The following is a 144,179-nucleotide window of genomic DNA, read 5'->3' as shown; positions in this document are numbered from 1 at the left end:
TGGCCTTGGAGACGACGAAGAAGAGTGTAGCATTATCGCTGCTCTACGCTTGCTGGCTCCGCCATTAAAAGCCATCTGTAAATAGACGCACGCTTCTTCCTTCCCGTAACATCTTTGGTGGACGTGCGGGGTAATCACCTGCGCAAGACGGAGCTCCGCAGCGGACGTAACCTGGCCACCATGTCATCCGAAGGAGAGAGCCCCGTCCTCGCCACCGACGGTCATCCTGGCCGAGCCTCGCGACCCTGGCATGTTTTCCGGGATCGACAACGTTGATGTCGATGACTGGTTGCAGAATTACGAACGGGTCAGCGCACACAACAGGTGGGATAACACGCTTATGCTGGCCAATATAATATTCTACCTCAAGAAAACGGCACGGGTCTGGTTCGAAACACACGAAGAAGAGATTACGAGCTGGGACCAGTGCAAGCAAAAGCTTAGAGATTTGTTCGGCAAGCCCGTCGGCCGCCAACGTGCTGCGAAGAAGGACCTTGGGACCCGTGTACAGACGTCCACTGAATCTTACGTGGCATATATCCAGGACGTCCTCGCCCTTTGTCGCAAAGTGGATAACAATATGGCAGAGGCAGACAAGGTCAGCCACGTTTTAAAAGGCATCGCGGACGACGCGCTTAACCTGATTGTTTACAAGAACGTAACGACGGTCAATGAAATCATTAACGAATGTCGCCGCTTTGAAGACGCGAAGAGTCGCCGCATAGTTCAACAGTTTACGCGTCTACCTAATACCGCAGCTTCATCGACGTACGAAGACGTTTGTCCGCCGCGTGAGCCCACCTCCTGCGAGAACGTCGTACGTATCGTTCGGCGAGAAATCGAAGCAGCGTCTCCTGCCACGCCAGTGACGCAGTGCTTTGACGATTCCCGGCCGCCTGTGTCTCTCATTCAGTCGGTAATTCGCCAAGAACTGGCCAATGTGGGTCTTCCGTCCATCTGCTCCGCCAGCCGTCCTGACTTTGCTTCGTCTGCTGCCTCTGCCCCTGTTCACCGGAGCCAATACGGTCCATATCCGGGCTATCGCAACCCGGCCGAATGGCGCACACGTGACGATAGACCCATCTGCTTTTACTGTGGACGTATGGGAAACATCTCTCGCCACTGTCGAAGTTCCTGGCCAGCCCACTCTCGACCAAGCTTTCCCGCCTACCGCCGCTCCCCACTGAATCCTCGCCCTCCATCACTCTCCACCGAGGTTGAAGACGCTCCTGACAACGCTCGAGCCACCGTGACCAGCCGCTCGCCATCACCACATAGTCGCCGCTCCCGTTCGCCCCAGCATCGTCGCTCTCCATCCCCAGCTTACCGTCGCCGCTCTCCGACGGGAAACTAACTGGGGCAGCTCCTGGAGGTAACGCTGCTCTAGAACCCCGGCCTGAAATTCCTCTGCTGACCCTGCCTACTAATCGGAACCTTCTGGACGTGGACGTGGATGGTTTGCTCGTTACAGCACTCATCAACACTGGAGCCCAAATTTCCATCATGAGTGCGGAGCTTCGAACGCGCTTGAAGAAAGTACTGACTCCTGCTCCGACTCGACTGCTCCAAGTCGCCGACGGTGGAACTCCGGTTGTGCTTGGAATGTGTACAGCTCGTGTCAGTGTCGCCGGTCGCCACACGTCCGTTTTGTTTAGTGTGCTCGAACGTTGCCCTCACAATGTGATCCTCGGACTCGACTTTCTGGCCGCCCATTCTGCTCTGATTGACTGTTCCGCCGGCGTTGTACAACTTGACCTACCCCTACCTGTTCCCGTTGACCTTCCTGCCCAAGCTCCAACTCAGCTTTGTTCCGCGGATTTTATACGCCTGCCATCTCTTGCAGCAACCTGCATCCCTGTCTTAGCCTGCCCACCTGTACCTGACGGAGACTACGTCCTTACTCCAGCGACTTCAGTCCTGCTTTCTCACAATGTCTCCTTTCCGCACACCATCGTTTCTGTTGCGGACAATCAGACATGTCTTCCCATTCTAAATTTCGGACAGTGCCCACAAGTAGTTCCTCGAGGCATGTCTCTTGCCACATTGTCACCGACGCACGAGTGCCACATTTCCGCTCTATCTGTTGCGCCGTCTTCGACCACTGCTCATTCTGCGCCTTCTACATCAGCCCCGACCAACGACTTTACAAAGATGATTGCACCGGACCTCTCAACCCAACAAGCCGCAGAGCTCCGTTGCCTCCTCAAGTCCTACTCAGACATTTTCGACCTGAACGATCACCCTTTGTGTCAAACTACGGTCGTGCAGCATCGTATAAATACCGGCGATGCAGCACCTGTTCGCCGACACCCATACCGGGTGTCGCCTTCTGAGCGACACGTTATCCAGAGCGAGGATGACAAGATGCTTGCCAAAGGGATTATTGAACACACTTCCAGCCCGTGGGCGTCCCCTGTTGTTCTCGTCAAAAAGAAGGATAACAGCTGGCGATTCTGCGTTGACTATCGTCATCTAAATACGATCACCAAGAAAGATGTATATCCACTTCCCCGCATTGACGATGCTCTGGATTGTCTCCACGGTGCCACTTATTTTTCATCTATAGACCTTCACTCTGGATATTGGCAAATTGCCGTGGATGAAATGGACCGTGAAAAGACCGCATTCGTCACACCAGACGGCCTATATCAGTTCCGGGTAATGCCTTTTGGCTTGTGCAATGCCCCGGCGACCTTTGAACGGATGATGGACATGCTCTTGCGTGGTTTGAAATGGTCCATCTGTTTGTGCTACTTGGATGACGTCATCGTATTCTCTTCAACTTTTGCGACTCATCTTGAAAGACTTTCATCCGTTCTTTCTGTTTTTCGCACCGCTGGCTTGCAGCTAAACTCATCCAAGTGCCACTTCGGTCACCGCCAAATAACCATGCTCGGACACCTCGTCGATTCGTCGGGCATTCGCCCCGACCCCGCTAAAGTTCATGCTGTGCAGAATTTCCCCGTACCAACTTGTGCCAAAGATGTTCGCAGCTTTATTGGCCTTTACTCATACTTCCGCAGGTTTGTGGAAAATTTCGCCCATGTTGCCCGTCCCCTGACTGACCTCCTGAAGAAAGACGTTCCTTCCTGTTGGGGCTCTGAACAAGCGTCTGCTTTTTCGCAGCTCATCACGCTGCTCACCACACCTCCTGTTCTCGCCCATTTTGACGCCTCCGCTCAGACAGAAATCCGCACTGACGCTAGTGGCTACGGCATCGGCGCAGTTTTAGCTCAATGCCAATGTGGGCACGACAGCGTCATCGCCTACGCCAGCCGCCTCCTCTCTCCCGCAGAGCGCAATTACTCGATTACTGAGCGCGAGTGTCTCGCCCTCATTTGGGCGGTGGGCAAGTTCAGACCCTATATATATGGTCGGCCATTTACAGTTACAACCGACCACCACGCCCTTTGTTGCCTTTCCTCCCTCAAGGATCCCACCGGACGCCTCGGTAGCTGGGCCCTACGGCTGCAGGAATACACATACACTGCGGTCTACAAGTCGGGTCGTCTACATCAGGACGCCGACTGCCTGTCTCGTCATCCCGTCGATGTACCGGACGGTTTAGTGGATGTCGCACCAATCTGCGTTCTTTCGCTCTCTACCTTGCAAGACATTGGCGTTGAACAACGACGCGATGAGTCGTTACGACCCATTATCGAACGCCTGCTCTCTGATCCGTCTGACCCATCCCTTCACATGTTCGTACTACAAAATGGCATCCTGTATCGCCGCAACATGCACCCAGACGGGCCCGAGCTCCTAACCGTCATTCTGTCTCATCTGCGACAGATTGTACTGTAGCAACTGCACGACGTTCCCACCGCTGGACACCTTGGCGTTAAGCGGACCTATGACCGAATTCGGCGACGGTTTTTCTGGCCCCGTCTCAACCGCTCCGTTCGGCGCTATGTTGCCGCGTGTGAGTCGTGCCAACGCCGGAAAAGACCAGCTGTGCCTCCTGCCGGACTGCTGCAGCCTTTGGATATACCGGCCGACCCTCTTTTTCGCGTTGGCGTTGATCTTCTCGGACCATTCCCTATATCGAATGACGGAAATAGGTGGATTGCCGTCGCTACGGACTATACAACTCGCTATGCCATTACTAGAGCCCTACCGACCAGCTGCGCTACAGACGTCGCTGATTTCTTGCTTCACGACGTTATCTTGCACCACGGTGCACCTCGTCAACTTCTCACCGATCGCGGCAGATACTTTCTTTCCAGTCATAGACGACCTACTTCGATCATGTGCTACTGAACACAAGCTTACTACCGCTTACCATCCTCAAACTAACGGTCTTACCGAACGCCTGAACCGCACATTAACTGACATGCTAGCAATGTATGTTTCCTCCGATCATCGCGACTGGGACAATGCTCTACCATTTGTCACGTTCGCCTAAAATTCCTCGCGCCACGACACAGCTGGATATTCCCCCTTCCATCTCCTCTTCGGCCGTGAGCCAACTTTGCCTTTCGAGACACTCCTCTCGACCACGCTCGACTCGCCGACAGAGTACACTTGGGATGTCATAACCACAGCGACCCAAGCACGCCAGATTGCCCGCATTCGTCTTTCTGCTTCACAGACACGCCAGAAGTGCCGTTACGACCAGCGCCATCGCGACGTGCACTACAAACCAGGTGCTCTTGTGCTGGTTTGGTATCCAACCCGGCGTGTTGGTCTTTCGGACAAATTCCTCTCGCGGTACTATGGCCCTTACCGCATCCTTCGCCAGGTGACCCCTGTCACATATGAAGTGTCTCTGCTGGATGCCACGGTGCCTTCACCTCTCTCTGACATCATCCACGTCAGCCGCCTCAAACCCTACCTTTCTGAGACCGAAGAGCCGCACCAATAAGGTGCTTTTTCCGACGGGGGTGATGTCACAGTCGGAAATGTGGGAAAAGGAGGACGATGATGGTGGCCTTGGAGACGACGAAGAAGAGTGTAGCATTATCGCTGCTCTACGCTTGCTGGCTCCACCATTAAAAGCCATCTGTATAAAGACGCACGCTTCTTCCTTCCCGTAACAATATCTTCTCTTGCCGCAATTGCATCGACTTGGGCCGCCCCAGTCATGGCTCGGCTGATTTCGATCCGGGCCATATCGCTCATTTCAAGCCCGCCGCGTGGCCGCATTACAATCTTCACGTCTTCGCGCGGGAGGTCTGGCATGGTACCCTATGCTAATGGTATCCCATGCTCACATGGTACCCCTGTGTACTCAGGTAGCTGTAACGAGCCCTTGAACTACCCTTGTCACACCTGTGACCCAAAGTGTTGCTAAGCACAATAGTAAGAACAATGATTATGGAAAAATGTTTCGTACAACATTTTCAAAAAGGGCGGTTAAAAAGAATGACCGCCCACCCACTACTGTGAAGAGGGGTGCAAGCGAAGCTTGGGATGCGAGACTCTTCGTGGTCGGAACGCCTCGGCTTTGCGCTCCCTCACGGCGAAGTCGGCACGTGGATGTTAAGCCCTTTCTCGGGCGAGTTTCTGGTGGCGTACATCAAACGCCGCCTGTTCTTCGGTCGAATGCACGACGCGCGGCCTGTTCCCGTTGCCGTTCCTTGAACGTAGCCTGCTCTTCGGTAGAACGAACCAAAGGCGCCCCCCCCCCCCATATCACTGCCGAGCCTGAACTCGGGAAACGGTGGGCGCGAGGCGAGCGAACGCCCGATTACACCCTTTCCCTCCTCCGGAGGGAGGGGAGGCCTGTGATTGGCTCGCGCCTTGTACTGCATATACTTCTTCGTGCACACGAAACCCCGCTTTAAAGGGCGCGTATGATGAACCGATAGCAGCTGAATCTGTTACTTGGTTTAAGCAACACCTTCGAAGAACGAAAAGAAGCCCAAAATATCGCACAGCTCATGAGACTCCAGCAGACCAAAACGGGAAGGGAACTGCTAATAAGGCTAGGCTTCGCGGAATCAATCAAAGAAACCCAAAGAACGGAGGGGATTCCTGATGAATATCGGAAAACATACACTGTTAGCCCCCTACCCAAAAACATGGACCCAAACCTCCACACGGCGCGAAGGGACGCAAGGGCGAAATACGTCGAAAAGTACCTGGCCACAAAAAACACAACAGTATACACAGATGCTGCAGTATACGCCAAGCAAAGAGGCACAAACATAGTAAAGACAGCTGCGATAGTAATAAGCCAGGACTACAAAGAGATCAGCAGCGCGTCAATGAAGGACTGCTCGGTAACGGAAGCTGAGGAAATAGCCGCAGCTCTAGCGGCAGTGGAGGGCTACCGATCCGAAAGGTCTTTAACAATACTCACTGACTCTCAAACTACGTGTCGGAATTACATGAACGGCAGAATAGGACGCAGAGCGCTTCACATCCTCCGCTCCTGCAGGGCTAACAACAAAGTCAGGCATACAATTTTCTGGGTACCGGGACACGCCGGAATCGAAGGGAACCTAAGGGCGGACAAGGCAGCTCGAGAGCACACAAACCGAGCGGCCACAAGCACCGACCCTGAGGAACCCATACCAGTCAACCCAAGCTACTCAGACATTTTGAATTACTATAAGGGGGTCCGAATCAAATACCCTCCACCCCACAACAGCCTAAATCGGCATGAAGCAACCTCTTGGAGGAGGCTGCAAACAGGAACGTATCCAAACCTAAACACACTAAGCAAGATGTTTCCCACCCAGTATAGAGACATTTGCCCCTGGTGGGGCGCCAAGCCCACCATATATCACATTACATGGGAATGCGTTCAGAATCAACAATTCTTTCAAATAAAAGACCCGAGTGCGGAGCAGTGGGAGAGGATGCTCGCCAGCAGCGACCCGAAAGTCCAGCATGGACTAGTAAGGCACGCTCGCCGAGTAGCCACCCTCAGTGGTGCCCTGGAATAGGGGCGTCGACCCTGCGCAGATGGGGAAGAAGACCGTGAAGACGGCCGACCGCATCTGCCACCGCTAATTTCTAACCAATTAGAGCAAATAAAGTTTTTCCTCCTCCTCCTAGCGTGGTGCTCTCGCAAGCCGACAAGCAGGCAGGCAATGAACGTTATTTGGGACCTGAGGAATGACTCCGAAACCCCTAACGAAGGAGGAGCCACTGAAGGCCGCTCCCACGTCGGGACGGGATGCGTGGACGGGATGGCTAAAGTCCCTTGATAATTTGAAAGTAGCGACACTCTTTGAACTCTGCCGCTGCCGCGCGACCTCCTCGCCTCCTCCTCGCCCCTTGCGAGTTCCCCCGCGGCAACCAGTTTTGCCTAAAGCCCCTTGATAATTTAAAATTAGCGACACTCTCCTCCTCACGGCACTTTCCTCCTCGATTCTCCTCGCCCGCCGGCTGCGCACGGCGCGCTTTTGCTCCTGGGCTCCCGCGGACGGGCCGCAGGATTCTATGGAGGTGTGTTATTTTGGGCCAGTTGCACGCCCCAGTGAGGTTGAAAATTTTGAGAAATGCTAATAACAGCACCGATAATGCTGGAGGCAATGTTTATGAGGAGGTTGGTTTTTTCTTAAAGCCGTATGAATGGGGTACACGGATGTAAATGGAGCTTTGAGGCGATTTCTATACTCCAGACAATTTTTCTGCCACATGATCAGATGCTTTACTTCGTGCGTCTGATCTAGTATTGCTTGTGACACATCCCTTTGTGTGTGGCTTATTAAGCGAGAGCCTTAGACCTGTGTTTCAAGGTCCCGTTGTGAGCTACAGAAAGTATCACGTGACGAAAGGAAGGCGGGAAGCGAACCGAAGCATGTGCAGCCGCGTATAAGAGATGATTATTGATTAGCAAGGTGATGATTGGTTAGTGATTGGATTAAGATGAATTCCGGTGTATTACGGAGGATTAAGGTAGATTAAAGTCGATGAAGGTGTATTAGGGTGAATGAAGTGGATTAAGGTACATAAAGGAGGACTAGGTTGGAATGAGGTCGATGAAGGTGGATTAGGGTGGATGAAGGTGCGTTGAGGTGCATTAAGGACGATTATAGTGGATTAGGGTGGATTACGAAGGATTAAGGTGCATTATTCTGTATTATGTGGACAGAGAAAAATAGAGATTACTATTATATTAAGGAGGATTATGGTGGGCTAGGGTGAATTAAAGTGAATGAAGGGGGATTAGGGTGGACTAAGGTAGATGAATGTGGATTCGGGTGGATTAAGGTGAATTATGGACGATTATATTAGATTAGGGTGGATTAATGTGAATGAGGAAGCATTAGGGTTTATTAAGGAGGATTAAAGTGCATTAAGAAGGGTTAGAGTAGATTAAGGTCGATGAAGGGGAATTAGGGTGCATTAAGGAGGACTTTTGTGGATTATGGTGGATGAAAGTGAATTAAGGTCGATGAATGTGGATTCGGTGGATTAATCTGCATTAGAAGGATTATGGTAGACTAATCGGTCTTAATACTCAATGAACCCTAATTCACCTTAGTCCACCCTAATCCACCTTAATGCTCTTTCATCCACCTTAATCCTGTTTAATACTCCCAATCCACCTTATTACAACCTAATCAACCTACATCGCCCCTAATGCACCTTAGCCTACCCTATACGGTCTTAATCCTCCTTTATCAACCCTATCCCATCATAATCCACCTTAATTCTCCTTCTTCCACCTTAATCCTTATTCATGCACCTTAATTAAACTTAATTCTGCTTAATAGTCCCAATCTACCTTAATGCACCCTAATCCACCTCTATCAAACCTAATCCAGCTCCATGGTCCCTAATCCACCTTTATCTACCCTAATCCATCCTAATTGGTCTTAATCCTCCTTTATCAAGCCTAATTCACCTTAATCTTCTTGCTGCAGTTATATGCGCAACAGCCCGGCATAGCGCTAGCACATAGAGCAGGAAACACAGCGTATAACGTTCGCTACGCCGAACTAAAGCGCCGAGCCAGCCGTGCTCAGGAGGGAAATGGCGCGGACGAAAAAGAAAAACACAAGCAAAACTCAAGATCCGCGCGTTTCCAAGGGCAACGGCAGGGAGACCAATCGTCGTCCAGAAACGGGGGAAAGTCAGTATAGTGTATTTTGTTTTGACTTTACCCATCGCCGAATCCACGTCTTCATAAAGGCTTTCGACTTTCTGGTCCGCATGACTGGATGTAGGGGCGCAGACCTGTACGACCTTCATTTTGTATTTCTTATTAAGTTTCACAACAAGACCTGCCACCCTCTCGTTAACGCTATAGAGTTCCTGTATGTTACCAGCTATTTGCTAATTAATCAGAAATCCAGCTCCTAGTTCTCGTCTCTCCGCTAGGCCCCGGTAGCACAGGACGTGCCCGCCTTTTAGCACTGTATATGCTTCTTTTGTCCTCCTAACTTCACTGAGCCCTATTATATCCCTTTTACTGCCCTCTTATTCCTCCAATAGCACTGCTAGACTCACCTCACTAGATAACGTTCTAACGTTAGACGTTGCCAGGTTCAGATTCTAATGCTGGCCTGTCCGGAACCAGGGAGTCTTAGCGCCCTCCGCTGCCTCGCAGGTCTGACCACCGCCGTGGTCAGTTGTTTCGCAGCTGCTGGGGACTGAGGGGCCGGGGTTTGATTGTTGTATTCATATAGGAGGTTATGGCCAAGTTACTGCACCAGGGTGGCCAATCCTGCTTTGGTGAGGGAGTGCGTTACCGGTTCTGGTTACCGGGATCAGGCCGCTCTCCAGGACTGCTTGTGCAATTTTATCAACACGCGGATTTCTTTTTTTAGGTGGAAAATTGCGCGGCACCGGGATTCGAACCACGGACCTCTTGCACGCGAGGCGGATGTTCTACCTCTACGCCACCGCTGCAACGATATGCTGTGACATAAAAAAGGGCCCTGCGTTTTCGAAACATGGTTCAGGATAACATTCATTTGGGCTAGATGGTGCATACTTGAATTAGGAGGGAACAGCGCCAACTAAGACGATCACGAGAGCACGAGAGGGAGAACGACACAGGACATCCATGGCGCTTGTCCTGTGTCGTTCTCTCTCTCTCTCGTGATCGTCTTAGTTGGCGGAACGACACAGGACAAGCGCCATGGATGTCCTGTGTCGTTCTCCCTCTCGTGCTCTCGTGATCGTCTTAGTTGGCGCTGTTTCTTCCTAGTTCAAGTGTGCATCACCTAGCCCAAATGAATGTTGTCCTAAATCAGGGTTTAGTTCGCGGGAGTGCCACCACGTGGCGTAGTGACGTTAAACTTTTCAAACTTCCTGCGGGGACGTAGTGATGACGCGATCAAAACAAAAATAAAAGAAATGAAACCTATCCCTGCGCGCTTACCTTCACCCCAAAGATCGTCCCGCCGGCGTTAGTGTTCTTGATAAAGCGTAGCCGCTCGTCGTCTGGAAATAACTTATCATCCTAAGATAGTCGCGACCTGCCATGACTGATTCTGGGCTTTTGATGCGGTTCTTTTCTTTTTCTTTTCCTTTCTCCTTTTTGATGCTACGGATTAAACAAGCTAGGGTAACCCTCAGAAGCACTCCGTGGCAGTCTCGCAGCATTTCTTCAGTCGGCACACATTCTTAACGTCCGAACATCGCCCAGCGTCTAGGAGAGATGCCGTGGTGGACGGCTTTTGGTTTTGACCTATCGACTTAGTTAAGGTGTCCCCAATTATTTCCCTAGCGACTTTGCTATCCGCACTCATGGGCTGCCGTAACAGCTGGCTGCAAATCGAGATGTGCCTAAGTATTAAGACATATACATGGATATATTGGTTTTGCACCTTAACGCAAAAGTCACGACACAAGAATTGAGCATGCTGTCTCTGTGTCGTCGTCCGTTAGCATGCTATGGACGAAGCTGCTCGCGGTATTACGTCACATTTACTGGCCACCAGGCCAGGTACACCCTCGGCTGCCGATCGACAAAACAAAGCGCCAAAGAAAAAAAATATATTCGTAAAACTTACGATATAAACAGTAATTATTATTATAAAAACAGGAATGAACGCTAAAAAGCAGGTGGCCGCAGGGCTTTACCTATCGTTAGTGCGAAGTGCCGTCGCAAAATAAAGTGAAAGAGTGAGGGCTGACGTATTTATCACTGTCGACGAGAACGTCGTCGTAGCTCGTAACATCCAGCAAGGTTAATGGACAAACATCAATTCAGAAATATCCGTGACATAATCTGACACAGCAAAGCCTCACAAGGATTGCGTGGTGATGCAACACCTGACTTCGAAGAGCACTCGCTTAACGCACCTGCACAACAGCGCCTATCGTCTTACTGAAGGTTACGATTTATTCGTCGTGACCGATAATTGAGTTATTAATCCAACGAAGAAAAACAGCGCAAAATACACAGTGGCAACTCACCTCTCTCGCTTGAGGCGAAGTGGCAGCGGGCCTGGAGAGCATGGCACAGCACGGAGAGCAGATGACAATAAAAAGAAAAAAGATTCTGCGTTGAATTTGTGTTAGGAAGCCGAAGAAGCTGCCAGGCGCGTTATGAGGCCAGAAACGTTGAAATAAATCTCCCCTTGTATTCGCGTAAATACGGTAATATAATATTGCGACTTAAGCAAGGCCTTCAGTTGCGTGAATGCATTTTTGGAAATACCTGCAGCAGATAGGAAATATTCAGTGCAGTTCTTCCACATGACCACAACCATGTGACAGCGCTCACAAAACATGAAATAGTGGTAGCACCGTTTAGTCAAACGTTTACGGACGGGCGGTGTATTCAGTGTTTATGCAAGGTGTCCGATTAACTGTCACGTCAATTATCGGGTAAACAGCCCGAAGTTTCCGTAGTGTGATGTACAAGGGTGTGCGCACATAGGTGATGACACAGCCGAGCATTGCCCCAGCGGTGGATAGGCAGGGGTTCTGTCAAGCCATGGCCACCTCGATCCCCGGTTTCTGACGCCATTATACTTTTATTTATGGGGTTATGTGAAGAAGCAGCATGTGTACTGTGAACGTGTCAGACATTAGTCATTTAAAATACAGAACCACAGACGTTATTCACTCTGTTACACCAGACGTCCTTTACCGTGTGGGGGAAGAAATTGAATATTGTTGAGATGTGTGCAGGGCAATAAACGGAGGCCACATCAAACGGCACTCAACAGGTATGAAACTAGGAGAGTTTTCTTTTTATTTGGTGAAGATTTCACATTTCTATCTTGTTTGATTTCCTGTGACCTGTCAAAAGTGCACTACAACGTTACAGACACTTCGTATATAACCTCCTTGCAAAGAAATTACAGCATGGTTGCTAATAGATTGTGTTGACTTGGATTTGTTTGGCATGATGTCGAAGACGGCACTCTGTATTCTAACGCGTTCCTATGTTTGCGTTCGCATAGATTAAACTTTGTGTTGGAGGGACGTGCACCTTAACGTGCTGCAAAGGTGCTTGCGTTGAGCGTATTTAAGGCAATAAACTCTATTCTAAACTGCCTGGTCTTTGACTTGTGCAGTAAGCCCATGTTTATAATATTCCCGCAATCGCGAGTCACGATTATGGCCACCGTAACCCCAGGAGTCAAAGTATGGTTCTAAGTTGTCGCGACAGCGCAGTTATAATCCACAGAGCTTCTAACTAAGGAATACGCGACTAGGTTTGACCAATGAATAATTGCCAGTATCGGTATTCAGAAAACATTTATTACCAAGAAAGGCAGGCGCCTATTCCACTTCGAAGGACGCATGCAGGGAGGTGACTCCAATAATTTGCCGGCCACATCACACATCTACACTTGAATTCAACGGGTTTCGCCAAGTCTCGCTTATATTCTCTCAACCCCAAACTCGAACTTGGCCTGCCGCCTGGACTCTATCTTTTCCTGTTTTTGTCCCCCGCTCCTTTCCCAGTGCTAAGACGTGCTTCCACCGATGTTTGCTCCTCCTTTTAGAGCGAAAGCTCTACTACTCGAGGTAAAACTCCCAAGGTCAATCTCGGCACGCGTTTCACCTCCAGCTGTCACGTCACGTGATCCGCTGCGGAGAGGCGTTGCAGCTACGCTCTCTCGAACCTCGCCGCTATGTACCACGTGACTAGGCGAGAGTAGCGCTGAAGTGACGATGGAGAATGCGCCGGTACAAGCTTTGCAACACTTCGCCACAGGCAACCGGCTAACTCTGAGCGCCCTGCCCGTATAGCTCGCTGGGAAGAAGCATTGAAGAGCTGCGTCTAACCATGCTTAAGAGATCTTTCACTCGTATAAATAGGTTAGAGACACGTTGAACCCCAGCCAGTTTTTTCTTAATAACTGACGGCATTCATTAATTCCTAAATTGCTGCTGAAAATAGCGTGTATTCATTTCCATAACCACCCTCTCTGTCACCTGGACTCTACCATCGCCAAACAATGTAGCTGTGTTGCAAATTGCTGGGCGTCGCATATACAACTCCCTAAAAATGGCTAGCAGGGCAGCGTGCAATTTTCCGTGGCTGACGAGACAGTAAAGAGCGCCTTCTCTGCCACTTCCACACTCAGCGCTCTGGTCTGTGAGCTTCTTTTGGCTACATGGACGGCAGACCACTCTCGGATATAAATGTCCGGGCAACTTGGCCTAAGCTTAACCAGGAACAAGGTAGAAGCTAGCAAGATCGCACAGGCAGGAGATGATTGCGTCAGTTGGCTGTCAGTGGCTTTAATCAAAGAAAATGTTTAAAATCATGACATAGTCCGCATGTGGCAGTGCACCTTCATCTTCTTTGGCTCATCTTAGCTTTGGAAAACTAAATTATTTCTGCTAGTTGTCTGTTTTCACCAACCTGTGCCTTATTATAGCGCATCAAGTTTCTGCACACGGAGGCATTTGACCCTGTACCAGTCGTCGCTCATCGCATTTGCTGTTAAGCAATAAGCTCAGGATTGGGTGTGGAACCTACAAAAGAGCACACCCTCGATGTTTGCAAACCCGCGACCCCTTGATACTGAGAGGCTGGCTATCCTTCACAGCTCAAACATCCAGTGGCTAAGCGCAACACCATAGCCACTAAGCAACTATGGCGGGTTCGCGGAAATTTTTGCAGCAGTAGGGTGGAAACGTCAGGCAAAAACCTGGACGTGGGCTCCATTCAGAATTGGTACAGACAGCTCGCATGTGAACCATAGGTGCACTTCATATCACGTGTCTGACACCACTGCAACAGGATATCTAGCATCGGTCTGTCTCTTCCGACTGTACATTCAGAAGGAAGCGAGTAGCATGGTAAACTTATTTTTCGTCCTATATTCCTGCTCTAAGCCAACAAATTATAGTTGCTGCCTGACATTCAGTGTTGGCCGACAACTTTAGCCAAAATCTTCCTACTCAATACCAAAACTCAGCAAGAAAATAACATTTTCTTGGTATGTTGCCAGCACTCGTCAATAAAGGGTTAAGTGCAAAGCTTTCTTTATACGTTTTGTTTGTAGCGTTGTGCTAGAGTGACGTGGATGACTATTTTTTTCCTTTTATGACAATTTATGTAGTCCACCTAGCTACGATAATTTCTTTTTAGAAGATTGGGACTACCACTTCAATGGGCATAGTGGCTATCAGCTTCTCGTTATGTTCGGCAACTTTTATTATATGTGAACGAAACACACACACAACATATAGACTGATGCCGCCACCAACCGCCAGCATGCGATGGAGTCCCTTGGAGCCGATCTTGTCGAGGAACCACTTGACGTAGGGTCTGGGTAGGCCGCCCAGGGCATTGAAGCACAGTGATGTATCCTCCATCAGCACCGGGCCACCCACTAGGCGTGCAGCAGCCTCACATTTGGTCCGACAGACGGCGTCGCTTTCACCCTGGGGCTAGTGTTCTTGTATATGCTCCCGCAGGGAGCCCTGTGGGAGCATATACAGGGACACTACCTGGGGCTAGGGTGCCTCGATGCCAGCGCCGCAGGTATCGAGGCACCCTACCTGGGCTCCACCAGCTCCACTGCACGGTTATCCAACTGCACGGCGTGCTAGCCAATTAGAAACTTTTTAAGAATGTACTTTTATTGCCACTGTCACTTTCACACATGTGGCTGTTTCATTAAAGGACAGTTTCCCTACAGGCCAAAAGAATATTCAGTATTGCCCTTTTACTTGACCGATGCGTCTATAAATGCTTGCATTAAAGGTAAACTGCAACAAACCTTCAGTCTCTGTGTAAAAAAACCTAGTTTCAGATATAGGACAGCCTCCATGCAAAACGTAACGCTTGAAATACATGGTTACAGAAAGCTTGGCAAAAATGTACGTTTTTGAGCATCCAAACTGGAAAAAAATTGTATATATCCCACGCACTGTGGGATTCGACATTCTGTGAAGCATATTGCAGGCAGCTGGCTATGCAGCAGTGTTTAGGGTTTCGCAAAGCGTTGCCAGGTTGACCAAGGTGTTTACATAAATCCAGTAGTTGTGTGTGACGGGAGTACAGTGAACCAGAATTAGCGCAAGAGCATGGGAGTGATGACAGCAGCAAGACAATGATGATAAGAATGATTGCATGATTGCTATGAACAATCGAATTGATGTGAACGAGTGGCATGGAGGTGCGAGATGGGTAAGAAGCGCAGCAGTTAAATGCTCACTGATCGCAGCACGTGGTATCGCCTAGAGGAGACAAATGGGTGACTTGACGGCGGAACTGAAGCTCGCTTTCATTTGTAGCCATTCAGACGAGTGGCACAGTGCAGCTGCTCGCCTTGGCCAAGCCGTGACGACGCTGCCACAGTGGAATTCGATGCAGCATTGGCGTAGTCGGAGACTATGTACACCAGGAAAGAGCATGCCTCAATGTTTGGTTAAGCGGCCTGGTAACAGAGAGAAGGACCATATGTGGTGAGAGTGCTGGGAGGAACGAGGACACAGCGCGTGGCTCTCCAGTGCTCACAAATCATTGCCCGTAGAAAAATTGCTTTTCGGTATTCGGCTGCCAAGATGCTGGGATCTTATGCATGCCACAAGCTCAAGCAAGGATAGCACGTGAGAATCACAGGCGAGTCAGGTTACGAGGCTGGCATGACAATGCAATGGCCATCATGGCATCATAAACACGAGCATATGTCTGATGGCCCAAGTTAGCATACAACTTGGTCCACTGGGTCGGCATAAGTTCTTGTCACAGTAATTTCATGCTACGCATGCGTGTGTAGTATAGTGTCGCCCCCTGTCAGATCTCTGTGTCATCGTACACGTATGTTTTGTAGTTGTTTAGCTAGATGGCGCACCCCCCTTCTGTCATGTGACAAGCTTGGACCAATCGGGAGGTGTCATCTAGTGTGTGAAGCCTTTATAAGTAATAAACAGCCGCGGGTCGGCGGAGTCTTCGTTCCGGTTTTCATCGGGAGCAGTTAGCTCCGTGTCTCCTTCACTGCGCCGGCGCTAGCCGCGCGTTCGCCCGTCGGGGCCCCCCGCTTGCCTGCCGCTGCCGACACAACATCTTTTGGCGACGAGGATGGGATTCCCGCAGCGGTTCCGACCGAAGCCCCGGGAAACCAACGAGCTTCGTAAGTGAAGCGACCCTTCCCGTGTCCGCACGGCAGGCAAACGCCGCCGACGCACTTGGCGTCGCGAGGCTTCCGAGCCTAGGCCTTCTCGCCCCTTTGTTCTTCCTTGCCCCATTCCTGCTGCGAGCTCCGGCTTGTTTTCTGCACTGTCTCCTGCACGCTACCGGGCATGGCGTCTTTCACGGCGAACCTTCCCGTTTTTCTGGAATTGCCCGGGCCACCGTTAATTCCATGGCATCGATGGAAAAAAATTTTTCAGGCCCACCTCGAAGCGGCCGGCGGTGGCGACTGGACAGACGCGCGACGAGCGTCCGCGCTCGTCAGCGCTCTCGGGCGTGAGGGACAACGGAAGTACTTTGCAGACGAGGAGCAGGAAGCAGCAAGGCAGTTAACCAGCGCAGCGTCAGCTTCAAGCGAAGCAGCAAGGCAGTCAACCGGCGCAGCGTCAACGTCAAGTGATGCGGTCCCGCCAGCGTCAGAGTTTCCGAGACTCTTGGAGCGGCTTGACCGGCTGTTCGCCGCGTCAACAAATGTCCTGGCGGAACGGCACGAATTCACCAGTCGGAAGCAGTTCGACGGAGAAGGATTCCTGGAATTCGTGACCGCATTGAAGGAGAAGGCGGTACAGTGCAACTTCGGCACAACCTATGGCGAGCGCGTCCGAGACCAAATCATACATGGGGTAGCGAACGTCAGCGTTCGCGAAAAGTTGCTGGCTCATGGCGAAACCCTGACCTTGGACAAGGCAGAAGAAATTGGACGCTCGTTAGAAGCCCTACATCGAGCGAACCGCGCGTTCGACTCGGAGAAAATACAAAGAATTGAGGCAGCTCAACTTGGCGCTCCATCGACGAGCCAAGATGGCCGACGTAGTCCGGGAGGCCATGACGATGGCCGACTTCTTCCGGGGAGCCGCCAAGATGGCCGACGTAGTGCAGGAGGCCATGAAGATGGCAGACTTCTTCCGAGGAGCCGCCAAGATGGCCGCCGTCTTCCAAGAGGCCGCCCAGATGATCGACATTTTCCGCGAGGCTCCTCCGGGACCCGCAATGAAGCACAGGATGCGAAGGACCCTAATTTCGAGCATAGTTCATGCGACCGGTGTGGCAGTACGAAGCATGTTGCAACGTACAGGAATTGCCCCGCAAGGAACCGGCGGTGCAACGCCTGCCACACGTTGGGTCATTTTGCATCAGTATGCCGAAAAACCCGTACTGTCCAACACGTCTCTTCCGCAGAGACGCTGTCTTCAACTTCCGCAGGGCAGCCGTCCGCGTCTGTCTTGACGGTGAGCACTTTGGAAGCTAAAAATGATTTACAAGTTCCGGTCGTAGTGAACAGCGTCTCCATGCGACTGCCGGTGGATACGGGAGCGTCTGTCTCAATGATGACGGCCGAAGATTTTGGAAAGCACTTTGGTCGACAGCACAGACTGTCACAAACAGTGGACTTGAAAAATTTCTCCAAGCAATGCATCGACATTCAAGGCCTGTTTCAAGCCACTGTCCAGTTTTTCCAAAGGTCATGCTCCGTCACGTTCCACGTAACGACTACAGGAACATCACTGCTGGGTTTAGACGCCATCCAACGCTTGGGCATACAGATCGACGGTACGTCGCTGACATGTCGTCTACCATCGCTTCCTTCAGTACAGAGCCCCACAGGTGTGCCTCCGGGTTTTGATCACCTTTCCAGTGACGAGTTGGGCCTCGCCAACAACTTTGTGCACCGAATTCATCGGCAGCAAGATGCGAAACCAGTATCTTCAAAGTTGCGCCGACTACCCCTGGCCCTCCGTGACCAGGTCACACATAAATTGCGACGTCTCGAGGACTGCGACGTCATCGAGCGCGTCGAGGCTACTGAGTGGGTGTCTCCACTCGTGGTGGTGCGCAAGAAGGATGGAACCATGCGGCTCTGTGTAGATCTACGGGAACAGGACAGTCTTGTGTCTCAAGTTCAAGAAAGGGTCTTGCAGAAACAGTGGCGGACTAAACAGTACGTAGACAAACGTAGAGGTGCTCAGGCAACTCGTATCAAGGTGGGAGACACCGTCAGAATAAGATTTAACAGGAAAGGAATTTTTAAGTACAGTAAACCTCGTACAGTTAAGGCCCAGGTAGGACCATCCTTTTTTGTACTTAGTGATGGGCAAACGTGGCATGTGTCTAAGTTAACCGTAGTGAAGGATCCAGCAGGTAGTACGTTGTGTACAAGTAATAGGGACTTTTTGTACTCGTATTCAAACTTGAATAGTCATTCCGATGACTTGTCTGTAGTGACAGCGTCTTCTCATAGTCATAAGCTTCAGTTAAGTTGTGCGTCTGACTGTATCACTTCCGAGTCTACACAGTCAGCAGTCGTCTCTGATTCCGTTGGGGAATTGGTAGCCTCCCAGGACTTGTTGGGACGTCGAGAGGAGCTTCCTGGGCAACCCTCTCCAGCTTTGAGCGACAACCACATTCAGTTTTCCAACCAGGGGGAGGTAAATAATAGTGGGACGACTAGGTCTTTAAAGTCGACCGATACGCGTCGCAACCCCCAAAGTTCTTCTGAGGTACGCACGCGTCCTCATCGTGACAGAAAACGGCCTCCGTGGCTCGATGATTTTGTTTATGTAGTGTAGAGCGTATTTCCGTCTTCGAAATGCCACGGCTAGGGGCCTTGTTCTGACATTTAGGAGACAGTCCACATGTTTCGTTAACACAGGTATAAAATGTGCTCCTTGTTGCGGTGCAGTGAGTGTTGTGCCGCGTTCCTTGTCAGACTGAGTGACTGCCTGTGTTTTGGTGCCCAAGACTGGTGCACGTGTATGTGAACTTGGGCAGGGACGGACTGAAATTGTTGTGGACTTAAGTGCGTGCTTTGTGTGCGACTGGTGCGCGTGTGCGAACGTGGGGGGGAATGAACTGAAATTGCCTTTGGACTTAAGTGCGCGTCTTGTGTGCGCGTTTCACTGTATGCTCGCTTTGTTTCCAGGGGGGGATGATGTAGTATAGTGTCGCCCCCTGTCAGATCTCTGTGTCATCGTACACGTATGTTTTGTAGTTGTTTAGCTAGATGGCGCACCCCCCTTCTGTCATGTGACAAGCTTGGACCAATCGGGAGGTGTCATCTAGTGTGTGAAGCCTTTATAAGTAATAAACAGCCGCGGGTCGGCGGAGTCTTCGTTCCGGTTTTCATCGGGAGCAGTTAGCTCCGTGTCTCCTTCACTGCGCCGGCGCTAGCCGCGCGTTCGCCCGTCGGGGCCCCCCGCTTGCCTGCCGCTGCCGACACAACAGCGTGCCATGAATTTATCTCATTCTTGTCGTGCAAGACATGGCATTTATGGGAATCAAGTCATGGCTTGACACATAGTCCATGGCATTTATTCAAATCTTTTTATGACTTGCATGGCATGGCATGTCATTAATGTCAAACATGGCTTGTCATGACATGCAAATCAAAAATCACCATCATGATCAGCCTATTTTTAAGTCCCCTGCAGGACGAAGGCCTCTCCCTGCGATCTCCAATTACCCCTGTCTTTCGCTAGCCATTCCAGCCTTCCACCTACAAATTTACCGATTTCACCATTTCATATAGTTTTCTGCTGGCCTCGACTGCGCTTCCTTCCCTTGGCGACCATTCTGTAACTGTAATGGTGCACCAGCTATCTACCCTACGCATCAGCATTACATAGCCTCCACAGTTGCATTTTTTTCTTTTAATGCCAACTATAATATCAGCTATCCTTGTTTGCTCTCTCTCTTTCTGTTGCTTAATGTTAACCCTAACAGTTTTCATTTCATCACTCTTTAAGCAATCCTTAACTTGTTCTCGGCCTCTTTGTTAACCTCCAAGTTTCTGCTACATATGTTAGCATCGACAAAATGCAATGACTGTACACTTTTCTTTTCAGTGACAGTGGTAAGCTCCCAGTCAGGATTTGGTAATGCCTGCCATATGCACTCCAACCCATTTTTATTCTTCAGTAAGTTTTCTCCTGACAATCATGGCATCTTGTGAATAATTCGCTGAAATAAACATAGGTCAATTACTCACAGGCCCCAGTCAATTTGTCAAATATTCAGAATATATCCAGTCAAACAAATGCATGTCATTCCAACATTGTAGTCATCTCATTTGTGACATGCATGGCATCTAATTACACGATTGTCCTTCATGTCACTTCAATTTTTAACAAGTTATATATCAGGATATCTATGACATAAATGGAATGACATGCATGTCATGATGTGATTGTTGTGAATGACATAAATGAGCTGCGGCGATGGCATTGTGGTCATTTTTATAACTGGATATGTATCAGGATCTGTGTGACGAGATCTGTGTGACGACAAAATTAGATGGAATGGCATGCTCATGCTTGTCTTGTCATTAATGTCATGTCATGCACGTATGTCATGTCATCCATATCCAGATATATACATGGAGTATGTATGCATGGAGAAAAACCATGATATCATGTCATTTATATCATTTACGTCATCACATACATGCCATAACAAACATGTCATGTCATTGGTGTCATGACATGTCATTAATGTTATGTAAGCATTTCATGCAACCCCATTCCTATTCTCATATATATCCAGTTGAAGAAATGACCATGACAGCACCACAATGTAGGAGGCTAGAGAGATACACTCAAAATACCTGATGTTTGCAAAGAATGCATCACATTAAAGAAATGGAACCGTGCCTGCTTGCTGGAAATAGCACATAACCTAGATTGCTGCAGCTTCACGGAATGACCTCTAAGATTAGGCAGTGCCTGCTGTACACTCAAGATCTCAGAGGCAATGTGTTAAGATTTGAGTCATATCCACTGATCCCCCGGAGCATGTGTCATCTGCTCAGGATCTATTGAAAGGCTGGTAATAAGAAAACTACACAATCACCAGCCCTGCGGCTTTACCAAGAGGTAAATAGACAGTTGACGCAGAAGACGATGAAGTGAGACCGGCTTCATTGTTACACTTGCACTCGTAGCAGTCTTAACTGCAATCTCCCTGTGGTACACATTTTATTTGCAAATACATTTTGTAAGTATTTATCCCAGTATGTAGCATTCGGTATACTATACCGACAATATTATATACTACTTATTTATAACCAAGTTAGGCAATTTAAGAACAATATGGTGCAATTTCACTGCAGGTGGCCTTTAAAAGGAAGCTTTAGTTCGGGAGCTCCTATATAAATACATATGCCAGAACAAAGAAACTGTGTTTCTTGGCAACCACTGCAAATATTTAATAAGGTCAGTTGCACTTATATAGAAAAAAGTAAAACCTAGCGAGTTTTATTCAGGCCATCACTTGTTCCAGAAAATTGTTGATAATTACAAAATCTGGAAAAAAGAACACGGATAAAGTTTTCAGCTCTAACACAAAATTAAAAATTCAGGTCAGAGTTCTGTAAAATTCCCCTAATAATACATGCAAAGTGGACAAAATTACTGTATTATACAGACCTACATAAAATATACCACTAATTTGCAAGCAGAACTTGTGCGAAATCTTAGTAAACATTGTAACATGTCGCATTTGTCTGTTTTATGTGCTCCAACAGATGCAGTTTACAAAAATGCGATATGTGCTTTTAGTGCAGATTTGTAAACGTGCTGCTTCAATTTTATCGAAACACCAATTCTCGTCAATTTCTCTTTAAAATGTCAGGCTATAAAGCAAGAAGTCCGCTTCCTAGAGTCATTACAATTTAACTATTTCTTTCAAATGCAATCAGTAGTAATGCAGATCTTTAAAACTATATAACAAATTACACGCTTTACGCGGATCACTTAAAATGCGCCACTTAATGATCAGAAGGGCCTACCCTAACGACTCAGTACGCTTCTACCAAATCGTTTCAGGGTCCCTTTAAAGGCACCGTTACAGTGCCTAGAATACTTCAAGTGTTATTACCCTCAAGCGGCGCGTATGGGAATCGCTGAAGCCGCTTGGCGATGCTTCCGCTGGGTGGCGTGCTCGCCCGCTTAAACGGGGAACAGGGAACTCCTGTGGAACATATTAAAAGCTGAAGGTATCGGTCATGAGGTAATTGATTTTCTACAGGAACTATATCGAGAAAATAATGTTGAAATAACATGGGAAGAAATTAAGAGTAAGACAACTGTCGAGGTTCACAAAGGATTAAGGCAAGGTTGTCCTCTATCACCGCTGCTGTTCATGCTTTATATGATAAGCATGGAAAGAAGGTTACAACGAAGCAATCTAGGGTATAATCTGTCGTACAGATTAGGCGAAAAGGTTGTTGAGCAACGACTACCGGATTTAATGTATGCGGACGATATTGTACTGTTAGCAGATAGCCAGGAAGGTTTGCAAACTCTGGTTAATTACTGTGGATACGAAGGAGACAGTTTAGGTTTCAGTTTTAGTGTAGCTAAGTCCGGTGGGATGTTTTTCAACGATACAACTGATCAGGAGCTTACAATACAAGGCCATAAAATACCCCGAGTGGCCGAATACAAATATCTCGGGGTATGGATAAAGAAAGGGAAGATGTACACGGAAAAGCACGAACAGTCTCTCTTAGTAAAAGGGCGAAGAGATGCCGGGATAATGAAACATAAGGCATTGTGGGGGTACAACAGGTATGAGGTACTGAGAGGTATTTGGAAGGGAGTAATGGTGCCGGGGCTTACTTTCGGGAATGCGGTCCTGTGTTTAAGGGCAGAGGTTCACTCGAGACTAGAAGTAAATCAGAGATATGTGGGAAGGTTAGCACTAGGCGCCCATGGGAAAACCACACACGAAGCAGTACAGGGAGATATGGGCTGGGCATCGTTCGAACCACGGGAAGCTCAGAGTAAAATCCTATACGAAAAACGTCTGAGGAAATTAGACGATAACAGGTGGGCAGCTAAGGTGTTTAAATACCTATACAGAAAGAGCGTTGACTCACAATGGCGGAAAAGAACGAGGAAGCTAACCAGTAAGTATGCCAGGCACGAGGACGAAGAGCATTAAACGACAGGTTAAAAATGCGGAAGGTAAAAATTGGATAAATTCGATGGAAAAGAAGCATAGTGTGGAACTATATCGATACTGGAAACAGCAGATCAGGAAGGAAGCGTTTTATGATAACTCAAGAGGCAGTGCCCTACTCTTTGAAGCTAGATCAGGATGTCTTAGAACGCGGAGCTATAAAAAGAAATTTAACGAAGAAGAAGACACATGTACTGTGTGTGGTAAATATGTAGAAATAATGGAACACCTCATACTAAAATGTGATGGTATCAAGCCCGATTGTCGATGCGGCCACAGTCACCCTTCCTGAGGCCCTAGGGTTCAGAGATGATAATAGTCATGTAAATAAATATGCGGTGGAAATTAGCAAAAGGCGATTGGAGGATTGGTGGCTGAAAAGCAGGGAGGTGACATAAGGTTGAAAGGGTAGGAAGACTTATTTAAAGAAAATCGAGAAATTCAATAACTCACAACACAGATAAAAATAAAAATTAAAGGCAAAATAAAAATCTGAGCATGATGGTAACTGCCATCGCCCCGTTTCAAAGGGGACGCTCCTACCTTCCATCCATCCATCCACGTCAGGTCGCCGCATGAAACGCATGCTTGTATCATCGACTGCATGCGGGGTGCGGGCTTTATGCATTTTTTTCGTGCAAATGCTGCCTGGAAGATACACGATGAGCCGACGACAAAGTCATTGCTTTTTACCCGGCTGCAAAAGCGGGTACGAATCGTGCAAGCAGAAGCAAGTTGTCGTTGTTTGGTGTGCCGAAAGAAGAGGACGTATTTCAACAATGGCAGCGCAATATTTCAAGAGCAGACAGGCCTCTTGAGCCCAACGCAGCTGTCTGCGAGCTGCACTTTGACATGCAGTTCGTGTCTCGTCACTTAATCGAGCACACCATGGACGGCAAAACTGTGCGCCTCGAGAGAACGAGGCCAGTCCTTCTGTTTGGCGCTGTTCCGACTATTTTTCTGGTATGTCAGGCACACCAAGAACTTACCAACAACATAATGGAGTTCTTTCTTCTGACTAGGCTCCATTTTTTCACCAAGCCACTGAATAAAGATAAGCTGTCAGCAAGCGAAAGAAGGAAACACCTGAAACTAAGGAGAACCACTTGAATGGCAACGGCTTATGTTGGACGTATGAGGTGTTCTCATTTGTGTCCTCGATAATGTAAAAATGTAGATAATGTAGAAAGCCAGGCTTTTAAAAGTAGAGTTGAATATGTTTGACCTAACTGAAAAAAAAAAAAAACATCCAGAGTATTCGCTGCATTTTTGTAATTTCTTCAATGTTTGAGTGTCAATTATTTGGCGAATAAAACTTTTTTGTAGCAAAGATTCGTTTTTCGATTGTAGAAGAAAAACAGTCAGATGATAATTCAAGGAAATATACGATTGTCCCTCGATCGTATTGCAACAGCTCGCACGGTCCGAAGCGAACTTGCCAACATTTCTTTCTCAATATGCGCCGAGACCTTGGCAAAGTTCATCACCTTTGATAGCGGCACCGCATCACAATTTCAACTAAAAGCCCCAAATTTCACTGCGCCAGCGAATGCAGTTGGGCCTCCTGGAATCCGTACTGTATATCATCAGCATACTAAACAGAATAGAATTTATTGATAGGGATAGGAAAGACAGAGAGGTCAACCTGAGCTAGTGTGCTCTAGTCTGCTACTCTGCACTGGGGAAGAGGGAAGGGGAGTGAAAGTACTGGGATGAATGATGATGATAAGAGAAGTGGTGAGCGCTTATGTACATGAGACAGTTGTCTTGCTAGAGCCACTCGTCGAGCTTGGTGTCCTGCAGAAACTTCAACACTTTTGTTGCACGCATTGAAATTGCAGTGTCGGGCCATGGGCCGAGGATAGCTTCCTCCGACAGTGGTTGCCTGCCAACACTGGCTAGGAAACTTTCTAACGTCCTTCGCTCCAGCATATATGCTGGGCAGTCGCACAGTACGTGTTGCAGTGTTTCAGGCATCTGGCAGTGTTCACAATCAGGGCTGTTCGATTGGCCGATGAGGTGCTCTTAGCGACGGGTGAAAGCAACGCCGAGCCGAATCCTGTGTAGCAATGATGTTTTGCTCCGTGTAAGCTTCGGGGGCAAACAGAATTTACCGTCTGGGTCAATCATATGTAGACGTCTGTGAATGTTGTCATAGTGGGCTCTGTAAGCCTTTGTAAGGTACTGCATGAGTGCCTTGGTCATGCAGTTGGTGTCAGGTCGCGAGTAGGCAATCCTTACTTCATCAGAGGAAGAGGTGGCCGATCTTGCCTTACTGTCAGCGAGTTCATTGCCAAAAACACCACAATGACTAGGCACCCATTGAAAGGTGATCACGTGGCCACTTAACTCGGCACTGTGATGAAGTTCGACGATTTCCAGCACGAGCAAGTAGTATGGTCCTTTCTTTAAAACGCATTTTAGTGCCTGTAGCGCTGATTTGGCATCGCACAATATCGTCCATTTATGAGGTGTCTGCGTTCTCATAAAACGGACAGCCTCCCGTATTCCCGCAAGTTCCGCAGCCATAGATGTCGATTTGTGGTCTAATCGAAATTGTCGAGTAATTCCAATTTGTGGGATGACAAATACTAAAAAAGCATACTAAAAAGCATGCAAAAGAAGCGCGAGATCCGAGAGCAATCTGCAGCACCAAAATTCACGGCGAAATAAAAGAAAAAAGATCGCTTTACAAAAGTCTTCATGCACATCGACACCACAGAAAGTTGGCGCAGAAAGAAGGCTCCGGAATTCAAAGGCAGGTTGGCAAACTCGGTCTATTTCCTGCGCGGCGAGCAGACGACATCGCAGCGCGCAGATGTGTAAGCCGCCGCCAGCGCCACCTGGACCTCTCTTTCCGACGCATCGCGGAAGGGCTTCAGAGTTCTCTAGAGGGCGTTGTTCACAGCCGGCGGCGCGGTACGCACACTTCATTATTCTAGACACTGTAGCACCGTGCACTTTGCAACAATGCTACGTTGTTTTGCCAGTTTATCGTGGACGGTTATTTTCAAAGCACAATTCGTAGAAGCCGTCACTTCAGGATATATCAATATGCAGGAATTGTGATCGTAGCGATTTAGATGCAAGCAGCGCTCCTATGCAGAGAGATGCGGCATATGGTAGGAAGGAAGGAAATCAACTTTATTCGAGGTCCTGCAGGCCACGAGAGCTTTGGGCTCTCATGGAGTGGGCGTTTCCTGGCGGCGTCGTGGACCTGCTGGACGGCCCAGAGTTGGGGAGCGAGTTCGTTGCTCCGGATTGCTTCTTCAAACTTGCGTTTGTCCTGTTCGTAGTTTATGTGAGCTTGCGAGCATGGCCAGAGTAAATATGGTATGGTATGGCATATGGTAAGGGCACTGGCAGTGACGTCAGGCTGTTTGCAAACAGGGAGAGGTCTATTAGTATCTAATGCTAATCGAAGAATGGAATAAAAAAAATTTTCCTAACCATGCACTCTAAAACAAAATCACACACTTTCTTTTGTATCTTGTCACACAAAAATAAAGGGCATGTGTCTTGTCCGCATTTACCTTTAACGCTGCGAGTCCGGTGCTTCCAAGTCACGAACGACGTGCGCGTTATCAGCATGACATAGGATTTCCGACAGGAAAGTAGCGGGCGCGGCGTTTTCAAGAAAAGAAAGGCAAGCAAGTCAGATGACGATTATTTTTGTGTGACAGATATACACTCTTTGTACCTTTGTCTATAAAAATTTTGCGTCTGCTCAAACAACCTGCCGATCAGAAGTCCATCGGTACCGACAGCAGCGCCTCTGCCGTTCGCAAACAAACATTAGGTTAGTGTTTAGCTGTAAAACAAACGATCCCAAGCATCTTTAACCGTCAACATTTTCGTCAGCTTACTTACATAACATTTTAACGTGTCGGTCATCATATATCAACGACATTCAAGTGACTGACTTGTCGGGTCTCTGCCAAATTTGGCACCAGTCAGTACGCGATTCAAAAACGGCGCGTGCTTTAGGGAAAGCAACAACGATTGCTGATAACGCTGCGCGCCTCGTTTTTGCTACCTTCCAGAATTTTATCTCAATTTGTAATGCTAGCTGGAATGTGCGGGTTTCTCGTTCCCGCGGTAAGTTCGAATTGTTTACACGCAAGTCGGGAATTTGCACCTCGCCCGATGCTGCCCATCGACGACTGCCTGAGCAGTGCCGGCACGTGCATCTGCCGGCGGGAAAGTCCACTTACTTCGAAACCAGGTATCTTGCCCAATATCGCCACTACTTCTCGCAGCTTGTCTTTGTTGCCGGTTACAAATATGATGCGAGAGGCGACGCTCGAAGCCCTTTGCGAAATTGTGTGTGTTGCTGGACCTGATGCGACTGGAGAAGTTGGACAGCTGGAGCTCAATGGAGTCGACTAGCCTTGTGCAGTGGCGTCGTCTGGCGGTTAACAGGCGAGCTTTGTTTGCTTTCGCTATCTCGGAGGCCGTGTTGATCTAAGAGATTGGTATCTTGAAGGCTTTGCGATATGAGCGTGACCGCGTGACCTCTTGCCCTCGACGATCGGGCACCGGCCTTGCGCCGCAGTCAGCTGTTCATAGAGTTTCACTTGTTCGTCTGCTATCGGTCGCGGTTCACGCGCTTTGTCAGTGTCTCTTTGAGGCGTGTATCGGAAGCATCGGCCAAGCTGTACGAGATACTTGAACTGTCAGACATTTCCCGTCAACTTGGGGAAGCATTTCGTCGCAACGCCATGGCTGGTGCTAAAACAACGTTCGGCCCCGCAGTGCGCATGAGGACATTTTGCGACAAGCGTGTGCTTTTCGCTATGTTGATGCTGGTCGCGGCGACTACACTGAGCCTCTTAATTGCTGTCGTGGTACGTGCGATACTTATCAAAGCTCCAGACGTGCCCTGCGCTTGGCCGGACGGCGAACAGGTATGAATTATTCTTGTGCGTACGACTTTCATATAACAGAGCCGGATCATTTGCAGCGCACAAAAACGCTATTCGTGTGCATTTTTTGCCTACGTCCACAATTCGTGGCTGTACATTGTGTGATTCCACTCGATATATTCAAGGTCCAACCTGATAACGCGGCGATAATTGTTTTGCGCTCATAGCTTGATTCAAGCATCGCGCCTTGGCCATTAGGAGGGCGGCTGAATGAGTGCTCGCGCATCCTGTAGGTTCGTGCTTTGCAACGAAACTACGATCGTGCAGGTCACATTTGTGATTCAACGTGTGTCCTAATTTTCGAGCTGATATCATCGATTCAAAATTAACTTCAACTTGATCTGCTTTCAATACGTGTTCTACAAAAGCCATATTTATCGCCGAGCCTCTGCATGAACGTGTGCATTTTTGTTTCCAAAACGTTTTTCTGCCGAAGATTAGCTGGTAATCCGGTTTCTAAGCAAGTGCTGATTAAAAAACACGCGCGGAGCAAGAATTTAAAATAAAAATAGCGTGTTCTTAATCCTCCTTCTGTATACTTGTGTATAAGCATGTATATCTACTTATTAAAGAAATAAACTGAAACTGAACTAAATTTTACATTGCTGAAGGGATGCAATGGGATTAAAATGAATAAATGACAAAACGCGCGCTGACCATTTTTGTTATTTATTCTCGCTTTTCTTAAAAGCAGTCGCACTGCAGCTATAGCTATAATCTAATTCCTCGCTTTCACCAACTGTATATGGATCACTTTTATGTTTTTATAAAGGAGCATGAACACCAAGCAGAAGCTTGAAAATGACCTTGCCTTTCTGTTAACCGAGTTTAAAAATAGTGCTGAAAAGCAGGCTGCTCCTTATGATGAAATTAAGCAACTAAACGCTAGAGTGGGGCCATTAGAAAATTCTGTAGCATCACCGGACAATGTGGAGACCAGGACAAATGCTGATGCTCTCTGCATTGTGTCAAACGAAATGACGGCCATTACATCCAAAAGTAATGACACGGAAAACAGATTTCAGCATTCTAATTTTTGTATACTTTTTTCAGCCTAGATGATGATCCCTAGGAGAATCGGGCAGCATCCGAATAGCATATAATCAAATTTTGCTCAAAGAAGCTGGGTGTTACACTAACAGGTCAAGAATCTGAACACCTGCACCGACGTGGTACATTTGTTTCCAGAAAATGAAACCCTTTCATCGCCGAGCTAACTCTCTTCAAAGATAAACAGTGCATTTTGTCTTGTGAATCGAAGCTTAAGGGGACAGCCTTCTCAGTCTCATATATTTTTCGCCGGAAACTCAGCTGGTCAGAAAGAAGCTAATTGAAAAAAACACAGAATAAATCCTTTAAGCTTTCGGTTTACAAACTACAAATCAGCTCTGTAAAATATGGCTATGGCGGCATTACTAACACGGTCGTCGAGTTAGCTACGGATAGCTACGTCAAGGCACTTGTTCTAGTTTTATCATCTAACAGTAAAGCCAGTTCGCAATGTTCCTTCTTTATTTGCAAACACACGTAGCCTGATGTCGAAGGGCGATTTCATTTCAAGTTATCTCGATGATGCTGACTCTGATGTTATAGCTTTCACTGAGACTTGGCAGTATCCCATAGAATCTGACAATGAAATTATTGCCTTAACAAGTAGTACCTACAATACATATAGCTGTGATCGCACTTGCAAAAGAGGAGGCGGTGTCTTGTTAGGCATAAAAGAAAGTCTTGCGTCATTCCTCATCAATACCAGTTTCAATATTGAAGCTGTCTAGGTTGCCTGCACGGTATTTTCTATCAAGATGCTGATCTGCTGCCGTTACCACCCACCAGATTTAAACAGCTATTTCAATGATTAGTCGCACATTAGCATAGGCAAGGCATCTGAGCTCTTCCCCGCTGACATTACCTATCTGTTTGGTGACTTCAAGTTTCTATTAATTGACTAGGACAAACTTTTGTTGTCATACAACTTGTCGACTGAATTCATTAATTGATTGAGGTTGATTACAACCTCCCCAAATTGTATCGCAGCCAACTCTTGGCTGTAATATACTAGACCTTATAACTTACAATCCTGTAACAGTAGATCAAATAAAATGATTTTAGTGATCATAACTTGCCTCAACTCACCTTAAATATACCTTCTCCTGTTTCTAATATCTTGCCAAAACTAATTCGCCATTATAGTCATCACCACTGAACTAAGAACATTTTGGGAGAATGAAATGCTACTGTCATGTTACGACCGATCACTTGAAGAAATTTGGTTGATGTTCAAGGAAAAGGTGTCCTCATTAATTGACGTTTAACGCCTTCTTCACCATATATAACACCTTCATTGCGGATTGAATACAAGGCCTACATTAAATCATATTGCACAGCACTATGCACAGCAAAGGATAAGTACTTTTCTAATGACCTTCCAGAGTTACTCAACAATCCAACATAGTTTTGGAAAACAATAAGCCCGAGTCAAGAGAGTAACCATATTCTCAGAATATGGTTATATTATTCTGTTATACCGTGATAATGCAGTCGCTCTTTCTGAGAGTGAGTGTCGAACGGTTTTCAATTCCTTTCTCATGTCCATGTTCACAGATGGGAATAGCTAAAATGCACCCTTTGTACCTGATTTCGACTAACATTACATGGCACCAATAAACATCATGGTCGAGGCCATTGCATTGCTAGTAAACAACATTAAAAGTTCTTGTTGTGACATTGATGGAATAAATTCTGAGATACGACGGTTGTTCAATAAAGACTGAGGCTGGTGCTTTGAAATATTAATTTCTGAAAATTATTCGTCGGCACTTTTATCCTTTTTTATGTGTTCCCCAGAAAGCTAGAGGCATGCATCCCACCATTTCCACCAGCCCTATATAGCACGAGTGAAGCAATCTTTTGACACCTACCGAAATATCGCCTACAATGTGTGAACCACACCTGGTTCCATGTCAAAGCCATGTCCCTTTTTACCATGAGGTACATAAAGAAGCCAGAGTGTGCCGCATCTGGACTGTAAAATGGGGTAAGGGTACTTCTGCTATGTTTGGGAAAACGGTGAAAACAAAGGACATTGCTTGACACGGAACAAGATATGGAACCAGGGGTAGTTCACACATTGAAGGTGATCTTTAAGTGGGTGTCAAAAGATGTCTTCACTTATGCTATCTAGGCTTAGTAGAAACGGTGGGGCCTGTGCACTTCACTTATTGGGGAGCATATAAAAAGGGATAAAAGTGCTCATGCATAATATTCAGAAATTGAGAATAATTAAGACAACCGTTGTATTAAAAAATGTCACTTCTGTTTCAAGCTTCATCCTGTTTCATATATTCAGGCATGCCTTAGTATCTGGTATGCTTCCCTCCGACTGGAAGATAGCAAAAGTTGTATTGATTTACAAAAATGGAAGTAGAGACTTCTGTGACAATCACAGGCTCATCTCGCTTACCTGCATTTGCTGCAAAATGCAAATTTGCTGCCTATGTCTCTTAGCAAGCCTGTGAGGTCTTTCTGAATAAATAATTTCTGTTAGTGTGTGTTCGTATTGCATATCAGTGCTTTTAAACGCTGCACTCTTTGTGTGTTAATCACTGGACGTTATTGTTTGTTTTGTTCAACATTGAAAGCGAAACAGAATGCAACACAAAATTAGCTGCTTATAAGCTATTAAACTTTATATGATATATTTCTAACAATCTGGAGTTCTTTGTAGCATGAGTACGCATTCAGGCAACACAGTCAACATGTTTTCTTTATTATATATGACAACAAACACGCCGTGGATGAGTTGATCAGCACCAGACCGTGAAGACTCCTGCCTTTTTACTGTTGCATCATATGGGGTCAACGTTTAGTAAAAGCTGTAATAGCATGATTGAAATGAGGACAGAAAAAAAATGAAATGCACCACAAGATAAGCGCTGCTATTATGACTGCAACAACAAAGAACAAGAGAGACGCTGTGCCTAAGCCATAGAGTGCTCGATGGGTGTTTAAGTCGTAAAGTTATCTACCCTTTGCCATGCATTCTGATGCCCAAAGGGTTTCTAACAGCCAGAGTACGAGAGTACAATAATTTTCACAGGCAGTACGGCCAAAGCGTCGCAGCAAAAAAAAAAAAAAGCTGTGGCAAATGTTCAAACTAGAACAAAGCTAGCCGCAAAACAAGAAGTGCTGGTCACCAATGAAGCAGAACAACAATAGTAAATGAACTGGCCAAAACCAAGGCCCGGAGAAAAATAATTTATGCAGATCCAACACATTTCTTCAAATTTGTGAAGCTTTGAAGCTCTTGCGCAGCAGGCAGTTCTAAGTGCTATAAAGCTAAATGCGATGCATAGAAAACTCTTTATTGTCCGCCTATTCAACATGTAATCTCATCAAACGTTTGTTTATGCACTGCATAGGTTACAACTTTAATCTTCTGCGGTGTTTTGGTTTTTGGACTGCGTCGTTCAGTCTGTGCTGAAATGCAAGCAGCAGTTCATGCGAAGGGATACTGTGAGACATCAATGCAGTGATGTCACGAGGGCAAGGGTGGTGTTTGTCGAGGGAAGAATGATGAGGAGATATGTACCCAGAGAGGAGTACAGTGCGTAAGACAGTCGTAAGTCAAGGTGGCAGGATGACGCTTTGTAAATCTTCTGGTGAGTAATCATAATCGGGACAATTAAAGGTCTATTGATGGCACAGTCAGTCATGTCCCATTTTTTTCATAAAAACTATTGAATGCCTGTGTCAAACCACATGCACAAGTTATTCATTGGCTACAAGCACTACGAAACAGGAAGAACTACCCTTTTGTTATTGCTCACGGAACTTGGCACTCAGAACTTTCTGTCAAGTATGGTAGTGGCATCGGCAGAGTGGTCGGCTGTGACAGTACACTGAACTCTGAAGTGGAATGCTAGCACATTATGTAAGCAGAGTGTTCAGTTTACCTGAACCTGAATGTCCGTGGTTTCTTTCCTTCCGCTACCGGACAGAAGCGCCAGAAACAAGTCTCACACACAAACGTGCTCCTCAACTGCAGCGCTTGCATGTGAATGGCAAACTGCTTTAATTTATAGCAGTGGTAGTAATGAAGCAAAGGAGGCGCATAGGAGAGATGCATGATACTGCAGCACTGCACATAGTTTTAAGGGGATACAAACAAGGTGAGAGCGGTCAGGTAACAAATCGTTTTGCCAATATTGACAGCACAATCTGATATACAGGTGGCCTGAGCAGACTTAATTTATTTAATTTACGACAGATACATACAAGAATGGGTGACAAAAGCATCTGGGCCCTTAGCAATCTGCTAGTTCGGGCCTTTGCAATAAGTGCACAAAATTAATGTATGCAGGTGCCAGTAAGAAACATTATAAAATTTGAGAACTTTTACATTTATAAAAGACAATTACATGAAACGAACGAGGAACAGAATTAATAATTATCATGTAAGTAACCAACAAATGAAAAATCAGTTGTCTTTTTAACATGTGGAAAAATGCATACAGTGCTGAGAGTAGTAAAAAATGTTAGCACATTGTAGTTAAAAAACAGCATAGCATACTATTATCATAGCACTATAATTTGGCTAGAAATTGAAAATTGTTTTTGGCAATAATGTCTTTTGGTGAGCGAGAAAAATTATGGCTTCTTTTTATCTCTACTGGAAGAGTGTTCCACATTTTTCTGCCTGTATATGCTGACAGTCCCCTGCTGTACAAGTTCCGAAGGGCCGGTATGTTGAAATTGTGGTTATCTCCCTTGCGGGTCTTTTGGCAGGGATAAAGATGGTGGTGGGAAGTGGGTTATTACTCGACGGAATTGTATGCATAGCACATGCTGTTTGATAATCACATGCAACTATAAGGGGTTCTGTAGTTAGTGGAATAATGGCACAGTATGTTCTCTGCAGTTTGAAAAAGTTAAAATATGCTGGGCATGTTTTTTCAAAGTGATGCGAAATACAAAGAATAGATATATCCCCATGATTCTACACTGTATGCAAGATGACAGTGAAAAATTGCAAAGTATATGTCATTGTCACGGTACTTACACGAAAGTGCTGACGTGCCTGATTGAGCACAAAACATGCATGACTTAGTTTCTTGCACATGTTACTAATATTGTCGCCGCCTAGTAGAAGACGGGAAAGCCGGCGTAGAGGACATATGGAAGTATCAGGGCAGTCAACGCGACGTCGTTGTCGTCTCTGTTTTTTCACTCGCACGCTACTTCAGCGTCGGTCTCATCGCCTGGCACATACCCGCGGCGACCATATAGGATGTGGCATTTGCCCCCCCCCCCCCCCCCCCCCTACTTTGAAAAAAGAGGCATCGTCTCGATGCACCAACGTCCGAAGGCTGTGCACAAACGGTGCCAAGTTGAGGTCATGAGGAAATGTATGGCTTCATACGAAGCACATGCACAACCTCGGGCAGATGCCGCCGGCGTTTGGAGCAGTTATGGCTGTCGGGGACAACTTCATAATTAACATCGCTGATGCGGCGCAGAACTGTGTACGGGCCGAAGTATCTTCGCAGGAGCTTTTCATACAGCCCCCGCCGACGAATGGGAGTCCAGATTCAGACCTGGTCACCAACGTTGTACATGACGGGTCTGTGTCGAAGATTGTAGTGTCGGGCATCGTATTCCTGTTGTTTTTGGATTTGCAAACGCGCAAGCTGCCTGGCTTCCTCTGCGCGTTGCGTAAACTCCTCGGCACCAGTCTCGGCGTCACCGCACTCGTGCGGCAGCATTGCATCCAACATTGTTGTCACTTCACGTCCGTAAACGAGGTTGAAAGGCGTCATGCCGTGTTATACGCAAATGTAACATATGGTAAAATCTCGTCCCAGTTCTTGTGGTCGACGTCGATGTACATACTCATCATGTCGGCCAGAGTCTTATTCATACGTTCTGTCAGCCCATTGGTTTGGGGATGATAAGCCGTGGTCTTTCGGTGAGTGGTACCACTTAGTCGCAACACGGTATCCAGAAGCGCAGCCGTGAAGGCAGATCCTCTGTCTGTTATGACCACTGCGGGAGCGCCATGCCTGAGGACGATGGCTTCGACAAAAAATTGCGCTGCTTCGGCTGCTGTTCCACATTGGATAGCACCTGTTTCGGCGTATCGCGTAAGATAATCCGTGACGACGATTATCCATCTATTTCCGGCAGTAGACAGTGGAAACGGACCTAAAAGGTCCATGCCAATTTGTTCGAACGGCGCTTGCGGTATCTGAACAGGATGCAGCAGTCCAGCTGGCTTGCCGGGTAGGGCTTTGCGGTGCTGGCAATCCAGGCATGTCTGTGTGTAACGTTTCACGATCGACGCAAGTCTCGGCCAATAGTACTTTAGCCTAATTCTTGCCAATCTCCGAGTGTAGCCCAAGTGACCAACGGTCGGCTCGTTGTGACAGGCATGTAGGACTTCGTCGCGAAGAGATGCGGGAATGACGAGTAGGTAGCTGCTGCCACTAGGTGAAAAGTTCTTTTTATACAGAACGTCGTGGCGTAAGCAGAATGAAGACAGCCCTCTGGCAAATAACCTCGGCACGCTGCCTGTTCTTCCCTCTAAGTAATCAAAAAGAGGAACCAGTTCTGCGTACTCGCGTTGGTGGCGTGAAACGGCAACAGTATCTAGCACGCCTAGAAAAGCCGTGTCATCATCGTCGTGCACTGCAGTCTGCACAGGAGACCGAGAAAGGCAGTCGGCGTCGGTGTGTCGTTTCCCTGATTTGTAGACAACCATGAAGTCGAACTCTTGGAGACTAAGACTCCAGTGCGCTAGCCGACCAGCTGGATCTTTTAAATTAGTCAGCCAGCAAAGTGCATGATGATCACTGACAACGGTGAAACACCGACCATACAAATATGGCCGAAACTTCAGGACGGCCCACACCAGTGCGAGACATTCTTTTTCTGTAGTGGAGTAGTTTGCCTCCGTCCTTGATAGCGTCCTGCTGGCGTAAGCAATCACTCTTTTGGCGCCGTCCTGCCGCTGTACAAGCACTGCGCCGAGGCCGACATTACTAGCGTCGGTAAGAAGAATCGTAGGAGCATCGTCATCAAAGTGTGCGAGCACGGGAGGCGTCTGCAGCCGTTGCCGTAGGTCGTGAAACGCCCATTGCTGGTCGTCACCCCATACGAAGGAGACATCTTCTCTGGTTAGATTCGTTAATGGCCATGCGATGCGCGAAATGTCCGCAATAAAGCGTCAGTAGTAGGCGCAAAGGCCCAGAAAACGTCGCACGGCCTTTTTATATGATGGCGTTGGGAAAGTAGCAACGGCAGAGATTTTATCAGGGTCAGGTCGGACACCTTCACGACTGATAACGTGCCTGAGAAATTGAAGTTCTTCATAGCCAAAATGGCACTTTTCAGGTTTCAAAGTTAGACCAGCTGAGCGTATTGCTTCAAAGACCGTCTTTAGTCTCCGTAAGTGTTCCTCGAACGTGACGGAGAAAACAATCACGTCGTCGAGGTACACCAGACAGGTTTGCCACTTGAGGCCTGAGAGTACCGTGTCCATTAGTCGCTGAAACGATGCTGGCGCAGAACACAAACCAAAGGGGAGCACCTGAAATTCATCAAGTCCGTCGGGCGTCACAAAAGCGATCTTCTCACGGTCTCTCTCATCAACTTCTATTTGCCAGTAGCCACTTTTCAAGTCCATCGACGAAAAGTAACGTGCGTTTTGTAGCCTGTCCAGGGAATCGTCGATACGCGGCAGCGGATAAACGTCTTTCTTTGTGATCTGGTTGAGTTTTCGATAGTCGATGCAGAAGCGCATGCTACCATCCTTCTTTTTCACCAACACGACAGGCGATGCCCAAGGACTCTTAGATGGCCGAATAACCCTGTCCTCAAGCATCATCTTCACTTGCGTTTGTATCGCCTCGCGCTCTTTCGGTGCCACACGATAAGGATTCTGCCAAATTGGTCTGGCGTCGGCTTCGGTAACAGTACGGTGCTTAGTGAGCGGCGTCTGGCTGACTCGTGACGTAGATGAAAAGCAGCTCTTAAACTCATCGATGAGCTCAAGAAGGCTGTTACGTTCGACGGGTGACAAGGTGGGACTGATATAAAGCACAGGGGCAGGCATGGCCACGGTGGCCGTCGCGTGCTCCACCGAGAGGCAGTCTTGTATTGAGGTAAATTCGTCGAAGTAAGCAACAGCTGTGCCTCTAACAATGTGTCGACGTTCCCTGGTAAAATTCGTCAGCAGGAGTTCAGCACGTCCGTCGTGTACGTTAATTACGGCCCTGGCGATGGAAACGCCTTGACTCAGTACCAGTGCGTCGATGTGTTCAGTGACACCAGTCCCGGTGTTCAAGTTGTCGTAGATAACAGGTACGAGGGAACAGCTTCGCGGCGGAAGCGTGACGTCGTCGTCAGCGATACGTAAGCGGGGTCGCTGTGCTCCGCAGGGTCGACGTCGTCTGAGCTCGTAGAAAATGTGACGACGAGGTCACGGACATTAATCACTGCACCGTACTCTCTCAAGAAATCCATACCCAATACAAGTTCCTTGCAGCACTCAAAGAGAATGATGAGGGTGGCGATGAAGGTGTCACCGGCGATTACTATCCTGGCTGTGCGTTTTCCGATCGGCGTCATCAACTGGCCGCCGGCAGTTCTGATGTTGGGCCCGGTCCACGGCGTCTTCACTTTTCTCAACCTGTCGGCCAGCTTTTGACTTATTATCAAAAAATGCGAACCAGTATCGACGAGAGCGGCCACTTGGTGGCCGTCAATGAAAACTACAAGATCGGCGCTGACGGCATCGGTTACAGGGGGTGCGGTTGGAGACGTCGGAGATTTAGAGTCGTCGGTCGTCGGTGATGGGGGCTCTTGGAAAGCTAGACGGTTAGCAACCTCACCCCCGGAGGTCGCTGCTTCTAGTTTCCCCGGCGCGGGCTAGGGGACCTGCCCCTAGAGGCGTCAGAAAAATCGCGACGGGTCGGTGGGGTATAACGAGCCGGAGAAGGGGAACGCGATCGAGGCGTCGTTGAACCTTCCGGCTGAAAGTTTGTAGAATTTTCGTTCTACCACTACGTGCAGCATCAAACACAGGGTAATTGCAGTTGGGAAACCTTGGATACCCGGCTGCACGGTAGTGGCACGCGCGATAAACATGTCCTGCTTCGCCGCAATGAAAGCACGGCGGTCAGCGGTGCGCCACAAATCGGTCTTTCGAAGCGGGTAGCCCACAGGGGATTCGCTGTAAGACCGAGGCGCAGCGATCGGCTGGCGGCGATATGGCATAGCTGGCGGCGGCTGTGAATGCCAAAAATATGGTGTCGGGGGTGGCGGTGCTGGTTGCGTCGTAGTGGTCGACGGTGTCAGCAGCATCGAAGTCGCGGGTTGTGGACGACAGACAGCTTCCGCGTAGGTTAGTCGTCATGGCACCGCCTGCCGGTCGGGGGACGAAAAGGCCTGTTGAACTTCCTCCCGAACGATATCAGTGACGGAAGCCACCGCTGGTGCCATAGGAGAAATCCCGAGCTGCCAGATCTCCACTTGCACAATCTCCCGGATGACTTCACGCAGAGACGTGCCGTAGCTCTCAGGTAGAACTGAAGCATTCACCGGCGAGTTCGCGCGATCATATTGGCCGTACCGTTGCTTTAGTGCCCGTTCTATAGCGGTAGCCTCCTTGGTGAATTCGACCACTGTCGTCGGTGGGTTCCTCACGAGTCCGGCAAACAGTTCCCCCTTCACTCCGTGCAAGAGATAGCGTAACTTCTTTTCTTCGGCCATCTCAGGGTCTGCTCTGCAGAAAAGGCGGGTCATATCTTCTGCATACATGGCTACGCTCTCGTTTGGTTTTTGAATACGGGATTCGAGTAGGCGCTGCGCAGTGTCTCATCTGTCGGTACTAGTGAATGTGTAAGGCATCCCATGTGGTCAAACTTCTCTCCCGGTTCACAAACCACGTCCGCGCATTGTCTTGAAGCGCGAAATAGACATTAGACAGCTTTTGCTGGGAGCCCCAGTCATTATAACTGGCGACACGCTCAAATTGGTCCAGCCAATCTTGGACATCTTCAAAAGCGTCGCCATGGAAACTTTCTGGTATCTTGGGATTCTGCAGCGTCACCTGCGATGGAGTTGCAGTAGCCATGGCGGAAGTAGGTAGACGCGTTCCAGCAGGGTCCTGCAAAGGGTTGAACTCGGGCGTCAGGCCTAGCAGGCGGCGTCTGTACCGGTGAACAGGAGTTTCGACGAACGAAGGCGATTCCGTTTTCGAGGTATGGCTCCGCGAAGGGGTGCCGAGCATGAGGCAGTCCTACCCAGCACCTCCACCAGTGTCGCAGCCTAGTAGAAGATGGGAAAGCCGGCGTAGAGGACGTATGGAAGCACTTTATCAGGGCAGTCAACGCGACGTCATTGCCGTCTCTGTTTGTTCACTCGCGCGCTACTTCAGCGTCGTTCTCATCGCCTGGCACATACCCGCGGCGACCATATAGGATGTGGCAATCTGTTCCGGAAAATGCAATGATGAATCAAGCGTAATGCTAAATTATCGGCACGCTTCCACCTGAATGATTACTTTGTTACCGATTGTTAATGTTATTCAACCTTTATTTTTCTTGCCCGAGGATGTAAATATTATGTAGTAAGTTTTGATGCAGTTTAATGCGAGTTTATTTGCAGTGAAGCATTTAGCTATATAATTTAGTTATTTATTAGCAGCTTCTTCTGTTTGATCATTATGTTTACTAGTAATAAGTGCAGCTGTGTCATCAGTTGTACTTATAATGGCATAACTATCATGCAAGCTGATCCTTGTGGTGTCCTATATGAGATTGGCAAGAAATCGGAAGTGTCTGTTCCTATATGCACTCTGCTGTCGTTTGTGAGATAGCTTTGAGAAAAGTTTAATGCTACGTCACGAAATCCAAAGCAACCTAGCTTCATTAGTAATAGTGCACGGTTAACCATTTAACCATTCGATTCTTGTTGACTGGAAATGATTGAGCAGAAGTTACCCATCACGTGCGTTCGTTCAGGAACTGGTACCTCTGCGTAACAATGTCACTTGCTGACGAGTCATTTAGAACAACCCTCTATTGCTTCAGTCTCTCTTCATTGAGACTTCAGTATGTGCCATACAGTAATCCCTAATGTGTAGACAGAAATGAAGATGAATTCTGCAGTAAAATCATCATGATTATCCATGCACTCACTGTGAAAAATTAGTGTTTAAAGGAGCGCTAATGCGACGTTTCTAACATAGTCGGTAAATGCAGGTCCAGACCCTCTAAACCCTAGCAGAAATATTGGCAATTCTCACAGCACCCAAGATAATTTACTACTAAGTAATAGTTGTTTCTACAAACCAGCTTTGATACAAATGGTGTGGATGCATGATGATGTCATCACCCACTAGCTCGTTCTGATTCTTTGATCGCTGCTACTGCCACGTGGGAGCATTGCCAGGACAAACATGCGCAGCACTCTCGTCCATTTCCTTATGAGCGAAATCGCCACATCTGGCCTCGTTTCTGCACAACAGCACTATATCTTCTTGCTTTGCGTTACAATGTTGCAGTAATGTAGGCAGACGCACCCCATCCATGAGCAGTGAGTCATTGGGCTGGCACTAGTACTGCTGGTTCAACATGTCGATGACGGGTGTCAAAGATCTGACATTATGCCATTGGTACAACTTTGGCCAGACGGGCATTACTCTTGGATGTGCCTTCTCCATTTTGTCATGTCCTCTGTACAGGTCGCTTATGTGCGAGCTTTCCGTGTGAGCACTCGCGTGCCTCACGATACCTTGGAAGCAGAGGTGCAGGATTAACGGGGCAGGGTGCAGGTGCGCAATCGTCACGTGGAACGCCACAGCTGCGATGAGATTTGGTTCCTGCAGTTCGAAGGGAACTTAGGTGCCTGTGTTGAAACGGATGGTAGCTTGCATACCCATGCATGCGTGTGTGACATTCTTGCTTCTCTCCTATCATTCTTGTCTGTGTTTTCACTGCCTCGTGGGGAAAAAAATGTGGATGAAGGACGTAGTAATTATTCTTATAAATTCCAGGAGCTGGCCATTAAAGATAATGAGCGTCATCTGTCCGAGAGGCTGGCAGCAGCCCTGCGGTTCCCCACTGTCAGCACAGGCCCACACGAGTACAACCGGGAGGCCCTAGTGGACTTTGTCCAGTTCCTTGAGAAAGGTGTGTGAGCCTACATTCGCTTATTTTGTTTGCAGGCCCAGTTGAACAAATAAGCTAGGCTTGATTTCTCTACAGCGCTGCTGAAGCAGATAAGCGACAAACAGTTATAGTTGACAGTACCTTGAAGCCTGTGCGTATGGTGAAAACAGGAGTCTGTACTTTCCAGGGATTCCTGATTTGAAGAAGACCATATTCCATATCATGATAACAGTTTCTCATATTCATGTTCAACACAATGAGTCCTTGTAATTATACTGTGCAAGCATGGGACACAGTTGGATTGCATGCAGCAGACGAAAAATAAAGTAGGCAGCACAGGTAAACATGGTGTTCAAAATGTTGTATAGGGCAAAAATTAATAGGCCTAGTTCAGAGCTGTTTCATTTATGTTGTGAAGTATTGACACGTTAGCAGTGTACGGATCAGTGAAGGCCTTTGAAATTGAAGACATTGACTCATTTTGAGGTTGGTGGATTGATCGTAATCAAAGGCCCTTTTCAATAAAATTTGTTAAGTTTGATGAATAGCCGTTCACTTCTCTTACTTTATTTATATTTTTCCTGCTTCCTAGTCCACAGTAATATCAGCTGCCTCTGCTAATACGGACAGTGTGGTCGTGCTCCTGGTGCCTTCTGTATCTTTCCATAGCCCCCCTCAACTGGACAAGGTTCAGTGTTTAATAAAATGCAGATGAGCATAATATTGCAGGTCGATGTAGTCTTCTAAAGCAATGCCATAAATTCCTTCTCCCAAGCATCTGAATTGAAATTGCATGAAATAAATACATATGCCACACAGTTACACGCAGCGTAAGCCAGTCACTTATCATTAATGCTGTTAGGAGCCGTGAAAACAGAGACTGAGAAGAAGTGTTTCGCCTTCTCAGATCGCATAACATTAAGGAAAAGCTAGAATGAATTTTCACGGAATTTATTAGTTTCGGAAAATTCAGGGCATTACAACTCCAGTTGCCAAGAGTTGGGGAAATTCATACCTACAGTGGTTATGGTAAAGCTAGCGGTATGCGAGAAGGAAACAAAGTTTTCATCTGAACCTATACACTATCTGCAAATATTAATGGTGTACTTTGCTGGCTTTCTGAGTGTGAGCCTGGCCGGGCGGCTGGAATATAATGAAACACGAGATTCATTTAAATGTGATAGTGCATCCTGCCTGATTTACAGCTTTCTGCTACTAATAGTTTAAAATTGTGGGTTGGCATAGCAACTTGGCTGAGATATAAAGCACTTTCTTTTTCCCCTTGTGCCTGAACTACCATTGTCATAGACTGTCAGCGAATTTTCATAAAAACTTTAATGAAAACCTGGAAAAATTAGGTAATTTAATAATGCCAACATAGTGGATACCCTACCTCTGCTGAAGTTTCTTAAGAGGCCAATTTCTGCACTTAATGGTAATGTTTAGCAGTGCTTACTGATAGCAACTAATCGCATGGACAAAACGAGCTGCCATCACTGTTGCTCACATGCTGTCATCTGGTTTGTCGCAGCCTTCCCGCAGGTCCATTCATCCCATTTGGTCAAACGTCATGTGGTGGCCAACTATAGCTTGCTTTATGAGGTCCAAGGTTCGGACCCCAAGCTCGTGCCTTACATGCTGTGTGCACACATGGATGTGGTTCCAGCTGATGCGACTAAGTGGCACCACCCGCCATTTGTGGGACAGGTGCTGGATGGGGAAATCTGGGGCAGGGGTGCCATCGATGCCAAGGACATTCTCATGGTGAGCAACCCACCCTGGCTACCTTATACAATCTATACTTAGGCCCAGATGAGGGAATATATTATAAATATGGGTTTATTTTAGAATTTTAATAATGTTGCTTTAAGTTTTACAAGAAGTGCTTTCTGCTTGCGAAAAGGTTTTACTTGTCGGTTCCCCGACCCTCTTACGAAAATTTGCTGATGGTGAAAGTATGCAAGAAGGGTACATTATTCAAGAATGTTTGCACAGGCAAGTTCCTGAAGCAGTTGCTGTGATGTAAAAGCACTCTTTGTTTGTCACTAATTGCTGTGCCAAGTTTGTTGATACTTTTCTGCTGCGTCTAAAGTGAAGTAATATTTAATGAACTGTGTGTGTGGTGTGTGTGTGTGTTAATGAAAAGGCATCCTTTCTGGGCAAGCCTTCAAAGAAGTGTTTGCTATCTCCCTCCCCCCTTTTGGTGTCATGTAAGCAGGATTTTAAAAAATTTTAAGTTTGCAGGCTGGCAAATGTTCACAATGTCTTATGTGCACTAGTGACTTGTTATAGGAAAGTGGAGGAGAGGTCACAAAATCCCAAGCCTCCACCTTTTATATTTAATCCACATTGAAAGTGCACCCAGAAACTTTAAGCTGGCTGGAAACATTGAAATAAAAATGCACGGTTTGTCCACAGACTGTGCAGCCCTGATTCAAAGGACCATCTGGAATTTTATTATTAAGTTGTGTGATATGGTTCTCTGTCCAAGAGACGCAATTTCATTCAATTAGGACTTTCTTAGAGGTGCTTTTCATCACTTAAAGTGCCTGTGCTTTCTTTTTCATTCTGACATGTTTACAAATGAAGGTTCTCCACGCAATAATTGATTATGCTTGTTAGTAATGCATATTTTCAGCAGATCAGTGCACGATCAAAAAGGGCCAAGCATTTTCTTAGTCCGCATTGGCATGTTTGAAGAAGGGCACTTTGTCTTTGGCTCATCAGTTCTCGTTTTTTTTGACTGTGTGCTGGTCTACTGAAAGAGCCAAAGGTTCCTTATATCTTACTTCAGTACGTAAGGTGCAAGCACATACTAATCGAGGGCAGCTCAAGATTTACTGAAGTACTATAGCGCCAAACAGACGACACAAGAAGAAGAGACACGGACGAGCGCTTACTGACAACTGATGAAATTGATGACAACTGACACCTGATGACAACTGATGACAACTGAAATTCACAATCGTTCTATCGCCTTTTACCTAGTTACCATGTGATGTGTTGACAATGCGCATGTCGCGCCGCCAAATTTGCGTATACATATTGTGTGTTCATCAGTTGTCAGTAAGCGCTCGTCCGTGTCTCTTCTTCTTGTGTCGTCTGTTTGGCGCTATAGTACTTCAGTAAATATGCACCAACTAGCCCAACAAAAAGTTCTGCTGGAACAGCTCAAGATAAATAGCTACAGTGTTGTGCGTTTGCTTTTGCCAAAACTGTGACTCTGTTATACCCAGGGCATCATGGAGGCACTTGAGTTCCGTCTGGAGCAGGGGGACCTGCCCCGTCGTGGTCTGTTCTTGGCCTTTGGCCACGACGAAGAGGTTGAAGGTCGGGACGGTGCAGCTGCCATAGGCCGTTTGCTGCGGGCCAAGGGCGTTAAGCAGGTGGAATTCATTCTGGACGAGGGTATGATGATCCTGGAGAGATTGCTCCCCGGACTTCAGAGGCCAGTCGCATTGTGAGTCCATGCTCATGACCATGATAGGCTCGCCAATGACGCGTACAAGAGCATTGTCAGGTGGATGTGCTTGCATGTGGGTTTAGCTGGCAGGGGTTAACTAGTCGCCATATTTATTTATTTATTTATTTCGTGTGCATCAAATACAGAAAAAGTACAGTGCAGCAAAATGGTTAATAGTACAGAAATAGATGGCTCTCGGTTATACAATGTTATCTGAGTGTTCTTGGAGTGCTAGTTAATAAAATGAAATATGGTGCATGTAGTGCAGTAGTACAGGGTTCCGGTAATACAAAAACAGTGATGCAATTGGTAGTACAAAAACATGAATGCAATGCTGCTGTTTATACAATGTTATCTAATGCTGCCATGAAGTGCTGATGGTCAACAATAGTAGCGGTTGAGGCGGGTAGGCAGTTCCACTCAGCAGATGTACACGGAAGGAATGAATGAGACATGACATTGGTTTGGCATAATGGAATTCCAAATTTGTTATTGTGATCTAACCTTGATGAAATGTTTTGAGGAGGGGAGATAAGTTCATCACGAAGGGAAGGATGATGAAATATCTTATGAAAAAGTGAAAGCCTAAGGCCTTTACGGCGAGAGGCTAAAGATGGCAAATCAAGGTTTAATTTCATTACAGAAGTGCTGGAAGTTCAGTTATAATTAGAAAAAACGAAACGAGCAGAGTTATTTTGTACCATTTCTAATGAGTGAATTAGTTTTTTCTGAAAGGGATCCCAAACTGCTCCGGCGTACTCAAGCTTTGAGCGGACTAGTGACTTGTATAGCATTAATTTTAGGGAAGACGGTGCCTTAGTGAAATTGCGTTTTAGGTATTCCAGCAAGTGGTTAGCCTTTTCAATTACGTACGAAGTGTGCATGGACCACAAGAGGTTTCTACTAATATGGATACCAAGATAATATAGGATGAAACAGGGTCTAAGGGGAGATTATTAGCGCAGTCAGAAAAAAGCTGGTTAGAAGTTGTTAGAAGAAGCTGGGTAGAACGCAACTGTGGGGGTAAACTATATGAGCTGAGTTCTCACAAGTATGCATGTTTACATAAGTGCTTTAAGCCTCCTGGGCATGACATTATGAGGTAGTATGTAGTTCAAGCTACATATACCGCTCTTCATGTATGAGTGGTTGTTGTGCAGAGTCTAAAGGTACGGCCTCACTTTGAGAAATAAGCGCACGCAAGGCAGAGCCCTTAAAAATGCACGCCTTGAAAGGTGCTTTCGTGGCAAGAATTCTCTGTCGCGCAAGGAAGGGTCCCGAACCCATTATTTCGCTGTGCTGCGTTTCCATAAACCCGAGCGAGCCAACCAGAGGTGCCAAAGTCGTCATGTGGGCAGTGAGGTGAACGCTCTCACTGGCGAGCCCGACCGGCATGCACCACGTCGCAGCAGCAGGGGAAAAACAACTGAAACGCACAGGAATTCTCGCGGGCTCCCGAGGCATATTGAGAGAGGGCGAGAACTCTCTCCTGCCTGCCGCTCTCCGCAACCGTGAATGTGCAGTGGTGTGGCCTTTGGAACACGGCGACCGTTTTTAAGCGCCGCCTTGCTTGCGTTTATTTCCGCTAGTGAGGACATACCTTTAGACTGGCTTTCTTACCTACATAACTGAATGTGTATTCATGCTGCTTGGAATGTATATAGGCAAACCAGCATACAGTAGAAACTTGTGAAAACATATCTCGCATCACTGGCAAATTGTTCAAATTATTGGGTTAGTATCGAAAGAAGATTTATTGAGCGAACACAGAGTACAGAATGAGATCTGTTAATAGCAATACATTAGCGCATGGCTGACAGTGTGGTTTGCGCTGTCAGCTGACAACCACTGGCATATATCAGTGAGGGCTCGAAGTGTGCGGTGGGCAAGCTCGGTGCTTTTTGTTGGCCCTTGTGCATGGTAGCTCAATCTTGAGGTGTGAAGACTAGTCAGATAGGGGATAAGAGTACAGATAACAGTGTGGGCTGTTTGCAACTGCTATGTCAACAGCGGTCGCCTGCGTTGCAGGATCTAGCCACCCAAAAGCCATGCTGTCCAACTTAACATGAACATGACAGTGCGTTAAAGACTGCCTGTGCCATTAGACCACAAAAATGTGCAATAATAATTTGCTGGTATATAATATGCAATTAATTAAATAATTCATTATAGTTGGAGAGCAGTGGATTTTCAGCTGTGTATTTAGGTTGTTGCCAAAGAAAATAACGATACAAGTCACACAATTTTGTTGTTCTTGTTGCATGTTGAATGGTGCTGTCATAAATGAACACTTTCTCGGGAGCCTCATTTGAAATGTTGTGCTGCCAGATCTTTCTTGACAATATTGGAGCATTCAAGCATGTGTATTCGATGTTGGAAACCAAAAGAAGCCGCACGAGCTAATTCTGGTAATTCTTGCTGGGAAATGAGTGCCATCAATTACATTGCTAGGCAAGTTGACGGGCATTCATCATAACCCTTAGCACAGACAGCATGATACAATGAAGAGAAGACACAGGCGTCTTGTCCTGTCTCCTCCTAGGGTTATCCTGTTTGTGATAATGTTTGTGATATTCACAGAAGGATTTTTTCATCAGTAGGTATTTCTTAGTGAACGTTACGCAATTATTGTGCTCATTATGCCCTTGTGTTATGACCCGGCTTACAGGACCTTTATCAGTTTACACTGATAAAGTATTCTTTCGAGGCTGTATCTTCTTTAATTTCACAGTGAGAAGCTGATTAAAATAGAAGAGAAAGTTAAGGTGGGGCTTCAACTTTCTTTAACCAGCGCTGCTGCATCAGTGCGACATCATGGATTTCAAGAATTTTCTCATATTTGAGCATTTGTGGCGCATAAAGATTTCATGAAACTTTACTCAATTTACCCTTTGGCTTTTTTTGAGTGCAACATAGTTCATCTTTAGGGATAAAAAATTAACTACACTAAGTAGGTGCCATCAAATTCTAAATGTTATGGCAAGCTCTTTTGGCACCTAAAACCGCAGAAATAAATTTTTCTTTATGGTGAGCTCAAGTGCATACATGAAGGCAATTCTTCGTTTTTTGCATCTTTTCTGGCTCATCAAGCCTCCTCAATTGGCATAGTAGTACATATAGTGACCTTTCTTTTTTTTTTGCTATTGTACAGGTGTTATTGTGTAAATGTAAAGTAACAGTACTGTATATATGTATACAGGTCAACTCGTTTTGCTATTTAGTCTCTTTAATCTTACTAGAAAAGAGCGAAATAGTTTGGCTCCTGCTGCTATCTTTACCATTCCAAACAGCTACTGGCACTATCAGCAGAATGCATGGGAACCCATACAGTTAGGTGCAGAAGTGTCAATGCGACTGGTCTACAGTCTGTTTCGTACATCAGGTGCAATGTTGTGGAAGCTAGAGATACCTTTTGCGGTGGCTGCGTTCATGCTTAGAAATAGTTGGGTGTTCTTGGTCAATTTTTGTGAAAACGATCTTTATAATAGGCTCAGTTATGAACAAAGAAAGAGAGAATAAATCCTGAGAAACAAGCGAACAATGTACTCATATGGCTGCTTTTGCTTTTCGTCGTTTTTTTTTTCCTATTCATTATTTGCAACCCAATAGCGGCAGCCTCACATGCATGCTTGCATGAGCAACTGCCGCAGGCGTGCAGCTAAGCATAGAAGGAACACATGGAGTGATAAATGTTGGTGACCACACTTCTTGCATAGCTTCCACAGCGTTGCACCTCATGTATGAAATGGAGTGTAGTCACTGGAGTGCACTACCAGCTTCGCTTATACGTTACACTTGCTGAACACTTGGTGAACAGATTGGGCCTTATTCTCGTCAGTGGCAGAAGCTGGTGTCCTCGGCTATGATACACACGTCGGCAAGCTACAGTGACGATTGGGGTTCTCCATACTTTCGTGATACACTGTTCTTGGTGCCGAGCTTGCAAGGCAGCTGCAGAATCTGTGCTTCGTTGCTTTGGACACCTGTCAGTGCTCAGTGTGTGGGCCAGTTGTGCGACTTGTGACGTGCAGCTAGCAGCTTGGGAAAGTACTGTTTATGTAAGAATAGATTACGGCAATATAATGTAGTGCCAAGAACAGGCTGGGATTGCTAAAAGCTGGAATTTCGCTCGTGGATCCCTGTGAAAGCATGCGAGGCTCTTCAGCTGTGGCAGGTTGTCATTATTAAGTATAACTGTGTCAGCACTCTGCTTTGTTTTACCATGGTCAACGTCAGTCTGATGTCTCCGGTCAGATTAAAGGTTTTTTGCATGGTCATACTGTACAAATTTGTTTATAAGGATTACTTATAAGGGGTGTGCGAATATTTGAAACCTTTGAATAATGAATCAAAAATAGTGTCCTATTCGATTCGGCTTTCATATCAAACATTCACTATTTGTAAATATGAATATATTTGAAATTGTTTTCCAAAATCTTACACCATCAAAAGTGTGCAATCAAACATAAAATTGCAGCAAATTTACAACAAAGTTCATCTCTGCGGACACAGCATTGACTAGGAGTGTGCTAATTTCGAATAGTAGATCTCAAATCTAATCAAAAAATAAAAGTCAAATATCGAATTGAATATATGAAAATTTAACACCAACTTTATGTTTGCAAACTTCGTGCAAAAAAACACAGTGCTGCAAATGCTCAGGAGGCTAATCACATTACTTAACAGGGATCTTGCTAGATATCAGTAAATTAGCTACCTATAAATCGAGATGTATAGTATGCTCTATTCTTTTTGATTCATAGCTATGAAAAAATTAGCTACCTATAAATTGAGATGTATAGTATGCTCTATTTTTTTTGAAGGGAACACCAAATTGGTATGCCAGCACTGATAACAGCTCAGTTCATATACAAAGATCTATAAAATGTTTTTTTTTTATAGATATACTGTCCGTTGAATAGCATTAAGTGCTTTTTCTTCTGAAGCTGAAGAAGTAGTGAAGTTGGTCTAATGACTAATAGCGTTTCCGGATTATGCAAAAAAGAGGTGAAGCATGCAGACAGGACACAAGAGTAGAGAAGTGGACAACACGAACGCCGACTATCAACTGAAGGGAGCACTGAGGCAAAAAAAAAAAGAAAGGAGACACAAAACTCATCTGCGCAAGCTCTGGAGTGGTATCACCACGTGTCAGTCGGGTACATGTGCCGGTCTACGTGAGAGATAGCTGTTAAGGCACTTAATCTCTTCCTTATGTAAAGTAATCGAAGGCTGACTCACGCACGCACTTCCACCATTATAGACATGCCATGCCTCTACCATAAGAGGCGTATCTGCATTCTTATGCCTGTACAATATTGCGCATTCATCTAACTCTGGCATGCAGTTACGATCTTGGCAATGTAAAATGCCAAGAATGTAACCAAAATTCACACCACATCGTGCATAGCATCAACACGCATCAACTGCTGATGGCGTGGACAGTAAAGAGTTCCCAAATTGGGAGGTCCATGACGAGTTCGCGTGACTTATCTCGAAACTCTGCTTATCTCAATATTTTTACTGGTTTTCACAACATCGAATTAAAAGTCTTTACCGTACCATTTGCGTACCCCTCCTTGTTTTTGAGCCCTCTGCCATGTGTGGTTCTGATGGCTGTGGTAGGAGCTTTTGGGAAGGCAGTACTATACATATTTAAGGGGGGACACTGCTATATAAGTAATCTTTTTTATTTTCCCATGCATACTAATGAAACTTGGCGGTCTTATTGATATTTTTGCACTGATTTCAAATATGCGCTTAGTTTTGGTGTAGCTTAATTAGTTCTTAAGGCAATTAACATTTTTTTCAGTTTGTTTGCGGCCTCAATTAGAAATAAATAGCACAATAAAAAATTATTTGTGAGGCATGGTTACATAGCATAAGGAGTAAGGATTGAAGTATAGAAAACACTTTTTTTGATGTGATCATTAATAGATACTTTACAGCCCATTTAATCTAAGCCCACAAAATGTGGCAACCATGTGGCACAAAATGTAGCAAAATAATTAATTTTTGAAATGAAAAATAAGAAATCTGCTTGCTATCTTTCATAGAGTACACATTAGACTTCATTCCGCAAAAAGAATTTCGGTTCTACCTGTTCTAGGTGTTGAGATATCGAGGCCTCAATATTGCATGGAGCCAAAATTTTGTTTTGAGAAAAATGCAAGAAATGAACAGCACAAGATTGAATGAAAATTAACAGATGTTTTGCACCATATTTACACACATACATTCCTAATAACCACCAGGAATGTAGCCTAATTGCCTGCTGCTGTTTAAATGTCGTCTCTTCAGTGCCCCTTGAACACTGTCGGACAAGGAATGACTCCGAGCACATTCTTTTTCTCTGCGTTTGACCTTCTCATCCATCCGTTTGTTGCTCATTGGGCTGGGATTCAGGCTGAGCTCGTTCAGGATTGCTGCCGATGTCCTCCTGTTGCCTGCGTTGAGTCGCATCACTGCCTTTGCCACAGCAGCTTCTACAGTGAATAGTAGTGATGTATGGCGTTGCTTTGGTGCAAGTGACCAGGTTATGGAATGTAAACTCTCATTATTGTTCTGAGTTTTACCTCTCTGGCACCGCTCAAGAAGCTTCCTTTCTGAGAGGCACTCATAAATTGTAAGCAATGCTTTGCACACATGAGGTGGCAAGTTATACCAGTTTTTGCGAGTAGGCTCGCCTCGGGCTGCTGCTGCATTCTGCCGGCACCAAGAATATGGGCCTGTTAGGCACAGACGTTGACTAGCGACTTTATCATTACAAGTACGGTAATGTGGTACTATGTCGCCATCACAGCCTTGTGAGTTGCCTCTACATCTCCTTTGTGCGATTTCAGTGCCCGATCATAGTAAGAGCTCAACTTTGTTGTGAGGTCACCCGTGAGCCTTCCTCTGCCACCAAGGTTCTCTGTCCCCTTGTGTTTTGTGATCAAGTTGCACCGGGCTGTGCCCATACGCTTTTGCATGTGGTTAACACAATCTTCTTTTTCAATTTTAATGTAACCGTAGACATCAGCCTCTTGCAAAGCAAGAAAAGTGCAGCTGTCGCCATCAGGTAACACTGTTGTGTAGCGAAGGCCATTTTTCTTGAGGGACCTCTCGAAAAGTAGAAGGCCAGCTTGCACCTCCATTTCTCCAGCCTTCTTATCTGTGTTCTTTTGGCATAAATGGCTAGCCCTCCAAGCTGTGTACATTGGTCTTTGGTCTCCGCTTGCAGCCAGCACAAAAATTGCTTAAAACAACATAGTCCAGCCCCGAGAAAAGTTCGGCAACTGCACGTACCCCTATATGGGATGAGCGTCCACATGTCATCCATGAACCATCAAAAGATACGGCGATGTTGTTATCATTCCCCAAGTTCAGCACACTGTATAGTTGCTGAACCGACTGTGCACTTTCGGTCATCACTTCTTTAGCCGCATGAACTGCTGCAGGGGTCAATTTATTTTTCCCATAGTTCTGCCACATCTTGTTGTCGAGATCGCGGTTCGAAATGTTCATCACTGAAAAAAATATCATTAAGTGCTGTCTGTTGGTTCACAGTGCACTGCATAGCACGCGCTGGCAAAATATTTACAACGAACGGGTTTACCGTCTGATCGCCGTTTATGTGCAGCGAGCTCCACGCGGACGCAATGTCTCCGCAGTTGGAACATGAGAGCATAAGTTTCACAGCGAGGCTGTATTCTCGCCCACCTTTCTTGTACTCAACGTTGCCACTATCACACGCTGTGCACTTTGCAAACCTCAAAAGGTGGTTTTGCAGATCCAAATTGACGATCGTGAATGCCGTCTCGTTTTCGACACGAAATCTAGATTTCTTCAAGATTTTTTTTTGTTTTTAAGACCCATGTTGCCCCTTAGTGAACTATAACGCAGTCACGATTATAAGGCTAGGGTGCAGTTGGGGGACACAGTTAAAGGGACATTGAAGGCAAATATTAAGTCAAGGTAAAGTGATAGATTAGTGCTTGAGAATCTCTAAGGCGTCAATATTATTGTGAAAAGGCCCTAATAATTGAGAAACTGAGGTAAATAGTACCATCGGTTAAAGTACCATAAGTAGTACCATCGGTTAAAAGCTTAGGTGTCATATTCCAAGAGAATATGCTGTGGAATGACCATGTCAACATTATTGCTAACAAACTTGCACGTGTTGTTGGAATACTAATAAGATTACGCTTCCTTTTACCATTAAGAGTGAAGCTCATACTTTATAATTCTCTTTTCTTATCTCATGTTAACTATTGTCACCTCGTATGGGGCAACACGACTAGCAGTAACATCAACATTCTATATTTATTGCAAAAGAAAGCCATCCGTGCAATTTCAAACTCTTCATTCGATGCGCATACTGATCCTCTTTTTTGTCAATTAGATATAGCGCCGATAAAATCGGTCTACAATACAATTTTGCTGAAACGCTTTTTTACAGAAAGAAAAGGTAGCACTCATTTTCTTGCGCACTTGTCAAGGCTAACACTAAATACAAGCAGTTTCAGTACACGTCACAGAGAAACTTGGCATATTCCGCACTCAAGAACTAACTACGGGAATCAAATGCTGCGCCATGAACTACCATCTCTACTTAACTCTTTTCATTAATCACCCTACTTATTATCATTGCAATTGGGTGGCCAAACTTGCCACTCATATTGGCATTCACGTGAATGCTTAGTGTTTTTCTTTGTGTTTTGTTCTGATGTATACGTGTTCTAAGCTGTAATTGCACAATGACCTATTTAGTTTTGTATTTCTGTGAATGTTACCCGTAAATGAAAAGGGATTCATAATGTCTGCATTTTGTTGTTTTCCTGTTCGTGTTTTTCGTAACTTGTATGACAATACTATATCTGCATTCATGTCAATTTTTTCGCCGCAGTGCGAAGTAACTTTGTATAAATAGTCCCATTTATCCACATATTGTTTATATTTTTTATTGTTCATCTTGTACTTGTGCACGCATTGCTACGTGATGCCAAAGAAACCAATAAGGGACACAGACCTAGTCAAGCCGATTTTATGGCCTTTTGTCTGTGCCCCTGCTATCTGTATGTTGTATAGATACAAATAAAGTTCAAAGTTCAAGTTCAAATGCAGGACATGATTAGAGACTCCCCCGGGACATTCAAGCACTTGTCCGATGACGAAAGCACTCCTCAGTTAAGTTCTGTCACTAGTATGCAACTATTCGTTGCAAGAAACATATTTGTATTGTACTAGAAGGCGAAATAAAATGCTACTTATCCAGTTCTAATTCATTTTTAGAAGAAAACTAATTGAAGTTACCCTTGAAAATGACGCAAGGGGTCGAAAGCTTTCGTATTTGCTCGACTCTGCATTACCCACTTTTTGACATTTCAGTAGTTTCCTTATCACATAGAGCTGTGCTGGTTTTATTGGCTCGCGAAACTCGCACAAACTGCAAGTAGCAGAGAATTCAACTTTCATGTAATGTCGCGGGATGCCCGAACGGTCTACGCCACTTGACCAAAAGGCAGCTGCAGCGGCGAATCCGCCGCTTTGTCTTGGTTCGGTGCCGCCGTCTGTTGGGAGCCGTTCAACTCATCGATGGCAGCAAAGGGCGGTAATGGCGTATGCAACGTCACCACTCGCCCAGGTGGGTGGCGGGAGACTCGAATTTTGGAAAAGGTATTCGGAACCTTCAGATGTAATTTTTTCGTAAACTAAGTCTTTTCTTGGCACAAAACAAGCGTTGCAATGTTTCTGGAATGGTATTTAAACAGTCCACGTTGACTTGGTATTTGCCTTTAGTGTCCCGGCCTTTAAAGAACTAAAGCATGCACACTAATATAAGGTGGAAGAAAGTAGCTGAATGGCTATTCAGGCTCAGTGGGACTGCCTGAAATACTGAACTACTAACACAGCCAAAACACAATATGGTGACTGTGGAATTGGAGGGAAGGGGGCTTCAACTCATGGAGTGGGGGTTATATGCAAACTTAGCCTGTAGGTGTGGCTCCACGGCATCGTAGCGCACGCCGTGAAGCCAGATTTAAAGGCAAAATTTGGGATGAGGCATGGGGTAACTTTGAGGATAAGAAGCCTGGAGAAAAACCTCGTCTTATATTAGAATAAATATGGTACATGCTCTTACTCGTCCTGTGAGGTATATATGGCTGAACAATTTTGGCTTCTTGTATGTTTTGTATTTGCCATTTGCATTGATTTCTTAATTTTCTTGATGTTTCCGTGTTGTTTTGTTGTGTGCCTGTTGCTTTTCTCCTCTTGACAACATATGGGTAGGGGGGCCTTTGTTAGGCATATGCATCTGCCTTAGCCCCTTCTTCTCAGACAATGTGTGTCTAAATAAAAACAATCTAAATAAATATTCCCCTACCACACAGCCCCATGCTTCTCTCGACACAGGGTGGCAGTGACAGAGAAAGGCTCCATCATGGCTAAGGTGTCGGCACGTGGTACCAGCGGTCACTCGGCAGCGCCACCTGTGAACAATGCGATCGTTACGCTGTCCAAGGCACTCTCTGGGTGAGGATATCGGGCTGGGCTGTTGGGTCTTACCTATATGTCGATAATAACGGGAACACCAAACCAGTGCTATTTTGGGAATGATTTCAGCTTGGATGGAGGCCTTGGAAATATAATTGTTTACCGTCATTGGTCTACCTCATGCTGCAAAGCGAGCATCCTCCTATAAAATTTATGATTACTTTAGTTTTGAGGAAGAGATACCGATGCAAGTGGGAACTGTTTGGAATTGTATTAGACAGGTTTAGTACAGCTTAAAATGCTTGCATTAGCGTGAGCGGGCAACGCTAACGCAAACGTATATGGCACCCATCTCGACGCCTGTGCGAATTAATTCAAGGCAAACACCTCCTTCAGGAAGTTCCTCTTGTTTTCATTCGTAAAGTGCACGCACATCGTGTCCACAGCATCGGCCGCACTCTGCTTTGCCGCAGAAAACGTGACTGACGTTGGCTTGACTTGTGGCCCTATTTTTTTTAACTGAACGAATGAGCGAAATGCAGCCTTTGGCACCATCTCGATGTGGCTACAGCGAACGTGAGCAAACTCTCATTAAGCGTACTGTGCCACTAATTGAGATTGTATGTCGAAAACAATGCTCACGTGTCACCAGTATGCCCCTGTTGAAGCACCGTCACTCAAATCTAAAGCAAATACGAGCACTAGTGGGGAACGAATGAGACGAATAGGGCAGGCCAGTGGCTCAATAGATCCGAAGCAGGTGGTTTGAAGTGATGCCATGTTGCCCTACGTAAGGTTCTCCTTATGTGCATTAGCATTGAATGCTAAATCCCGAAAATAGCGCGCGTACCTAAGAGCTCCAGCACGATTCAAATATAGCACATGCACATTGTGGAGCACACAACGTTAACTCTTTGTGTTTCCTGCCATACGCTATGCTAAAAGTTGTCTATTTTGTTGCATGAAAGCAGCGATTGCTACGCACAGGCACCAGTCTTTGACCGAGCACACTGGACAGATAACTTGTGTTGAACGATTTCTTTTCAATAAATGAGAGTAGTTTGCTTTCAGGCAGCCTATAATTATTATTTGGCCAGTTCCACCAAGTTCATCTCTTACAGCAAAGGGCAATGCTATAGCGTCAGACTTCATCGATTCAACTAACAGAGCACCATACCTGTATGTGGTGGCATGGTGTTCACCTGTTTCGTTGCTGTCATTGTCATGGTGCACCTGATACTTACTGAAAGCAGTTGTTTCTCACTTATACAAGCTTGTCTACAGGCTCAGTTTCGAGTGCTATTATGTACATATTTTGAACACTGTGCTGTGGAGCATTACTACGGACATAGATGTGAAAAACTTCCACACGAGGCACACATGAAGTACAGCATGTGTGTCCTAGTTCTTAATGTTCTTGTCTCTAGTATTGCTTCGTAGTACAATGTTCCACCATATCACAACAGTTTAAGTTTGCTCATGAAGAAGTTTTGTTTGTTGGTCTCCAGTCATACACTTAGAAGTCTTGTGATTCTAAAGAGACACCTGAGGGGGCACCTGCTTAGAGGAGGCTGATTCAGATAAGTTCTTGAAGCAGGCAAAATTACCAACGAGGAAATTGCTGAAAAAAGCCACTGCAATCTAAAAATGGCATCTTTTCTGTCAGTTTGCACTGTTACAAGCTTGCTGCTGCTTATGTGTTCTGTCTAACATTAAATCCTCATTAATAACATGTTCATGTATCCAACAAGATGTGTGTCCTCAGGGCAAACATTAAGAAAAATGTGTGCTCTTCCTCCCCACTCCCCTTTCTGGTGTTGAAACCATGGAATTTTTACAAGCTTTCAAGCTTCCATATCAGCGGGTATGATATTGCTATACCTTTAATGTTGGTGCCATCAAATGAAGCTCAGTTACATACCATAAAGTTGTCCATGCTGCACTGGTAAATTGCAGCTGTTTAGAAAATGTACCAGTCAGCGTAACACTCAAACTCCTGCACTTGGTACCCAATCGATGGCATTTTGATTGCCAGAGTCTCGGAAAAGGCATTTGTCTTGCAATTCAGAGATGAGGATGATTGCCAACTAGTCCTACTTGCATTGGTTTTGGTTCAATTAAGTGAAACGTCCTGTCCCATGCAGTTTCCATGGCCAGTGCCAGCCTGCCCAGCTGAGCCGCTCAGTGGTGGCCGAGATGCTCACTGCCCTGGCTCCAGAGGTGGGTTCTCACCAAGATTTAACACTTCGGCAAGCTCAAATGAGAAATCAGTCGCAGGCAATTGGTGCTAGAGCAACACTAACTATATAAGCGAAGAATGAAACACAATACTTCACTCTCTTTCAAACAATCTTCGTTTCTTTTGTTAGAATTTATGCACACATGATGCATTTAAAAACCAAAATAAACTATAAAAATATTCAAGATTTGCGCAGTATAAAATAAAGAGCTTACTAGGACATACAGTGAAACCTCATTAAACCGTAGTTGGCCGGAGCTTGGGAAAAGCACGTGCTAAACGGTAGTACTGTTTAACCAACATAGCATGAGGTCGACCATTGACCAGTCAAAAACAGAACTTAGAGAAGGTGCGATGAAAGGGGGAAAAGAAGACATGCAGTATTTATTCACTTCGCCTGACAAGTGTTATTTTTGTTTGATGATACGGCGGCCTAGCAGCGACAGCGGTCTCAAATTTGCTGAAGCTGCGAGGCAGCTTTTTAGCCAGCCCCCTCTTCTCGGCAAATACTCGCATGGCAGATTCCTCGTTGGCGTTACGTATTCTCCGTGCACGTGCGCGGTAGCGCTGCAGAAGTTGCGAGGCATCTTTTTTATTGTGGGGTGCTATTCTCGTTGTGACGATTGCATTCACGAGGCTGACGTAACATGCAGCTTCTGCCGCTGTCAGGCCTGAAGCGCCCGTCCTGTCGCTTTCCGTGTCGTCTTCATCACTGTTGCTAGCAGACATTGCGGCAACAACAGAGGCAACGATGGCGACAAGTCGAACCTCGCAGCCGACATCTCGTCGCGGTTGCAGCAGCGCTGCTGAGACTCTTCTTTGCATTTGAAATGCCATACACCGTAGTCAACAGCAGGTCCCTGTCGTGTGCCAGCGCCAACGTCTTCGTGTCACGTTCGATAGCACGAACAATGTCTAATTTTTCTTCTATGCTGAGCATCCGGCATCTTTTTTATCCGAGCTTCGGCATGACGCCATAGAATGGAGAACCATGACGCGAGTACTCGCTTGTGCGACGCCACAACGCTCTCTGGCACGCCGCTGAAATGATGTTAATGTTGATGTGGCTTCACGCGCAAACGCACAGGGCGCTTGGAGGCCATTGTTCCGATCGCTGAGGCTAGTTGTTCTGCCGGGCCGCCCGATGGAGACGACTTACCGCTGTGCCAATGCCTCCTTTACTAGATGCCTGCTGCATTGTCTAGTCAACTCTGTTCTATTCCCTCTCCCTTTTCTCGTCTTCGTGAAAAGGCAACCAGCGCCTCTCATGGACGTCCGCACGTCAAGTTTCATCCTAGATGCCAGCGCTCGTTTCTCCCCTGGTGGAACGATTTCCCTTCCAATGGGTGTAGGTTTCCACCGCTGCTTCCCTTCACGGTTGTGCCCGCGTTCAGTTCGTGCTGCACGCCAAACGTCTCTTGTTTGCGACGGTGCCTGTTCGGATGGCAGGAAATTATTATTGTGTTGTGAACTGTCACGACAGCAATGTAAACACGAAAGGGTTGATGCCACCAGTGAAATTCTGCCGATTCACAAAAAAATAATACGAAAAAAATCGGATGACAGACATGGATTACTGCGGTGCGCTGAACGAAGTAAACAACTGGCAAACGAAGCGATCTTGTTCTTTGATCACTCCTGAGTGTGTGACGGTTGTTATATGTAACCCACATGAATTTAATAATTAGTTGTTATATAATCCTTTTATTCATATGAAAACTTTCAGTTCTTCGACCGGCACTTGCCTCGTCTTCTTTCTCGTGTTTCGTTTCTGCGTGCGCTGCTCAAGAATGGTAACCACTTCTGTTGTATGCACTAGCAGTGGCCGAAGTTCACGCGTGCCGAGAAATTGAATATGTGCACGATGCATTGAACATGACCGGAGTTTATTCCTGCATCACCACTGCACCGATCAATCGAGTTACTGGATGATACACGCCCGCGTCTTGGTCGCGCCGGCATTGCTGAAGCAGAAATGATTACTAATACTTTCAACTTCCGTCTCTTGAGCACTGTTAAAAAATGGCCAAGCTATTTACATTGCTGCCTCTATTCTATATTGTAGGGGACATACCAGTTAAAGTTGTGTGCGCATGTCATACTTGTGCTATGCAGCGATATATTTTGTTTATTTCCGCACAGTGTCGATGGAAGTCCGTTGTCACCATCAGAGACAACACGGATTTGTAGCAAACATTTTGTGAGAAACTGCAAAAATGACTTTAGCTCATATGTGCCACAGCGTATGTGGCGACGATTTTTCCGGTGGCACATACGGTGTCGTTTCCAATGACCTGCTCAGAATCACTTGCATGGCTAAGCAGACGCTGCCCTTTCGCCGCATTGCAGCCATAAAAATAATCGTTAAGCGTACCAATCTTCTTAAAGGTAAATAGAAGCGTGTACAGCCTGTTTCACACTTAGGGGAAAACTCGGAACGTATTGCCTCGCGATGCGGCAAGCAATGGAGTCGTGCGGCGGCAGCAGCTCGAGCAGGCGCAGACGCTCGAGGGGCAGAGTCGTGGTCTGTGTCGTCTGCTACAGCGGCGCGCGCTGGTTGCATTGTCGGGAAGCGTGCTACTGTCAGTGGCAGTGCGCCGATTTCATCGGTACTGTGGGAACTGAGCTGATATTATTTACTAAACGTGCGACGCCAAACTCTGAGCCTTCATTGGCGATAATGGGGTTCCACAAACTTCTTTTGACAGCATGCTTCATTTTTTCTTTTGAAAGGCCAGGGTACTGAGTGTGTGCGCGTATATTTCTTCACTGGGTGTGCTACCGTAATAAGCAGTGACAAGGCGCACCATGATGTGCGCGCAACGTGCTCAGTCTTTATTTGACTCGAAAGGAAAACAAAGCACTCAACAATGATAACTATGGGGGTTGAACACGATGAAACAAACGGATACGATTAAAGGAATGTTTTAGGTTAAGACATTGAGCTGGAAGGGATTTTTCTCGACAATCAATCACTACACCAGACAGACCCTGCCTGCCGGCAGGGAATTGGACACGTCGCGCTCCGAACTTCAGTTAGTATCTCGTCATGCCCCCAGTGGCAGCGATGACAGCGCTCATCCTGGAAGGCATTGAAGTGTAGAGTGACTTGATCAGGGATGTGTTCATTCGCAGCACGTCTCAGTCACTGACGATGGTGGAGCGAAGCCTATCCTTGGGCGACTGATAGAGGGGATCGTGCGCCAGCGATACATTCAATGAGCCCCAGACATTTTAAAGGATGCTGGTGCCTGGGGATTGAGGTGGCCACTCCAAGAGTGACGACGCGCTCTTCCAGCAGCTCTTGCACAACACGAGCAGTGTGTATCGGCGGCCTATCGTGTTAAAATATATAGTCGCCTTCCAGGAACGGGTCGTCAAGAATGTATGGAATCAGTACGTCGTCTGTGACTGCCCTGCACATTTCAGCGATGAACTTACCTTCGAGGCGTATCAGTGGGCGTCACACAGGGCTTAGTAAAGAATACCGGCTCATTTCACGCAGTAACAATGAGATCGGCGCACTGCAACTGACAGCAGAACGCTTCCCAACAATGCGGCCAACACACTGTAGCACACAACGCCGTTCAAGATCCCGCCCCTCAAGCACCTGTGCCTCCGCGAGCTGCTGCTGCCGCCTGACTAAAGCGCTAGCCGCATCGCAATGCAATGCGCTCCGAGTTCTCCCCTAAGTGTGAAACAGACTGTACATCATCCTTCGAATAAAACGTCCACGCACACACACGTAGGCACACACCGTGCGCGGTACGAAACATGCCCAAACACGCGCAGTGCAAGAGGCAATCAAGGCGGTGCAAACGAGAGATGGGAGAGGCGTACCACCCGCTAGTTGAATTTTGCCCCGCATGCAGCGCTCTCAACGCCGGTGCAGCAGCGCCGCTCTCGGTGCCGTCCTTGTTTATGGCGAACGACTGCAACTTAGATCATGTGCTGCAGCCTCTGTCACCGTCTCGGAGGCCCGCTAGAATGCTCGCTAACAGACGCCTGCGCACATAACGCACTGGCGGAAGCATTCAGCCGCCGCTGCCACATCCGCCGGAAGTTGAAAAGGCAACGAGCGCTGCCTCACAGAATTTATGCTGGACTAAGGGAACCGCCGCTACAGTGGGAAAGTGAGCAATGCGGCGGGCATCTAGTAAAGGAGGCATTGGCTGTGCTTGCGCGACGAAAAGTGGAAACACTACGTGCTAACCGATACATGCACAATAAGCTGGTACGGTTTATGCAGATACAAAACACATTTTGTTCAATGGTTGCTGAGCCGGGGATTTGACTTTACTACTTTTAAAGCGAAACTACTTTTTAAGCGGGTACGGTTTAACAAGGTTTTACCAGTGAAACCTCGTTAAACTGTAGTTGGCCAGAGCTCGGAAAAAGTACGTACTAAACGGTCGTACTGTTTAACCGGTCGTACTGTTTAACCGAATTAGCATGAGATCGCCCACTTACCTGTTGAAAACGGAACTCAGAAAGTGTGCGATGAAAGGAAAAAAAAAATGCAGTATTTATTCACTTCGCATGACAAAGTGTTATTTTCGTTTCATGCCGCAGCGCCTAGCACTACAACTGCGGCCTCAAACTTACTGAAGCTGCGTGCCAGCTTTTCAGCCAGCCCCCTCTTCTCGGCAAACACTCACATGGCAGATTCCTCGTTGGCGTCACATATTCTCCGTGCAAGCGCACAGTAGTGCTGCAGAAGTCCCGGGGCGCCTTTTTCATTGCCAGGTGCCGGAGTTTGGAATAGTTTTCGTTTGGAATAGTTACGTTATCGCGCCTTGTTCTCGTCGCGACGGTTGCATTCATGAGGCTGATGTAACGAGCAGCTTCTGCCACTGTCGGGCCTGAATCGCCCGTGGTGTCGCTTTCCGTGTCGTCCTCATCACACGTCGCTAGTCGACACTTCGGCAGCAACAGAGTCAACGATGGCGAAAAGTCTAACCTCGTAGCCGACATCTCTTCATTGTCACAGCAGCGCTGCCGAGCAACTCCTTCGCATTCCAAATGCAACACACTGTAGTCAACAGCAGATCCTTGTCGCATGCCAGTGCCGACTTCTTCGTGTCACATTCGATAGCACAGACGATGTCAAATTTTTCTTCTATGCTGAGCACCCGGTGTCTTTTTTTATCCGAGCTTCGGCATGATGCGAGTCCTCTGTTGCACAATGCCACAACGCTCTCTGGCACGGCGGCGAAATGATGTTGATGTCGATGTGGCTTCACGCGCAAACGCACAGGGCGCTTGAAGGCCGTTGTGACCTCCAAGGCTTGTTGTTCTGCTGGGCCGCCCGATGGAGACGACGAACCGCAGTGTTTGCGTGACCGAAAAGTGGAAACGCTACGTTTTAACCGATGCGTACGCAGTAAGCTGGTACGGTTTATGCGGATGCAAAATACATTATGTTCAATGGCCACTGAGTCGGGGATTTGACTTTACTACATTTAAAATGAAACTACCATTTAAGCGGGTATGGTTTAACGAGGGTTTACTGTAGTAGTACAAGCTGCTCATGCTTATCCATGAGGAAACAGAGCTTGCAGTTTATGTTTTAATTATCGAACTCCTATCTGGGATACAAATATGAAGAAAGTTTGTATGGCAAGGTTACACTCTTAAAAGTTTACACCCTTTGGAGTGCCCCTTCTGCCACACAACAGTAATCGTCGTCTGCCTTGATGCGTTTCCTTTCTTGAAAACGCCGCGCCCGCTACTTTCCTGTCGGGAATACTATCATGCTGATAATGCGCATGCCGTTCGTTACTGGAAAGTACCGGGCTCGCAGCGTTAAAGAAAGGAAACGCATCAAGGCAGATGACAATTATTGTTATGTGGCAGAAGGGGTACTCCAAAGGATGTAAACTTTTCTTAGAGTGAATATGTTGAGGTTGTGCTCCATTGTATGACAGATGCAGCACTAGAGGTAGAGCAAAACATTGGCTCACTAGAGAGATAATTGAAGCAGATCTGATTGGTTTGGTAGCAGAGCAATGTGTCAGCACCACCTCCATTTCATTACTTGACAAAGAAATTGTTTTTCTGTGCAAGTGTTAAGTAGTAGTGTATTGTCTTTTGTTTGTTTGTTTCATCCCGTGCAACATGTGCCTATAAGTATGTGTGTCCTTTGGCAATAAATCGGTTGGAAATCAGCACCCTGCCTGTCTCGTTTCTGCTGTAGTCCCTTGCCTATAATGCGCTGTCACTCACCTGCAATCATAAACTGATTTGGTGTTCTTCCTCGGCACCTGCGCAACACAGCATCTCACTGTGCTGCCCAGGCATGAAGTGGTCGTTCACGAGATGATTCATCCTTGCAGGTGCCGTTCCACTTCCGACTTGCACTGGCCAACATGTGGCTTCTTGGACCTGCCATCAGCTGGTGAGCACTTGATTGGCTCCCCTCCCTTGGTACACGTCACAGGGAACTGACATTTTAGGGCAAAAGGCTGGCAAGGGGTTCGGTTCCTTGGTGCTCTGTGCTGTGCGTGAATAGCCGGTACTTCCACTTTCAAGATAAGACAAGTGCACTCATTGCCTGTGTGATTGTGTAAAATGAGATGCCATCACATTACGCATTCCTCCCACCAGCAAGATTTCTAGTACCTAGGGGTGGGTGAATACCGTGTTTACTTGCGTAATGATCACACTCGCATAATGATCATACCGCTGAGTTTTGTCCTCAAAATTAGATGTTTTGTCTTTCCCGTGTAATGATCACACCCAGAGCTTGCTGCAGCTATACGAGTATGTCGTGTGCCAAGTCTAGCTGATGATGATTGTGCTGGCCATCTGTCGAATGCTACGCAAACGACTCTTCAAGACTTACCAAGTGGACTGCATGCGCCAAATAGATTCTTAAGCAGGTGTGCCATTTAATTCCCTTCATCATTTTCTGCACTTCAAGAAAAAAAAATGTGCAACAGAACTTGCTTTTGCTTTGTTATTTGTTGGCTTTATAATGGTTGTGCTCAACAAAACAAAAAAAGAAGGCGCCGCCTTTTGGTTCCTCCCATCTGCACTCGAGGGCACGCAACAAATTGTGAGCAGCAATGACAGTAGCCACATTTATATTGATACAGTACAAGTGTACCCTATTCATATGCCGGCACTTATTACACAGTTAAGATATTCGCCCACCCTTGGCGGAAACGTGCCGTATTAGGAGTGTAGTGAGGACAAATGCCGCAGTTTTCACGGCATGCCCACCATGCCTTTCTATTTCAGTGGTAGCTGAGCGCGCCCATCTCTGTTTCTGTCTGCTCAAAGTGGACATGGCTATGTTATTGCCGCATACTTGCCTATATGAATGATAATATTCATTATCGATATGAAAGAAACTACTTCAATGCGCCTAATGTACTCATGAGAGAGAAAAAAAAAAAAAAGGGGTTCAGCTTGCTCCGTCAGCCACACCTGCAATTTCTGTTTTGATGTCCCGCACTGTTACAGCGGGATCCGCCTGTTGGTTGTCCTTTTGTCATCCCGCAGCAAATGCGTTCCGATGCATTCCCATGAGCACCGCATTTTTTTCTTTTCACAAGAAATTTAACCCACATAAGGATCGCACTCCTTAAATTTGTATCAATTAAAAAAAAATAAACTGTGATCATTATGTCAGTGAATGTGCTTTTTGAAACTTTTGAATAACAAATAGAATACTGTCCTATCTGATGCAGTTATCGAATGTAATAGTCACTGTGATAAGGTAATGTGGGCCCAGGATCCTTAAGAATTGACACGGCAGTCAGGTGCTTTGTACGGACAACACAGACTGTACTCTACAGACACAACAATTTACACGCTCGGCAAATAACAGAACAATGACAATCATAATAGTCTAGAATTTCTGGAATTTCTAACGCGCCTAAGCACACATCGACTGTCCTACTCGCTGGTGCATCGTCATCGCTGCCATGGCAGTTGTCGTTGTGTCCACTCCGTCTGGCAATCGGGAGTCCAGCACCTCCCGAGGTGGCTTGTACCAGACCGTGACGTGGCAGCAGCAGTGTAATTGTACAGCAGGCTGGCAGAACACCAGGCGGCTGGAGTACAGGTTAGTGGCTAGCCAGTCATCGTTGCCGCAGGCTGCGGGCCCATTGGATCACCTGGTCCGCAGGTTGGTGCCTTGATGGTCCCAGACGGCAAACACCGGTGGCCACCAGGCTTTCAGATCAAATACAGCACCAGACTGCTACGACAGCAGGCGGCCGGTCACCGGGTCAGCAGCAAGCGCAGAGTGGGACATCGGCCTCGCCAGGTCCGCTTGGCTGCAGGGTACCCAGTTGTAGAAGGTCACAACTTGAACCACCGGTCAGCAAGCTGCCATCCGAGTCATTCTACGTTCGATTTGCTCGAGCCACATGCTACTCTCACTCTTGTGGCCACGCATTTCCTCTTCCTCGCATCTGTGTCCCACAATCCGCATTATTATAGTCAATATTCAGTTAGGTCTTTGAATCTAATAGGGACTATTTGAAACTATGAATGTTTTTCAATACTTTTTGAATACTTTACATCGTCAGCTGTACCGAAGGTAACTTGAAATTTATGCGAAAATCCCATATTTTTCGTCCCATTCGCAATGCTCATAATGTACTAAACACTCTGCATCACTCAGTCAGACAGACTTTTCCAGCTAAACACGATCACTCGCAATACAGTGTTGCTTAAGCAAGACATTGGGCAGTGGGTATTGTTTCATATTAATTGTAGGGGCAACATCTGTGTTTTTTTTTTGCAAGCTATCTGCTTAGTTGTTCCTAATACTCCCTTTGTGCACACTGCATGCGGGCCGACTACGGCCCAATATTTCGTAAGCACCGGTTTGCCATTGCCCATCGGTCGGGTGCGGACGTTTTGTTTTTTATTTTTTATATTAAAAACACATAAGGTTTTTCTTTTCTTGCTGTGTGTTACGTTTTCAAGTTTATGAGAGGCGTTTAACTCGCGCTGCCAATTAATATACGCAATATGCGCATAATTCACAAGTGAAACATAATTAAATGCCTCTAATTATGTGTACTCATTAGAGTAAATACGCAACATGCAACAAAAGAAACACGTGAACGCAATGTTTTCTCATTTTAGGTGTTTATTTTGCAATGGTAAAATACATTGATTTTTTCGTGCAGCAGTGTTAACAATTTGCAAGTAGTTTTTGTTCTCTGAAATAGTATGATACAGCTAAAGGACAGCGCTGTTCTGCTTTGAGAGTTTCCCATACTGCCTGGGAGGCTCTCTTTCAGCCGTTCCTATGTTCTTGGCTCTGAACGGTATAGCATCCGGCATTTCTCTTTCACCGTCGAGAGTGAAACTTGGACAGTTACAGTGCTCATGAAAACTGAAACAAACGAACAAACAAATAATATAGTAATGAATAACTTTGTGAACCATGCAGATGATTTATAGGGGAGTTTTTTCACAGTCGTGTGCAAGAAATCCCGATCCTGACACAGCCGCACACAAAATAATTATTTTGTCGTTGCACATGCATGTAATGAACACATACTGTTCACTTTCAGTGAAACTTAGTGCGTTCAACTTCTGCCACGTGATTCCCTGCTTTAGAGCCGCCCAAGGAAACATGAGTACAGGAAGGATAGATTTACTGACTTGGCTCTGAATATCATTGCAAAAAAACAAAAAAACAGCCAGGCAGCGCGATAAATGAATACAGCACATCGTTGCACAAACAAAATAGCATGCTAACTGCCACGAGACAAATGTATAGGTATACATAATGTCGAGACCGCGGTGACAAAGTATTACACGTAAACTACGAAAATGCAACAGCAGAAAAATTGAGGAACTTGCATATGGGCTGTCTGCAGGGTTTCACGTACGTGTCTTTTTGTCTGATGTTCCTAGATAATCTACTCTAGTCCACATGTGGAGAAGTGCCACACACAATCCATTCTTACCTGCAATGCACCAGACGTATATCGTACAGGTATTTACAGTTTTGTTGCTTCATCTGTGGGAAGGAACGAAAGCAACTTCTAATAAATTATGACTTTTCCGCAATGACAACCAGACAAGCGTCTTACCTGATTTCTTCCCGAATGGTGATAACAGTTCCGAGCGCAGCAGTCATTCACACACTGTGCTTCAATTTAAGCAGTGTTGTTCCAGTGTTTCCTAGAGAAAAATTAAGGAAAATACAAGACGAAAAAATAATATCAGAAATATATACATGAAAGTACGTCTCACATTTCCCTGTCCCAACTCTCAAACGCTTGATCCGTTCTCATATAAAGCCTATATTTTTTTCCTCCTGTCAGAAAAAAAAGCAAAAAAAAAAGCAAGGAGTCTATCATACGTTGCGAAACCATTTATGCAATACAAAGCGAGTTTGGTTCACTTGAAAAAGACGGTCATGCATTACACATGAAATTAAAATGCCACTTACGAGTACGCATATCTTGAACGGCGAGATACGGCGCCTCCACTGCATGGAAAGGGCTTGTGCTGTTCTTGTCCATGTCACTCTTGTGTAGTTTGCATTTATATTCGCAGTCCATGATAACAGAAATGATCCAACTAGTCTACCAAGAGACGCGGAATGAGCTGGCATCCATAGCTAGCATTTGGCGGCAACTCGCGCCCCTGCTTGCGCCTCCGCACCATTTGGCGGGAACTCGCCTGCGCCCCTGCGAGCAGGCGAAGCAGGTGTGCTTGACTAAGAAAAAAATAGATAGCAAAGAAAGCCCCGCCTCGCTTTCTCGCCCCGTCCTCGCTGGTGGGAGCTAATGCTGACAGAGAGAATCGCCCGTCCCTGCTTTCCAAGAACCTCTTCATGCCTTCTGGGAGAGGGAGATGCGACAGCGCAATACGACCTCGGTTCCCCACACTTTTCTTTTTTTTTTCATTTTTTTTTTCAGGCGCTTCCTGTGAGCGCGTCGCCGTTTTCTTTTGGTGTGTGTGCTGTGCACGTGCATGCGTGCGTGTGTGTAATGAAAATCTGCGTTATATATTTTGCAGGGATTGGTAGCGCTATACGAATATGTAATAGCTTATGTAAACAATAATTTTGACCTCTTCAATGCGTCGAACAGTAATTTGGGTGCTATGTACATTAGCATGTAGGTTCTGTTTTCTTTTTCGGGAGTATTGTGTAAATATTGTATAATCTTGTTTTGTTCCCTTTTGTACTTGCTCATTATGTATACCTGTTATTATTGTGTTAAAATATCTTAGTTCTAAAGTCTCGCTGTAAAGGCTCTGCCAAGCGAAAGGTGGCTGCGGCTTTGTCAATCTGTATCTGACAGCTTTTTCTGCGACTCCACTATCTGTACCTTTACAAGGCAGAAATAAATAATTTGAATTTTAATAAATATTTATTGTCAAAGCATCACGTCTATATATGCACGAAGTTCGATAGGTGCGTGCATGCATACACAGTCAATACACTTTTGAGGGAGCTTTGCACGAAAATGTAGATATGCTTCACAGGAGACGGCGCTTGAAAAAAACACTCATGATATACCATGAATTTATTAATTCTTAACTGCTTGATTGTTGAATGTCATTAGTTCATTGAGCAAAAATTGGAAGAATTTAATCTAACTCTAGTTCTTCCCAATCAAATCCACGTCGACAGCAGAAATGCTCCATTTTATGATTTACATTGATTGGCATGCAGCCTTAATTATTGTTAGACAAATTGACAATAGCTACAAAAATTGCAGATTTCGACATCTCTTCACAATTCGGCCTCGTATAATCGCTACTTCCACCCTCCTCAGTGAAAACACCCAACTTAAATGTTTTCCTAGAACTGTACAGTCCACGAGTCACCTGCTCTTAGATCGTTTGACAATTTTTGCTGTGCTGCGACAGGGCCGTTTACAATTAACACGCCGTTCGCGAACAATTTTGTTTGACTCTTTCTGCAGTTCAGATGACTATTACGAGAACTGCCTAATGCAATATCTACTTGATTAAATTTCGTTCCCTGTTAAATAGTTATTTTCTGGATAGTATACCCCTAGAAAAAAAAGAAAGCAATAATGAACGATGTAATAGTGTTGCAAACATATCCGTTTTCGAAGTATTGAAATCTTGTGATTTTTCGTAAAGGAAATGTAATACTTTCCTCACATGTATTCTTCCTGCTACTTCCACATTGGTCTCCACTAACTCTTATTCTCATAATAGTGGTCATTGCATGCGTACCCGCATATATAGCGATAATAAATTTGATTCTGATTTCATAATTCACTCCAATTACCACTGTTCGATCAGTCCAGAACAAAACACAGAACCATATCCTTTAGCCGGAAGTTTATCTAACAGCCAGATGAACTGTCACTGACGTCTGTATGTGATGATTGCTGTTTTCCCCCGTGTGACGAACTGCCGTCATCGCTTTTGTATAGCTGCTCTGTATTCAGTCATCATTCGTCCGTCAACAGTTGTTACTAAAAAAAAAAAAAAATTATTTCTGCCTCTCGCTTGTTCAAAGCACTGCGCAGCCTGTGGGAATGCACTGGCGCGTGGAAATGCATGGTTTAAAGGCTCAATTTGAAAGTATAAATTCTTGGCTGAACCACTGGTGAAGACTGCTCACGCCACGTTACTTTATTATGCTCGCTTTTCTTGTGACCGATGACAAGACATTAAATTTGTCGGCCTCTGCAAGACAAAGCTGCATCAACACAGCTTCTTAAATATACGAGTTGGCTCAGCGGCTGTCGGACAGTGTGCATGGCCCCTTGTGGCACGTCACTAAAAAACTAATTAAACACTTAGCGTATATGCACAAAATGATGCGACCACTAATATAACGTGAGAGGCGACTTTCGGTCTTACAAAAAACTACAGATATATATATATGTATATTGTACTGTAAAATAGGGAGCAGTGGGGCTGTGGCTAGGAGAGAGACACCGACGACGAGAAAGAACAACCTTGTTTCGGTGCTCGGTCGGCTACACTACCTCTCGCTGCTCCAACGTTCCAGTCACGAACGCTTGGTGCTCAGAGTGCTTCGTGACATTTGGTGGAGGTGCTGGGTAAGGCAAAGGCTGCAATGGGGCAGTTGAATGACGAGGGGGATCTTTACGGCGTTGGCAAACCAGACAGGAGCGGACATAATGATGGATGAATCAATACATCACCCGCCAGTAGTAACGAAGGCGTAGACACGAAGGCGTATGTCTTCAGTAACCCTGCATGCGCGCACTGGGGATCGTCGTGGAACGCTGCGCAAATATCCGAATGCAGGTGTCGCGGGATGACAAGCAACCATTTGCGGCCGTCTGGGAGGTAGTTGCGACGGTACAAGAGCCCGTCGCAAATGGAGAAGTGATGTGCTTGGCGACGTAATGCGCGATTGGTAGTGGGTGTCGATGGGCTGGACAAAAAACGCAGCATAGACACAATCCATGGGTCTTTCTTCTGCTCCAGAAGAATGTCCGTGGCAGCGAGGGAAGACTCGGACAATGAGGCCTTCAGGAAGCTAGCCTGGTCTGTTAGTGGCGAACGAGACAAGGCATCCGCATCCGAATGTTTTCGGCCAGAACGATACAGCACGCGAATGTCGTACTCCTGCAGTCTAAGGGCCCATCGAGCAAGACGACCGGACGGTTCTTTTAAGGATGACAGCCAGCACAGCGAATGGTGATCAGTTATGACGTCAAACGGGTGGCCATAAAGATAGGGACGAAATTTGGTTATGGCCCAAATTATAGCCAGTCATTCCTTTTCTGTGACAGAATAGTTTGATTCAGGTTTAGTGAGTGTACGACTGGCGAAGGCAACGACGTACTCATCGAAGCCAGCCTTTCTCTGAGCGAGAACGGCCCCAAGGCCAACGCCACTGGCATCCGTGTGTATTTCAGTTGGAGCACTTGGGTCGAAATGGCACAGGATTGGTGGTGACGTCAAGAGACGATGCAGCTTTGTGAAGGCGGCGTCACAATCCGGTGACCAGGTCGAAAGGTTGTGGCCACCATGAAGAAGCTGCGTTAAAGGTGCTATTATAGTGGCAAAATTGCGGATGAAACGGTGAAAGTATGACGCTAATCCAATGAAGCTGCGCAGTTCTTTCAAAGTCGTTGGTCGGGGAAACTGGGCAACAGCTTGTAGTTTTGCCGGATCAGGGAGTACACCTTCTTTCGACACGACATGGCCGAGGATGACCAGCTGCTGGGCAGCGAAGTGACACTTCTTCAAGTTAAGCTGGAGGCCAGCATCGGCGATGCACTTTAGGACGCGTTCAAGTCGAAGTAAGTGGGAAGGAAAGTCCGGTGAAAAGATAACGATGTCGTCCAGATAACACAGGCATATCTGCCATTTGAGGCCACCCAAGATGTTGTCCATCATTCTTTCAAATGTGGCAGGCGCATTACACAGGCCAAATGGCATCACGGTGAATTCGAATAAACCGTCAGGTGTGATGAAGGCCGTTTTCGGACGGTCTGACTCAGCCACTGGCACTTGCCAGTACCCAGATCGTAAGTCTAAGGATGAGTAGAATTCGGCGCCTTGGAGGCACTCTAGCTCGTTGTCAATACGGGGTAGCGGATAAACGTCCTTGCGTGTGATCTTATTAAGTCGCCGGTAGTCCACGCAAAAGCGAATTGTGCCATCTTTCTTTTTTTACCAGCACTACAGGAGAAGCCCAGGGGCTGTGCGAAGGTTGTATGACACCGCGTTGGAGCATGTCTGCAACTTGCTCAGTGATCACACTACGCTCCGTAGCGGATACACGATACGGCCTGTGGTGTCAAGGCGCATGGTTGCCGGTGTCGATGTGATGCATAACAGTGGAAGTACGGCCTAAGCGAGATTGTTGTAGGTCGAATGACGTGCGAAAGCAATCTAGAAGATGGACGATCTTGGCGTGCTGCGCTGGAGTGAAGTTGGGATCAATACACTGGTAAAATGTTGGGTCACACGGCGGCGTGGGAGGAGAAACTTGAAGGGCCAGAGCGTCAACCGGAGGAGAAGCCGGGTCATCAGGCACATCGTAAAGGAAGCTTGGTTCGATTTCGTCGGCATAGCCAAGACACTCATTGTGGAGCAGCCTAGCAGGGCAAGGAAACAGGTTCGATACATAAAGTGCGCTCGAACCTTGTCGAATGGCAAGAAGGGCAAAAGGAAGCAAGAAAGGATGGCGGCGAGCAACAAGCTTAGACGGCGTGAAAAGAACTGTGGAGTTGGAAAACCCAACGCAGGAAATGGGCACAAGTGCGGCAGAGTATGGAGGAATCTCGGTGTCGGCGGTGACGAACACACGACTGGAAGTGTCATCAGTATCTTCAAAAATGTTGGTGCCGAATGGCAACAGCGCGAGTTCAGCACGGGCACAATCTATAACGGCATGATGAGAGGACAGAAAGTCCCATCCTAAAATTATGGCATGGGAGCAACGAGGCAGAACAACGAACTCAATATGGTATAAAGCGCCGCTTATAACAACACGCACGGTACACTTCCCTAAGGGTTCAATCGGTGCAGCGCTTGCTGTACGTAATGAAATGGCTGAATAAGTCGTCGCAACTTTTCTACGGGTAAGACGAAGCTGGTCCAAAATCACTGATATTGCTGCTCCCGTGTCTACAAGCGCATGAACGGCAATGTCTTCTGCATAAACTTCAAGGACGTTTGCAGGAAATAAATGAGGTCTTGAGGAGTTCGCTGAGATCGCAGTTCTTGCCTCCGGAACTACGGTCCTTAGTTTTCCTCTCGGATAGCTTCAGGACGACGAATAAGCGGCGACAGAGAACGCCGACGGGGAGACGGAGACCGATGGGTATTGAAGGGTCGGGAAAGAGGAGACGAGGCTTCGAAGGGCTGAGCGGCAGTAGCAGAACGGGACGGAGAGTCGAAACCATTACTGTGTGCCCTCGGAGAATCCGAAGGATACCATCCACGCCGGTGGCAAAGCCGTGCTACATGCCCAGGTAGGCCGCACGAATAACAGATAGGCCGATTGTCATGGGTGCGCCATGGATTGAGAACAGCGGGCGAAGACTGTTGGAAATATTGGCGAGGTGGGCGCACGGGCTGCTGTGGCGGCCAGTAGCTGCTTGGGGGGGCGGGAGAATATGTTGCAGCTGCTTGCGGAGGTGAGGGAAAGGCGCTGGTAAGTAGCGACAACGGCAGCGTACGTAAGTGGCACACGCGTAGGAGGCGGTTGATGAGCAAGTGGTACTGCATTAGCGACTTGTTCTTGTATCATGTGACTGAGATCTGGAGACAAGCGCGGCTCTGAGGCTGGAGCGACTGGCAGAAGAGAGAGCTGGCATGCCACTTCTTCTCGTACAAATTGCTTGATTCTGTCGAAAATTTCTGAACTGCAAGGAGTAGATGTGACACCATCACTCAGAGCTGAAAGCACGACGTCTGGAGCGAGTGCTTGGCCCGTAGAAAGGCGTTGTTTCCGCAGCTCCTCATAGCTCTGGCAAAGCGTTACGAGGTTGTTGACCGTCTGAGGATTCCTTGCCAAGAGCATTTGGAAGGCGTCATCTCCTATGCCTTTCAAGATGTTCTTGACCTTGTCATCTTCAGTCATCTGGGTCGATACGCCGGCAGATGTCAACTAAGTCTTCATGTAGCTCGTAAAAGTTTCGCCCTTTTGTTGGGCACGACAGCGAAGCTGTTGTTCCGCCCGAAGTTAGCGCACAGCAGGGCGACCGAATACTTCTTGAAGTGCCATTCGGAATGCTTTCCAGGTGGAAAAGTCAGCCTCGTGGTTGTGGATTCAAAGATGGGTGACCCCGGAAAGGTAGAATGGCACGTAACCAAGCTTGTCAGCTTCAGACCATTTGTTGTGGGCACTCACTCGGTTGTATGATGACAGCCAGTCCTCTATGTCATGATCGTCAGTGCCAGTGAATATGGGAGGATCCCGTTGGCGTGGCGCACCAGGACAGACGACTGGAGGCGGTGCCATGGGTGGCGCGGTAGGACTATTCTCCTCAGGCATGGGAGATGTGACAGGGATCGTCCGGCTTCGGAGTTCCAGGTTTGCAAAAAGTCCAGCACCTTCCACCAAACTTCCCCTTTGTCCAGCGCTTCTGCACGTGACGTCGCCTGGTTTCTCCTGCGCCACATCATCCTTCGCCATGGAGCTCCCAGGGAATTACTCAGTGACAGAGGCCACATCTTCCTCTCCGACGTCATCGAGGCTCTCCTCAAAGAATGCCGCATCATTCATCGCACCACTACTGCGTATCATCCGCAGACTAATGGCATGACCGAGCGCTTTAATCGCACTCTTGGTGACATGCTGGCCATGTACGTTGCATCCGACCAAACCAAATGGGACCATGTTCTACCTTTTCTGACCTACGCTTACAACACCACCACGCAGACTACCACGGGATTTTCGCCCTTCTTTCTCCTGTACGGACGTGAACCTTTTTCCACAATGGATACTATCCTTCCGTACCGCCCAGACTCCACGGAAACAACTACCCTATCCGAAGCTGCTGCACACGCAGAAGAGTGTCGCAAGCTTTCCTGTATATTTACGTCAGAAGACCAGCAACGCCAGAACCACCATCGAGAAAGTTCCAATGCTCCTGGTTCGCTAGTGTGGCTTTGGGTTCCAGCCTCTACCACTGGACTGTCATCGAAACTCGCGTCGAAGTACCAAGGCCCATACCGCGTGATCAACCAAACGTCTCCAGTCAACTATATTGTGGAACCCCTTGAGCTACCTTTGGATCATCGCCGTTGTGGACGCGAAATTGTGCATGCCGAGCATCTCAAGCCCTACTATGATCCGTCTGTGCTGTCCTACCCGTAGGTGGCCGGGACGCCTTCCTTTTCCGCGGGGGAGATAACTGTACTGTAAAATAGGGAGCAGTGGGGCTGTGGCTAGGAGAGAGACAAGGACGACGAGAAAGAAAAACCTTGTTTCAGTGCTCGATCGGCTACACTACCTCTCGCTGCTCCAACGTTCTAGTCATGAACGCTTACTGCTCAAAGTGCTTCGTGACAATATATATATATATATATATATATATATATATATATATACACTACACGAAGTGATGCCACAAGGAACAGGAAACGACGTATAAAAGCGGGTGCTCACAAGGCACAATTTATTCCTCGTTACTGCGAACTGCCATCGCAAAATGCAGTGAAAGGACGAGTGCATGCACAATAACTCATTGTTACTGCTGACTTTTTTGTCACCGTCGGCGATGACGGTTTCTGCCCCCCATGCGACCAAAGTTATTCGGCAGGCAGCACTTCAGACATACCCGTAATAGAATTGAATACGGCGAAGGCACTGTGTGACGATCCTCCGGGCGACTTCGAAGGCCGTTGATTGTCTTGCACAAGGTTTCGACAAATACGCCGTAACCATATTGATGCGGCACTAAGAACGTTTTAAACTGGGAGGGTAAAGGCGGCGCGAAATGAACAGTGAGAACTCCCAGCTCGCGCGCTCTTGCGCATGGTGAAACGCCAGCGTTAGATAAAGTAAAAGAAAAATAGCACACGTTATGTTCATGTCACGAATCCGAATATAATGCGAGGCGCGTTCCAAGGCTCGAAATTTCGGGGGAAAACTCGCGCTATATTCGCACAATTATATTAAGTGCGTATCTCTCGTGTATCGCCTCTTCTCTGGCTCATGTGCTCTCACGCTGCACAACCTCTCCTAAGCCGGTGACACTGGTAGCAGCTAGTAAAGAACACCTCCTTCTATAGTAATGTTATTTCATTATTTCAGTGGTCAACTTACGCCAGCATTCAGGCACTCCAGCTACGTGTGTCTCTGTGTGTGGTTGTACCCATTTGCTACATTATGTCATTGATTACAAATAATCATTTAGGCGTAAATCCCTGTTTATGCATTATGGTATATGTTTTTATCGATTAGACGTCATTTTGGACATTCGGTGGTCTCGATTGGTCACGTACCATCGTGCTCAGTATGAGCTACAATGCGCGACTGTTTTACCACGCGCATTCACGTTGCAGCTCACATTGAGCGCGATAGTGCATCATAGCCCCATATAAAAACCAGAAAACATGTATATTCTAAAGCGGAAACTGAAAGTTCGATCACGTTAGACTGTTTTTTTCTTTTCATATATGTGCCAGCTAGAAGAAGTGCAGGATATCTACCAGACGTTCATATATAAAATATCCACAGGCTTCCGATGGATGCAATTTCGTATACTGAGGCAGTACATGCATGAGTCATATATTCTAAATATGAAGCTTTATTTTAGATGGGAGCTATAGGTCACGTGAGCGCTTGCATGCAGTGCGCAGTCTGCCATTTGGGAAGTGGTGCCATTGTCCAGAAGGCCCTTCCTCATGTGCAAGAGCGATATATGAAAGTGCTATACGTGAAAACGTATAAAGTTGACAGCAGCAATTGATGAACAATAAAAAAGAAACCTATATAATTTTGCCTAATGTAAGCCGTTACATGTTTTCAGCCAGAAACTGATAACTATATTAGGCAAAGCTCTATAGGTAAAACTATACTGATTAAAAAAAAGGATATTGCAATTAAACTGTACATTTGTTGCGACACACTATAGCGTATGCATCCACGTTATTTCTTCCGCATGCAAGTGCTATTGTGCTGCTGCCTTGGGTGCGTTTCTGAATTTCTCATCTTGGGCTCAGATAGATCGCACCGTTTATTCAAAATTTACACCGCTGGCTTCTCGGCCACAAGCGCAGCATATAACGGCCGAAAAGTTTCCTGCGCTTCTCAGCCTGCATTTCCTGGTTGCGCACGTTTTGTCTTTTCTTTTTTTCTTTCCCCTCCTAGCTCTATACTGCGCTTACCTGGCCACGCTACTCGGCCTTGGGCTTGGTCCTCCCTTCTTGCCTGCATTCTTCCCCATCTCTGGACTATTTTCCTTTACTTTCTTTTCCCTTAGTCCGAGTCGCCAGACGCTATATCAGCTTGTCGTTGGAAGCAGGCATGCACGTTTACATTGCTTGTTCGCTCGTGCTCAAATTTCGCAATGAGGTCGCATTCTTTCTTCTTGCATTTTTCACAGTGTTTAATTAGTATTTCTGCTTGCCACGGTTCATGTGAAAAAGATACCTCCTACCCAGTCGAACTGAACCAGCTGCGAACGAACCAGTTTAAAAGCAATTCAAGGCATTCTGCCAATGCGGAGAAACAAAAAATGCCGCCTTTTAGCGAAACGCGAGTTGAAACCAAGCAGCAACACGAGCAAACTCGTTAAAAAAGAATTTTAAAAAAGTCCAGAGTTGCAATCTGGTGCTTCTGCAGTGTGCATAAGCTGTGGCAGCATGCAAAATGCTTATTATTGCAGTTATGTACTTTGTGTAATACATTTTATGCTGTCTAACAAAAAAAAATATGTGGAGCCAAAGTTCAGTCGGCAACTAAAGCCGGCCCGATGCATTGCCGGCTTGTTGCACCGACGAGTGTTTGGCGCGCTCGGCGTTCAGTCGTGCTCTGACGGAGGCTCAACCCATGCGGCCGGCCGCGTGCCGATGTAGCTGGAAGGAGACGTCGGGCCGACTGTTTTCGGAAGTCGGGTGGCCAGTGAAGCCGGCTGCTGACTATTTCCCAACAATCGGCCAATCATCGGCAGTCGGCTAGGGTTGCTTAGGCTGAGGCTTCATTCTGTTATACTCCATTTCGTTATATAAACAGCCCACTATAAGAACATATTTCACTTAGTTTACTCACAGTGTTTGCCTACATTTCACGCAAGAAGCTGGTTCGGGAGACTCCATCGTGGCGACTGTGCGCAGTGGCGTTCACTGTACGAATTCGGTAAAGAGATAGCGTTTGTAAACGATTCTGTGCTTTCAGTTTGCCCAAGATTATTATATCGACTGTCAGAAACTTCCCTTGTTTTGAGAGTACCTACATGAATGTCCAGGATGCTGCTGCGTGGTGTTTTCGTTGAGCGCCGTAAGCGAAACCTATGAGGAGCGCACTGCATGATCCCTCATACTACTCAAGGGGGGCGCTTCCGACAGATGGCGACTCCGTAAGTCCTCGCCCCCAATACGAGGCACGCATGGTGGGCGAAACAAGGGCTCATATCACCACAGCAACATTTAAACATCTCTGAATGGCTAACATTATGCCTATTAGGCACCTAGGTGCTAGTACTGTAACCAGAGCTGGCATGTGCATGCCTGTATAATTAAGAAGCGTGTACGTCCCGTAAAAGTGACCCCTTTCCCTTCTTGACATGCTTCATTGCAATTCATTAGGTATGCTTTACCGCATAACATGGCTGTACTGCAGCAAAACTGACAAGTCAATTTCGAACTTTTTAGCAAAGGGCAATTTCGATATTGATACCAGGGAAGTTTAGGCCCATAAATATCTATGGGCGCTGGCCGGCACCTTTGGTCAGGACCGAATTAAGTGAAAAACTGGATCAACCAAAGTTGAATTAGCTGAATTTTGCTGCACCAGGATGTTAAAATGGCTTGATAATAATGGAGAGAAGGTTCTACATTATCATAAACTATTCAAAAAATATTTTATTTTATTCTCTGTTGGCACTATTCGATTTGTATTTGATTTGGTCTCAAAAACTTCTATTTGCACACTCCTACTTGTACGGAAATAGTATTAGACACCTGCATACGGGAAGGCACTGGAGCAACAGAGCTTTTATATTAAGGTGTACTAGAGCACTGTGCCTCTAGCTTTTTGCACATGATTTCATGAGATTGTATCTATTTGCACAGGATTGGGTAGGTGGTGTAGAGTATGCACGTAGTTGTGCTGGATTACAATATCTATTTGCTGTGCAGTCCAACCCACTTATAACAATGCCAGTTTTAACAATATATCAGACATAACAATGAGCGGCCCTTGCACAGTGATGTTTTGTGTGTGTTCCATGGTAACATTAACTACTTGCTACAATGTTCCCATGCTGTGGTATTGGTTATAATCAAATCTAACTACTCGATGTTTGCTTCGACTAACAATCCTTGAAGAGAAAAAAGAAATGCGAGCCATCTCACCAGCTTCATGCACCTTTCTACCGTCTCCTTTTCACTCCTCGTAATAAGAAATTGGAAGCGGCGACATTGTAAACATTTCTTACAACTTCAGCTGTGCAGGAAATTTGCTTACAGGCTCTTGCTCACTGTTGTGCTGCAGTCTACATAAAATTTTGTTGTCTTTGAGGGTGTGGGAGCGCTTCGCGTTCGCTCGTCCTCCGTCGTTGTGATGCTGTAAAGTGTGTGACCTTGACTGCATGACACCTGCAGTTTGTGCTGTTGTGCAAGTTTGGCTCGATGCTTTTCGTTGACACGTGAATTTAACCCATTCCCCTCTGCAAATGTACAAATGGTATGTATGTATATATATATATATATATATATATATATATATATATATATACTATATACTATATACCATTTGTACATTTGCAGAGAGGAATGGGTTAAACTATATATATATATAGACATATTTTTTAAATTTCACAGGAAGATCGGGGTGCAGGTATATGTGAATTTCGACTTCACATGTGGCTAATAATCGCACATGAATGTGCGATTGTTTGGAATTTGACACAATGTGGTCGTGCAAGTTGACACTAGAAAAGCCATCAGTGTGGCTGGGCCCCAGAGAAGATGTTTGGTTGAGAAGCACAAGTTGCACTTCGTTAAAGTTTTTTTTTAATAAAAGGGAAGGGATGCACTTATCAGTCTTGCAACATTCGATAAAATGACCATTTCTTGACCGTGAGCAGTTTAAGAAACTGGGAATGAATTTTCTTGCAAGAATTCAGCCTACAGAGCTCTTGCGTAACATGTTTTGATTTAGGGGAAAATGGGAAAATGTGCAAGTGGCTTGCCGGTATATGGGTTGAACTAGCGGCTGTCATCGCAAGGAAAAAACGAGCTGCGCCGACGAAAAACTAGCCAAGTGGCAACCCCAACCAGTGCCCAGCAGGTTTTGTCAATCATAAAAGCCGCATTGCTTCTCTGGCTGCCATGCACATTTTCATATGAGAAGTAAGATAAGGATGGCGATGATGATGGCAATGAAAAATATATCTGGAAATGTGCAGGTTCATGTCACGGAGCCAGCAGATGGACCCCATGATCCGCACCACTACCACGGTCACTCGCATTGCTGGCGGCGTGAAGGTATGCTCCATGCAAGAGTTCCAACATGATGTTGGGTCATAGGCACGACTACCAAAACTGAGGACAATGAACATCCATGGAATAATGAATTGATATTGTTCTTTCGTTGTCAACACATAAACACCCTTCTGGCTTCAGGGGCTATTAGCTATCTGCAGTCTCTTCTAAATTTCCTGTGTTTGTATTTCGTGATGTGTAAACATCAAAATGAGGAAAATATGATGTTTTACATTATCATTCCTTACAGTATCGTAATAAGAGTTGCTACCATTGCCGAGCAGCAAACCTAATAGCAAGACACTTTTCAGCTATTTTCGATTATTCAAACAAGTGTGCGACTTTGCTTATATTTCACCTAGTTGGAGCATTGTCATAGAAAATAGTTAAAAGAAAAAAGTTAGAAAAGAAAAAAATAAACACCGTTATTTTGGACAAGTTCTAACAAACTAATTAGGTTATCTCCAGGATGCCACATGGACATAGCATATTCTAATTTAGGCTGTACAGTCGAGCCCACATATAATGGCCCCACTTAAGGTGAACTTTAGCTTAAAACGAACGAGAGCGTTGCGACCGTGAAAATATACTAGATTTCAATGGCATAAAATCGGACATATAACGAACATCTTTGAGCCCTGCCAGTCAGTTACAGCGAACGGATGGCATAAACCCGCCGCCGCGAGGCAAAATAACGACGACCTCCGACCCTTTTGCATGCGCGGTCTGTTTTCCCAAGCCTCCTCCGAGGCGAACTATCCGTTTCGTACCCCTCTAGCCTCTCCTCACCGTCACACGCTGCCCACGAGTGTCGGCGTGTGGCTTGCAAGATCGCCCTCCCACCCGTCCTCGCTACTCTGCTCCCTTCTCCTCGCTCTTTCTTGCAACTCCCTCGCTGTCACGGTGCGTGCGCTACAGCACCGGCTTAAGTTCAAAAGTTTTGTTTTATGGCTGTTACCGAGAAGCAGGCCTCTCCACACTAGTCTCCATGCTTCCTCGCTTCGTTCTAGTCAAGCCATAGTTGTAATTCAGGATGGTGGGCAGGAATGACGTGCCTGCAGCAGTCACGAAACGAAAACGCTGAACATGGCAATGAAGCGAGCAATGTTGAAGGAAGTGTCTCAAGGTGCTAAAAATTGCGAGTTGGTGAAGAAGTACAACGTGTCTAAGTCAGCCACCTCAACGATTCTAAAGAACAAGGAAAAGATCACCAGCTCTGCCGCCGACTCGATGAACAGAAAGCACCTGCGGAAGGTCGCCTATGCGGACGTAGAGGACGCGCTGCTTAAGTGGTTCACCGACGCACGGGCTCACAACATTCCGATAAGTTGGCTAATGATGCTGGGCAAAGCCTGAAACTTTGCATTCCTGCTAGATCGTCCTGGCTTCTGCCCAGGCAACGGCTGGCTACATCTGTTCAAAGTGGGCATGGGATTGTTTTTAAATCGATTGTCGGCGAGGTGGCTTCGGTAAGTGATCAAGACGTTGCCACTTGGCTTGTAAGAAACTGAGCCATTACTTCAAGCTACACGGAGCAGGACGTGTATAACACAGACGAACCTACGTTATTCTATTAGATGATGACGCACAAGACTCGCGCCACAAAAGGCGACTCATGTGCTGGTGGCAAGCAAAGTGCGCATTACAGTACTTCTGCGCACTAGTATATATGGCTTATATAGATGACCTTTGTAATTGGAAAATAAAAGAAGCTGCATTTCTTTGAGAGCTGTTTACCTGTATGCTACAAGCACAATACTAAGGCGTAGATGACACGCAATTTATTCACAGAGTGGCTGGCGAGTGAACGCGACATACACAGGCAAGGAAGGCTCGTGCTGCTCGTGCTCGACAACTGCTCAGCGCACAACATGCAAACTTCTCTGACAGCAGTCGCTCTACTTTTCCTGCTGCCCAATACCACTTCGAAAGTGCAGCTGCTTGATTTGGGCCTAATACGCGCATTTAAGGCATCGTATAGGCGCCATACTGTGGAGCGCTTTATCATCGCTGTTGACCGCCCAGCCGCTTGTGTGTGGAACTGCTTCTGCAAGGCCAGCTTCATCGACGCAGTGCCTGATGCCGAGCCTGATGCTTCCAAAGATGATCGGTCCGGCGGCGATTTGTGGCAGCGCGTCGTTGACTCTGAGATGGGGGGCTGACACTGGTTGGGATGGCTTTATTTTGGCGGATGATGACTCTGATATTGCGGAACCGTGCACAGAAGAGGGCATCGCTTGCAAAGTGCGGGTGGAGAGAGGCGCGGAGGAATCGGATGACGATGAAACTTCGGAGCCAGCAGCCATAAGCGTGCCTGTAGCAAGGGGCTTAATAGAGAGCCTCAGGCAACTTGTCTATGCCAAGGGCTTTGGCGAAGAGCACGCGTCTTCTTTAAATAAACTGGAGTCCACCTTCATCAGGTCTGCAGTGCAGACCTGATGAGCATAACAAACTTCTTAGCAAAGAAATAAATTAAGTGTTTTGACTTACCACTTTTTCTTTTTTTTTTCTTTTTGAGCTGTCGTCCATTTACTACAAACATTGGGGTATAACGAACAGAGGCCGCGTAATGCTCAGCTTTGTTATAAGCGGTCTTGACTGTATTGGAGTTTTACAAAGTATTTTAGATTAGATGTAGCTCTAGAAACGTTACAGCGCAGATACCCTAACATGCGGTTAACGTTGCTAATAGTGTACTTGGTGTGAACTGACCATGACAAGCTTGCAGTTGTATGGACACCCAGATATTTGTAAGAGTTGACTGTTTCTAAAGGAACATTGTTTAGGCAGCAAACATTTTGGTGGTGAACCACTGAGGACACATGTGGTACTTTACACTAGCTAATATTCAGTGCCATTAACTGTGAGTTACACCAATAAACTATTGAGTTAAGATCAAGTTGTACTGTATTTACTCGCATAAAGATTGCACTTGCTTAATGATCGCATTTCTGAATTTTGTTGTCAAAATTAGATTTTTAAAATTTCCTGTGTAATGATTGCACCCCGAACTTGCCGCAGTGTTATGTCATGTGTCAAGTCTAGCTAATAATGATCGTGCGTACCATCTGTCGAATGCTATGTGAAATACTCTTCAAGACAAACCAAGCAGTCTGCACACACCAAACATTCTTACGTAGATGCCTCATTTCATTACTTTCATCACTTTCCGCACTTCCATGACAAGGAGAGGTACAACCAAACTTGCCTTTATTATGTGTAGGCTTTATAGTGGTTGTGGTCAACAACAACTAAAAGGCGCCTTTTGATTCTTGTCATCTGCACTCGTGGGCTCGCAACAAATAGTGAGCGGCAATGATAGTAGCCACGTTTACACTGATACGTTAGAAGTGTTACGTTAGAAGCGCTTGTAATACAGCTAAGCTATTTGCCCACCCTTAGCGGAAACGTGCCGTATTAGGATAGTAGTGAAAACAGATGCCGCAGTTTTCGCAGCATGCCTGCCATGTGTTTCTATGTCACTGGCATCTAAGCGCGCCCATCTGTTTCTGTCCCCTCAAAGTGGACATGGCTAGGTTATTGTCGCAAACTTGCCGATATTAATGAGATTGTTCATTACTGATACAGAAGAAACTGTTTCAATGCAAGTATAATGTACTCACGAGAAGAAAAAAAAACAAATCACGTTCGGCGCGTTCAGCTCGCCGGCCAACATTTTTGTTTTGGTGTCCCGCACTAAATACAGCAGCAACTGCCTATTTGTTGAACTGTGAAAAAACATTGTTTTTTTTTTTCGCGGGAAATTTAACCTGCATAATGATCGTACCTCTGAATTTGCGTCAACTTTCTGTCAAAAAAGTGCGATCATTATGCGAGTAAATACGGTAGTTGGTTAACCTTGGCTTCGTTATTTATTTCTCTAAATATGTCACACTTCTCAGCGAACAAATGTATGTTAGAGGACACTGTAGGCAGAAGGTCGTTAATATAAATGAGAAATAGAAAAGGGCCCAGAACCAAACCCTGGTGTATGCCAGAGTAAATGTCACCGAATAGAGAACTGTATCCACTGGCTAGAACAAACTGAGGGCAATTTGTTAGGAAACAATCAATGCGAGTGAGGAGCTCAGGATCCAGATTTAGTTTCCTTAGTTTGAACAACAAAGGTTTGTGACAAACCTTGTCAAACGCCTCAGAGAAATCCAAGAAAAGCTCCATCAAAGCTGCTCAGTGCGACAACTTCTATGTGGCTATTTTTCTTTCTAAAGAGGGAAAAATAAACAACTGATTGACCAGAACGTGCACTTTTGTGGCATGCCTCTCAGTAACATGTATGGCAATCATTTCTGTGGATGGCTGCTTCCTTTATTGTCAGTTTCCTTGGGTAGCAAATTTTTTTTTATGGCAATTTCTTTGTTTGGTAATTTCCTCAAATGGCACCTTTTTTCTCACTTTTGAATTTGAAAATTGCATTTTTGAGGCTTCTAGATTTGTTGATCTTTTTTTAGTGGAACAGGTAGAATGGCCTGTCATATTCACTTTTTTGTATACCTGGAAGAAACGTGAGCTTCGTACACATTTGCTTAAATGCACATTTTGCGTAATAATGTAAAAGAATGTGGATTTGAGCTTTTTAGTGTCTGTTGCAAATGTTAGCAAACAACAAAGCTGCAAGGACCTTAGTTGGACAGCTTGTCATCCACTTGATCTGTTTGTTCGTGTTCATAGCAGTGTGTAACATAAATGTGAGAAGCTGTGTACTGTGATTAGGCTTACGAGTAAAGGATTCTTTGGCATCAGCTGATTCTAGCAGAATACAGAAAGAAGCAACCATTGATGCTATTGAGGTGCAGTAAATTCAAGAAGTTGGTGAAAATCAGGGCCTAAGATGACCCCTGCGTGTGGTAGCAAATTGAGTAAAAATTGTGGGAGCCCCCTTGAGCTTGCCGTGGACATGTTTGTGGGATAACTGTTTCTTTCAACAGAATGCATTCAAAATGATTCCTCAAGGGTATTGAAAGTTTGCTTCTAGAAATGATAAACACACCTGCTGAAACAGTCATACATTCCAACGATATCCACGTTTTCTGTACAATTGTTACACAGAGTGTGTAGTTGCTTCTTGCAGTCTTTAGTTTCTCTCTTTTCTTTTTTTTTACTCTTATGTCCCCCTCTCTAGAGTGTGATTACCTGCTTACTAACTCCACTTCTTCCTCTCAATTTCCACAAGTATATATCAGCCATGCACTTCCAACCTCTTATCCAGACTGTTACATTCCTGTCTCCTAATGTTGCACATATTGTTTGCTGTTTCATTGTTAATTGTGTGGTTCTTCGTTGTTCTAAAGTTCATTTGTTATTCTCCAAGTTCCAGCCCCATATGATTGTACCAGCAATAAATGCACATAGCACGTTCTCTTCCTTCCAAGGTTATCAGTAAACTGCCCGCCCAGCTAGTATGAGTTTACTGTTAGTGAAATACATCTGTTATTAACCACTGTGCTGGAAGTCAATACGAGGGGGAGGGGGGGAAGGATTCACAGATGATACGAAGGAAATAAAGGTACAACATATACTGGCAGTCACTCACATACACATGCACATGTTTGCAAAAAAAAGAAACATATTGCATGTATATCATGAACAGCACACATATAAATAAACAGTCTGCATGCAATCTCCGCAGTGAAGCAGAACAGTTGCTAGAATGCTGGGCAAGTTATTTGTGATGCAGGCGTGAGACAAGCAGGTTTTAACATTACCCCCCCCCCCCCCCTCCACTGTGCTGCCGCAGGACAACGTGGTTCCAGCGGAGGCCCATGCCTACATCAACCACCGGGTGCACCCTTCACAGTCGGTGGCTGAGGTGAGAGGATGCTGTGCTCTAGTGTTGTGAAAGCGAGCATTGCTGTCTCAGCATAATTAGGTTTCACTTCGCAGCATGCAAGGGCACTCGTGTATTGTGGTTTCAATTGATAGATTTTTTTACATATTCATCTGTGCATTAACCATGGTGGCATTACTCGCATTGCATTGCTGCATTCGTGAGGTTCACCACGTTGATGCAAATGCAGAAAGGCAAGCAGGTCTCCGTCCCATGGTAGAACTACTCTTGTATTAACAAACACTGTTATCCTACGTTTTCATCAGAAAACGTAAATAAAAAGAATGATTGGACGTTAATAATGCACATAAACACTGTTTTGTGGGCACAATAAGCCTTGCTTTAATCTAGCATAAAGGTGTCATTATGGAAGTCAACCAGAAAAAGCAGTATGGTCTGACCTGATTTTTCTGAACTCGGTTAAATCGTGTATTTTTTATATGGAACGTCTTCGACGTTAGAAAGCTTTTAATGTTAGTCATCGCATAGGAAAAAAAAATACTTCAGCGATTCTGTCGGTTGTAAACTCATTTACTGGGATTTCAGCGTTCTGTCAAAGTGGAGACTGTCATATTAACATGTGTACTTATTTATCCTATTTCCTGGGACTACATTTCACCCACTATCAACTTGAAGTTATCGCTCAGTGCAAAGCATGGCTGCATAATTTGGAACTTGCTCAAATGTTATCATTGATTCTATCTCTTGTGTATGTTCTCACCGAACCTTGTGTAATCAGATTGTATGTGTGACACGAATTGTGTAGTAGTTTCCGGAAGGCACGCAAAATGCTGTCACTACAATGTGACAGCATTTCCTGCTTGTCTGCTTGCTTGCTAGTTCTTGAAACAATAACGTTCAACTTTATAGAAGAATGGGAAAAAATCAAATAGTTCTAGCATTGTTTTGAACCAGGGAAGATTCAGTGGGAAGAATAATGCTGTAATTGAAAGTAAAGTAAGCATGCCTGTGTGTGCACGCGACAGACTTTCTCGTGTCGCTGCATTAGAGGCTTCTCTCTTTTCAACCTCGGTGAGTCATCTAAGGCCCCATCCAGAATTTATCCACATACCACGGTGATCGTAACTTCAGCCACAATATATGTTCCGAGTGAAATGATACTGTTCTTTTGTCATACTTATGAGATTAGCGCCAAGGATTAACTATTTTTTTCTACATTTGTAGTACCGACACTATATCTTGCACTAGGCTGCTGTGAATCATAAGAGCTACGTTGTAGATGAATTCGGGACATAGTCATGACATCGTTGTTGGCATTGACACCATCCATGCTTCAGCATATAATTTGCCGAACAGTTGATGCTGTTTTCATGGCCATCGCAACAAAGGATTTTACATCAGCACAGTACATTTCTTTTTCAGAAACAAAGTCGTCCCGATTTGCACACCATGCTTGTTTGCAATAGCATGGCCGATTGTTGCCTCAAAGATGCATGTGCACATGCCACCACTCTGAGTTTATGTGTGGCACGAACCTTAGATGAAGTATTAGTCGCACGACAGTGTAGTAGGCAGTGTGTCCCGCTCCCCAAGTGCACATTGCTGCAGTATTACCCTTTTGAATCCCAGCGGTGTGTGGTAGGCAATGTTTTGTTTTAAATGTTTATGTATCTGCAATTCTTGTGTTCTGCCCACATCTGTATGCATTACCTTGTATGTTGCAAGGACTTGGATGTCCCACTGCTGTTACGACTGACTACAAATGTCACTGAAACATGACAAGATGTTCTAGCCTCAGTATTCCTTCATGGCGACTGTAAAATTTAATTATATATAAATTGTGCATAAACACACTTTGTTATGTTGAGGATCAAAAAACATGGTGTTCTATGATCAATAGGTTATAAAAAGTTAAATACTTAATTATATCAAGACTTTCTTTATACTGAAGTTTGTTGTATTAAGGTTGAACTGTATTTGCTGGATTCTAACATTCACAGGAGTCAAATGGGCACTAGCGCTCTATGGGTTCAAAGCTCAAAACAAACATAGAAACCTGTTAAGGACCCAATTTCTTAGCCAGAAAAATGTCTTGTGCTGTAGAAGAAGATGAATAAATGGGGCAGGCCGGCACTGCAAAAGAAGAAGTTGGAACAATGAGTAGCTCTTTCTCTGGTTTCTTCGTGTCTCGTTAGTTTTGTACATTTTTTGGTGCTGAAAACCTCCACGCGGACTCGTTACCTTCATCGCACGTCTCCAAGGGCCTTCTACTCCACCCCTTCGCGCTGCGAGTGGCGAGGAATGACTGGATAACGCATCGTTCATGATCGGCGTGGAGACCAGACATCTCTCAAGAGCTAATCGGATGGATCGCCTCAAGACCAAGCGGTCGGCTCGATGAGCACAGAATACAAAGATTCTGCAGGAAGCACAGATGCTACGTACAGGTCCTACTGTAGACAAGCCCAAGCTTTCAGGTATTTTTGACCTGCTATCTGCTAGCAACAACGAGCTCTTGAAACTTAACAATGCACTCGAAGAGAACATTGCCGACGATGAGCTCGAAGCAGAATACGTAACTGCTGCACAATATAACGATCAAGCTATCAGCATGCTTGCCGAGATTTGGTGCAAGATAGACGCTTTGGGACATGTGGACAGTACAGCGAAGTCTGCTCCTCAGAATGCAACCCCGACAGTTCCGGACGCTATACCCACAATTGGCCCAAGGCTACCAAATCTTTATATGCCGACATTTAAAGGCGACATTGACAAATGGGCACCTTTCTGGGAGCAGTTCGAGCAGATTGTTCATCTCAACAACGCTATATCGACAATGACGAAGTTTTTCTATTTACGGTATTATTTTGCCGGGGAAGTGCCAGTGGCTATTGCCAGTTTACCAACTTCTGAAGCTTGCTACTCAGATTCCGTAGAACTTCTTAAAGAACGTTTTGGCGATCGTCAAAGGATAGTGCAGCACCATCTGACAGTGCTTTGCCATCTACCTCATGTAAAGTCCAGAAGTGACGTACGCGGCCTCAGGCAGCTGTATGATGCCACGCAACTAAATATCCACTGTCTGACTGCACTAAACGTACCCACTCTCAGTTTCTCTGCAATGCTGATAGGTAGTCTACAAAAGCCATTGCCATACGAGATCATTCTTGCATATACGCGAGGAAAGCGAAGTCGGACTTTACGTCAACATGGGCCTGATACGAACCTGTCGGAGCCAGCACTGGCAGCTGCAACATTGGAAGCGGAGTTAAAAGAGCTGCTCATGTTCACACGTGTTGAGTTAGAAAGCCGAGAGCATCAACACATCGTCACTACGATCTGTCGATGACCATGCTGAGAGATCTCGAGGGAGCAGCACCGCTTCCTTACTGCGCAGTGCATCATACAGCTGGAGCGAGTGTTTCTTCTGTCGATCTAAGAAGCACGAGACATGCGCCCACGATGCCGACCTATCTCTTGTTTCCAAAAAAGAGAAGCTAGCTAAGGATAACCGCTGTTATAGATGTACATCACGAGGTCACCAGGCACGGTCTTGTCACGGAAGATGTCACGGAAGACACGCCTCGAGTATGTGTGACCCGAACTACAGAATGGTATAAAGTTTGTAAACAGAGTTAAGGTGCCTCAGAAAGGCTGGCCAACGTTTCGATAGAAGGACCTTTCTTTGTCAAAGGCCTCCTATCGATAGGTCCTCCTATCGAAACGTTGGCCGGTCTTTCTGAGGCACCTTATCCCTGTTTACAAACTTTATACCACAGTGTGCTATTCCATCTGTCAGCCCCTTTCTTGATTTTGGACGAACTACAGAAAAAAGGCTACTACAGCAGAAACTTCGAGACCAGTGGTGGCTTCAGGTAGCACAGCAGGGATAGTCTTGTCGCAATCAGTAATTCTTTGCAACTTTGATTCCACAAACGTTTGTGCAAATACGGACAGAGAAGTGTACCTACAGACATTTCACACTTTTTTTGTTAAAAATAACAGGTCTAGATACATCAGAGGGATTATGGATGGAGGCAGTCAGAGATCATTTATCACAGAAGATCTGGCTGTAAAACTACCGTATTTACTCGCATAATAGGCGCACTATTTTTTCAGAAAATCCGGCGCGAAGTTCGGGGTGCGCCTATTACGCGGGGTAAAATTTACGAAATTTTTTCAACTCGCATTCCCGCACTTTAAATTTTAACATATGTCAGGAATATGGCTACTCTCACATAATTCACCAATAAATCCAGCATAAAAGGGAAAATAAAAGCTACCTACTTACCTTTTAATGAACAGGCGAGAGACGTTGACTGAACACACACGTAAAATTTATTAAGACTATTCAGAGTCCGAGTCCGAGAGAACATCCTCATCACCGCTGGGTGGAGACTCGTCTTCCTTGTCTGAGCTCCACAGCATGTCGTCTTCGCTTGCATCCAGTGCATTGGAGATCCCAGTCTTCTTGAAACTTTTCCTGACGACGTCATCCGAGATCTCCCGCCAAGCTTCCACGATCCATTCGCACAGCATTTCCATAGGCGGCCTCTTAATTTTGCCACCGGGGGTTAGTTGACGCTGTCCTCCAGCCATCCAATTGGTGTAAAGCCTTCGAACGTTGTCCTTAAAAGGTTTATTTAGGGAAACGTCCAAAGGTTGCAGCACGGAAGTGAGGCCTCCCGGAATCACGGCAATATCCGTACGCACCTCTGACAACTTCTCTCGGACACGTTCTACAAGGTGCCCGCAAAAACTGTCTAAAACGAGCATGGCCGGATACAACAGGCCGCCCGGCCGCCGGCCCCAGACGGTCTTGACCCAGTCCACCATCAATTCCGCGGACATCCAACCTTTCTCTTGGACCCTCACGTGTATGTCTCGAGGGAAATTTCCCTTTGGGAGCGTCTTTCTCTTAAAAATAACATAAGGCGGCAGTTTGCGTCCATCCGCAGTCACTGCCAACATGACAGTACACCTTTGTTTTTCAGCGCCAGATGTTCGAATAAGCACACTCCGTGCACCTTTTTCCTCTACTGTTGTATTTCTTGGCATGTCGAAAGAGAGAGGAGTCTGATCTGCATTACCTATTTGTGACAAAATGAAGTTTTTTTGCTGCCGGAGCCGTATGACGAAACGGTGGAAATCGAGTACCTTGTCCTCGTATGCTGAGGGCAAGCGCTGGCACAACGTTGTGCGCCTCCTCAAGGTAAGTCCGTGGCGTCGCATGAAGCGCGTTGTCCATCCGGAGCTTGCTTTGAAGTCTTTCGCTTCGATGCCCTGCGCTCGGGCAATTCTGCGTGCCTCCGTCTGCACTATGTCGAGAGACACTGCACAACCGTCCTGTCGAAGGCCCCGTATGTGTTGAACTAGTTGATCTTCCACTTGCGGATACTTCCCCGACTTTGCACCGCGGAAGGCCCGTCGCGACTTCTTTGTGGCCTGAAGTTTTTCTTGCTGACCTCGCCAGTAGCGAATGCTTGTCTCTCCGACACTGAAATGCCTGCTTGCAGCACGGTTCCCATGCTCGAGTGCATACTGCACAGCTTTCAGTTTGAATGCAGCCGTGTAGCTGCCGTACTTGCCCATAGCGGAACACGCGACCACACGAACTGCACGCCGTTTGCAAATTGGCGAGATGCGGCGATTTGTCTTTTCTTTGCCTGTGTCGGCATGGATGGATGGATGGATGGTGGCTATACCCTTTGTAACGGGCGGCGGCTGGCGCCACCTAGCCTTTTTCTCCCCTTCCTATTTTATTATTATTATTCTTTTTCCCCTTTCTTTATATCCTTTTTTCCTTAACCTAGTTTTCACTCCCCTCCTCTCCCCAATATAACTATCTAACACAGTAGAGGAAACATTATCTCCCCGATTTATGGTGTTATCTATCCCTTGACTTCCTCCACCAATCCTCTAGCCTCCCCTTCGTTACTGCCACTCTTTTCTCGTCTATTTGCCCTCGTTCCCCGGGAAAACCTAATGCCCCTTCCATATCTGCCACTGTTCCCTCTGCCAGGGTTGGGCGAAGGTCTGTGCATCTCAGCACTATATGCTCAGTGGTCTCCATTTCGGTTCCGCATGCTGTGCACCGAAGGTCCACGTCTTCAAATTTAGCCCTGTATGTTTTCGTTCTCAAAACCCCCGTCCTAGCTTCGAATAATAGTGGGCTGCCCCGCGAGTTATCAAATAAGAGCTCTCTCTTAATCTCCTGTTTTTGTGCCCTATACATTGATAGCGCTGGCTTTCCGAGCATTCTTTCTTCCCACATTTTTCTTTCCGTCTCCTTCACCTCCTTTCCCACACTAGAACCACGTTGGACCCCCTCCCTCGGCTGTAGGTATCTATTCCTCAGCTTCCTCGTTCTGAGTGTCCACTTTGTGTTCAAACTTTTCATGTACAGATATTTGTACACTTTTCCTGCCCACCTTTTTTCCTCCAGTGCTGGGAGTCTCTGTTCAAATTTTAGTTTACTTATTGCCTCTCTACCTTCGAATGACGTCCATCCCATGTCCCCCTGCACTCCCTCATTAGGGGTGTTCCCGTGTGCTCCTAAGGCCAACCTGCCTACACTTCTCTGTCTCGTTTCCATGCATGCCTGAACTTCCGATTTCATGCACAGTACTGAATTTCCGAATGTGGGGCCAGGTACCATAACCCCTTTCCATACGCCCCTAACCACCTCGTACCTATTATAGTATGTGTAGAGCATTGATGGCGATGGCACTGTCGCTTGTGTCAAGTCGCCCGGCCTCCGAGAGTCGCCCAGCTTTCCGAGCTGCCTAAGCGAAGGTAGCGAAAAGCTTATATCCGCGCGGCGGTTTGGAGAGGAGGGGGGTGTTATCGATAGTTGATGGAAGAATTATTTTTCGCTCGTTGATGCATTTTTTTTTCTTTTTTTCTTTTTACGGACGCGTTAAGTCCTCGTGCTCGCTGGCTACGCGGCGGTTCGGGGAGGGGGGTGTCGGTAGTTAATGGAAGAGCTAGTTTTCGCGATGTTCCATGTGCTGTGGGCCCTCAGCAGCTGCGACGGCAGCAACACTAATGAGACTAGTAGTCCAGCAAATGCGTTGATAAGCTTGGGTTGTGAAATGTGCTTGCGTTTCTTTTTTTCACCCGAGATGGAGGGGGCAGGAGGGCGTCGGCTTGCAATAGTGTAAATGCGGTACTGACCACAGTGCCAAGTTCGGGGTGCGCCTATTATGCGCGGAAATAAAAAAAATCAAATTTTCCGCGACCAAACTGGGGGTGCGCCTATTATGCGAGTGCGCCTATTATGCGAGTAAATACGGTAACTCTGCAGGTACTAGGAAAAACCAGAATTTCATTCAACACGTTTGGCAACGCATCCCCAAGTTCTGCTGAAATACGAAAGGTTGTTGAAGTAGCACTGCGTAGTCAGCACTGTTCCGACATCCATATTGTTCAAGCAATTATAGTTCCAGTTATCTGTCACGACATTGCTGTGCCGACAGCTGATAACTTCATTCGGAAGGTGCGATGGGAGGGCAAATTTCTTGCTGACGACAAGAATTTTCTTGAGGCGGATACTGAGAACAGCCTCAACTTGTTGATTGGAGCTGCCGTCTTTGGGAAATCATGACGGGAGAAGTTGCAAGGAGCATAGAAATTCCAGGACTGGTTACAGTCAACACGGCATTTGCATGGACACTGCAAGGACCGAGTCGCCAAAAAGCCTTTCTTGATTGCGACGCTAACGTTATGGTCTACATTCTGCGAGTGGAAACAATTACTGACGATGACACAACCTTGCAAATTCTACAGTCGTTCTGGCAGCTCGAAGCAATGGGCATCACAGATTCTGGCGATCCTCCCTCTTCTGAGCCCATTGCACAGTTCCAAGGAACACCATTGCACGGTTCATTGCACGGTTCCAAGGAACACCCTGGCGCTGCCTTGGAAAGAAGATCAGAAACAGCTACTTGGAAGCAACTGTGATACCGCGCTCGTGCACATCTACAAAAACTGTCAAAGAGGCTATCAATGAACGAAGGATTATTGGAGCAATACAGCGCACTCATCCAACAATACCTGGAGCTAGGACACGCTGAAGTGGTACCTAAGAGTGTTCCTATTGATTGGGCCACCTATTATATGCCACATAGGGAAGTTATACGAGAGGAGTCGCTGACCACCAAGCTCTGGGTCGTGTTCGACGCATCGTCACATGCTCAAGGCTTTCCATCACTTAACGACTGCCTGGATAAAGGGGTGAACCTCAACCCAGAGTTACTACAAGTACTGCTTTGCTTTCGGTGGTTTCCGGTCGCCATCAACTCGGATATCGAGAAGGCATTCTTACAAATTGAGATACAAGAGACCGACCGAGATACATTCCAGTTCCTCTGGTTTGATGCCATTCCCGTCACCCAAAACAGTAACATTGTCAAATGGCGTATGACCTGGGTACCATTTGGATCAAATTCAAGCCCTTTCTTGCTCAAGGCGACTATTCATCACCACTTGGACAACGCTTGTGAGGACAAAGCACTTGCTTCTATTTTGAAGAAGTCCTTTTATGTAGACAATTTACTGGTGGGTGCAGAGACATTCGAAGATGGTCTGAGCATCTATGAGCGATTTAAGGCAATTATGCGAGATGCAAGCATGAGTTCTGAATAATGGAAGACTCCAGACAAAAGATGGAAGAGCCAGATTATTAAAATACATTCGCTCATCGTGGGAGTCAACGCATTTTCCCTGCGTCATGTGGACAGACTTAGCGATCACACTGGGCTGGATCTGGGGTGACCGTAACAAGTTGGGTCAGCTTGTAAAGCACAAAGTGACTGAAATCGCAGCATTTGCTGACCCACTGCTATGGCGTTACTGCCCAGGAGAAGACAACCCGTCAGATTTATTGACTAGAGGCATATGTTTAAATATTTTATGCACATGTCTCAGCTGGTGGAGGGGACCTGAATGGCTATCCCAGCTAAGATCAACCTGGCCTACAGACTCGGACATGAGCACACCGATCTACGAAGAGTCAGAGTGTGACACACAACATGCACTTCTTCAAGCGCCGAGAACAGTGGACACCGTGATTGACTTAAGGAAGCTTGGCAACCTACAGAAGCTCCTGCACATCACCGCCTGGGTATTTCGATTTGTGGATCGATGTCGTATTCAAACGTCGCTCAGTGGAACTATTTCGACAGAGGAGCTAAACAAGGCTGAAATGTTCTGGATCTGTCGTGTCCAGTTCGAAGTATTCACGAAGGACATTGAACACGTTCTGCTTAGAGACACTGTCCAGAAACACTCCATACTGCGTGATCTCCACCCTTACCTTGATCACAGCGGGCAGCTTCGACTTGGTGGCCGATTTGCAAGAATTTACACTACGTATGATGAAAAGCACCCGGTTATTCTACCGCAAGGGCATCCCTGCACGGCCTTAGTGGTTACTGAGGCTCACTGTAGAGTTTTACATGGTGGTGTGGCAAGCACTGTGATGCAGATTTGACAGTGTTACTGTGTTATACATGCTCGACAAGAAGTTAAATGGATCATCAATGCTTGCTTTCTCTGCAAAAAATACAACGGCAAATCTGTAAGGGTGCAATTTGTGCCAATGACTGAAGACAGGCTTCTCACATCACGGCCGTTTGGAGTTGTGGGATTACACTTTGCAGGCCCACTATATATAAAGCAACATGAGACTGATGGTGTTACATATAAAGCATATATTCTGTTGTTCACATGTGCGACCATGAGAGCTGTACACCTTGAATTGACGAGTGGAATCTACAAGCTCCTTCTTACTAGCGTTCCGTAGGTTTTTGGCTCGTAGAGGAGTGCCTGCAACAATGTACTCCAATAATGCTCTCGCATTTAAGAGAGCATTGCGAGACCTATGGGATATTTGAAACACCATGAAAAGCTCTTCATTTGCATCTTTGCTCTTGATGCATCGCATAGAATGGAAATTTATTATGCCAGGTGTGCCTTGTTGGGGCAGCTGGTGGGAGAGACTTATGCGATCAGTCAAGTCATCTTTACGCAAAGTGCTGGGAAAGAGCAAGCTCAACAGCGAACAAACTGAGACTGTACTGCTGGAGGTAGAGGCGGTTATCAATTCAAGACCCCTAACCTATATGTGTACGGACGCTAGAGAGCCTTCTCCACTATGTCCTGCTCATTTTCTGGTCAGGAGCTCATTTCTTGCCTCTCCAGAGCGAACCAACAGGGACAACGAAGCTCGAAGTGCACAGGCTACGCAACGTGACCTCAGCAAGAAGTTGTGATACCGCCAGAAGCTCGTGGACAACCTGTGGATCCAATGGAAGAAAGAATACCTCCTCGAGCTGCGGGCACTTCACCTCTACCGATCGCATTCTAGCAGCAGTCTACAAGTAGATGATGTAGCACTTGTAGAGGAATCTAACATCTCTAGAGGTATTTGGCCACTGGGACGAGTCATGGACGTCTTCCCTGGTCAAGATGGAATAATCCGAGCCTGCCGTGTGAACGCTCAAGATGGCAAGCTTATAAGCAGGCCATTGCAGAAATTGTACAAGCTTGCATTGGACAACGCTACTGGGGGGTGGGAGTATGTAGAAAAAGACAAATAAATGGGGCAGGCCGGCAGTGCAAAGAAGAAGAAAAAGTTGGAACAACGAGTAGCTCTTTGTCTGGTTTCTTCACGTCTCGTTAGTTTTATATGCATGCCTGATTCAGGCAGCAGGAAAAGGTTGAAACGAGCAAAGCTCACCTTCACAGAATAGATTTATCTGTACCTATAGTCGTTTGTCACAACTCTCAGACAGCACTTCAATGCCATCTACAACTCACATGTCCTTTGAACGGTTGATTGTGCACTTAATATTGTCACAGTCGGTAATGTGGGAAAAGGAGGACGATGATGGTGGCCTTAGAAACGACGAAGAAGAGTGAACCATTATCGCTGCTCTACGCTTGCTGGCTCAGCCATTAAAAGCCATCTGTAAATAGACGCACGCTTCTTCCTTCCCGTAACATCTTTGGTGGAGGTGCGGGGTAATCACTTGCGCAAAACGGAGCTCCGCAGCGGACGTACCCTGGCCGCCATGTCATCCGAAGGAGAGAGTTCAACCACGGCCCCGTTGTCACCGCCCACGGTCATCCTGGCCCAGCTCGTGACCCTGGCATGGTTTCCGGGATCGACAACGTTGACGTCGATGACTGGTTGCAGAATTACGAACGGGTCAGCGCACACAACAGGTGGGATAACACGCTTATGCTGGCCAATGTAATATTCTACCTCAAGAAAACGGCACGGGTCTGGTTCGAAACACACGAAGAAGAGATTAAGAGTTGGGAGCAGTGCAAGCAGAAGCTTAGAGATTTGTTCGGCAAGCCCGTAGGCCGCCAACGTGCTGCGAAGAAAGACCTTGGGACCCGTGTACAGACGCCCACTGAATCTTACGTGGCGTATATCCAGGACGTCCTCGCCCTTTGCCACAAAGTGGATAACAATATGGCAGAGGCAGACAAGGTCAGCCACGTTTTAAAAGGCATCGCAGGCGACGCGTTTAACCTGATTGTTTACAGGAACGTAACAACGGTCAATGAAATCATTAATGAATGTTGCCGCTTTGAAGACTCGAAGAGTCGCCGTATAGTTCAACAGTTTATGCGTCTACCTAATACCGCAGCTTCATCGACGTGCAAAGACGTTTGTCCACCGCGTGAGCCCACCTCCTGCGAGAACGTTGTACGTATCGTTCGGCGAGAAATCGAAGCAGCGTCTCCTGCCACGCCAGTGACGCAGTGCTTTGACGATTCCCGGCCGCTTGTGTCTGTCATTCAGTCGGTAATTCGCCAAGAACTTGCCAATGTGGGCCTTCCGTCCATCTGCGCCGCCAGCCGTCCTGACTTTGCTTCGTCTGCGGCCTCTGCCCGTGTTCACCGGAGCCAATACGGTCGATATCCGAGCTATCGCAACCCGGCCGAATGGCGCACACATGACGATAGACCCATCTGCTTTTACTGTGGACGTGTGGGCCACATCTCTCGCCACTGTCGAAGTTCCTGGCCATCCCACTCTCGACCAAGCTTTCCTGCCTACCGCCACTCCCCACTGAATCCTCGCCCGCCATTACTCTACGCCGAGGTTGAAGACACTCCTGACAACGCTCGAGCCACCGTGACCAGCCGCTCGCCATCACCACGTAGTCACCGCTCCCGTTCGCCCCAGCTGCGTCGCTCTCCATCCCCAGCTTACCGTCGCCGCTCTCCGACGGGAAACTAACTGGGGCAGCTCCTGGAGGTGACGCTTCTCTATAACCCCGGCCTGAAATTCCTCTGCTGACCCTGCCTACTAATCGGAACCTTCTGGACATGGACGTGGATGGTTTGCCCGTTACAGCACTCATCGACACTGGAGCCCAAATTTCCATCATGAGTGCCCGTTTGCCTGTAACAATATTCTGCATTTATCAAACAACACGGAACAATGATAAACTAGATGGTGGCCCACATCTTACGAACCACTTCGCTGCCTCGTCCTGTTAAGCAAGCATTTCTCTGGAATGCCAAAAACGTGTTCTTCCCGCTAGCTTAGCATATGAAACAATTTCTTAATGCACTTTCTCAATCAAAGGCTGAAAGCACCGCATGGTCGTCATGTTATGCAAGCATGGTATGCGAGATGCAAGGACCAAAGCCTGTCGCCATTGGTCACCATCTTTTGATGGCGATGGTGCTGGCTCTGGCTCTGACACTAAACTGTTGCGAACATGTTGAATGCGGTTTCTGTTTCCTATTCATCCCATTCACTGGGCAGGTTTATTTTTAAACAAATATTATTGGGGAAAAAATTCGCTCGTTAGGATCATGTAAACACTGTAATCATTTATTGTGAGCTACGATTTTCACTTGAAAATGTTCCTCTGACAGACCAAAAATCGGGTTTTCAGCAGGGGTAGTGTGCATTCAGCATATTCACTGTCCCTTAAGATCCTCCAAAAACAGACGCTGCAAATTGAAGGGTCGCAATTAAGTGCACACTTTCCAATCAAGTTCGACATACTATCCGGCAAAGGCCAATTTTAATCAAGATAATGACTTCTATGCCAGCAGGGATGTTCAGTCGAGCTCAAATAAACCGAAAAATCTAATTAACCAGAATCGAATTAACGCAAGTCTATTATATAGGCTAACATGGTGTAAAATTTCTACCAGCACATTTACTGTTTGTCTACAGTTCCTGCAGATGTAAACAGTGAATTTACTAGCAGAATGTATAGTGGGCATTTCCTACAGGTAAAACAGATGATGACAGCTTAAATTCTGCATTTACCTTCAGAATATAAGGTTAGAAAGAGAAAATTCAAATGAAATTACATTTTCCTAGCACGAAAAGGCACTTGGTTCACATTATCTGTTAAATTCTTTTAGTTCACAGTGCTCGCTTAATTCTGCGACACACACTTGGTTGCGTGTTAACAAGGTGATGACAATTAGCTGAACATTATACAACTCACCACTCGGCAGTTACTGATTTGCCCAACATCCGTGAGAAACGGAAGCAGGTTGAGATTGGCCTGGAGCTGTCAAGTTCTAAATCTCGACATACAATTTACTGTAGCAAGTCTAGGTAAATTAGTTTAGTGCTATGCTTGTAAACATCCACTAACCAAATGTATTTAGTGAAAGAGGACAACACGCAAATCGGTTTTGTAAAGATTTGGAAAATAAAGGCATGCATTTTGTGAGCACAATGTGAAGCCCGTGAAGGCCACTGTGCTGTGAAGCACAAGCACAATGTGAAGACTACGCATGTAAAGGCATGCTTCATCACGGTGACAGAGCCCGCGGGGCGTACAGCCAATTTCGGCCAGTTAGGTGTAACTTTTCAATGATAATGTTTGTCCTAGAAGGCCATTTTCGAAGCAATATTACTGACAGCAAAATTGCTAAAATGTCTGCAATTGTTCTTTCAGCTCACTAAAATGCTGTCAATTACAAATTGACAAATTTGTTGCTGGACAGACAAGAAATTCGGTAAATCAAGCGACGGAATGGCTAACATGGCACCGTTGATCATGTGTGTGAATGCAGGTTTTAGAGCTTGACCGGCAGCTGCTGGGTGGACTGCCCAATGTCTCCCTGGAGGTTCTCTATGCCATGGAGGCACACCCCGTGTCACCGCATAGTGAGCAAGAGCTGGGCTTCCGTGCCATCGCCTGCAGCGTGCAGAAGATCTTCCCCGAGGCAATTCCTGTTCCTGGTGGGTACTGTTATTTCTTTAGACCATTGCTATCATTGACAACCTTCTATAATTGTGCATTGGACTCAGAAGTGTTGCTCCAATACACATTTCTTGAATCACAAGATCTGATGTTAATGTGAACCTAGATAATAATCACCAATCAATCAGTCAATCAATCAAACGTTTATTATAATGCCCAGGTTTATTATAATGCCCGGTCGGTCGGTCGGTCGGTCAAACGTTTATTATAATGCCCAGGTTTATTATAATGCTCAGTCGGTCGGATCCGGTCGGTCGGTCGGTCAAACGTTTATTGTAATGCCCAGGTTTATTATAATGCTCGGTCGGTCGGTCGGTCGGTCAAACGTTTATTATAATGCCCAGGTTTATTATAATGCTCAGTCGGTTGGTCGGTCGGTCAAACGTTTATTATAATGCCCAGGTTTATTATAATGCTCAGTCGGTCGGATCCGGTCGGTCGGTCGGTCGGTCAAACGTTTATTATAATGCCCAGGTTTATTTAATGCTCAGTCGGTCGGTCGGTCGGACGTTTATTATAATGCCCAGGTTTATGTAATGCTCAGTCGGTCGGATCCGGTCGGTCGGTCGTTAGCTCACATGCTGTTTTATTTCTACTTCTGCCAAGAATCCTAATCTCTGAAAAACACGGTTGGCATATGCAGGCATTGCAGTGCGCTGGCAAATGTGCCACGCCATCTTTCATTAGATTTAGTTCCTGTTCCCTGGCTCGGTCATTTATGCAGCATCCAGTCTGTCCTATGTAGGACTTGCCGCACTCGAGGGGAATTTCATACACCACGCTGTAGCGCATCTCCCGTAGGATGTGCCATGCTTTTTGGCACAGCTTTATATAGAAATGAAACAGCACGTGAGCTAATGGAAGCTTACTATATGAAAAAGAAAAGCTCAAATTGCATTAGTGATACATCTATCGTGCTCTACAAATCGGAAACAAGATTGTTTGACCGCTGGCTTAACATAGATTTATGAAGAGCCTGTGCATTGGTGTATGTGTGTATATATATTCATGGGTCACAGCCCAAACTTAACCAGCTGGAAGTGCTGCCTGTGTTGTCTTTATGTGTCTTCCTTTTGGGTGTGTTTTAACTTTTGGCAAGAAACATATCATTTACTGTGCACATTATTTTGTTTGCAATACATGGATTCCTTCCTTGCTTCTTTTCCCTACTAAAGCTGACCGCTCTGTATGTAACAACACACTGCAAAAGTTTGTTTAGGTTCGTTGTAGGCAAGCTTCAGTATATTGAATTACCTAGTACAGTAGAACCTCGTTCATACGTTCTGGAGAAAATGACGACAAAAACGTACTAACCGGGAAAACGTACAATCCGAAGTAAAAAAAAATGATAGACCTGACTATTGTCGACAACTACGTAATGCAAAGCGTCGTGCGGATCGTTGCGGCACAAGACATCGATGCATGTCATGCTTATGGTGCTCCGGCAGCCCGAGAGGCATTTTGTGGTTTTCCTAATGCGTGGTGTTCTAAGAGAGCGACGGGAAACCGAAATGAAATCGAGCTGGCAGTCAGCGCTGGATGTCGCCGAAGCGAAACCTGATGGCCACGTTGCGGTGCCTGCAGCAGGGAACGGCGGCTCGTTTAGATTATCACCCACCAAAAGCGTGCAATACGCTACCAATAGCACTACGCACCACGTGCTGTAAAACAGATAGGCGAAGATGCTAATCGTAGTAGGATTGGTGGTGATAGCTGTGAATGCGACGTGCGACGACCCCGGAGAAGATTTGCTGGTACCAAAATGAGAAACCCAGTGCGCGCCGTCGTTTTCATGCGAGACGGTCAGGTGAGTATTGTAGTGAAGTTTCTGCAGCAGGCAGCTATATACTTTTCTGAACTGCTCGCATTTGCACATTTTCTTGTTTACATGAAATCTAACAGCCGGAAAATGTATCGTACGATCGCAATTTGGTAACGCACTGTACGTTGGTGCCAAAAAATTGTCTTCCACTATCGTATGAAACAGTAAAGATGAGCGTAACTCTACTGGGCCATTTTTTATGTTCTTGATTGCGAATATTGGCGCCGGGAAAGCGTACACAAGGGAAATGCATCCACGAGGTTCTACTGTATATTTTCATGTCATAGTGATGGTGAATAATACAGCGGCAAAACTGTGAATGACGAAACTAACTTTTTATTGGGTGAACTTGTGCCCACAAAAGCAAGTTAAACTCAAAGCACATCGATAGCAGCGACCATGGTCGGCGATCGTCGAAATCTGATCTGCCAGTCAAGCACGTCAGCTTTTATACATGGGTCATCGAAGGTTCCAGTGTCTTCCAGAAAATTCTACACAATTCACGTCTCACATATAGTAGTCAGGTTACACAAGCGTGGGTGACAACAGACAATGGGTAGAAACATCAATAACATTCGTGAAACTTCAAATACCTGTGGGCTTGTCCCACGTTGAGCGATAGCATTTGTTAGATGGTGAAAAGTGGTCACCTGAAAAACAAGTATACATGTCAATATCAAAATATTTTCATTTCATGAGCCTGTTCGTTATATTTGGGTTTGACCGTAGTGTACGACGTGTTGTGTGATCAGAGTTCATGGTGCAAAAGGCTGTTGTACTAGTAGGTGGCATTTGTAGAGTGCAGTGGGGAAGTTGTGGGCGTTAGTCTGTAGAGTATCAGCATAGGCTGCTGATGGGGCAGCGAACTCATTTTGACAACTGCTGGGTTGCCGACAGCTTCCAGAAGTTTTTAACTGTTGTACGAGGCAAGTTACTAGGTCTATTGCGGGGCACCAGATTTTGGCTGAATTGGTGATAAGTTAATATTATGTAAACAGAGAGTCGACTATAGGCATCTATATGTTTGCTTCTTTAAAGCAAGATTTTAAATGTGTCTGTGTATGAGACATTCAGGGGGAATTAAGAGAACTTCATTTAAGAGAACTTCAATTAAGAGAACAGCCTGGGTGTCACTGCGGTCTCTGGTTGTTTCTCAAAGGTTAATAAATGCTGCAGTCTGTATTTACGTCTCGATTGTTTCCTCGCCCGTTAAACTTCCCAGTGTTTTGATGTTCCAGGTGTAGTACTTTGGCACACCTGATGTAGTTATCACTTTAAACAGTAGTGCTCGTTATGGTCATTATGTTCCCCACTACTCAGTAAGGTTGGCTTATGCCGATAGCAAGCAAGACACTTTGATGTGCGAGGGGTCTTTTTGTGCCACCGTATACATAATGTGGGTGACTTACATCTGCACTCTTTTGCACACAGACACATTCTGCTTGCCCATCTATAATTTCCATGATTTTGTGCCCTCAGTTGCTTCAGCTATCTTCAGCTAGATTCAAACCTGGGAAATGGGCAACTTCACATGTGCCTGGTTTTCTTCCGTGCAGCCTTGTCAATAGGAAACACGGACACACGGCACTACCTGGACCTTACCCGAAACGTGTACCGGTTCTCGCCAGCACTCCTCACACCACAAGAGGCCTCTAGTCGTTTCCATGGTGACAACGAGCGTATCTCGCGCCCAAACTACGAGCGCCTTGTCAATTTTTATCGGCTCGTTATGCGTTACGCTGATCATGCTGGTATTTCACCCCAGTCACGTGACGAGCTTTAGGCTGCCGCGCCTGCTTCAGCCTTCGTGTGAGCAGAGTGTGCAGTATTGACTCATGGAAGTTGGCCTATGTAATATCAACATGAGTGAAATGCAATGATTTTAGCAGCCGGCATTCTGAAGCGCCATGTAACATGTATAGTTGTGCTGTGAAACGGCCCTGCAAATGGTTTGAGGGCACATGTGGGGCTTTTGCGCCATTACACTAATCATGTATACTTCAGCGCATCTGCACATAGCACATATGGAAAGTTCAGGAATGTTCTGTGCTTGAATGATTGCATTTCACTCGTGGCTGATTGTACACTGCTGTAATACTGAATAACACTGTACAAGTGTCGGCTAGCAAGTTTGTCAGTATTACATGGCAAACTGTGGCAGCAAAATTGTACGTAGCTAAGCATAGAAAGGTCACTTGCAATGCCTGTCTGTATATTTTTTCACAAGCATTGTTCATTATGGTACAAATCACTAAAAATGTGATAACGAATATACATTTAGCTATATAGTATCAGTGCGCATGTCACAAGTTTTCTCATCCTGTAGCAGTCCCATATGCATTTTCATGATCACTTTGTCAGCAGCATCCACAAATGCGGCATATGGTCCTGACTGGATCATTGGTATGCATTCATCCGATTTTTTTTAAATATTGCAAAGGTGTACATTTGCATTTGAACGGTATAAGTGCAATAATACATGATACACACTGATATGAAAAGTGTCCTGAACTTTACACAGATATTTAATGGATTGATACTTCGAAAGTTATGCTGACAAATAATTTTTTTCCTGTATTTTGTTTTTTAGTATTTCACGCCCCATGCAGTGCAGTAAGGTATAGAGAGCAAGGTTGGGCATGCAATCTTTTATGTTTTTTTCTTTAAGTCAAGAAGTGAGAAAACAGAATGAGACAATATTGTGCAACAAACAGTCTGTCACCAAACAACTCGAATAAAAGGACACTAACAGCAAATGTTAAGGCATTTTAGACTGCAGAGGTATTCTTTCCATACCTTACCTTATTCCAATTTCTTTGGTGGGTAAAAGCAATTTGCTTTCAATGAAAAAAGTGTAGGCCAATCTCCGCGTTATTGAATTTCGTGCCTAAACTGGAGTGTTGGTGATGTCAGTGTATTGTTGCAGACTTCATATAACATTTTTGTGCAACTAAGGCCGTCATTTTTATGCTGTAGAGGTTGCCAAGCTGAGTGTTGGTTTAGATCGGAGCCGACTGTAACACGTCTTTCTGACAAATGATTAACCCTGAATATGCACTTGCAAACACCGTAATGTCATGCAAATCTCGCACGGTAATGTCAAAGCAGCATCGGCACCTGTCTTCCTTATTTTCTTTCTTTTGGTATTACTTAGCATACACAATGAGGCTGACTGATTTGCCATTACTGAGGCATAACCTAGCCATATATCTTGACTTAACATTTATCTGCGGTGTCTCTTTATGAGTAGTGAGGGCTGTTTGGTTCTGCATCTCAGGGACATATCATATGCATCACAGTGGATTGTCCTTATTTGTGCATGTATTGAAATGATAGTTTTAGCATTCTGCGTAGACTCTACCGTTGCGCTGCCACCACCATTACACCAGCTTTGCGCTTGCTATCTAAGCCACACCAGATGCATAAAGCTTAAGTTAGTGCGTAGAGAGCTAGCTGCAGTGCTGGTGGTGAAATGGAGGTGGTAGGCTAAAACTCTCTAATGACATATAAGGGCCTGAACTGACTGTTTGTTGCAACGCTGTTCAGTGGTCACATTGAGCTATCTGCACCAGTGTCAGCATACCAATGGCAGATGGTAAACATTGCGCTAGGTTTACGGGCAGCAGCTGTTCTCGAATGCCTTTAGCGTTCATTCAGCACAAGAAACAAGTGGAAATATTTGGAGCCCGCGGCAGATTGCCCCTTGTTTCTTCGTGGGGCGCCTGTGAAGTCATTGTCTTCCTGTGTGATCTCACATATTTTGACCATGGGATATGACCACTTGACTACCAGATTGGGTTTGCTTTTAGTTTTTACGCAGTGTAGTTTAGTTTTTTTATTTGTGAGCGAGTTGTTGAAAACAGCATGTGACATTGTATAGGTTTGCACCCTGTAAGTAAATGTCCAGCTTTCGTGCATACCTGTTTTTCTGGCATAAACAGTAGTGAAGCATATAGCATTTTGAAAGTGTAACCTAGCTGTGTTAGTGTGACCTGATTATACATTCCTTTTTTGTACACCTGTATGTGCTGTTGTCCATTGTTCATGCTTGCCCTATGACAAGTGAGTCACAATAGGAAAATGTTGGTGTTCAGAATGAAATTGCGTTTACAGTAATCATTTGCTGGGCATGCACTTTTAGGGTGAACTCAATGTTCAGAGCTTCTCAGGTGGATATTACGAGAGAGAGACTCGTAGATTGGTGCACCACCCACAGGCTATATTTTCCTGTTTCATTGCCATCCTGCATGTGAACAGATTGGACAACATTAGTGAATGGCCACCTCTATGATGTAATGTCATTCTGAAGGCTGCGTAAAAGCGAAAATGCTGTTGAAAGTCTCATTGTAGTTTAATCCAACTACAACGGATTGCACTCCAGCAAATTTACGACATCAAGAATTATATTTTGTGCTGGAACTGTACTGGGACTCCACGAAACAAACAAATCTTTTATTATTTATTGTACAAAGATATCGCAAGCTAAAGTCTTTAAAAAAAGAAAGATAAGGCTTGCGATTCAAGCCTTCACGTCCAAACACTGAAATATTCGTACCTCACTAGGGGAGTTGGAGGCTGAGAGTTCAGTCCGTGTGATAGGCACGACACGGCTTACACATTTTTTATGCATCGACAAAGATTCAATATGGCTATGCATTCGCACAATCCTGCCAAATGCAGTGCTTCTGAATACAGTACTTGTAATGTTTGAGTCCCAGCCACCACTGACTGACTCATGGGAGCAGAACGCACAAAGATGCTGGTCTACCCAGCTTTAGGTGCGCATTAGAGAACCCCAGTTGTTCAGAACCAAAGGCACTCATTACAGCATTTCTCAGTGCCCTCCCTGTGCTTTGTGATCCAACCTAAATCAATCAATAAATCAAAGTTGACAACGCCATGAAAAGTGCCATGGCATCACAGGGAAACTTGGTAGAGTAATGGGATGACCAGGCACGCAGAAAGAGGGCGCATGCAAGCTTTTCTGTATGTGCCCCCTTTCTTCGTGCCTGGTCGTCCCAGCACTTTACTTGTTTACTGGCAACGAAATAACAACTAGGCCAACTGTCCATCCTAGTGCCATGGCGACTGTGCCTTCGAGCAAAGGTGACGTGCAGGATTTGATGCCTCCAAATGCTGATAACATAAAATCGGTAGCAGCATTTTGAACACAGTGGCGTGAAGTTTCAGTTGCGAATAGCTCAGCAAAACAATTACAAATAAATAACTGCTGTACTAGGTAAGTTCTAACATAAATAACATTTTCTTGATTTCATAATACTAATGATCAGAAATGAAGGCGACCAAATTGTAAAAATTTTCATGATGAGGAATGGTGTTCCGGTTTTGTGAGGTTAAGAGGTGTGCCTAGATATATGGGACGTGTGCACGTGTACCCCTCATGTTTGATGCATTCACCATACAACATCTTTTTGCTCACAGTAGCACTATCACAATGTAGTAACCCACGGAGTGCGAAGGGATGCTGTCAAAAGCAAGTGGGAGGAAAAGGAGTTACATCCAAATAATATAAAAATGAAGCTTATTCACAAGCTCTCATGATTATTCTATCGCTATACAGCCCTTCTCTCGGGCTCTTTTGCCGTGCTCTTGGCAACAGGTTTTCAAGCAGCAGTTTTTTATTATTGCTGGGTCTGGGAAATTCATTGTAGCAGAACCGGCTACAGTCAGCTGGGTGCTACCAACTGGCTAAAGTTTTGAACGGGTCCAAGGTTACTCTTCTATATAGACTGGTCGTCCTTGGAACATTTGAAGGTTTACACTGTATTTCTACACTTTACACTGTACACTGTATATGCATTTCGGCGGGTCACACCTGCCTGGGCAGTCACGATTCCCATGATAAATTTGTGCAGCCGTCTCCCCTAGGCCTTTTGGAGCACTTGAGCCTCTCATGTCGTGCGTGCAGGGGACTCCTTCTTAGGAGGTTCGCTAATGCACATGTATAAGTGGAATGACTAACATTATATAAGGCTATGGGCTGCTCACCTAACAAGGTTGTGACTAAGGAATAATCGAGCACCTCGGTTTCGCTTTTCTTCCCAGTTCACTTGCAATGACTTGTTTTTGTCTGTCGAGGTATGCGCTTCTAAGCACAACTTTTGTTTCGATGGTCAAGCACCATGGTGATTGCACCACCACAATGAAATGCAATGTGAATGCAAGAGAAACTAGATAACTTTTGCACATTGCTGCAGTTCAATCACACAGGTGCTCAATTTTGGGTCTGGAGAGCTTTTTCTACCCAGTTGTGTACCAATCACACATTCCGTTGTGATAGTTCATACTATGCCTTGCGCAAGGTCACCTGGTCCGACATAGTCGCGGAAAGAAATGGATACTCTGTAGAGAGCACCCCCCTTTCTGGCAGCACGAGGGAAGCCCCCAACTCCCTCCTGGCGGCGAGGATGGAGAAAATGGAGCGAGAGAATACGGAACTTCGAGAAGAGCTGGGCAGGGCCAGAAAGCAGAACGAACAATCAGCGTGGAAAATCGACGAGCCACAGCAGACGCTCAACGAAATCTTGAAGGGCATGAGAGAATCCCCTCATGAGAGGGTCTCCTCCTTCACCTCCCGCGAGGCGATGCGACCGCGACAGGAGGCGAAGTAGGCCAGATGGACATGTGTTGCGGCGAAGAAGAAGCGCCGGCGACGGCGGGCTCCAAGCGCAAGGGCACAAGCGATACGCCACCTACGGAAGACGCTTTGGACCAAACACAGGCACTGAAGAGACCCAGGTCAGGAGCCAGAAAGATAGACGCGATCGAAGAGATGGTGAACAAACTGACGGACAAGACGGAGCGAATGTTTGACATACTCCTGACAAGGCTGAACGAATCCGACGCGGGACGGAACGCGCAGTACGCAGCGGTTAACACCCAACTCGCGGTCATGAATAAGTGAATCGAAGATCTGGAACACGGGACGATGCAGCTGAAGCAACAGCAGCATCACCACCACCTGCCTGGAAGGGCCGGGGTACCATCGTCACAAGCGGTAAACGCACCGGCCATCCTCGCCAGCGACAACGCCAACACCACCCGCACCGGGGCAGGAGGGACGCACGGACAGTTGTGTCCCCCCCAACACCTCTGCATAACAATCATGGCGGTGTCCCGCAAGTCCGACAACAGACGCATAGTCTGGCAGTGGAATTGCAGGGGCTTCAAAAACAAGAAACAAACGATGGTGCAATACATGGAAACGCTTGCCAATAACAAACTTCCTGTCGTGATTGCCTTGCAAGAACCTTTCGACCGGGCCCAGCTCCCGGGCTATGTGACGTACGGTCCCCCCTACGAATCCATGGGGAGGGACGTCAGGGTGTGCACCCTGGTTAAGCGCGGGACGGCCTTCATCGAACACGAACTCGGGCTCCACGAAGACTCGGGCGTAGACCATGTACTGATCGAAGTCGTGCCGAGTATTCTAAGTAGGAAAACCGGTCTTTTCCTGCTCAACGTATATAGCTCCCCCTCGCAAAGATACCGCACTCACACTTTCGACGCCCTCTTTCGCGAAGCGATGGCCAAGGCCGCCTTCAGTCCCTTGCTAATATGCGGAGACTTCATTGCGCCGCACACGCAATGGGGATACGGAGCCGACTCGCCGAAAGGGAAGAGGCTAGCCGGACTGATGGACGAGCTAGGCATGACTGTACTCGACGAACCTGCTTCGCACACCAGGATTGGACAGGGAGTGTGCCGCGACACATCCCCCGACCTCTCCGTCTGGTCAGGCGCGGGCGTGGTCACTTGGTCGAACTCCTTCGAGGACCTGGGGGCCCACGAAACACGCAAGCAGCTATTTGATGTCTAAAAGATGTCTTGAACGGCTAATTCAAAAGCCTAGTAGCTGTCTTGATCAAGACATTTTGTAGCCATGGACGTCTAGAAGTACTTCAGTAAGCCCTGCTAACGTTACGCTAAAAGTTGGCTAATGGACAGCTTGACAAGAACTGAAGACTTTTATTAGACATTCCCTCAAATTTTTGCAGCAGCTGTTACAGTAACCGACGTTTGCCCACAGTTACAATTTATTTTAAACGAGGCATGGACATCAGATAAAAAAAAGTTTATATTGTCGGATAGAGTGATGCAGAGGTAGTTTTTCCAGATGTGAACCACGGGAATAGTGTAGTACAGCCTCATTGGTCAATTTGTGCTCTAATTAGACCAATCAATTGAATGCCGCCTGTCAGAATTATTTTGCAAATAAAACAAGATCTGTATTGTATACCGATATAATTCCAATGTTCCCTCATTGACCTAAACAAGAACATCTCTGCGTGAAACACGTCATTGACAAAACTTCGCCCTGCTGGGTCTCCACCAAATTGAAATAGTTTCTAGCAAAGAAAAATTTTGTCAGTGATGCTGCAGTTGAGGCAAAAATTACATCCTGGTTTCAGCTACAGGGGGCACAATAGCCTTACACCAGTATACGAAACGGAACACTGTGCTGCAATGAGTTAAGAAATAAAGGATAGTACACACCTGGAAAAACACTATGCGAACCACTCTAACTAGCAATATAAATATATTTTTTCTGATGCCCATGCTTCATTTAAAAGTAAATTATAACTTACTTTCTGGGTGCCTCTTGTAAGGTAACGCCACATGCTTGCACAGCATCACGCAGAAATAATGGCCAGTTCTTCGGCATACCATCCATTAGTGAATTCCTTGTACGTTGCATGTTACCAGAACTGAAAGATAAATCATAATATGCTGTTATTTTTTTCACAAACCGTACAATGAGCTTTTCATGCATAAAAGGTGATTGCAAGCCAAAATGCAGCAAGACATCAACTTCACATCATGTCACATACTCATACTTTATTACCTAATAAATTAGGAAAGATGCAGAAAGTGTAATTAACAAGAGTGACAAATAGCAGCAAAGATGATCATGGATAAATATTGAAGATGATTGCCGCCGCTGCCAGAGTAGGCCAGCCTTCGTAGGAGAGCACTGGCTGCCCACAAAAGCTTGCTCTCACAGGCCATGCGTGACCGTTCTTGTAGACATAGGCAAGCAATACCTGCATAGAACAGGAAAAAAAGGGCAAGGGAGGAAATGGGAATGTTGAAATCGGAACTTCAATTAGCAATATGTGCTAAGTAAGAAGTTCGGCTCACATTAAAAATAAATTTAAGCCCTCCTTTCTGTTAAATTACGCGTATCTTAAGGTATGTATGCGATGATGTTTAAAATGACTAGTATATTTCATATAAGAAGCCAACAAACACTGACACTAAGGACAACATAGGGGAAATTACTTGTGCTTAATAAATTAAATAAAGAAACGATAAATTAATGAAAATTGAAGTGGATGAAAAAACACCTTGCCACAGGTGGGAACCGAACCCACAACCTTCGCATTTCGCGTGCTATGCTCTACCAATTGAGCTACAGTGGCGTCGTTTTCCCATCCACTTTCTTGGGTATTTATGTGTCCTAGTAGAACCTAGGGAGTGTTAGCCAGCGCCACAACTCAGAGACCTTGTTCCTGGAATATAGTCATTAAGTTGCATAGCAGAGTCAAAGTCAGCCTTTAAATTATTGTATGGCGTTTTGTGGCTAAAAAGCCACTTATTAACCTATCAAACAAGTCTGAGAAGCTTCCTGCAAAATATAATCAGTTTAAAACAATAATTCACTCTGCAGGTAAATGATGTACTAACTTAATTAAAAAGTTAAATAGCGTTTTATATTGTTGAACTAAAAGCAAGTTTGGCATTTTGCGCTGCCTAGCTGTTGCCTTTCTTTCAAACTTAAACATGACACAGTACAGAGTAAGCAGGTAGCATGCAAAGGAGGACTGGTGATAAAGTAGTGTTCCAAAGCAACACTCATAGCTGGATCAATCACTTTTGTTCATATATTTTCATGTGACCCTAATTGGCTTAGGGCAATACCTCACACAAATGACGCAACACCTCGGATGATGCGTCATACAAAATTGAAAGTACCTCATGATGTGATCAAACGATAACATTGCCCACTGACTTGGAAGTGTTAACATGCTGTTTGCGTGAGAAAGTGCAAAGTGATTCGTATAGGTGGCAAATTCATCAGTGCATCTATAGCCTCAGGTAATTCTGAGCATCTATGTTGACTTGCAACTGAGAAGCCACTGCACACAAAAAGGTGTATTCAAGTACTGGTCCATGCTGAATAATTGCCCACCTAGTGAAAAGGCAAATGTGGCAGGCTAATGAGCCAGGGCAAATAGATTGCTAAATTCTGATAACACCTCCAATGATATTATTGAAATAGGCGATAAAAAACAGCACAGGTAAAATTGCAGTTATGACAAAATTTTAAAAGCCCCTCTGCAAACTGCTGGAACCCTCAGCATCATGCCTGTTCTACACGCACATATGTTGCAGCGCAGTTTATATCTCAGACGCAGGCGCCTCCACACACCACTTTGTGATCTCCTCACAACAAGGTTAAAAAACAGTCTGGCACAAGCTACTTGATGCGATTCATTTTGCAAGCGCCAGCCAAGTACTGACGATGGTAGAGCGAAATTGAAGTTGGTCCTTGTATGGAAGCCTCGGCCCATGTTTTATCAATTCTAGCGGCAAAGCACACCTTTTACAGCACACATAAATGTTAGACTGCTTGCTGATGCTGTACAGTAAATTCCTGCAAAGAAACTAAATCACACAGAAAACATTTAGAATACCAAACTAATCAAATACTAGCTTGAATACATTTGTGCATTAGGGAAGCAAGGTGTAATGTACACTGTTGTAGCAAATTTTTACTCATGGTATGGAATACTTGTATGACACAACAGAGTTAATTTTTGAGTTCTTACATAGCAATGACTACCTACAGGTAAATTTTGTAGGGCTTAGGGAAACTAATTATTAGTAGAACTGTGTATGTACACTGGTACTGAGAAATTGATTATAGTAGTGGCAGCTTATAATGGACCAGTGCAAAAAGAAATGCCCGTTTGTGAGACACCAACTAGCTATTTTACCACGAAGCGCTCCCTGGCCTTAACCCATATAGAAAGCACTGGGAGGGCCAGAGACGGTACAGTACATTGGCTTACACTGATCATGATGAGGTCCCGTCATCCAGCTAGCACCAAGGTACAAGAAGGATGTCCAGCCGTCTATAGAGTGAAAGGAACAAAATAAGATAGCATCAAGTCAGTTAAAAGGCAGATTTGCAATTACAAATAAGGTGACCCAGTCAGTCATCCATTAATAATTGCCAAGCTGTCGTGATTTCACTCCCAGATGAAGCACCTACTAGGTTAAAGGTTTTGCTGCTTATTTAGAACAAAACACAAGTGAAATTTGTACATCAGCAGACGATTTAATTTGGAATTGTATAGATGAAGTAAACATTGCAGTTATATTTTTTGTTTTGCTATAAAGTCGGAACGCTACAAACTGCATAGTCACTGACACACATGCGCACACATGTAAGAACAAAAGGGCACAGAATAGGGCGAGTTCAGTCTGGTTCAGCATTACAGCCAGCGCGTCGTGTTCGAATGCACTCGTTTCGGTTGGTTCGTGCTACGTTAACCACAGGCTAACAAGCAGGGCATAGTTCTGACTGGTGTTGCGCAAGTCGTGGAGCGCGGTAGTGCTGAACTGCTGAACACAAGCAGAACCCTTAAAAGATGACGAAATCTCGCAGGGCAGAAGAGCCCATATATCAAGAATTGTCAGCGGGTAACACCTAAATATATTCACATTGTTGACGAAAAACGAAGTGCAATGTATTTCACTTACCGGAAAAAGTGTTATCCGAACGTGCGACGTACAAAGACGCACCGAGACACGAAGGCGGCGAACGCAGATCCCGGCATTGTGCCGTCGGCGAAAACACGCAATACAGCCGATGTCACGAAGCACTGATGCAAAACACACGGCAAACAGCATCAGTACAGCTAAATGACTCCAGTTAATATCCAGTATAAATGTACAGAACGGCTTAGAATGACGCACAACTGGATAAAGAACCCACGACCGAGACATAACGGGTGGCAGCGGCCGTTTTTTTAAACTTCCTGCATCCCCATGTTTCCAGCGCAGAATGACATGTCCGGCAAATTTGGATTGTGCCGCCGAAGTGATCGCAGCGCGGTGGCTCTGTGACACCGCTGTGCAACACCGGCGTTTCGCTCCTGCTGCTGTCAATGCCTGCTGCGCGAGCATAGAATGGTTTCCAGGCGTCGCGTGCGCGCCCCGTATGGAAAATAGCACTTCCTTGATTGTTGAAGTTCTGGTGTGAAATTATTTAATATTAAAGCCAATTAACTTATGTTGCTTCCAACGAGTTCGATTTGTCTGTGGCGTCCTTTATTCGCTAACGCCGACGGCCGACGGTAACCGCACTTTTAACACGTCGTTTGGCATTTTATGCACTTTTAGACAAAATGATCTAGAAAAGTTCTTGAGTTAGACATTCTGAATGTGTTTACCAACACAGACTAGTGACACCAGTAGTGGGTTTTGCCGCAGATAGAATATATACTAGCATATTCCAAGTGCTGAGGTTATGTTTAGAAGAAATTATATTTTCAGTCTTCTCATAGACCAAGACGTCTATAGCCGTTTGTAGCCGTTTCAAGAAGTTTTTAAGAGGTTCTGTGTTTCGTGGGGGGTGACCACAGGATCCTGTGTGTGACCGTGGGAGAGGATGAAAGCGAGGAGGACGTCTGCTGAAAGGCGAGAATCGTAGACTGGGACAGATTCAGGAAAAATAGAGAGCAAGACAAGAAGGAGGGCCCGATCGAAGACATCAGCGAATGGTGCCGAGTACTATTCGCGGATGTAGAGAAAGCCACCGATGAGATCGAATGGACGGACTGGCGACAAGAACCACCCAAAGAAGAGGCAGACAGATCCCGCGGAGCCGTGGACGACGGCGCTCTCCAACCGTCCAGAGTGGACAGCCGGCTGGCACATCTTGTTGCGGCCAAGAAATCCATGCAACGGAGAGCGAGTAGGCAAAAACTCAACAGGAAGATACGCAAGAAGATCGCCGAAATCAACCGGGAGATCGAGACGCATTGCGCCCGCCTGTGCGAGCAAGAATGGCAGGAGCTGTGCGACACGATGAACGGGAACATGAGCGCTGGACGCACTTGGAAGATTCTCAGGCACCTGCTCGAGCCGGCAGGCACCAGAACGGCGACCCGTACAGAGATGGCCAAGTTGCGACACAAGTACAAGGGCGACCCTGAGGCCTTCGCGGAAGAGATCGTGCAGACGCACCTCGCACGCCCGGAAAGGCAGAGTCACCCAGAGTACCGCGGGGCTCCCAACTAGGAGCTGGACGCGGACTTTTCCGTGCAGGAAATTAGAACGGTCCTCCAGCTACTGAAGACCAACTCGGCACCTGGACCAACAAAATCCTGAGGAACCTGAACGACGACGTCATCGAGAAGCTCTGCGAGTACTTCAACGCGTGCTGGAAGGAGGGCCGAATTCCGCAAGAGTGGAAGACCGCGGACGACGCCTTCGGCACCCACATCATCGGTTTCCGGAGGGGACTTTCAATGCAGGACGCCATGCTGCAGATCAAGGAACAGGTCGTAAACGCTCCGAGCGCGCACGTGCCCGCCCTACTCGGGCTACACCTCAAGAGCGCCTTTGACACTGTGAAGCACATGGCCATACTGGACAAGATCAGCCGACTCGATCTCGGGGCGAGGTTCCACCGATATGTCAGTAGCTTCCTGAATGGGCGCGAGGCGACAGTCAAGATCGACGGGGCCCCGCCACGAACGGTCCGAATCGGTGGTGCGGGAACGCCGCAGGGCTCCGTACTCTCCCCCATGCTTTTCAACCTCGTCATGATCGGCCTGCCGGAGCGTCTTGACGCGATAGAGGGCATCAATCATACGATATACGCAGATGACGTGACGGTGTGGACCACGGAGAACACGAGCGTCGGCGAAATGCAAGACCGACTGCAGCGGGCCGTCCGGGAGGTGGAGCGGCACCTCGAAGACACGGGACTCGTCTGCTCACCGGACAAGTCGGAGATCCTGCTCCACAGGCCGCGCAAGAAAGGACCCCTTCCGCAGGCCGTGCTAGACGGCCGTCGTTTGGGCGTCCGCGTCACGACGGCGAAGGGGACCCGAATACCGACGGTGTCCAAGTTGCGAGTGCTCGGCCTGTGGCTAGAAGAGAACGGTGCCAACCGCGAGCTGGTTGTCCGACTGCAGAAGAAAGTGGCCGCCGCCACACACCTCGTGCGGTGGGTCGCGAACAAGAGGAAAGGTATGAAGAACACAACGTTACGAGGCTGATACAGGCGTACGCGCTGAGCCACATAGCGTACGTCGCCGCGTACGCCGACTGGAACAGGAGCGAAACCGACAAGCTGAACGTGGCGATCCGCAGGGCGTTCAAGACCGCCCTGGGAGTACCCCAGTACACGCCAACCTACAGGTTCCTCGAGTTGGGCGTACACAACACGCTCGAGGAGATCGCCGAGGCGCAGAGAATCGCGCAGCTGGAGAGGCTGTCGAGCACCGTAACGGGTAGACGAATCTTAGACTTGCTCGGGATTCGATATCACAAGGCGCGTGGACTGAAGGAATCACTGCTACCGGAAGTCGGGGACGCCATACAGACGGAAAACATGCCGAAGAATATGCACCCGGTGCATGACGTGTAAAGACGTATACGCAGGGCGGTAGCAATCCTCGAGAAGCATGGAAGACAAGAAGGCGTCCTCTTCGCCGATGCAGCCAGGTACCCGCGGCCAGTCGGTGACTCTGATGGCGACGAGGGACGTCGACCACCACCGCCGCTACAAGGGAATGTGCGAGACGAACAGCAGTTACCAGCACCACCATCACTACTGCTACTACGACGAAAACTACAGCAGCAACACCGGCAACATCGACACGGCCAACCGACGGTGGCGGCGCCCGCCTTCTCCATGGCAGTCGTAGATACAAAGGGAACGATCCGTGTCACGGCATCAGCGAGGCTGCCGTCGGCCGAAGCAGCGGAAGAGATGGCCATAGCCCTCGCGGTACTCCACGGAGGTGCGGAGGATAACCTGATCATCAGCGACTCCAAATTAGCGATTCGGAACTACAGCAAAGGTTGGGTGTCCGCGGATGTGGCGCGCATCATGCTCAACGCCCGGGCCGGGGACTTCGGATCCGGCACGATTACAAACAAGTCCCTCAAGTGGTTTCTCGCGCACGTCGGGGAGCTTGGCAGTAACAACAACAGCCACGGCAATAATGACACCAACAATGCTAACGGCCGAAGACGCACCGACACTCCACCCAACCACAACGAGCGCGCCCACCTCGTCGCGAGGCAGCTTACCCGCCGCGACGCGGTCACTCAGAGGGCAGCCGCTGCCGTTGTTGTTCGGGACCCCAGCGGAGGAGTGACGGTGACGGCGGCGGCCACCCCGTCTGGCGCGGCCGCTGTCGTTACCAATACAACACAAATCGCAGTGGACGGAGCTGGGGATCATGCGGACGCCGACTGCGATGTCAAGGAGTTTCCGGCAACGTACAGAGAGGTGCTTGCTCACTATAGGAAAGAGCGAAGAAAATATCCACAACCCCACGGGCGCCTAGACAGGTCCCAGGTGGTCGACCTGAGACGGTTGCAGACGGGCACTTTCACCAACCCCTACCACCTGCACCGCCTGTGGCCCGCGCTGTACCCATCGCCCGGCTGCCTGTGGTGCGAGCACGAACAGGCCGATATGGCCCATGTGCTTTGGGAATGCCAACGCCACGTGGAACATGGACAAAGAGGAAGGGGGAATACAACAGCAGAACCCTCTGAAGCGGGGCGCCTCGCTGAGAGATGGCAAGCCGCCCTCCTCTGCGAGGCACCCGAAGACCAGGAGTGGGCCGTCCAGTGGGCCAGGCCCGTTGCCGAGTATCTCGAAAGATTTTCCTCGGGCGATGGACCCCTGGCAGCCTAGCCCCGGGCACCAACATCAATAACCGTTGGACAAATCAAGTTTATTCCTATCCTATCCATACTATGCCTAATTCTCACAAGGCTGGTCACAATTCGAAGTCAGAAGCGAGAAATTTTATGCTTCAACACTTTTGTGGTTTTTGCCCTGGTGCAAGTTTACGTCTGTGTCTTCTTAGCTGACAAATTATTTTTGTGGATATAGTCATTAGTGTAGATGAATTTAGAAATTCAAAAGGAACTAGGGGCCACTGTTCAATGGATGTACTAGAGGTGAAGCGAGAGAGTAGGGCACCATGCACCAGTGCATTGAACAGTAGGGCACCAGATGAAATAAGACATATTGCTGGTGCGAAATTATGGGTGCTCTCATGCTACCACATCACTCAACAGCTAGCTCTTTCATTGATCGCCAGGTCGATAGTGGCAGCTTTTGTGCTCACCTTTGCAAATGCCATTCTGTGCTTTAAAGGAAATAGTAAATTTTCATTATACACTGGAAATTGTTACGTGTCCTCTAGGGAGCGTTTTGATGCAAAAGTTTTCAAACCGGCTTATTAATAGCCAAGGCAGAAATATTTCAGTGCCAAGAACCCATGATTTCAGGAGGTGAGCTCCACTGCAAAGCAAGACACTCTCTCCACTTGCGCCGTCTAGCCTCCGCAAGTGAAATTCCTTCCCTGCGTTCTCCCATACCGAACCTCGATGATCGCGTGACACATACATCACAGGTCCCGCCTTCAGTTTTTTTCTTCTCGCTTTCTTTTTCGGCGCTGCGCACTTTTGTTGACTGCATTGCGTGCAAGGTGTTGTGATTGACTCGTTTCACGCAGTGCACAATTTTGCGCGCTGTGCACAAGCACACATGACTAGCGGTATAATTCAGGGCTACACAAATAATGATGCAGAACAATCTGATCGCAGAGCATGATCACACACTGGAACATGGTAGAAAATGGCATAGTTTCAGCACCTGCGCATGTGACTGCACGTCCGTTGGAACAAGCAGACGAAGCAGAAGTACATCTCGCTTGCTTTGGTGCAAAGTAAAAAAAAAAAAACGCAGATATTCCGTTTGTGCGTTTTAATATTTCTCCGAACTTCTGTTTTTCAATTCAAGCTCCAGCAATTCAAGATCACACAACAGATGTTGCCTTGAATAATGCTCGAAGTCACATGTCGCCACGAGCGACGTCACACTGCGGACACAAGTACATAGGCGCAGGGACACGAGTATGTCAATGCCTGACTTCGAACGCGGCGGCCGCGAGGAGAAGAAAAAATGTCGTTCGGATTGAAATGCGGCGCGTGGCGATGCAATCTTTGCAAACACAATTGTTGGCGCGCATTGTATGCTCCGTGCTTGTCAGCTCAAAATGGCTAGACCTGGCGAGGGGCCCTTTAAATCGCAGATTTTACTATCTTTGGAAGTTAAACAAAGGTCGGTGGACTGACTGACAATGTAGGCATAGGGTAAAACCATGCTTTGAACTTCTTTCGAAGCAAGAGAAGCACAGAGCAAAAATAGTTTTGAAGATAGACTTGGGAACATGGATGAAAAGAAATGGGTGGCTAAAGTGCAAACATATTTTTACTTGGATCACGTGGATGTAAAATGGAGGAAGAGGTCAGGAGAACTGGCAGCCAAGTACAGGGTAATTGAAAGTGTAAATGAATCACCATGAGTCATTTAAAAGGAAGTGAAATGAACGGATAAATATAATAGAATGCAAAGAATGGAAACAAAAGACCATAGAGATTTACAATGGCAAGAAAGGAAATGGAAAGAAAAATCTGTACGGTAACACAAACGGAAGTGCCTTGATATCTGAAGTTCCACCTGGTTGCTTGAGGGCAGAAACATACCGGTGCGGATATTCGCAGCATGATGAGGCATGTGTCTGCCGCCGCAACAATCCGGAGACAACTCTGCACATCTTAGCAGAAATGAGACCCATCGGTAACGTTCACCTTCCACAAGCACTGGGAATTATAGCTGCGGACGTTTAGAGTATTGGTGGCAAAAAACAAAGAAGGAAGAAATTGATAAGACCAGATATGTTACAGGCATAGGTAACCATACAAGATGACAGCTCTACAGGTAGAGTAGCCCCCTCAACAATGGCAGAACGTAACCGTGCTTGGCCAGATTTTGCCAAAAGTTAGCTTGTGTATCACACAGGTCTCGGGGCCGTGCGGATGTTGGGACAGATGGAGTCAGGAGACACAGGTGAGCACAGCAAACAGACTTTACTAAGAACAAACCCAACATAAAACACACTCAAAATGGAACTCAAAACTCAACTGACAAAGATGAAACTCCACACTTGCGTAACCTAAATATGTCCTTATCCTCCCCTACGCTCGTCCTTAGAGCGTTCCGCGCAAAAGTCGGCCAACCCTGGCCTATGGCTGCACGCTTACCAAAAGGAACGCTCTAAAAAGTTCAGTCGTGGCACGTATCCCAAGTCCGATGTGCGTAAGCCCTTGGTCACCGTCAGTGCTCCCGCCGACTCCGCATGTTTTGCTTCCTTGGTATCGTCCGGCCAGCTCCTCCGTCTCGGATGCCGGTGTCCCGAACTCTGTCGGTGACGTGTACTCCAGCCTGCCTGGCTAGGCCTAACACCGGGCTCCACCGCTTCTCCGGGTTCTGGCGGGAAGCCCCGGGGACTACCGTCCGTGCTGGTCTGCCGAAGAAGGGGGATCAAATTCCTGGAGTGCCCGGCACTGCCGTGGGAGGCTGCAGCAGGTCCAAGGAGCCTCGCTCGAACGCCGCCGAAGTCGACGGCCACACCTTGTGCCGCCAGCGTCACGGGCCAGTCCGAACCTCCATGGCTCCCGTCGCCAGTGCGAAGCTGGCGCTCCAACTTTCTTGGCCCAGAGCCACGTCGATAATCCTAGCTTGGTTCCGCTTCTCCTCCAATCACACCTCGGGTCACGCGCCTCGAGGGCTCTTGTCGTTCGGACCGGTCGGCGCACATCGTCCTCTTCTTTTTTTTTATGCCCCATGCCTCTTACATATGACATAGGCCCCCTTTTCAGGAGTTTTTTTTTCTAAAAAACTGCCTTCTGTCGGTATTCATGGTGGCGAATTTGACTCTCCCGCTGTGACTTGGGTGCATTTTCTTGCATCGTCGTGGCTCACAACACATCACCACACTGTCACGCACATTTCACCTCATACACAGTTCACAACATTTGCGAGTTCATTGTTCTCACCACTTTACACCTGTACCCTTAATTGTCCGCGGTACACTATTGACATTTCATCACTCGAACGCCCTACTCATGATATCCTATCTTCAGTTCACACTTTCCTATCTTCAGTTCACACTTTCGTATTAATTCATCCTTGTTCTGAAGTTCTTTAAAATCTGCAGCCGTTACATTTAATCCCTAATGGTTGTAACCTGCAAAGCTGTCGGGAGTTTGGTCCTACTATTGCTTGCTCGTGTCTTTGCTACAGCCGCTGCATCTGTCTCTTGCATCGCCTCTTTTTGCGCTTCTGAGAGTTCTTTGTCTTCCACGTCCTTCCCTTTCGTCCTCCAACTAGGGTCTGGGTCGTCTGCTCTCCTTACCCCAAGTACACTTCCCACAATCATAAAGAGTGTCCTCCACACATCTGGCTGTGACAAGTCCTGTGAAAAAGGGTGTCGATATTTGAATCCGTGCTTCTAGCAGATATTTAACGGACTTGTCTACAAAGATTACTGGTTTAATGTACCCGGTAATGCTTTCTGGTGGTACTAGACTCTTCCTCACTAAAATGGCATTGGCTCCAGTGTCTCAAGACCGTAGCCTTGTGCCCTTGTAGCTCGCCTTCCACTACAGGCATGTCCTGCTCTATCTGCCCATCCTCTCTTGACGTCATGATACATGCCCTCTTATCCACGGCTCCAGTCCTGCATTCGTCTGCCTTGTGACCTTTCTTTTGGCACAACTGGCAAACCACCAGTGTTTCGGGACGATTATCTCTCACTCTGCAGTTAATCGCTACATGACCTAACCGGTTGCATAGAAAACATCTCTGGGGTTCCCCTTGTCTACTGATTTGCCCCTGGTTCTTCATATCTCCATCTGCTGTCGTGTGCGCATCATTGTCGCTCTTTCCTAAATTTTTCAATACATGTGCCTCTACGAACTGATCCGTTTGTTCTGCCATTTGTTCCACAGTTTGTAGTTTTCTTTCCTTCAGGAATATCGCCAAATTGCTGCTACACCTGACAAGAAACTGTTCACCCACGACCTTGTCGCGAACCCCTTCATACGTTCTGTCCGTCTCGGACATCTCTATCCATCTCTCAAAATAATTCGTTAGCCGACACGCGAATTGCTTGCCTGTTCCTGAATCTTCAGGCACACATGACCTAAACTTCTCTCGGAACCCTTCTGCGATCAACCTGAATCTTAGTAATAAGGTTTTCTTGACCTTGTCATAGGCTAATCATTCCTCTGCTGGCATACGCCCAAAGACACTGAGAGCCTTGCCCACTAAACATAGACTCAAGGCGGTAGCCCACTCGCTCCTCTCCCAGCCTTGCCCGATTGCTATTCTTTCGAACTGATGCAAATACGCATCCAAGTCATCCCTCCGCTCATCGAAACGTGTCATCAATTTCCTAGGGCAAATCTGTCGTGGCGTGAAAGAAGGTGACTCGGATGACGCCGATCCGGGTGTACTCGTGCCTTCACGAGAGCCCGTGTCCATCTCTACTAGCCTTATCTTCAATTATAAAATTTCCTTTTCACATTCTGCTCTTTACACGTTCGTTCGTGTTGCTCGCGTGCTCGTTCGTGTTGCTTTTCGAAGACCGCTATTGTCTCTCTTCGACAGGTTTAAATCTAGCTATCGCCGCCAAACTTTCTCACTCCATCTCTAAACCAGCAAGATCAGTGACAGGACCGAAATAGAATGCTGGAAATATCCTGGGACGGATCCTATCCTGGGACGGATCCTATCCTGGGACGTATCCTAGTAAGGATTCTATCCTGGGACGCATCCTAGTAAGGGGTCTATCCTGGGACGCATCCTAGTAAGGATTATATCCTGGCAGGCTCGCCAATTTGTGTCACACTGATCTCGTGGCCATTCGGATGTTCGGAGAGATGGAGTCGGGAGACGCAGGCGAGCACAGCAAACAAACTTGACTAAGAACAAACCCAAAATAAAGCGCGCTCAAAATGGAACTCAAAACTCAATTGACAAAGATAAAACTCCACGCTTGCGTAGCCTAAATATGTCCTTATACTCCCTTACGTTCGTCCTTAGCGCGTTCCGCGCGAAAGTTGGGCAACCCTGGCCTACGGCTGCACGCTTACCTAAAGGAACGCTCTTAAAAAGTGTCGTGGCACGTATCTCCAAGTCCGGTGTGCGTAAGCCCTTGGTCACCGTCAGTGCTCGCGCCGACTCCGCAAGTTTTGCTTCCTTGGTATCGGCCGGCCAGCTCCTCCGTCTCGGATGCCGGTGTCCCGAACTGTGTCGGTGACGTGCACTCCGGCCAGCCTGGCTAGGCCTAACACCGGGCTCCGCCGCTTCGAGTGCCGGCTGGACGCCCCGGGGACTACCGTCCGTGCTGGTCTGCCGAAGAAGGGGGATTCAATTCCTGGAGTGCCCGGCACTGCCGTGGGAATCTGCAGCAGGTCCAAGAAGCCTCGCTCGAACGTCGCCGAGGTCGACGGCCACAACCTGTGCCGCCAGTGTCACGGGCCAGTCCGAACCTCCATGGCTCCCGTCGTCAGTGCGAAGCTGGCGCTCCAACTTTCTTAGCCCAGAGCCACGTCGATAATCCCAGCTTGGCGCCGCTTCTCCTCCGATCACACCCCGAGTCACGCGCCTCGAGGGCTCGTGCCGTTCGAACCGGTCGGCCCACATCGTCCTCTTCTTTTCTTTTTATGCCCCATGCCTCTTACATATGACATTGTGTCAAGGCCTCTTCCGAGATCTTCTGGATCACACCCTTGTTGGTGTACATTACCGTAGGAACCCACTAACCTGTATTTAGGGTGGTGCGATTATTCAGTAAGCGTTTAACGCTAGAACGTTATCTAGTGAGGCGAGTCTAGCAGTGCTATTGGATGAATTAGGGTGCAGTAAATGGGATATAATAGGGCTCAGTGAAGTTAGGAGGACAAAAGAAGCATATACAGTGCTGAAAAGCGGGCACGTCCTGTGCTACCGGGGCTTAACGGAGAGAGGAGAACTAGGAGTCGGATTACTGATTAATAAGGATATAGCTGGAAACATACAGGAATTCGATAACACTGACGAGAGGGGGGCAGGTCTTGTTGTGAAACTTAATAAGAAATACAAAATGAAGGTCGTACAGGTCTGCGCCCCTACATCCAGTCATGATGACCAGGAAGTCGAAAGCTTCTATGAAGACGTGGAATTGGCGATGGGTAAAGTCAAAACAAAATACAGTATACTAATGGGCGACTTCACCTGGCTAGCCTAGATCTAAAAACTAGCCTAAATCTAAATTTTCAAGATATTAAAGGAAAGAACTCATATATTTGTCGTAGTCACGGTGCTCTCGCAGTCGTCCGTCCATCCGGTCATTTCACGCCAAAGCTCCCCCTACACCCCTCTCCCCCGCCCCTGCGGGGGAGAGGCTTCGGGGGAGAGGGGGGTGTAGGGGAACTTTGTGCTTGTGCTTGCGGCGGTAAAGCTAGGGAACCGACGGAGCATGTTGTATTAGAATAGGAAGATATCTGCCCAGCGGTCGATTTAGGAATCACTGGCCTCGTTGGAGACCTTGGGTTCAGCGAGAGCAGGGGGAAAGTAAACATGTCCGCAATAGGCATTAGTAAGAGGCGATTGGAAGATTGGTGGAAGAAGGTAGGGAAACGACAAACAACGGAGGCGTACAAAAACAAAGTTCACAATAGGGGTTCAGAAACTTTGGTTGTGTGTGTTCATCGTGGCTACCTTTTTCCTTTCCTTTTTTGCATCTTTAACGTAGGTAAGACATTAGACAATAAGATAAGAAGAGCTTGGTGGCGAAACTCACCTCCCCGTTTCAAATGGGACGTTCGTAACATCCACCCATCGATTCCGTTGAAGGGAGGCGGGAGAGGGGGGAGCGAAGACGTTTTGGTGATGGGGATCTAACTGGCTTGGCATCTTTTCCTTCCTATCGTCATGGAAATAGATAGAGGATAAGTTGCCCCTGATGCGGTTAAATGTTACCCCCCGTATTATGAATGTGCCATGACTCCAGTAGCAGCCTTTTTCTCGAGTTCGTCTCTGTTCAAATGATTCGGGTTTCTTGGAACGCAATTTAGTGGACGGCGTATTCAGAATGCTCGGCGACGGCGCTGCGTATTTAGTTGAATGTTATGACGTCATTCTAGTGTTGTCTCATTCTTTCTTTTAGATTTTTTGGTTTCCCCAATGTACGTCGCCTGACAGTCGGCACAGGGGATTTTGTAGACGACGCCTCGACCTTTTTTTTTTTTTTTTTTGGTGGACGGTCTTTTGGTTCAGGGAGGAGGATATTGAAAGGAGTTATCACTTTGTGCGCGACTTTGACGCCTTCTTTTTTTTTAATATTCGGCAGAGAGCTTCGCTGGCACCTTTTGCGTATGGGATGGACATTCGTTTCTGGGATAGGGGTGAAGTCAACGGTTCAAATTTGTTTGTTTGTAGTTTGTTTCTTCTTTTTGGTGGGAGGTGGTTTTTCGAATAAAGCCATTTGTGTAGCCATTCCTTTTGAGTTCGCTGAGAACCGTTCTGCTTTGTTTCTTTTTGGTCTGATTCCAATGAGCAATGAGTTTCGGCTCTTTTGAATAAAGAATTGACAACAGATGTCTTATGGTTTACCGGATGGTTGGATTCGAAGTGATGGTAGCGGCCCTTGTGGGTTGGCTTGCGCTAGACTGAAAATTGTAGAATGCCTTCTGTTCGTGTAACTTGGACATCTAGCAATGGAAGATAACCGTTCTGTTCGCGCTCATATGTGAACTATATATCCGAGTCTATGGAATTTAAGTAATTCTGCAGGTTTTCGACTCGCCCTGTATTCACGGTGCCGAATGAATTATTCACGTAACTGAAGAAAGCTTTTTGGTTTCGGGGAAAAGGTACTCAGAGCTCTTTCTAGCCACAGCAACGGAAATTGATGCCCCCATGGAAGTTCCTTTCACCTGCCTGTAGTAGCTGCCTCAGAAGGTGAAGCCGGTATTTGACAGGCACAGTTCAAGAAGACGGCAGATTTCGTCTACACTCAAAGGGGTTCTCTCGCTGAGTGTATCGTCTCGTTCCAGGGCATCCCTAGTTGCGGATATATCCAACCTAATGGGTACTCTGGTGAACAGAGAGATCACATCAAAAGAGACTTCGATCATCTTCGATACGTACTTTTGAAGTGGGTTTGATGAACTACTTGGAGTCGTGCACGTGGGATGCTGTCCTTCCGGAGGGTGGTGATATAATCTGGTGCATGCATGTGGATAGTAATGACAGCGGCGAGCACAAATTGTCTACGATTGGCCGTAAAGTGATTCCGGGTTTATGGAGTTTTGGCAAGCCGTAAAAAGCTGGCGCGTATTCATTCACACACATTAATTTTAGGTAGAGATGTGAAGAATTTGGGCGGCTGCGCAATATTTCAACCAGCGTCTTATTCAGTACAGATTGGGTTCTCGTGGTGGAGTCCTTTAGTTTATCGTAGTCTTGACTATTAAGTAGGGCGAACACCTTTTCCTAGTAGTCCTGTATGTTCAAAACAACGGTTGAGTTGCCCTCGTTCACCGGTAGGATTACAGTGCTTGCATCTTCTTTCACTTATCACCGAGGAAGCTCACGACAGAAGATATTTCAATCCTGGCAAAAGGTCACAAATTCAATGTTACCAGAGATAACCCTCTTTCCCTAAGAAGATCGCCGCCCTTGAGATCGGCATAATCAGCACAATATAAGGTCCAATAACAACCGCAGAAGAGAACGAAAACACAGCGCCCAGTGTGCCTCTGTTCCATCAGCCCTCGGCGCGCATAAATTTTGTGCGCACCGCAGATCGTTTTCAATGTAGGGCCCACGTGACCACGCTCAGCCGTGTTCAGTGTTCGCGGGCACACTTTGCTTTGTGTTGCGTTAGAAAGAGGAGATCGAGTGCTTTAGAATAACACCTTGTGGCATCATGTGGCATGAAGTGTTGCTCGGCGAATATCTAGATGAAATAGTGCGTGTTGATGGGTCATAATTTTGGCTATTCGTGTGAGTTTAATGTATTTTATTAACTCGTTCCAGGGCTGCCGCTCATAAATTCGCCGGTTTTTCGTGATATACTTATAGTTTAAAGACAGCAACCACCCAGGGCTCTTATTAGTCGTCCTTGGCTCTTGCGCGATGCTTAGAATGGATTACTGTCAATTCTCATGCTTCGCCACCGTTCTACGTTCTGGAAGAGCATGACCTCAGAGATGGGCAGCGGGCGTGGGCTTCGTGTGCTTTCTGATTTCTGAGGCAATGGTAGGGCATCACTGCTGAAAGCGATCATGCCGGATGCCCCTTTGCAGCTCAACACATAGCTCGACGTAGGTCGTAAGGGCTGTATGCAAAGGAAAAAAAAACGAATAGAAAATATGCACACGTGTTCTTCAGGTGGGACATAATCCGAAAGAGCTCGATACCACTGACCACATTGCAATACGATGAGTACAATGTCAGCAAAGAGGTTGCTGGGATACAGTAGCTTTATTGCGGAATCTTATACACCTGGTACTTGACTCCTCTTGAAAAGGCATCCACGAATGTATGGTCGTTAATATACCAAACGCTCTCTTCATAAACCAAATCTACAATGTGGCAGCGCCACCATGAATGCCGCAGTAGAACACAACGCTGAGGTAGTCAGAGCGGTCATCAGACTATTCTATACTATACCATTGATATTGGCAATGCTGGCTACACAATAGATATCGAAGCTCTGGGCTACACATGTGATGCTTTCCGTGTGTTTGGTTCATGAACCTGCAAAGAAAACGTTGAATATGTATATTACAATATGCTCTTCACCATTTTGAGGATGTGTTGTATATTTACTTCTTCCAACACCATCAGGTTAAATGGTATGAAGTCGAAAACAATGTAAATTTTAAAATGATCATAGTTACGGAGCATATTTAATGCTGATCAGGCGTAAATTGCTAGTCTTATTTTAGTCGAAACAATTTGGAAAAGAAAAGCGGTGTGTTAACCTGCCACCTTAATTTCACTGCAGATTTTACTTTTTAGCAATGAGACTCCAGTAATAATCAACAAAGACTATGTGCTGCTTACTCCTCTGAAATTCGGAGTGCGCGTGCGTACTCAAAGGCTACATCTTGCGCAAGCTCCCTCCGGTACCTGTCCATGTTGCAAGTGGCACGGACTAAGCCTCAAAGGCGCGGAAGGCAGTGTAAAGGTAACAGACGCAGCTTACGATCGCGTACTATAGTACTATCGTGTACTTAAACTGATGTGCACAATCAAGAACACTTGGCAAACAAAATCATTTATGAGCCACTCTATTTCGCAGCAACGAATAATGCCGAGGCCCACAATTTAATTTTGATATCGGCAATTCATCTTCATCACCGGATTATCAAACATTGCTTCACCTTGTCGAAATTGTCTAGAAGAAAAAAAAAGAGTGTTGCGCTTAGGCGAATCTATATGGTATGTGGAAGAAAGAAAGCGTTCTGTTGAAGCCCTGCATGAAGTTACAGTCCCGTTTCCTTGAAGAGCACTGCTTTTGCATACCAAGACCAGCACGGCACAATGCGATATGCCGAAAGCGTTGTCGAAAATACGAACGGTCACCGACAAATATAGCTTGCGGAATGCAAAAAAAAAGAAACACATTGCTTAGACATTTAGCATGCCTGAAATAAAATACAGGCCCTTGCGACTTGCGTGCGCTCAAAATGTACAGATTATGCGCCCCCGTGTAGAAGTCCGTTGTAGCGGCCAATGTAAGAAAACCCGCTGAATCGAGGGCCATCCGCTTCGAATCGAAATCACCGTAGCGGCTGCAGATTATTCGCCTGCCTTCTAAAAAAAAAATGCAGTGTAATCTTGACTTTCTCACAATCTCATGTAAATGTGGCAACAAAGATAAAGCAAGATTTCTCACTCATTTCGACATACTTTCCATATAAGACGCTATTAACACTTACAAAAGACGCAGGCTTTTGCTCCTACACCTTTTGGCACCATTCTAATTAGCACTGACTGCACGTAACGCTCCAAGAGACGTCCTCTCAGACAGGATGGATGGGTGATCGGTCTCAATCGCTTTCTATGCAGTGACGTAAACGAGCGGGTGATTTGTTATAAGGAACAGGGAGATGAGGTCCAAGAACGAACGAAGCAGTAGGGTACAAATAAGCGCACTGCACAACAGAACGCCTCGTTTCAACACAGATGCTTATAAAATACATCCATAGATACATTGCTACATGGAGTCGTGCAGGGGCTTCAATTCGAAGCGTGTTCATGAACACGGTGGTTGGGGAATCAGGTATAGCTATACTTATCCAGCGCTGGCTTAAGTTGCGCACGTGTTGCGAAGGATGAAACTTGCGAAGCAGTTATCGAGTAAGGCGTCTATTTGGACCTGCATCAGTGCCATTAGTGCAGACAGCGTAGTGCGTTAATGAAAATTAACGCGGCGCGCTGCTCCTTATTCACGGCGCTAGCGCAGTGGCCACTCACACGTGACGGTGGTCTGGATGACTGATGTGATCGAACCCAGTGCGAGTCGAATCCCTATGCCTCCGCTGGACGCTGCACTCTCCACCAAAGTGAGAACTGTGCAGGACAAGGCCCTCATGACCTCGTCGCCAGCGTCCGAGTCCAGCAGCTCGCGCAGCAGGCACTGCGGCGGCACGGTAAGTTCGTTGTTACTGTGCATCAATATTTCGTGTGAAATTCTTGGTGGCAACACAGGCGTTTCGAACGTCGAACTTTATTTGCGTTATAGGTGTCACGCGTGCTACGCAAGACCAGACTCTCAAGATGCTCATATTTTCTTAATATAATCTCCACGGGCGAGCGCCGTGGCACGAAGCGCGTATTGCAGCCATGCGTGTCGAGGCTCAACGTTGTTGTAGAGAGAGAAGATGCAGAGCACTCCCCACAAATGCAAAAGTATAGCGAGCGTTCCATCGTTCTTTCCTTGCTTGCTCGTGTTTTTTTTTTTTTTTCACTAGCAACATTTTGTCTGAACCATAAGGAACTTGCCCATCGTTTTCAGTGTCACGCCACGCGTGCGCTGCTTAACGTTTTGCCAGAGATCGCTTTTACTGAATTGTTGCCTAAATAATGTTATGAATTTTTGAGCGAGACGAATTTGCTGCATCAAAAACTTGGAATCTGCGACAAGTTTCCATGGTGCTGCGCAGTTTCGTGTTTATCACTGCGATCGCGCTGCGCGTAGAGGAAATGGCGTCATTTTGAGTATTTCAAATTACATTCCGTCTTGTATAGTCTGCACGAGCGACGATCTAGAGGCTGCCTGGACTTCCGTAGCTCCTAGTCACAAAAATGAAAAATCATCATGAGCGTGTGCAATCGCTCACCCTCAGCAGCGCCTACATTTTCCCACGAAGTGCACGGTAGCATTAACCTTGTTCACATGTGATTTCCTTCATTTAATTACCATCCTATCTTTGTGCGATTCTATTGTTTCAAATATAACCTGGAAAAGTAAACCTTCTTCATTCTCTCCCTTTTCGGCACATGCTAAGGACTTCCTAAGCTAGCGCTCCGTTTTTTCATTGTCACAGCTAGTAACACGAACTACACGTGTGTCTTCTAAAGCCGCAAACACCGTTTGGACATCCCCCACCGATACAATCTTGGAGATTACACACCTACCTGGTATAAGCGATCACTGCTTACTTGCATTTGCAATTAACTTTTGAAGCCCCAATGCAAATAAACTCAGAAGAACCACGGATAGTTGCAAAAAAGTGTACCGTCCTAAATAACGAATCAGTCGCATTTATCGACCTTTTCCTACCGACTTTCGAAAACCCTTCGCTTCGACAAAATTGGGACGTGTTCGCCGCTAAAGTTCAGGAACTAACTGAAGAATACATTCAAGCTCGCATGATTACCTGTGCAATGACCGTCCGTCATTACATGTAGCAGCGTTGCCATCTGGTGAAATTGGCCACCAGATTTCGGAAATCTGGTGAAAATGTAGAGCTCCTGGTGGCCAGGCCAACAAACTACTACACCAGGCAAAATCTGGGGATATCTGGGGAAAACCACTCTACCGAAATTACCGTCTACCCGCGCTGCTCATCCAAACATTTAACACTAGGTAGCGCCTGCGGCCGCCACGATTCTAAGGCCTATATTTGTATTTGTTTATTCCTCATGAAATCCCTGTGTTGCTGTGCTACTGCTAGGGTACAGTGAACTATATAAAGCTTACTGTAGCTAAGGTTTGTGCTAGCGTGTGATGGGGCTAGCGCTAGGTTTCAACGCACGTATAGTTATAAGTCGTTTCAATAGACGGCACCGGCTGTTCTAGTGGAGGAATGAATTTACCGTGGGAAGCACGGGAAGAGCAACGCCGGGCCACCGGCAATGCGTCAAGTGGCCAGCCGACAGACGTGCTGACGCTCCGCTCGTTTCGCTGTCACAAAAACCTGTAGCGCAGGCCGTCTTCGACGGGAAACTTCCTGAGGATTCTGCAACATTCTGGGCTAGAATTTTCAAGTTTAAAAATGCCATGGGGAAAAAACCCTACCGGGATTTTGCATTGTATGCACTGGCATGTCTTTCTTGCCCAGTGTCGAATGCAGTGGTGGAGCGAGTCTTCAGTCAGGTCACGTGTGTTAAGACGAAGTACAGGAACAAGATGTCGCTGAAAACTTTGGATTCCATTGCACGAATTCGCACAACGTTGGCCTCCAGAAAGGGGTGTTGCGTGAAGTTCACTATCACAGACGATATGCTACGCAGGTTTCGTTCAGGCGTCTACGATGCTCCAAGGGATAATTAAAGGCTTCTCATCGTAATTGTATATAGATAATAAGATGAGTGCTTGACGAATGTTAATTCTTGGTCATTTTTGTGCATTTAAAAGCAATTTTATTTTCTGGTGAAATCTGGGGAAATTTGAGCGAGTTTCTGGTGTCGTGCCGACTTTCCAATCTGGCAACGCTGACATGTAGTCCCCGCTTCTGGGAAACTATACATACATTCTATAGATACATTCTCTCTCTCTCTCTTTCTCTCTCTCTCTCTCTCTCTCTATATATATATATATATATATATATATATATATATATATATATATATATATATATATATATATATATATATTTGTACATAAATTTGTTCTGCAGTCCTTCTGCATTGTTTATTTCATTAGTTTGTACAGTTTCTTTTTCTTCTACTTTCACCTAAGACCTCATAATGAGTATTCTATGAATACTGGTCACATGCCTAACAAATTCGATGCGTTTTAAGGCGTGTGCGACATAAAAAATATTGACTCGCAATCCCGGGTCTGCGAAAATAGATCCCCAGGGAAGCTGTTAAAAACCACCACTATAACTGCTGAGGGGTATGCAATGCTTTATTGCTTTAGGGTAATTGTAGCAACATGAGTAACGGTAATTTTGGCAGCAAGCCGCCCCCGCTCGTGTTGACGCTTCTTTTTCCCGTTGCCACTCCTCGTATTCACGCTGCTCCTAGGGAGTGATAACTACGCATTTCGTACCCGTAGTGGTTCTGCAAATACAGTCAGTTGATAGGCTGGTTGTTTTATATACTAAAGGCTACAGATGTCACTCGCCACATCGCAAGCTGGCGTCGCCACGGCAGCTTGCGCCACAGTAATGTTTACCGGAAAACGTATGCGGGGAACGCTACGGGCTTCGCATTGTTACCAGGAGCGCCTTATCAACAATTATGTGGTTCGCATGCTTATGTAATGCTTGTTCTTTATTGAAACGGATATCGTTCTATATTTTGTATGCGTAATTTTATAGAACGCATGTACCAATCGGTTAACTTTTCTGAGAGTTTGTAGCCTCAGCCTTACGGCGGTAGGAGCTACTGCTCCTGGCCTGCACTGCCACCGGGATCGGCCCGCACTTTTTGCTAACGAACGCGGACACGAAAAATGCCGACCGCCGAGAGGCTAACAATTTCGCTCTAAAGTGCACGTCAAATATGAGACGGAATTATCATAGGATGTGTCTAGCTACAGATAACTACTCAGTCGAAGGTATTTTGAGCTGGTCGAGGTGGCTCAGCGGCTAACGTGTCGAACCCGCAGCCCAAGATTGCGGGTTCGACCCTGGCCGCGGCGAGTGCATTCTGATGGCGGCCGAATGCAGAGAGCTCCTGTACCGTCCATTAAGTGCAAGTTAAAGAACCACGGGTAGACAAAACTATTCTAGAAAGCCCGAGCTACGGTGTCCTTCATAGCCGACTATGTACGTAGGTTCGAGAAGTTGAATTCCACAATTTAAAGAATTTCGGTGCAGGTTGAAATGCCCCAGAAATAGGGATCTATGTGTACATGAATGAAGCTGCATTTTCAGAGTACGGTACTGTTATTTTATGTTTAAGCTGTTGAAATGCGACGACAAATCCGTGCGAATTTCGTCAGTACTACGCCAGTACCATTCGTTATTATTGCTATATCAATGATATGAACATTTGAAGAGTATTTCTGCCATCGGCGTCGCCATGAGGTTCCACATTAAGTCCAAGGGCGATAAAATCTTCACCGGGCGCCGTATGCTGTATGCGGGAGTCAAAGCGTGCGAGGCTAAGTCGGCGATCGCGGCTCGATCACGCGCACGAAAGAGAGGAAAGCGGGGAGGAAGTGCACCGTCTTCTGTCGCGCGCATGGCTCCGTGGGAAGGGCACGGAGGGGGGCGCGTTCTACTCTGGGCGACCCGGGCGGCTGCACGCGGTTGCCCGGGCCGCTGTACCTCGAAAGCCATCTGCCACGGGGACAACAGAGTGCGCTTCGCGCTGCGTTTTCGCGGCTTAGTTCGCGTTGGTGCGAGACGCGGCACGAAGGTCTATTCGCTCGCTGTGCAGCCGCACTTCCTCACTCGAGCATTTCGACAGCGAGTTTAAGTGGTCGTCGAGTGAGATGCGTTCACGTTTGCTTGGGCGCGCGTGACACCATGCTTGGTAATTTAGATAGTATGCGTATGTTTACAAGTTTCAATGGCCGATAAAACTACCATTGCTGCTTCGTAAAGGTGTCCACTAACTCGCTATTGCAATCGAATCTTCGCCTTTCAGGCGAAACTGCAACTTTTCTTCTCGCGTTGATGTGCGTTGTTCTAGAGTGCTTCCTGCAAACAAAGGACCAGATTAAAACCATGTTAGGAAGAAAAATGTTCATACAACCTGCGATGCCATAATTTTTGTCCTTCTTCCCATATGTTTGTAGTATAAGCTCAGTACTTGATCATTCACTCGGCAATACACACTGCGCCCGCCCGCAGTTAACCATACATTTCGGCGTCACACGACGCAGGAGACGGATGGAGATATCATGGTGGTGTCATCCGGTATCAGCTGCACGGTTTGGTTGTAGCAACTCGTTTGTACGGGGCCTCAGCAAATGCAACAAATGCAGCAAATTATTCTTTCTCGGCAAATGGTGCCTTTACTGATATTTGCAAAACAAAACGTCTACCATCGTTTAAAACAATATGTAGTCATAAGACATCTATTTCAGTCCATGTTACTTTGCGTACAAAAGTCTTTTATCCCCGAAATCACTACTGTAGTTACAATCTCGCAATATAAGATACGCTTCTAACGGCAACAGTACCTGCAATATTATCGTGCATATAGTGAAATACTAATTTCATTCTGCAGCTGAAATCGTTGGAATAAGTTAAACATAAGAGTTATGAGAGCACGAGACTTCAGGCAAAGTTACTCACTGTTTCTAGCGATAACCAAGATATGTAGCTGAACTATTCCAATCTTTTTAGTCCGGCGGCATTTTAAAGCTATACCACGAATTCTTCAATCGTTTCAATATGTTCTGCTGTATAGCTGCCCTGTATATATTATTTTTAGTTGACCATAAAGTAAGGGTACGTTCCTCAGCTATCGGTTCAGTTGCTTTTGCATTAGTTTTCTTTCCGCTCGAAAAGAAATTGATTGAGTCATATACGGTGACGGAAGTTGGAGAAGCAGCACCGCGGACTTTGAAGATCCATGCAGAAGTGTAGGCCGATGCTGTTCTTAATCTGTATAAGAGCATGGCTTCGATGCGGCTAAGTGCATTTACTGGACTGGTGCTGTTGCTTTTAAAGCGAATAAGTTGACACATCCTTCCGAGGCCCGCCGTCTGGAGCACGAGTGAATGCTCGAGTGTCTGGTGCTTGAGTGCATGTGAATGGTGCCCATCTCATCCATGCGCACATCGAGAGATAGGTCAGCGTGGATTATGATAGCAGTGCCACTGCTCTCTCAGCGCCTAACAAACGCGACAAGCGTGCGACAAGCACTTCTTACGAATGAAAACCCGCCTCCATTAGGTTGGACACGTATTTGCCCGATCGAACGGTTGTCAGTAAATTTGTGACGTCTCGTGGGCACGTTGTGAACATGTCTGAATAAATTGAAGTTGAAATTATAGAATGGTCATTGCGCAGTTTTTTCGTGTTTCGGCGTGGGTAGCGTTTGTTTTCGCGGTTTAAGTTACTAGTTATCCATATAACGGGGCTTACCGAAATACCTGAGAAAGTTCGTTTTCAAATACTCCGCATGACTCCGCACACCGTGCGTAACACAATGTGACCGTTACCGCCGAACGGCTCTGCCCAAGTCGGCCAGGTTTTCTCGAGTGCACCAAATGACACAAGAGAATCTTTGTTCGAGCAAAGTACTTACCACCAAGGCATCCACTAGCTTCAGAAGAGCTTCATCCTAAAGAGAACAGAAAAAACATCATACATACGCAGCAGATCAGAATCACTGACAGCGTCAAGAAGCTCCATAGTGTTATGCCATTCACATGAGCTAGCAGCCTTAGTCGCATTACCGAGGAATGTTTGCACAAGCTATGGTGAAATTTGGCTCTGGCGTTGACGCCACTTTGTATCCCACAAAAATGCTGTTAGTTTGTTTGTCTGCAATCAGGCAACCTGATTCATTAGGCGGCGGTAGAGAATGTCTGTCACAGGGTGGAATTCGTCGTCCTTCGCGAGTCATCATATTATATCAGTGGAGAGTTTCTTGTGCACTGTAAGGTAGAAGAAGAAGTCGTAAGGTTGGAGGGCGGGGAAGAGGAGTAAGCTAGAATAAACAATGATGGCTACCTTGACATACTAGATTATTTCAGTTGTATTACAAATTTGGCGCATTCCAGGACTGGATACCGCGTTGTGCACCTCACCTACTTCGTTTTACCGACGAGCATTTTTTCGAACGTGATGGAAACCTGCGCGGATCGCGACACGCCCGCGAGCATCTAAAGCTGATCCCATTGTTGAGAACGCTCACGAAGACGACCTCTTGCTACTGGTGGTGTAGTGCGACCTTGGGCGGCCAGCATGAGTGAACGAGACCGAAAATGTCCGAGTGCGAAAAGCACTTTACATCATGTAACGGAACTCGAGCAGAGAAACAACAAGTACCAGCAACAAATGCTAGAACTCATGACGAAGAATGTCCTTCAGCGTTCTAGGAGGACGTCGTTAGAAACGATAAAACCGGACGTCTACCACGGTTCGTCATCTGCAAGCGCTCAAGTCTGGCTGAGTTTCTACTGGTACGCGCGCGACTAAAATACTTGGCGACGAGACCTAGAGAAGGTAGTGAACATGCGCTTGCAGCTACGACGCATAGCGAAAACCCAGCATGACTTGAGAATCACAGGAAAAGCGCACCGGCCAGGGGCTGAGAGGAGAGGCAGTCTTTTTTTATGCCTTTCTCCGAGAATAAGCTCCAGAGCTGGGACAGTGGTATACCCTTCAAATATAAATCCGGCCCTCTGGTAGAATTCTTTTCTTTTGCGAAGAGAAGGCTGTTACGTGTTGCTGATTCAACATTATTGAACTGTTCCTCGTACCTCTAATTATAAAGGCACGATATCTGACTATGAACACCACATACGGTTGATGACGTGCTTAAAAATGTGATACACATCTGCACTCCGCAGCATCCCGAGAGTGTTCCTAATGGTGGCAGTACTTCATGTACTGAAAAAGGTCACAGTCTTTGTGTAAAAACGTGACCCTGTTGACATTAGAAAGGATTACCTCCTCTAATTTCCCGTGACCATCTTGCTTACCATTCGTGCCAAGCTTGTGCACATTTCTGTGCAAGCAAATGGACGGGACTTAAAGGCTTTAGTAGATAGCGGGGCATCGATTACAGTTGCAAACAAGAGCGAAATTTCGAACCTAAGCATCGTGAAAGATTGTCCTGGGAGTGTGTGTGGTTATCTAAATGAGAACTGCTTAACATCTTTGCGTCTGTGAGTGCGATGCTCCAACTCTATAACGCACTGTTCCTTGGTCTCCTGCGCTATAGCTTACCTGTACTGGGTGGGACCGGCAAGACCAACCTCCGTGCCCTCCAATCTGTACAAGCTCAAGCTCTGCGAATTTGCCTTGGTCTTCCCAGATGTGCGTCCACGGCAGCAACAATAGCCATGGCGCATGACCACCCCATCAACATGTATCTTCAAGTCGACACCTTAAGGATGCATATCAGGCACTTCGCCCGACTTCCATCGCATCATCTTGCCTCCCTTCCTGCCGCTCGACCTCGTTCAGCGTTTAGCAAGATTATTGCCGCCAACCATGGAACTTTACCGTCGAACTTCACGCCTGCAGCACGACCATCTCAACCGCTGTGGTGCCTCCATTCACTCCAGGCTCTTCTTGTTATTCCCGGCATCAAAAGGAAAACGGAGATGTCAACTTTCGCCCTCAAACAAACCGTGCTTTCAGTGCTACATGAACAGCACAGAGGACGCATCCACGTTTACACCGATGGTTCTGTATCCTCTAATAGTTCAGCTGGAGCAGTGGTGATTCCCGCAGAGTGCGTCACCCTGAAGTTCAAGACATCTCACATTACATCATCGACGGCTGCAGAACTCGCAGCTATCCGTGCTGCTCTGGAGTTTATTGTTCACAAATCATCACATTCATGGTCCATCTTATGTGACTCAAAGGCAGCTCTTCAGTGTCTGATGTCCCCTTTCAACCATGGACCAAATGAGCAACTAGTCGCAGACATCCGACTACTCCACCATCACGCAATCAACAAGGGACACAACATCATCTACCAGTGGATACCGGGTCACTGTGGAATTTCAGGAAATGACAGTGCGGATGACGCTGCCCGGTCGGCTCATGATGGTGCCCAGATTACACCCATACCGCTGTCAAGAACAGATGCAGCCACAAGTCTTCGCTCCCTCGCCCGCGAGCTTACACAGAATCTGTGGAACACCAGTGAATTCACGAACGCACGTCTCCACAAATTGGATCCACGTCTGCAACTCCGCCTACCACCAGGGTTGCCACGAGCGGAAGCAACACTTCTGTGCCGTCTGTGGCTCGGCGTGGCATTCACAAACTCCTATTCATTCCGCATTGGAATGGCCGACAGCCCTACTTGTGACACCTGCGGCTGCGAGGAGACGATTGAACACCTCCTTTGTGACTGTCCCCGTTACGCAGTGCGAAGAAAAGTGCTCGTGACCGCTCTCGCAAAACTGGACAATCGCCCCTTTACAGAGGAAAAAGCTCTAGGACACTGGTCCAGACGGGCTTTGGCACTCAAGGCCTTAAGGGCTTTGTTGGAGTTTTTAAGGACGTGCGAATTGTGCGACCGCCTCTGAACGTTGTAGCTCGTAGTTTCGCGTTACGGTGTCAATTTTCTTTTTTTTCCATTTTTTCCTCTTCTTCTTCTTTCTCCTTTTATTCCCTTTACCCCTTTCCCCAGCACAGGGTAGCCAGCCGGTACTTACACTGGCTAACCTCCCTGTCTTTCCTCTCCTTTGTCTCCTCCTCCTCCTCTCCTTTTTTTCACCTTATCCGAACATCTGCAAATCATAGGAAAGCTGTCCTCCGCGATATTATATAAACAACGAACGTATCTTTGATTTGTGATAGGCAACGTAGCCAGCTGTGAGGGCACTCAGACGTCAAGCAAATTAAACTTTGTGGGTCAGTAAAACATGCTGAGACGTACACTCTTGTAAACTGATGAATTTCTCTTGCCGACCGCGGAGGCAACCGAGGGTAGACATTCGGCAGTTGTGATGGCGTTTGCATCAGAGCAAATACTTGATAACATAAATGTCAAAAAGCTCCCTAACAGGAAAAAACAAATGTTTCTAGAAGGCAACGTATTATTACTAACAGGCAGATATGGAGTATCAAAATAAAACTATTACTTGGGGAGCCATTTCAGCAGTTAGAACACCTACTCCGAGTTCGTTGCTAGGTAAGACAGGTTTCCTTTTATTTTCATGGGATGCGGAACGTAAATCTACGAATTTTTTATTTCCTCCGGAAACAGATTTTTTTGCCCTCTTGAACACATTAGAAAATTTACTACGCGTATTTGGGCAGCATTTGAGAGCTTCTGGCCAAGGGCCTTGGCCCAATTATTGCAAGCCCAAGAGCAATCTCGTTGAGCGAGCGAAGCGGCGGAAGAAATAAACATTAAATAAAGCACGATTCCGGTTGTCAAGTCAGAGTATGCATCATAACAAGAGCCCTCAGCCACGCGAGAAATTGCGATTCCGTTTATTTCAGAAGAAAGGTGGACGTGGAGTTCTCGTGAGGAGTAAGAAACTAAGGAAATTCCGACACAGTTATGCGACGGCAACCAAATCATTGCCTTATGCAGAAATGCATGGTCATTTATAGTATGGAGGGCAACGCTTGAGCGGAACATCTTGATCTTTGTAAGTTTACTGAGGGATATATATATATATATATATATATATATATATATATATATATATATATATATATATATATATATATATATATATATATATATATATATATATATATATATATATATATATATATGGGAGGGGAGAGGCGCCATATACTCCAACTCCGTAGAGAAGACAGCCCAGCGCCTAAATTTAATTCAAGATCGACACAAAGAGCTTTCTTATGAAAATTTGACAGAGGAGAGCTGAAAACGGATTTTTTTGTCAGTTGGAAGGCGTTCTTTGCCCAACATGCCCAAAAGCAAAAGGATAGAAAGTTTGGCGAGTTTGTACGGTAACATGATCTTGAATTGTAGCACGAAATAACACAGACAAAGACTAGAAGCAGACAAGACGAGCGCTTACTCTAAACTAAATCTTTGTTGGAACTATCAACATACATATACATAGGTGATTGCAAATACCACAGCATATGAACATGACAAGGTCTAAAGACATAAGTTAAACATATCAAGATACGTAGATACGATAGCTTCAATAAAGATTTAGTTGAGAGCAAGCGCTCTATCTGTCTGCTTCTGGTTTCTGTCTGTGTGACTTGGAGCTACAATTCAAGATCATGCCGAAAATAACGTGCTTTCTAAATAGCTTGGTCAACAATGCCTTCGGAACTCTCCGCAAATTTCCTGGGTCCAGAGAATGACTTTTGCTTATCTATTCCGCGCAGCACATTGTAATAAGGACCTAATGGGACGTCATCTATTTGTGAGTTAACCTTTCAAGAACTGCTAAAAAGTTGACTTTTCTTTCCTTTTGTCGAATACTTCGTACAGTGTGTAATCTTACAGTGACCTAGACATTCCTATAGCGAGTAAGCGTACACATTGCCACAGTCCACCTCTGAAGTTACACAGAGCGGAGGTGCAACCAGAAGGTGATGTCATCTGCACGCAAACGAATTCCTAGTAGACATGATGTTTGTATTCCACGGAGGCAATCTGAGCAGTGAGCAAAACTATATTTTAGCACCTCGATTTTCGCTTTAGTAATGGCTGAATGCTAGTACCAATAAATAGCACCCCACTGGACTATTGTCATAGAAGTCACTTCAGTATGCTCTCTCAAGTGATCACACCAGCGCTTGGAAGCAGCAGTACCACAGTGGCACTGTCGATCATTGCTTTCCGAGGACGCCTGAAGCCGTGGCTGCTTGTGCGCTAAATGTGCAGGCGGCAATAATCCGATACACTTGCAACTTGGAACAGCAAGGATCAGAAAAACGTGAGCATATCAGAGCTCTTTGAAGCGACACGACATTTATCTACACGTTCTATGATGTATTTGACGCACTCGTATGCGGCGCGATATGAATTGGGACGGCATGGCTTACCGTAGCAACCTCGCCGGCTTCACACAAATCCACAGCGTTGTCAAGGCACTGAAAACACCAGTTTGTGCATTGTCAGCAGGTGACGTCATTAAGCACTTTACACACAAAGAAGGAAGCCACACTTCTGTTGTATATTGTTTTAAGAACGTCTCCGAAACTTGGATTACGTGCTTTCGAGAAGCGCTGCTTGCAAGAAATAAAATCACCGTTTAAGCTTCTTTTAGCTATACCGAAATAATTTCTATAGTCTTCGCAAATAATTTCTGTTTCTATGTCTAACTTGAAGATTCTCAAAAGGTGTGTTAATCCGGCTTCAACAAGTTGTTGACACCAAAACTTTCTGGCACAAAACCAATTACCGCTGCACACCTGATGCCAGGATACGCTATCCGGGTGTACCTACTAGCCTAATTTTCGCTGTAATTCCTGCGTTATGAATATTTTCAGAACATTAGGCCTCAATGCTTTTTGTAGTCAGAACCCCTATGAGCAATGGCTGCTCATGCCCAAAATTTACGCCTAAGAAATACGTAATAATTCGTATAAATTTCTTGCACGCTAAGGAAATCTTTATTGCTACAAAACTGGACGTTTTTTTTTGCTCCCCACCTTAAAAGAAAGGCTGGTCTTCCGTTATTATAAAACATACTCTAACTACGCTTAAAATGTTTCCATATGGATAGCGCAGACACAAGGTGTAAGAACTCTAAGTACATATTTGACATATGGCTAATTCTTAACAAAGCTTTACCCAAAGACGTATTGCGCACGTAAGACAGTCGCATTCCTTTAGATTTTGGTGGGCCTTTCCATCAAGACCGAAGAGTAATGATTAACAAACCAACAAACTCATTTCGCGTACAGTAACGCTTAACATACGCATAAGAGAAACATAAATCGTCTTTTCAAGGGCCGCATTGAAATGGATGTCTGTGCTCATACAGAAACTGTAAGGTTCCAACATCTAACCCACCGTTGTTCTTTAGTGGTTGTGGTGTTGATACGCTAAGCGCGAGGTCGCGGGACGAAACCTGGCCGCGGCGGCCTAATTTCGATGGGGGCGAAATGCGAAAACACCCGTGTGCTTAGATTTAGGTGCACATTAAAAAACCCCAAGTGGTCCGAATTTCCAAAGTCTCCCACTACGGCGAGCCTCATAATCAGATCGTGGTTCTGGCACTTAAAACCCCATTATTTAATTTAAGTTTTAGAGCTACAAGAGTTGGGACTTTATTAGAAATTGCGGCTTACGCTGCTAATTGTAATCATGATGTATTCGACACACCCATTTGTGCGGTTAGAATAATAAATTTGTCCTAAAAATAGATTTTCAATGAATGCATAATTTTCTTAGCAAGAACCATTTGATGTTTATCAAAAGCTGGAAGTTTTCTTCAAGGATTGTGAAATGCGTCTCCTCAATTAACCTATTTTTCTCCAAGTAACAAAGCTCATTGGCAAATATGCACTTCACATTTTTTTGAGAGAGGCCTGCAGGACTACGTTACAGCCACCAAAGTAGCTAATATCTTACCAAAGCAAAAGAGTACGCAGAAGGATAATTTTTATCGTCATCATAGACCATTTTTGCGAGGCTTTTCAGTCATCACCCAAACTCTTTATGTAATGACAGACCCTCTTGCAGCAAAGCTGTCATCATTAGACCGTCGGTTATGAGAAATACCCTCTTTGAAGCATGTCCTATTGGGGCGGAGGGGCATTTTGAAAAAGCCACTGGTCTTTAAAACTGTCATGCGAAGAGCCGTCTTTGGTATAGCAGTAATTTTTGTCATCTTGGGGCATTTTCTCTAGTGATTATCCAATGGGAAAAATTTGCTAAAATTGAACTGTCGGATAAAACCAGACCTACCCCTCCGATGTCCAGATATCCTGGAAGACTTATTGGGATGGGCGTGGTGCAAGTATCGGCTCCGGAGAGTAGCGTGATGCATCCGGGGGCGTCAATCACGGAGCACAGGGGCGTGAGTATGTTAGTGACCGAGTCGAGTTCTGCACATGCACGAAAGGACATTTACATCACGGTGATAATGAGTAACGCACGAGAATTATAAACGGTCACTCAGGGTGGTGCAGTTGAATGACTCCGGGAAAAATCACACATAATTAACATTTCTTTGCACCACTGCCGATCTCTGC

At 46.4% G+C, this 144,179-nt stretch overlaps 2 protein-coding genes and 1 long non-coding RNA gene across 3 annotated transcripts; 2 read left to right on the top strand and 1 right to left on the bottom strand.

The window, feature by feature from the left end:
- The first annotated feature begins 16,255 nt into the window (after positions 1-16,255).
- Positions 16,256-19,639, top strand: LOC140219805 (uncharacterized). Its single transcript, XM_072289702.1, has 2 exons — positions 16,256-16,457; positions 16,717-19,639. Exon 2 carries the CDS (start codon positions 17,806-17,808, stop codon positions 19,081-19,083), a length of 1,278 nt encoding a protein of 425 aa, XP_072145803.1. The 5' UTR covers positions 16,256-16,457; positions 16,717-17,805; the 3' UTR covers positions 19,084-19,639.
- An 8,343-nt stretch (positions 19,640-27,982) lies between these two features.
- On the top strand, positions 27,983-107,084 carry LOC126526311 (N-fatty-acyl-amino acid synthase/hydrolase PM20D1-like). Its single transcript, XM_072289703.1, has 11 exons — positions 27,983-28,380; positions 41,456-41,591; positions 43,102-43,334; positions 44,807-45,030; positions 55,429-55,548; positions 57,654-57,729; positions 64,084-64,145; positions 80,782-80,860; positions 86,613-86,684; positions 100,734-100,902; positions 104,303-107,084. Exons 1-11 carry the CDS (start codon positions 28,195-28,197, stop codon positions 104,527-104,529), a joined length of 1,584 nt encoding a protein of 527 aa, XP_072145804.1. The 5' UTR covers positions 27,983-28,194; the 3' UTR covers positions 104,530-107,084.
- Positions 107,085-127,887: 20,803 nt separating this feature from the next.
- LOC129385299 (uncharacterized) lies at positions 127,888-136,637 on the bottom strand. The gene is made up of 3 exons (XR_008612879.2): positions 136,597-136,637; positions 130,414-130,576; positions 127,888-128,688 (listed from the first exon to the last, which is right to left on the bottom strand). It is a non-coding gene; the product is annotated as an uncharacterized lncRNA (long non-coding RNA).
- Between the last annotated feature and the right edge of the window lie 7,542 nt (positions 136,638-144,179).

Source organism: Dermacentor andersoni, chromosome 8 (assembly GCF_023375885.2).
Source record: "Dermacentor andersoni chromosome 8, qqDerAnde1_hic_scaffold, whole genome shotgun sequence".
Taxonomy (NCBI): domain Eukaryota; kingdom Metazoa; phylum Arthropoda; class Arachnida; order Ixodida; family Ixodidae; genus Dermacentor; species Dermacentor andersoni.
Note: the sequence above shows the minus strand (reverse complement) of the source record. Positions and strands in the feature narration are given on the sequence as shown.

Excerpts from the sequence above, each read along its gene's own strand:
- LOC140219805 (XM_072289702.1), top strand. The coding sequence starts at position 17,806 with ATGCGACTGCCGGTGGATACGGGAGCGTCTGTCTCAATGATGACGGCC.
- LOC126526311 (XM_072289703.1), top strand. The coding sequence starts at position 28,195 with ATGGCTGGTGCTAAAACAACGTTCGGCCCCGCAGTGCGCATGAGGACA. Across the intron at positions 43,335-44,806 it reads ATGCCAAGGACATTCTCATG|GGCATCATGGAGGCACTTGA; the intron begins GTGAGCAACCCA and ends TGTTATACCCAG. Across the intron at positions 80,861-86,612 it reads GCATTGCTGGCGGCGTGAAG|GACAACGTGGTTCCAGCGGA; the intron begins GTATGCTCCATG and ends GTGCTGCCGCAG.